The sequence below is a fragment of the Aquarana catesbeiana genome, linkage group LG08 (assembly GCF_042186555.1).
Source record: "Aquarana catesbeiana isolate 2022-GZ linkage group LG08, ASM4218655v1, whole genome shotgun sequence".
Lineage (NCBI taxonomy): Eukaryota > Metazoa > Chordata > Amphibia > Anura > Ranidae > Aquarana > Aquarana catesbeiana.
Genome location: NC_133331.1, coordinates 102100657 through 102229074, shown reverse-complemented (window position 1 = coordinate 102229074; position 128418 = coordinate 102100657). Strand labels below are relative to the sequence as shown.

Below are 128418 nucleotides of genomic sequence, written 5' to 3'. Positions count from 1 at the left end.
AAAGTAACCATTTTCACTATTATTTTTCTCATCACTATTAATGGATTGCACAATAAAATGGGCATATCAAATACATCCTAAATTCATTAAAGTATCAGACAGGTAAAGCACCCTTAGCCCAGCAGTTATAAAATTATTATTATACACAATTTATATAGCACCAACAGTTTACGCAGCGCTTTACAATGTAGAGGGGGGACAGCACAATTACAGTGCAGTTCAATACAGAAGGGAAAGGAGGGCCCTGCTCATAGAGCTTACATTCTAAAGGCAGGGGGTGGTGGTTCAAAAGGTAATGGATGCGGGAATGATTTGATGGGGTTGTTAGGTGGGTGTGGGATAGGCTTCCCTGAATAAGTGAGTTTTCAGGGATCACCTAAAGGTGGACAGGTTAGGGGCTGATCGGATATACTGGGGCAGGGAATTCCAGAGGATGGGAGAGGCTCTGGAGAAGACCTGAAGGCGAGCATGAGAGGAGGTAACAAGGGAGCTAAAGAGCAGGAGGTCCTGGGAGGAGCGGAGGGGACAATTTAAGCAATATCTGCAGATGAGGTTGGTGATGTAGCTGGGGGCGATGTTGTGGATGGCCTTGTATGTTGTGGTTAGCATTTTGAATTTTATACGGTGGGGTAGGGGAGGCCAGTGAAGGGATTGGCAGAGAGGGGCAGCAGTCACGGATCGATTAGTGAGGTGTTTTTTTTTGGGGGGGGGGGGTTCCTAATCCTCTGGAGGTGCCAGCACAAACCTATTGTTATGGATTTGAAGATGCTTTGTGTTCCCAGGATGTGCAAAAAAGAAAAAATGTTGGCCTTTAGTTCAATTTTCATGGATTGTGTAGGTTTGTCCTTACATTACATAGTTTTGGTAACTCTAAAAGGGATTGTACAATCAGACAATGTATGGCCAGCATATGCCTTCTATCCAACCAATTTCAGTGAAGTATAGGCTGGTTGTGTTAGATTTTTATGGTAATCACTATTGTCTCCTCCAAATGTGACTATCTCAGGAATATTCTTCTACTATTCCAGTCCTCCATATGACTGAGGATACCAAAACTGATTACACCTTCTTCTTCTGCTTGGATGTTATTATTGATGCTTTTGAGGGTTCATATTTCTTTAAGTTAGAGGCACATATAATAATATATTAGCACAAAATTACACTAATACATCTTCAAAGACAGAAAACAAACGATTCAGAAAAAGAAGTCACACTACCAGAATGACTAGCAATGCCTTGATACATTCATTAAAAAACCTTCAATTACAAAACGAAATTGCGAAAGAACCATAAATCTTGATGAAATCAGGTCATATGATCCTAATGGTCATTTTATTGTTTAAAAAAAATTCCTGTAGAATCTTATGACGGTAATGCAACATAGTCACATGAAGCTTTGAGAATATTTGCTCTGTCAAACAAACACTCAATAGCCACAACTCAGGTGATATGCTATCAATTTATCTATACCAGGAGAGGTGCTGATGTCAATAGCAGGATTCACCCTCACTGTATACATTATATATACTGTATGAGCTCTTGTGGTACCAGAAGATGCAGAATTGTTACATTGTATTGCAGTGCCACCACTGCAGCTCATGGGAACCAAGATTTAGTGCTTAAATAATATTAATGCTGTCTGAAGATCAATTATGTAAGAGTTAAGGCATAGTAATTCTTACAGTGGTTTATTATACTGTACCTATGGGCACACAAATGTTTTTATAGCTGTAATAAAGTAGGCTGGTGCAAGGATTTTTGTCTACCTTGGTGAACCCCACATACCCCCAATCCAAACACACACCCCCAAATACCCCCAACCTGATTACACCCCCCACATACCCCCACTATGATCACACCCCCAATCTGATCACACACCCCCACATACCCTCAATCTGTTCACACCCCCCACATACACCCAATCCCCACACCCCCCCTCCCATATCCCACTACGATCACACCCACATACCCCCAATCCAAACACACCCCCACATACCCCCCCTATGATCACACCCCCAACCTTATCACATACCCCCACATATCCTCACTCTGATCACACCCCCACATACCCCCAACCTGATCACACCCCCCACATACCCCATTATGATCACACCCCCCCACATACACCCACTATGATCACACCCCTCACATACCCCCAACCCCCAACCTGATCACATCCCCCCACATACCCCCCTACGATCACACCCCCAACGTGACACATACCCCCACATATCCTCGCTCTGATCACACCCCCACATACCCCCAACCTGATCACATCCCCACATACCCCCACTACGATCACACCCCCAACCTGACACATACCTCCACATATCCTTGCTCTGATCACACCCCCACATACCCCCAACCTGATCACATCCCCACATACCCCCACTACGATCACACCCCCAACCTGAACATATACCCCCACATACACCCACTCTGATCACACCCCCCCACATACACCAGCTACGATCAAACCCCCCACATACCCTCAACCTGATCAAACCCCCACATAATCACACATACCCCCACTATGATCACACCCCCAACCTGATCACACCCCCCCACATACACCCGCTACGATCAAACCCCCCACATACCCCCAACCTGATCACACCCCCACGTAACCACACATACCCCCACTATGATCACACCCCCAACCTGATCACACACCCCCACTCTGATCACACACCCCCACATACACCTGCTATGATCAAACCTCCCACATACCCCCTGCTACGATCACTCCCCAAATCTGATCACACCCCCACATACCCCCAACCTGATCACACACCCCATATACACCCACTATGATCACACCCCTAACCTGATCACACCCCCATATACACTCTTCTATGATCACACCCCCCACATTTGCACCACATAATTACCCCCCCCCCACAATCCCCCAGCCTGATCCTGATCACACCCCCTAAACACCCCCAACCTCATCACACCTCCCCCACATATTGCCAACCTGATCACACACCCCCAGACACCGCCTCTGATCACACACCCAGATCCCTCCATTCTGATCATACCCCCATCCTAAACACCCCCCCCCAAATACCCTCCTCCCCTATCACACACACACCTTGGGTTTACCAATCCCCCTACCCTCCCCCCAATCATACCACCAGTCCTGCAGCTCCTCCAGATGGCATCATTGTCAAGCATCCAGAGCCAGGATGATAAGTTGTGTCCCGGGCAGTCAGAAGATCTCCACCAGGATCTCGGGTGGTGGTGGCAGCAGCAGTAAAGAGCATCGTGCCTCCTCCACCCCGCATAGCCGGGCACACACACCGCCATCCTGTGTGCCTGACAGCGGGACCCCGCTCCCTCCCTGCATGCACCTGGGATCTACCAACTGCTCCATGCTGCTCTGCTATCTTGGATCCCTTCTGACAGCGGGGTAAGTTCACCGCCTTTCTGAACCTCAATGCACGCTCCTGCTCTCTCAGTAGCTTACTATACAAGCAGGCAAGCTAACATTTCCACGCCTGATAGGAGAGAGGGCACAACATGGAAGTGTTAGCTTGCCTGCTGGAGGGACAGCTAATTTATAATCTAAATCCCTAGCAAGTGGCTGGGGATCCAGATATTACCGCCCCCTCCAGCCTGGCGCCCTAAGGCTGCTGCCCAGGCTGCCCTATGATGGCGCCGACCCTGGCCTTATGATGTGCCGGCTGCTGGATTCTGTAGAAATTTTCACTGCAGGGCTGCCCTATCTTCTTCCCACTATTGATCTTCTGGCACTGTTGGGATTAACAGCTTCGGGTCTTCAGGCTCAGCTGCACTAAAGATGTTCCAATGAAGTTACTCCCCATCCTGCCCTTTCCTTTATTGAGAAAAGTTATTTCACTGATTACACTACCTGTAACATGATCTGTTTATAGGGGGAAGAATCCTGTGACTAATCAGAATCTCCTCCATTGCAGCTGAACCCCAAGGCCCAAAATTGTTAACCCTCTCAGCAATGGAAGTTCAGTAGCAGAAACAGAACAGCCCTGCAGTGAAAATTTCTTCACAATCCAGAAACCTGATCACCATCAGACATTCTTCATTACAGGTAAGTAATGTAACTAAAGCTGAAGGGAAAAATATTTTTTAGCTAAAGTTCAGCTAAAAAAAAAAAAATAAAACAAATATTTGACTACAAAAAAAGATACATAAAAGAAGCAAAACTAGAGATAAAAAGGCATATACACAGTACAGTATGTACAAAAATGCATGCAGATGATCAGTTTTAACTAAAACAAACATGAAAAAATGTGTTTAAAAACCATTCTAAAGGTAAAGGCCAACCAAAATACCAAAAGGTTTTAGAAATATAAATTATAGAATGGTAAAAAAATACCATATAATAAATATAGATTGATATACCTAGAAAAAACGGTCTGAAACAATCAAAAATGAAATCACAAATCACTGGGGTACATTTTAGTGGTGTAATATGACCCATTAGCTAAAATTAACCACTTGCCAACCGTGTAATGTACATGTACTGCGGCAAAGTGGCTCTATTGTGTGAAATCATGTACCTGTGTTTAATTTCATGCATCAGCCTCTAGAGGGAGTGTGTGCCACTGGAGTACCAGACCACACGCTGATTGGACAGAGGGGGAGCCAATCAGCGGGTCTGGTATGCCTGATGTCCTCTGGCCACCCACGATCGTTCCTGAAAAAGGAAGAATGGTGGTCTGCCCATGTAAACAAGGCAGACCGCCGCTCTGACAGGGGAGAAGATAGAGATCTTGTGTTTCTGCTAAGCAGTCAGAGCATCCCCCATACAGTTAAGCCTCGTACACACGATCAGACTTTCTGATGGGAAATGTTCGATGACAGGCTGTTGGAGGAAAATCCGACCATGTGTATGCTCAATCAGACAATTGTTGTTGGACTTTCAGCAGACAAATGTTGGATAGCAGGTTTTAAAATTTTCCGACAAATGTCGGATTTTCCGACCGTGTACACAAGTCCGTCGGACAAAAGTCCAAAGTACAAACACGCATTCTCGAAAGCAAGGACAAGCAGTTGGTCTTGTAAACTAGCGATCGTAATGGAGAATTAACATTTATAACGTGGCAAATTATGAAATCTCAAATTGCAGCGCACAATTCTCTTCTTCTTTAATGGGATAATAATGAAGCTGCTTTGCTGGTGATACTGATGGAGTTATTGCAAACACATTTTCAAAGGCTTTTTTTTTAGTGATATCAAGAATATTATTATTAAGCTTTTTTTTTTTTATTTGGGCAAGTTACCACAACACCATTATCCTGTAGTTTTTAAGAGTAAAGATACAACTATGTTGGTGTCCCTTGTCAATTTTACATTGTATTTTTTTAAATGTTACTGTTTACTCCCAAACTGTCATCTGAAGTAAAACACATAGCCAAGTATTATTATCCACTATTTTTTTATTGTGCATTTAAAAAAGAAAACAAATAAAATTAGACATGCTATCTGCCAATAGAACTTAACCAAAAAGTGCATTCTATGCATCCAAACAGATAGAAAAAAATACCAAATAAAATCATTATTCAACCAAAACAATAATGTCAAAGCAATAACTCCAAGGCCAATAATAAATAACACGTTATCTCCTCCGATTCCGCAACATGTCTGGTTGACGAACGTTCAGAAACGAACTGAAGATCTTGAAATGAAAAGCGTAAACTGAAAAGCATGAAAAGAAAAGCGTGAATCAACACTCACCAAACTTCTACTAACACAAAATTAGCAGAAGGAGCCCAAAGGGTGGCGCTAAAGAACTGAAAAACAACGTAGTATGTCACTACTTTCGTAATTGTTGGCCAACAATTTTTTGCCGTTTGCATGCAAGACAAGTTTGGGGCAATGCCCTTTGGACAAAAGTCCACGCTTTTGTTGGCCAACAATCCAATCGTGTGTACAAGGTTTTAGCAAGCACTCCTAGAAAACACAGTTAACCCTTTGATCGCCCCTGATGTTAACCCCTTCCCTACCAGTGTCACTAGTAGAGTGACAGTGCATTTTTTTTTAACACTGATCACGGTATTAGTGTCACTGGTCCCCAAAAAGTTTCAATGTCAGATTTGTCCGCCGCAACGTTGCAGTCCCACTAAAAATCGCTGATCACCGCCGTTACTAGTAAAAAAAAATAAAAAATCAATTATATAAATCTATCCCATAGTTTGTAGACACAATAACTTTTGCGCACCCCAATCAATATACACCAATGCCCTGTACATACGGTCGGACATTGATCGGACATTCCGACAAGAAAATCCATGGATTTTTTCCGACGGATGTTGGTTCAAACTTGTCTTGCATACACACGGTCACACAAAGTTTTCAGAAAATCCGATCATTCTGAACGTGGTCACGTAAAACACGTACGTCGGGACTATAAACAGGGCAGTAGCCAATAGCTTTCGTCTCCTAATTTATTCTGAGCATGCGTGGCACTTTGTCCGCCGGATTTGTGTACAAACGATCGGAATTTCTGACAACGGATTATGTTGTCGGAAAATTTTATAGCAAGCTCTCAAACTTTGTGTGTCGGAAATTCCGATGGAAAATGTGTGATGGAGCCTACACACGGTCGGAATTTCCGACAACAAGGTCCTATCGCACATTTTCCGTCAGAAAATCCGACCGTGTGTACGGGGCATTATTCTTTTTTTACCAAAAATATGTAGCAGAATACATATTGGTCTAAATTGATAAAGAAATTAGATTTTTGATATTTTTTTATTGGATGTGTTTTATAGCAGAAAGTAAAAAATATTGTTTTTTTTTTTTTTCCCAAAATTGTAGCTGTAGATCAAATACCACCAAAAGAAAGCTCTATTTCTGGGGAAAAAAGGACATCAATTTTATTTGGTGTCGCACGACCGCGCAATTGTCAGTTAAAGTATCGCAAAAAATGGCCTGGTCATTAAGGGAGTAAAACCTTCCGGGGCTGAAGGGGTTACACCAGCCAGACATGGATGGAAATTTGGGGGGTCCTAGTTCATTGAAAAGAAAATCTTCTAAAATGATGGTCCTTCTATCGATCTATTTATCATCTAATTGTAGCATACATACACACTATACAATTTTCTTTATTTTTTTTCTTTTAGATTTACCAAAACCATATAATATGAGGTCAAACCTTATCAGTTTCAATTTGTATGCAATCAGGCAGGCCCTTGCACTACATGGTTTTGGTAAATCTAAAGGAAATCAAACAACAAAAGTTGTATAGTGTGTATCCAGCTTTACATTATTGCTAAAAGAAAGTTGTGGGTGATACCTGCCCTTTCTCAGAGAAAAAAAAAAATACAATGTATTACATGTATTACATGTAAAGGTTACAAAAAATAACTCGCTATGCAAAAGCGAAGGTAATATTTCTTCACCCTTCTTCACAGGATATGATCATATTTCAAAGACTAACAATAAGGAAACAAGACTATCTCTGTTAAGTCACAATATACATGTAACAATATGTTTTCCCCAAAGGAGCTTCATGCGTTATTGCTTACCTAAAAAATGGCTATTTTTTAAATGATTGATAAGATCACATCCTCTTCTCAGTTTAGTTATTTAATCACTTGCTGCCCAAGGACATCCGTGTACATTCTGGTGGTTATACTGGTAACTTTTTTTTTTTTGACCGGCATTGCTCTTTTTTGTAAAAGCAATTCTAGTGGCTAATTATCTGCTGAATTTTATTTACAGATGGAGAGAGGGGGTCCCCCGCCCTCCGGCTCCAGTCTCTCCATAAATAACACCTGCCACGGGCCCATGCTCTCACACGAGATGTTGTTCATCCCTTGCGATTGCAATAAAGTTAATAAAAGAAGAAACAATGCAATTTTTTTTACAAATAAATAATATATTTTTTTTTTTTTAAAGTGTCCACGCCCCTTCTCCCCGTGCTCACACGCAAAGGCGAACGCATACGTAGGTCACACCCACATTAGTTAAAATTGTCACAAACATTAGCAAGAGCAATGATTCTAGCACCAGACCTCCTGTGTAACTCTAAACTGGTAACCTGTAAAGGCTTTTAAAGCCTCGCCTATGGAAATTGTTAAGTTCCATTGTTTGGCACCGTTCCATTTGTGTATGCAATTTTGAAGCGTCAGATGCTTGGTATCTGTTTACTTGGCATGAAATCATCTTTTATGTTTTACAAAAAAGTTGGTATTATAATTCGTTTTTGCACATTTAATTATAATTTTTTAAAAATATGTTAAAAAAACTGCTGTGCAAACATTGTGTGATATAAAAATATTCAACACCCACCATTTTATTCTCTAGAACAGGGATCCTCAAACTACGACCCTCCAGCTGTTACGGAACTACACATCCCATGAGGCATTGTAAAACACTGACATTCACAGACATGACTAGGCATGATGGGAATTGTAGTTCCTGAACAACTGGAGGGCCATAGTTTGAAGACCTCTGCCCTAGAACCTCTGCTTATAAAATATATATAATGTTTGGGGGTTATGAGTAGTTATCTAGCAAAAAAAAATGGATTTTTACATGTAGAAGAGAAGTGTCCGAATAGGCTTGGGAGGCAAGTGGTTATTGATTCACTGTAGATCTCAAATTGGTATCTTTAATAAATGGTGCCACAAAAAGTTGTTACATGGAGATCAGCATGTTCCTGACTAATAAATAAAGTGAAATGTATACTTTTTTTTTTTGGACTCATACTTTCATACACCAGAGACAAAACTGGTATCTAACTGTATGAATTACTAACATTTTCCTACATAAGTGTTCAGATGCAATTGGTCTAATAAAGTAATACTAAAGGCTTAGGCTGGGTTCACACTGTTGTGCGGCGTGGCTCACAGCAGGGGTCCGGTGCGTCCCTGTTCTCCATTTCAGGGACGAATCAGGCCCGAATTTTTGCCTGAATTTGGACCTGAAACGGAGCCAAGGACACACAGGACTCCTGTGCAATTTGCTCCACAGCCGCCCCAGAGATGTGTGAATTGGATCCATTGAGCATTAAGAGCCGGTCACAGTCTCCTGTCATGTGACTTGGATGTAGGGAAAGTGTTTTTTTTTTATCTTAAAGTGAAATTGCAGCTTCTCCCTAAGTAGCCTTAAAACTGCCCCCTCAAATGATAAGACCTGTTCTGACATTGCCCCCCGCACAACCATTCCCTGGAAGATCAGTATATGGCTGCTTCTCTTCCCCCTAGCTCTTATGCAGCTGAGAACAGAGATATGTTATCACTTTTAAGGCCTCATGCCAGCGGACGTTTTAAAAAACGAGCTGCAAAGCTAGTACCGGCTTTAAAAACGCAAATTTTTTTCGCGTTTTGCATTGGCGTCAATACCCGTTTAACCACGCTAGCTTTCAGATGCATTTCTCTGTCTCTATTCAAAATCAGAGGTTCTCTATGGGGGCTCATTGATTTGAATAGAAGTCTCAACAGAAGTCGGATCAAGATGATCAAGATGATCCGACTTGCGGTGCGACTTGTGTGCTGAGAATCTTGAAGGGGAACCCCGACAAAATTTTGCATGAGGTACGACAAAATTTTGCATTAGGTTCCCCTCAAGATCCATAACAGACCCTTATGCAAGCATGCAGCCTAGCAGGTCAGGAAAGGGGGGGGACGAGCGAGCGCCCCCCTTGCTGGATCATACCAGGCCACATGCCCTCAACATGGGGCGTGGGTGCTTTGGGGCAGAGGGGGGCCCCTGCGCCCCCCCCACCCCAAAGCACCTTGTCCCCATGTTTATAAGGACAAGGGCCTCTTCCTGACAACCCGTGGTTGTCGGGGTCTGCGGGCAGGGACTTATCGTGATCTGGAAGCCCCCTTTAACAAGGGGCCCCCCACCCTAGGTGAATGAGTATGGGGTACATCATATCCCTACCCATTCACCTAAATAAAAAAAAGTGTCAAAAATAAACACACTACACAAGTTTTTAAAGTATTTTATTAAAGCAGCTCCGGCTCTTCTCCTCTCTCTCAACTATGTTCTGCTCTTTTGCTGGGTCTTCTCCCCTCTCCGGTCCTTCTCTGGTATCTTCTGCTCTTTTGCTGGGTCTTCTGCTCTTTTTCTGGGTCTTCTCCCTCTGTTCTTCTTCCGATGTTGACTCGACGCGATCTCCCGGTGTAATGCTGGGTCCACCGTGTGCAATGACTTATATTGGCATGGGGGGGCCACCCGATGACGTAGTTAGAGGACACGCCACTTGTAATGTCATCACCCCATAATGCCCTGAGACAGAGAAACACGGGCTGGTGCATAACGCTTGTATACAGCGTTAAGCCCCGTTAAATCATGTTTAACACCTTTTACCAGCATCTGGCATTTTTACAGCTCTAGCACTGGAGCCTCAGAATGCACTGGTCCTGGGTTTTTTTTTTTTTTTTGAGCTTAGAAACATTAATGCCACTTACAGCTCAAAAACGCCATGGTGGGCATGAGCCACCCGATGACGTAGTTAGAGGACACGCCACTTGTGATGTCATCACCCCATAATGCCCTGAGACAGAGAAACGCAGGATGGTGCATAACGCTGTGTATACAGCGTTAAGCCCCATTAAATCACGTTTAACACCTTTTACCAGCATCTAGCATTTTTACAGCTCTAGCACTGGAGCCTCAGAATGCACTGGTCCTGGGGTTTTTTTTTGGAGCTTAGAAACGCTTATGCCACTTACAGCTCAAAAACGCCATGGCGGGCATGAGGCCATAGGCTAACATGGAGAGGTGTTTTTAAGCTGCAAAAAACGCACAAAAAAGTGGCTGTAAAAACGTCCATGGGCATGAGGCCTAAAAACAAAAAAAAAAAAAAAAAGGTATTTGTACGTTTGTTTTTTTTTTATATCTATACACAAATGTTTCGCCTTTCATTTCAGTTTTAAACCGAATGGGTTGTTTTACAAGGTGATAGTTTACAATCACTTTAAAGTGGTTGTTAAGTCAGCATCCTCAATTTCCTGACGCCTTCATGGCAGCACACACTGGGTTGTGACTCCGCCTCCACAACCTGACAGGATTGGTCTAGCTATAAAAGTTGAAGAGAGATGACCACCACCATTCTCTTTTTTATCCTCACCTGACAAGATGGATGACATCGCAGAGCCTCTTACCGCATCGCCTCAGCAGGTTCAAGCCTCTCCTGTTTGGAAGTCCCTCCTGTACAGTCTCTATAGAGCTTCTATGGAGGGAACCCTGCTCTGGTGGTCTCAAGGGCATCAGCACGGATCTTCTGGCACAAAGTAAGCTTTAAAGAAGCTTCAGAGATTGCAGTGGTCTCCACTTTAATTTTTCCCTTTCACTCCCAGTGATTATTCTACCCCCTTTTGATATTTATTCCTTATCTTTTCTTTTCTTTTCTTTCCTCTGGACCTGTAGTCCCACAGCGCTAAGTCCGAGTCTGTCATGGCCACCGCGTGTCTTGTCCCGCATTGCGCATGCATGGTAGGCAGAGATGGGGCCGTTCTAAGCCTTTTCCAGCTTCCAAGATGGCGCCAGAGTCATTGCGACGCTTGCGCATGCGCGAAGCATCATTTTGCCGCGACACGGCGGTCTTTTTAAAAAAGGACTCTAGATTTGAAAGAAAGTATTCTGTTTGTGATTCCAAGCTTCGTTTCTGCACATTCTTGCCCAGAATAACTCCATTGGAGCCAGGTAAGTGCCCTTAGGTTCCCCCTTTTTATTTTTTACAGGGACTTCCTTGTACGTAATTTAGAAAAAAAAAAAAAAAAAAAAAAAAATATATATATATATATATATATATATATATACATACACACATATATATATATATCTGCTTCCTAACTCCTTCCAGGACTACTTCTGTTTCCTGCCTGCCCTCTTCCTCACCGCTCATGGCAGCCCCTCTGTTTAAACAATATACAACTCAGTATATGTGTTTATGCAAGATTCTAATCCTAAATACCTTAATCCACATCGCTGATATGCGGTCATGTGACCGCCTGCTGTTCTCATTCCCCGGTCTAAGCACTACAGTAGGAGGGGCTGAGCTTTCCCTCGTCAGCTTGGCAGTCACGTGACTGCATATCGGTGAAGTGGATTACGGTATTTAGGATCAGAATTTTGCAAAAACACATACGCTGATTTGTATATATTGTTTTTTTTTTTTTTCTTTTTTTTTAACATTCAATTTTTTATTTAGTTATCAGAATATAAAATAACAAATAAAGACATTAAGAAAAGTATAACAGGATTCACACTATTACAGTTACATACCCTGTTTCCCTGAAAATAAGACCTAGCGTGATTGTTGGTAATGGCTGCAATATAAGCCCTACACCCCAAATAAGCCCTACTCTGTTTCCCCGAAAATAAGCCCTACCCTGAAAATAAGACCTACAAGGACTTTAACTAGGGCTTATTTGGGGGGTAGGGCTTATATTGCAGCCATCACTGACAATCACGCTAGGTCTTATTTTCGGGGAAACAGGGTAGTATAGCGAATGCATTTTTTAAATACATTAAGTCAGTATAATAATCGTGAATAATCCTTCCAATTCATATCTTTAATTCAGTTTCTAGCTAGAAAACCTCCAAGAATAAACCTATTCACCCCTAGGGGAGCAAACTGTGAACAGGTCTATTCTAACTTGAATAAACAAAAGAGAGAACAGGATGTCATCTAGTAAATCAATGTATTCTAGCGAGTCAAGCCAATCAGGAAATGAAAGCCGCATAAGTCTCTACAAGGAATAAGTGATACCAACAGGCTACCTAGTGGTAGTTAAGACTGAGCGTACAAGTCTTTTAGTACTGTAGATACTTTAGGATGTATGATCCATACATACCAGTGCTTCTTAAAGTGAATTACTTTATAATTTTTAAGTGCTAACAGTAATTCATAGTACGCCTGGGTGTTGACTCTAATGCCCCGTACACACGGTCGGATTTTCTGACGGAAAATGTGTGATAAGACCTTGTTGTCAGAAATTCCGACCGTGTGTAGGCTCCATCACACATTTTCCATCGGATTTTCCGACACACAAAGTTTGAGAGCAGGATATAAAATTTTCCGACAACAAAATCCGTTGACGGAAATTCCGATCGTGTGTACACAAATCCGACGGACAAAGTGCCACGCATGCTCAGAATAAATAAAGAGATGAAAGCTATTGGCCACTGCCCCATTTATATTCCCAACGTACGTGTTTTACGTCACCGCGTTTAGAACGATCGGATTTTCCGACAACTTTGTGTGACCGTGTGTATGCAAGACAAGTTTGAGCCAACATCCGTCGGAAAAAATCCTAGGATTTTGTTGTCGGAATGTCTGAACAAAGTCCGACCGTGTGTATGGGGCATAAGAATGACATCACACAGGTTAGGGGCCTCAATTGATTTCCACATTTTCGTTATGGTAAGTCTAGCCGCTATAAGAATATTCGCCACTAATATTCTGTATTGAAATGGGAAAGTGTCAAGGTTGATACCTAAAAGGGCCATAGCAGGTGATAGTTTTAATAAGTTGCCTGTGAGAGAGGCTGTATATATTGTTTTAATAGAGGGGCTGCCAGTAATTTAGAACAATATCTTTACTGCCACACGGAATAGCTGCAGGGGGGGGCGGGGGGGGGGGGCAGAGACGGCTCACACACAAGAGCTGACAGGCATGGAGGAGGGGGAGAGAGGAGAGCAGCGGGATGATGGAAGCACATAAACTGACCACGGTAATCAGGGCTCGGCAGCCTTGATTACTATGGTCAGGACACAGAGGCGGACAAAGTAACTGGCAGGATCAACCAGGATTTTTACAGCTTACAAAGGGACAAATGACACTGTAAAAGCACTATGCGGTTTAACATGTTTTAAAGGAACAGGATCTTTTTTATTTATTTTTTAGGGTTACAACCACTTTAAGTTAGAGCATGTCCAAAGATGAGCAACAAAAATGGTGAAAAGTAAACATATCAAGAGAGACTTCAGGAACTTAAAGTGGATGTAAACCCGATTCATGAAATTTGAGCTGGGCACATATATCTGTAGTGTTTTCTTATCTCTCTTCAAAGCACTAAGTCCCTTGGCTTTCTCCTGCTCCATTCTTCTGTTATCAGCATGATTACTTCTGACAACATATGTGATAAAACCAGCCTGAATTTTGTGTCAGGGAGGTTGCTATAAATAGATTAGGAGAAAGCTGCTCTACTCACAGGAAATTCTCTGCCTATCTGGAGAGGGGTGTGTGCCCTTCCTCCAATCAGCTGTCTCCCAGTGTAATCAAATACTACACTGCTACTGCTGAATGAGGAAGTGAAAATTCTAACACAATGAGCACTTTCTAAACAGTAAATAAAACTAAAGATAGCAGATATACAGTAGGGACGGAAAGTATTCAGACCCCCTTAAATTTTTCACTCTTTGTTATATTTCAGCCATTTGCTAAAATCATTTAAGTTCATTTTTTTCCTCATTAATGTACACACAGAACCCCATATTGACAGAAAAACACAGAATTGTTGACATTTTTGCAGATTTATTAAAAAAGAAAAACTGAAATATCACATGGTCCTAAGTATTCAGACCCTTTGCTGTGACACTCATATATTTAACTCAGGTGCTGTCCATTTCCTCTGATCATCCTTGAGATGGTTCTACACCTTCATTTGAGTCCAGCTGTGTTTGATTATACTGATTGGACTTGATTAGGAAAGCCACACACCTGTCTATATAAGACCTTACAGCTCACAGTGCATGTCAGAGTAAATGAGAATCATGAGGTCAAAGGAACTGCCTGAAGTGCTCAGAGACAGAATTGTGGCAAGGCACAGATCTGGCCAAGGTTACAAAAAAATGTCTGCTGCACTTAAGGTTCCTAAGAGCACAGTGGCCTCCATAATCCTTACATGGAAGACGTTTGGGATGACCAGAACCCTTCCTAGAGATGGCCGCCCGGCCAAACTGAGCTATCGGGGGAGAAGAGCCTGGGTGAGAGAGGTAAAGAAGAACCCAAAGATCACTGTGGCTGAGCTCCAGAGATGCAGTTGGGAGATGGGAGAAAGTTGTAGAAGGTCAACCATCACTGCAGCCACCTATCAATGTCACCAATCAGTGCCTCATCACCAGTGCTGCCTATCAATACCACCTACCAGTGCCCATCAGTGCCACCTACCAGTGCGCATCAGTGTCACCTACCAGTGCCAATCAGTGGCATCTATCAGTGCTACCCATCAGTGCCACCCATCAGGGCCCATCAGTGCCATCTTATCAGTGCCTATCAGTGTCACCTTATCTGAGCCTATCAGTGTCGCCTTATCTGTGCCTATCAGTGCAGCCCATCAGTGCAGCCTCATCAGCGAATATCAATGAAGGAGAAAAATTACCTGTTTGCAAAATTTTATAACAAACTATGAAACATGTTTTTTTTTCAGAAATTTCTGTCTTTTTTTGTTTGTTTAGCAAAAAATAAAAAAATAAGTGGAGATTAAATACCACCAAAAGAAAGCTCCATTTGTGTGAAAAAAATGAAAAAAAATTAATTTGAGTACAGTGTAGCATGACACTTTGTCATTCAAAGGGTGTAAGCGCTGAAAGCTAAAAATTGGTCTGGGCAGGATGGGGGTTTAAGTGCCCAGTAAGCAAGTGGTTAATATGTACAATCTGGAGAAAAGAAAGGGGAGATATACGTGAAACCTTTAAATACATCAAGGGTTTGAATAAAGTTCAGGACAGCAGTATCTTCATTTTGAAGCTAAGACCAAGAACACGGGGACATGACCTCGGCCACTAGGGGTTACAGCACATCATTACCACTTACTGATTGGTTGCTAGAGATTAAAGCAGATCACTACTGTTCGCTGATTGGTTGCTACAGGTTAATGCACATCATTATCACTCATTGAGCAGTGGAGCAATCCCAAATAATTGAGCAAGTAAAGCGGCACATTAATACACATACTACAGGAGAGGGTCAGAGAGTGCAGACATAATACAGGAGATTACCAGAGACTGCGGACATACTGCAGGAGACAATCAGAGACTGCGGACATACTGCATTTTACCAGAGACTGCGAACATACTGCAGGAGATTACCAGAGACTGCAGACATACTACAGGAGATTACCAGAGACTGCGGACATACTGCAGGAGACAATCAGAGACTGCAGACATACTGCAGATTACCAGAAACTGCGGATATACTGCAGGAGACAATCAGAGACTGCAGACATACTGCAGATTACCAGAGACTGCGGACATACTGCAGGAGACAATCAGAGATATTTTTTTCATATAAAATGACATGACATGATTATCCAATCCTTTCTCCCTTTTTTAAAAAAAAATATATATTTTGTATGTGATTTTATATGTAATAAATAACTTATTTTAGATAAGTTTTATGTTGTGTATCAGTATCGAGAAAGTCCACCATACCCAACTGGGCAGGAATTATTTGTAGGGTTAGCCTCAGCAACTACCCTTCTAGTGCCACACTCCCCTGTTTCTCTCCCTTTAGATTGTAAAGTGCTGCACAACCCGTTGGCACTATATAAATCCTGTATAATAAAATTAATGAAAAAACTACAAGTACTGTCTTCCGCTGCGATCATGCTCCTCAGCACACAGTTCATTCATTCTTCCTCTAGGTTTGTAACAGAAAGCACAAATGCGTATATGGGCAGATCGCAAGAGGAAGACAGGAGCCTGACATTGCACCTTCAATCTGCAGATCGCAGGTGCAATGCTCTGCAGGTTCCAGTTAAAAAAAAAGCAAATTTTTTACCTGAAAAAGTATGTTAATTTTTTTTGAAAAGTGAACTTACCCTTTAAAATCTTTAATTCAGTCATGTGACTGTTTTTTAAAATCTCACTGGAGCTGACAACATAACTTACAAATAAAAATGATGTGAATGTACTATATATATATCTATCTATATCTATAGATATATCTATCTATATCTATATATATATATAGATAGATAGATAGATAGATAGATAGATAGATAGATAGATAGATAGATAGATAGATAGATAGATAGATAGATAGATAGATAGATAGATAGATAGATAGATAGATAGATAGATTATCTATCTATCTATCTATCTATCTATCTATCTATCTATCTATCTATCTATCTATCTATCTATCTCTCTCTCTCTCTCTCTCTCTCTCTCTCTCTCTCTCTCTCTCTCTATATATATATATATATATATATATATATATAGATAGATAGATAGATAGATAGATAGATAGATAGATAGATAGATAGATAGATAGATAGATAGATAGACAGATATAGAGATAGATATATAGATATATATCTATATATATCTATATATATATATATATAGATATATATCTATATATCTATCTCTCTCTCTATATATACTGTGTATATATATATATATATATATATATATATATATATATATATATATATATATATATATATATATATATATATATTAAGAGTAAATTAAGAGTAAATTATCAGTACTATATATGCGCTGCTCACACCATGTGCTCCATGTACACAGATCCTCACTGGGTGAGTGACAGCCCGGTGTACCTACCCCACCTCCCAGTCAATTACAGCCAAGTCACAGGCAGTTTGCGAATGCTGTCTGCTTCAGCCCTATTTCTGATTGGAGGCTGCCTTATTTCTAGGACCGTCTTCTGGTAGAAGGGAGACAACCTGCCATCTATGAGAGTCCATTTTCATTAAAAGCCAGTATAGAGGGGGTGGGGCCGGGAGCTCCACTGACGCTTTCACTCCAATCACTGGCTCTCACTATAGCTGCCCTGTTCTGAGCATACAGGCTGCATGGGGCGGGGTCACAGCGTCAGTGGAGCTCCCGGCCCCACCCCCACTCTGTTGGCTAGCGTGGGAATACAGCCTCCTGTGTCCTCTGTGCACTCTGCAAAGCCGTCATCAGGGCCCCAATTCACGGGTAGCGCGGGCCCCCCAACAAAGATTGGGCCCAAGGCAGGTACCCCGTTTGCCCTGTGCTAAAGATGGCCCTGAGCTTATTTACTAAGCTCAGTGAACACTCTGCTAAGTGATCAGAATATATTCTTTTAGGCTCTGTTCACACCACAGAGATGCGTGTGTACACTTTTTTGCACAATTCCACTTGTTCCTGCGATCGCGTTTAGGGCAGTCTGTTCATTTCAATGTGCAAATAAGGTGTCTGCACTAGGGATGAGCTTGGAGTTCGAGTCGAACCCATGTTGAACTCGAACATCACATGTTCGACCGTTTGTCGAATTTCGAACATTATGGGCCGTTCGCGCCAAACTGGCGCGTCACAGCCCATAATTCACATTGCTGGCTGATGATTGGCCAAGCATGCACTATGACCTGCATGCTTGGCCAATCACAGCGCCGTCTGTACAGAGAGCCGTAATTGGCCAAAGGCAAGGTGGCTCTGGCCAATTATAGCTCAGGGGGTTCAGTACACGCCCCACACTATATAAGGCCACCTGCGTGGCGGCAGAGAGATAGACAGAGAGACAGTGTCATTTGATTTAAGTTAGATAGAGTAGTCAGTTAGCTGCACTTACAGTCCTTACATCCTAGGTGTTGCATATATATATATATATATATATATATATATATATATATATATATATACACTGTATTCAGTTTAGCTAGATCCGTTACTGTTATTCTTTTCCTACTGACAGGCAGGCAGGTGTTTTTACAGTATTTACAGCTACCTGAAGAAAATTGCTGGTGTTCTTCTGATCCTTTTAGTCCTATTAGCTACAGTATTTACAGTTAGTGTAGTGTGTCCTCTGCACAGTGTGCACCTAAAGCTACCTGAAGAAAATTGCTGGTGTTCTTCTGATCCTATTAGTACCGCAGGCAGCTGCAGTATTTACAGTTAGTGTAGTGCGTCCTCTGCACAGTGTGCACCTAAAGCTACCTGAAGAAAATTGCTGGTGTTCTTCTGATCCTATTAGTACCGCAGGCAGCTGCAGTATTTACAGTTAGTGTAGTGCGTCCTCTGCACAGTGTGCACCTAAAGCTACCTGAAGAAAATTGCTGGTGTTCTTCTGATCCTATTAGTACCACAGGCAGGCAGCTGCAGTATTTACAGTTAGTGTACTGTGTCCTCTGCACAGTGTGCACCTAAAGCTACCTGAAGAAAACTGGTGCTGTTGTTCTGATCCTATTAGTACCACAGGCAGGCAGCTGCAGTATTTATGGTTAGTGTAGTGTGTCCTCTGCACAGTGTGCACCTCAAGCTACCTGAAGACAATTGCTGTTGTTCTGATCCTATTAATACCACAGGCAGGCAGCTGCAGTATTTCCAGTTAGTGTACTGTGTCCTCTGCACAGTGTGTACCTAAAGCTACCTGAAGAAAATTGGTGGTTTCTTCTGATCCTATTAGTACCACAGGCAGGCAGCTGCAGTATTTACAGTTAGTGTACTGCATCCTCTGCACAGTGTGCACCTAAAGCTACCTGAAGACAATTGCTGTTGTTCTTTTTTTTTTTCTTTTTCTTTTTAGCCACTTCAGTGAAGTTTTTAACTTTTTCCGAGAGACTTATTTCAACTTTGCAGTTCATTCACGTCGTTCCAACACGTAAAAAAAATAATGTTTTCCCCTATTCCCCCCCCCACCTATTTCCCCCCTCCTCCCACCTCCCCTCCTTCCCTAAGCACACCCCCTTCCACTCTTATCCTACCCATCTACTCCTCGCTCCCTACTCCTACTGGTCCTGGAACTCAACTGCTAACCTACTTTTGTCTACCGTCCAACTGTTTAACTACTTTGGGGCCTCCTCTCCTTTTTATTTTATATTCCCATCACCTCGGCACACCTCACTGAGCACTTGAGTTCTACCCATTTCCTCCATTTCTCTTCAAATTCTTCCTTTCCCAAACCCTTGCTGAACCTTAGGTATTCTAGGCTTTGGATTTTGTTTGTTTTATTAAACCAGTTGTGCAACGTGGGTCTCCCTTTTTTTTGCCAGTATCTAGGTATAAGGCTTTTGGCCGCGTTCAAGAGCTGTGGTAGCAACGTTCTCAGGTATTTCTTTGTAGGCAATCTAATCCCATGAAATAAGCACACCCACGGGTCGTCTGGGACTTCGATGTTAGTTATTTCACTGATGATTTGCCTAATCTCCCCCCAGTATTTTTTAATTTCCGGGCAATGCCACCAAATGTGTGCCATCGTCCCGATCTCTTTGCATCCCCTCCAACAAAGCTGCGAAGTATCACTCTGATACCTATAAGCTCTGTCAGGGGTGATATACCATCTCGCCAGACATTTATAGTTTAATTCCAGCATCTTATAGTTAACCGATGTGGAGTTAATCCTCGTCAGTATTTGCCACATTTCTAACTCTTTAAGCTGTATATCTAATTCCTTCTCCCACTTCTTGATGAATGGAGGTACCTCCAAACCCTTTGTTTCTATTAACACTCTATAGATCTTAGAAATCACCCTCTTCCCTGTTTTATCCATACAAATTTTCTCCAAGGGCCGTAGGTTTTTGGCTGATCTAATGGGTTGTGGGAGTGTTTTGATGAAGTGGTTCAGTTGGTTGTACCGCCATAGATCAATAACCATCCTTGATTGCTGCACAGTGGCAGACACTGTGACCGCGCATACCCCTGCAGGGGAAAGGAGAATCCGGTGAGTGCAAGCATTGTCAGAGCATGCAGACAAGGCACTAATTAAAGAAACCAGCACCTGGATAAGAAGCTTTCCTACAGATATTTGACCCTCAAAGATTGAACACTAAAAAATACTCCAAAAAGAACTTGTTTTTTTCATAAACGGAACTTTTCCTATCCAACCAATACTGGTCACAGCACAAGAGTCACTATTTATGATGGATATTTTGCACAATGTTGTATGGATTTGTATGATTTAACACTGGTCACTTTAGTGAAGCTGCACTATGCACTTTTGTTGAATAATTGAAGCACCTTATGTTGCAATTGTACCTTTAACAGTAAGGACTTGGCACCAGTCACGTATTTATTCATTTTTGGCACACACACTTTAGGAATTATAAAGTCATTTTAAAGAGAGTTTTTTTTTTTTTTTTTGTCTCCATAAGGGCAGCGCCATACTATTCCCGTTTTCCTTTTTTTTTTTTTTTCTTTTTTTTTTTTTTTTTAACACTTTCCACCTAGATGATATTACATCTATATCCACAACTACTTTATTACTTAACTTAAAGGGCACAATGCACCTTTGTTGAACAATTGGAGCACCAGTTGTTGTATTTTCATTTTGAATAGAAATATTCACCACCAGTTTTATTCAATTTTTGAACATATACAGGTTTTAGAAGCAATTCTATAAGGATACTAGGCAATACATTCACTACAAAGAAAGAAAAAAAATAAATAAATAAATGTCTCCATAAGGGCAGCGACATAGTACTCCTGTTTTTTTAGCATTTTTAATACTTTCCACTTAGGTGGTATTGTATGTGCAGAGGCAGCAGCCATATCCATAACTAAAACATTCAATTCATTGCGCGGATTTACCCCATACACCTACTATTCAGAGTTTACGTCTATTACGCTAAACAAAAAATCTGCAGCAATGGATATTTTTAAATATACCAACAATAGAACTATCAATCTAATAGAGGTCTTTAATCAAGAACAAGTGGTCAACATACAGGATATAGACGGTCTTTTCAAACAGCTTAAACATAACATTGAGAAACAATTAAGGGTTTGGTGGGATGTGGCCACCTTGGGAATGTATATTTCCCAGAATATTACACCAAGAAGACTTAGGTGGGACATCTCACCAAACGATGCAGTTAATAACAAAGAACTGATGGAAGAATGGTACAGGTTTTTCAATGAAAGCGAAAATGCTTTACTACAGAAACTAATAGTACGGAGACAACATAAACTAAAGAATATAGAATCTGAAATCCTACAATTAAGAGACCAATTGATACCGTTTCAAGAATCTAAGGAATATAAGGACAAAGAAAATAACCTACAGGAAGCAATGAAGAAATATGACAAGGAAATACAACAGAAAAAGCAAAAAAAGTTTAAGCGAGATGTATTAGATTACAAAAATCAACACGTCTACAAGTGGCAATCAGATGAAAATTATATGGAAGAGGATCTTAACAGCTCATTAATGGAAGAATCGAGGGAAAGCTCAATAGAAAGGGACAATGCACCATGGCAGGAAGTAAGACCTACCCAAGCAAGAAACATCGCTGAAGGAGGAACAACCCCAAGAATTAGAAGGGAAAGAGAAAGCCCGGGACGTAACTTCAGACAATCAGGAAGATATGATAACAGAACACACCAATATAACACCGTTCCATTCACACCCAGGACCCCGAGATATCATAACAGATATTCTCCATTAAGGGATGACTATGAACATCACAATACCCCATATGGAGAAACACAACAAAGAAGGGGTTTTTTTCCAACAGAATATAGAGGGAGACCTCCAACACCCAGGAGAGGACCACCAGTACACAGGGGATACAATGCACCCCAAAGGGAGAGAAGGCCCTACAGAGGACAAAGAGAATGGAGACCTTTCAGATTCCCCTACAGAAGTCAAAACTATGGATGGAATCCAAGGGTAACCAGAAACATAGATACAAGGAACAGAGAAAGGGAGGAGGAAATACAACGGGAGGAGAAGACAGATCATACCTACAGACCACCGAAATGGGCAAGAAGAAACGATACAGAGGAAAGAGAGGGGGGACTAAGAAAAAGAAGAAGGGAATATTAGGAAGTGGCATTTTTAATCTAAGTGATGTAAGTTTTAATGAAGAAGAAATGAAAGTTTTGGATTTGGGCCTGAAATATGCTCCGGACAAAGAATTGGACAAATTTGAGGTGTATATAGACCTACAAAAATTCGTAAGGAAACTAAATATTAAAAAATTCTTTGCAGTAAAAAGGAAGGAAAAGGACCAATTTAATCAAGAGATTCCCTACTACAAACATTCAAATCTGAAAAACAACTCCATTTTCAACCCCAAAACACAACAAAATGAAAGTCTAGTAGTCTTCAAAAAAATGGTAGAGAGAGATTTAAGGAAAATCAACCCAAAGAGAAATAAAAATACAAAAAAAATTGGAATACCATTAAAGAAATTGAGAAGAAGAAGAATATAGTTATACGACCGGCCGATAAGGGGGGGGGGCCTGGTTATACTTAATAAAACCGACTACGAAATGGAGATGGAAAGACTACTGAAAACACCAGACACATACAAGAAATTAAAAGGGAATCCAAAAGGAGAATATGGGAAAAAATTAAAGGCGTACATCCAAAGAGGAGAAAAAAGAGGAATATTAACAAAAAAAGAAGCCACGTACCTAACCCCAGAAACAGCAAAGACCCCAGTGATCTATTATGTGCCTAAGATACACAAAAATCAGGAGGCCAATAATTAGTGGCATAGAATCGTTATTCTCAAGATTGGGGGCATACTTAGACGGATTTCTACAACCACTCGTCTCAGAGGGAAAATCATATTTGAAGGACAGCAGACAATTGATTAAGGAATTAATAGATTTTAAAGTAGAACAAGAAGATTTTTTAGTGACCATAGACGTTGACTCCCTGTATACAAACATCAGACAAGATGACGGCCTTAGCAGTGTTGAGTGGGCTCTGCACAAGCAAACTGATCTAAAAGGAGAGCAAATTAAATATATCACGGAAGGCTTAAAAATGGCCATGAGCCATAATTATTTTTGGCATAAAGGGGACTACTACACCCAAACCAAGGGAGTAGCCATGGGGGCAAAATATGCCCCGAGCGTAGCAAATATTTTTCTCAACAGATGGGAGGAAGAACAAGTTTTCAGCATAAGGAGAAAAAACCTGAAACTATACCGTCGATATATAGACGACATAGTCATTGTGTGGAGGGGTACCGAGGGAGAACTACAAGCCTTTTTCGATGAAATCAACTGCAATGCATATGGAATTTCCTTTTCCGGTAGCTGGAACAAACAAAGCATTAACTACCTAGATTTACAGATTTACAAAGAAAATGGAAACCTGAATACAAGGACCTTCTTTAAAAGTACTGACAGGAATGGGTACATCCCAACCAGCAGCTGTCATCATCCACAATGGATAGGAAACATTCCAAAGGGACAACTAATGCGGATACACAGAAACTGTAGCAATGCAAACGATTATGAAGAACAAGCAGATATCATAATTAAGAGGTTTGTTGAAAAAGGCTATAACAAAAGGGAGCTAATAAACCTGAAGGAAAAGGTGAAAAAAATGGACAGAAATACACTAATAGAAGGAAAACCAGCCGGTAACATCAAGAAAAAGGACAAAAACATAGGCATGGCCTTCTTAACGGGCTACAATAGACAATATAAAATCACAGAGTCCATAATCAAGAAACACTGGTCCATTTTACAATCAGATAAAATTCTGAACTCCATATTACCAAAAAAGCCCAGTTTCATCTACAGAAAAGCCCCTCCACTCAGAAATAAATTGGTGCATAACGCTCTGGACCCACCAAAACAGATTAAAATAATAAAAAACCTGAAAGGTTTTTTCAAGTGCGGAAAATGCCTACCGTGTAAAAGCAGCAAAAAAACTAATAGGAAAATAACAACATTCAGATCAGCAACTAATGGCAAAGAATATACTGTAACATAAAAGAGCTCATAACCTGCAACAGTACTCATGTGACCTATGTACTGGAATGTCCATGCCATATACAATACGTGGGTCGGACGACAAGACAGCTACACGTTAGAATCAGGGAACACGTAACAAACATCAAAAACGGATATCCAAAACACAGCGTCTCAAGACATTTTAAGGATTATCACAATAAGGACCCTTCATGTATGGTATTCTTTGGGATCGATAAAATTAAAGGACATTGGAGAGGTGAGAATAAAAAAATCAAAATCTCACAAAATGAGACCAAATGGATTTTCCTGATGGACACCCTCCAACCGGCAGGAATGAACATAGACGTGGATCTAAACTGTTTTCTCACAAACTTCTAGAAAAAATTTCTTAGCAACCAAAGAATTTTTTTAACAATCAATTATTTTTATTTCTTGTTCCTTGGATTGTCTATTTCTCACTGTCCATGAGACCTGAAACATGCACTTTAACCTCTTAAGAAACTCCCCAATCCCCACTCTAATTCAATATAAGGTCACTTAGGGGCACATATACAGAATGGATTTTAAAGCCCCCAACTATACATAGACTATGGGTAATACACACACCCTCTTCCCTCCCTGCTTTTAATCTTAGTTTTAAAACACACATATAGGACAACCTCTCCAGGTTATATGTAGGTATATAAATATATATATATAAGATTCACATATGTGTACTTTCATATTTTAATTTATTTTATATTTATTTTTATATTTTTAAATTTTTAATATGTTTATAATATCTAATTTTTGACATGTATGTTTAAACCTTAGAACATAGAGTAATAGTGGGACCAGTATGTGCATATACTTTTTTCCAAAAAACGATTAGCAGTGGCTTGGGGGTGTCACCGACCCGGAAGTCGGCTTAGATTTCAATATGAAGTGGGGGAAGAAAGAATGCGGCCGGGCGTCAAGGGTGACGTTCTTTGCTGACAGCTCTGACTCGATGTTCCCCCACTAACAGTAAAGCGCAGGCGCGCTACCCGGGCTTCGGTCTACAAAATCCCCAAGAAAATGGCCGCCATAAGGACTCAATGGATAGTTCTACTAGGCTTCGGTCTGTAATATCCACAAGAAAATGGCTGCTAACAACCTAATGCATAGTCCTATTAGGCTTCGGTCTTCAAAATCCTAGCAAAAATGGCCGCCGATCCAATTGCACTTATTACTGGCCACACTATTTAAACTCAGGAGGTACAGCAAGATGAACGCCCCAGTAGAAGTCTGACGACGAAACGTGCGTAGGGCGGGTTACGAACGTCTTGCAGCACCTCTAACAAAGGGAATTCGCTAACTTTTGGCATGCTTGATTTGTTCATTTAAAATGTGAGTACATTTGTCTATTAAGTTTTAATAAAAGTTCTCCTATGGTTTTACGCGATGGGCATACCTTCTTTCCTTTACATGTAATTACTACACCACAATACGCAAGTAAAGTTTGGGGGATATCCTTGATTGCTGCACAGTTGCAGACACTGTGACCGCGCATACCCCTGCAGGGGAAAGGAGAATCCGGTGAGTGCAAGCATTGTCAGAGCATGCAGACAAGGCACTAATTAAAGAAACCAGCACCTGGATAAGAAGCTTTCCTACAGATATTTGACCCTCAAAGATTGAACACTACAAAATACTCCAAAAAGAACTTGTTTTTTTCATAAACGGAACTTTTCCTATCCAACCAATACTGGTCACAGCACAAGAGTCACTATTTATGATGGATATTTTGCACAATGTTGTATGGATTTGTATGATTTAACACTGGTCACTTTAGTGATGCTGCACTATGCACTTTTGTTGAATAATTGAAGCACCTTATGTTGCAATTGTACCTTTAACAGTAAGGACTTGGCACCAGTCACATATTTATTCATTTTTGGCACACACACTTTAGGAATTATAAAGTCATTTTAAAGAGAGGTTTTTTTTTTTTTTTTTGTCTCCATAAGGGCAGCGCCATACTATTCCCGTTTTCCTTTTTTTTTTTTTTTTTTTTAACACTTTCCACCTAGATGATATTACATCTATATCCACAACTACTTTATTACTTAACTTAAAGGGCACAATGCACCTTTGTTGAACAATTGGAGCACCAGTTGTTGTATTTTCATTTTGAATAGAAATATTCACCACCAGTCAGTTTTATTCAATTTTTGAACGTATACAGGTTTTAGAAGCAATTCTATAAGGATACTAGGCAATACATTCACTACAAAGAAAGAAAAAAATAAAAAAAAATGTTGTCTCCATAAGGGCAGCGCCATACTACTCCTGTTTTTTTTACCATCAATAACCATCAGTTCACCTTTGTTTTTTAATTCCTGATATGTGCATATCTTACACAGTACCATAACATCCTTAAGTTGTGCATCATCCTGTAAAATCCATTTCCCTGACAAGTCTTCAATCCCCGGTGTGAAAAAATCTGTATCCTTCAGTGGGATTAGGGGGGAATTATACTCCCATTTCTCCCTTTTGTGCAAAATATCCCAAGTTTTTAGTGCGTGTCTAGTGATATCATGTGTATCTGTGCTAAGATTCCTAAATTGTGATGGTATCCATATTATCTTTCCCAATGTGACATTACTAATTATGTTTTCCATTTTAACCCAACGCTTTTCCTTATTGTTTTTTGCCCATTCTATTATTCTTGATAGTATGATTGCCTCATAATAATTCCTAATATCCCCCCCCACCCCCCCTTTGCTTTATCTTTACCTAATTGTGTAAAACTTATACGTGATTTTTGCCCTCTCCAAATAAACCTTAAAAACATAGTATGCAATGTTCTAAGATAGACCTGTGGGAGTGGGATTGGGATCATTTGTATCTTATATAAAATTTTGGGTAGAATTGCCATCTTATATATATTAATTCTTCCCCCCCACGATAACTGTCCTCTTGTAATTCTATTCAACTCATCTTTTATCTCATTAAGGAGTGGGACATAATTAGCCTGGTAAAATGTCTCTCTCAATGTAGTTATCTTGACTCCAAAGTACTTAAGTTCTTTTTTCCCCCCACACAAATGGGAAGTCCCTTTGATACGTATATTCGCCTATTTTATCTTTATTGATTTCTAATGTTTCAGATTTAGCTGGATTTATCTTGAAATTAGATAATTCCCCATATACTTTTAGGACTGAAATCAAGTTTGGGAGGGTAACTCTAGGACAGGTAATATGAAATAATATGTCATCTGCAAAAGCCGCTAGTTTATGGATTTCTTCTCCAACTTTAATTTTGATGTCTGGGTTCTGCCTTATCTTTACTAAAAGGGGTTTGAGAGCAAGGAAAAACAATAAAGGGGACAGGGGACACCCCTGTCTTGTGCCGTTGAACATTTCAAATGGTTCTGAAAATGTTCCATTTGCCTGCACCCTTGCTGTGGGTCGGGCATATAAGGCCTTTATCCATCTGGTCATATTTTCCCCAAGTCCTATCAACTCTAACATGCTCAGCATGAAGCCCTAGTCTACCCTGTCAAAGGCTTTTTCAGCATCTATTGACAGGAATAGTCCTGGGGCTCCACTGTCTTTAATTTTCTGAACTGCCAAGAGTGTTCTGATGCCGTTATCCCTCCCCTCTCTACCGGGTATAAATCCAACTTGATCTGGGTGTATTATCTCATGCATTATGTTTTTCATTCTTCCAGCTAATATTTTTGCAAATAGTTTTGTATCCGTATTTAAGAGTGATATGGGCATATACATACAAGAAAAAGACAATTCCATAGCTCAACTCACCAACCAGTCTGCTGACCAACCAAATTTACCTGTCTAACCGTATGTTAAAGGCAGGGGTTTAGTTAGCACACATTTGCAAACGCATGTGAAAGCTGCAAGGCCTCGTCAAGGCACCCTGTATTACTTGCAGTCCTAACACTAAATTTATAAGTGTCTCCACAGTGGAAGCACATGCATTGAATGGATAGGTGTGAGACAGGTGAGCCAGGAGGCCGCCCTAGCCCCCTTAAAGGGACAGGACACACACTGGACACCCAGCAATAGCAGCAGAGGCGTCCAGTGTGTCCCCGACCCAAATATACAAACGGTAACAAGACACTGGTCACCGACCCACACCCATAACTGGCCTTCACAGTAAGGAGCACATGGAGGGCATATACATACAAGAAAAAGACAATTCCATAGCTCAACTCACCAACCAGTCTGCTGACCAACCAAATTTACCTGTCTAACCGTATGTTAAAGGCAGGGGTTTAGTTAGCACACATTTGCAAACGCATGTGAAAGCTGCAAGGCCTCGTCAAGGCACCCTGTATTACTTGCAGTCCTAACACTAAATTTATAAGTGTCTCCACAGTGGAAGCACATGCATTGAATGGATAGGTGTGAGACAGGTGAGCCAGGAGGCCGCCCTAGCCCCCTTAAAGGGACAGGACACACACTGGACACCCAGCAATAGCAGCAGAGGCGTCCAGTGTGTCCCCGACCCAAATATACAAACGGTAACAAGACACTGGTCACCGCCCACACCCATAACTGGCCTTCACAGTAAGGAGCACATGGAGGGCATATACATACAAGAAAAAGACAATTCCATAGCTCAACTCACCAACCAGTCTGCTGACCAACCAAATTTACCTGTCTAACCGTATGTTAAAGGCAGGGGTTTAGTTAGCACACATTTGCAAACGCATGTGAAAGCTGCAAGGCCTCGTCAAGGCACCCTGTATTACTTGCAGTCCTAACACTAAATTTATAAGTGTCTCCACAGTGGAAGCACATGCATTGAATGGATAGGTGTGAGACAGGTGAGCCAGGAGGCCGCCCTAGCCCCCTTAAAGGGACAGGACACACACTGGACACCCAGCAATAGCAGCAGAGGCGTCCAGTGTGTCCCCGACCCAAATATACAAACGGTAACAAGACACTGGTCACCGCCCACACCCATAACTGGCCTTCACAGTAAGGAGCACATGGAGGGCATATACATACAAGAAAAAGACAATTCCATAGCTCAACTCACCAACCAGTCTGCTGACCAACCAAATTTACCTGTCTAACCGTATGTTAAAGGCAGGGGTTTAGTTAGCACACATTTGCAAACGCATGTGAAAGCTGCAAGGCCTCGTCAAGGCACCCTGTATTACTTGCAGTCCTAACACTAAATTTATAAGTGTCTCCACAGTGGAAGCACATGCATTGAATGGATAGGTGTGAGACAGGTGAGCCAGGAGGCCGCCCTAGCCCCCTTAAAGGGACAGGACACACACTGGACACCCAGCAATAGCAGCAGAGGCGTCCAGTGTGTCCCCGACCCAAATATACAAACGGTAACAAGACACTGGTCACCGCCCACACCCATAACTGGCCTTCACAGTAAGGAGCACATGGAGGGCATATACATACAAGAAAAAGACAATTCCATAGCTCAACTCACCAACCAGTCTGCTGACCAACCAAATTTACCTGTCTAACCGTATGTTAAAGGCAGGGGTTTAGTTAGCACACATTTGCAAACGCATGTGAAAGCTGCAAGGCCTCGTCAAGGCACCCTGTATTACTTGCAGTCCTAACACTAAATTTATAAGTGTCTCCACAGTGGAAGCACATGCATTGAATGGATAGGTGTGAGACAGGTGAGCCAGGAGGCCGCCCTAGCCCCCTTAAAGGGACAGGACACACACTGGACACCCAGCAATAGCAGCAGAGGCGTCCAGTGTGTCCCCGACCCAAATATACAAACGGTAACAAGACACTGGTCACCGCCCACACCCATAACTGGCCTTCACAGTAAGGAGCACATGGAGGGCATATACATACAAGAAAAAGACAATTCCATAGCTCAACTCACCAACCAGTCTGCTGACCAACCAAATTTACCTGTCTAACCGTATGTTAAAGGCAGGGGTTTAGTTAGCACACATTTGCAAACGCATGTGAAAGCTGCAAGGCCTCGTCAAGGCACCCTGTATTACTTGCAGTCCTAACACTAAATTTATAAGTGTCTCCACAGTGGAAGCACATGCATTGAATGGATAGGTGTGAGACAGGTGAGCCAGGAGGCCGCCCTAGCCCCCTTAAAGGGACAGGACACACACTGGACACCCAGCTAGGGGGGCTAGGGCGGCCTCCTGGCTCACCTGTCTCACACCTGGACGCCTCTGCTGCTATTGCTGGGTGTCCAGTGTGTGTCCTGTCCCTTTAAGGGGGCTAGGGCGGCCTCCTGGCTCACCTGTCTCACACCTATCCATTCAATGCATGTGCTTCCACTGTGGAGACACTTATAAATTTAGTGTTAGGACTGCAAGTAATACAGGGTGCCTTGACGAGGCCTTGCAGCTTTCACATGCGTTTGCAAATGTGTGCTAACTAAACCCCTGCCTTTAACATACGGTTAGACAGGTAAATTTGGTTGGTCAGCAGACTGGTTGGTGAGTTGAGCTATGGAATTGTCTTTTTCTTGTATGTATATGCCCTCCATGTGCTCCTTACTGTGAAGGCCAGTTATGGGTGTGGGCGGTGACCAGTGTCTTGTTACCGTTGATATGGGCATATAACTAGAGCAGAGTGTACTATCTTTACCTTCTTTTAAGATGATAGTGACATTGGCTTCCAGCGCCTCCTTCCTCATCTCCCAATCAACCTCAATCCCATTCATATAGGAGCACATTTTGGGGATTAATAGGTCCTGAAATTTTTTATAATATAAAATTGTCAGGCCATCAGGCCCAGGGCTTTTACCGGTTGGTTCTTCTTTCAACATTTTTTTTAATCTCTTCTTCTGTTATTGGGGCTTCTAGCTCGCACCGTTTATTTTCCGCAATTTTATTTAATCCTATGTCTTTTAAGAAAGCTTTTATTTTCTCCTGTTTTTTTTCAGCTTCTTCTATTGTAGTTTTTTTATTAATTGCATATAGCCCCCCATAATAGTCTTGTAAAATTGTGGCAATTTCTCTGGTTGTATATCTCATTTCCCTTGTCCTTGTCTTTATTTTCTCAATATAATTGATTGTTTTCTTTTTTTTTAGTACCTTCGCCAAAAATTTCCCCGGTTTGTTCCCGCCTAGGTACCTTTCTTTCTTAGTCAAATTGTATGCTGAGCGTGTTTCTTGTTCTACTAGGTCTCTCATGGCCTCCCTTTTACAGTATAGTTTTAATAATACCTCCCCATCCCCAGTTACCTTGTGCTGCTGTTCTAATTCATAAATTTCTTTTGTTAGGGCTATTTTCTTTAGCTTAATTCATGTTTTTGTCTGACCCCGCCTTGATTAAAATACCCCTAATATAGGCTTTGTGGGCCTCCCAAACTATGGCTTCTGATGTGTCCCCTACTTCATTTATTTTGAAGTAAATTTCTCATTCTTCCTTTATTCGCTTTTCTGTTTCTTTATCATGTAATAGTTCTTCATTTAACCTCCATATATTGCTCTTTATTTGAATTTCCCCAATTTTCAATTGTAGACTAACTGGCGCATGATCTGAAAAGGTCATTATTCCAATATTTGTGCTGGTCACTGCCTCCAGTAGTCTATGCTCCACCAGAAAAAAATCTAGTCTAGAATACGTCCCATGCATGGGGGAGTGGAATGTGTAATCCCTTGCATTGACGTGTTGCGTCCTCCACACGTCAATCCATTGACACTGATGTAATTTTTTTTCACTTTACTCATCCATACCATTCCTGTCTCCCGTGCATGTGACGTATTATCTCTACCTGGTTCTAAACAAAAATGGAAATCACCTGCCATTATGGCCCCCCTTTCCTAAATGCCATAAATTCCGCCAAGACCCCCAACAGGTATCGATTTGGTTTTTTGTTAGGGCCATATATGTTTGCCAAGGAGCATTCAGTTCCATTTAGTTTATCTCTAAGAAATAAATATCGTCCTTCAGGATCAGACTTCTCTTCCAAATGGAACCTTACCCCTCTTGCAAACCCTATAGCAACTCCTTTTGCTCGACTGAAGGGAGAGTCTCCATAGTACCATATTGGGAAGTCTTTTATGAAAATTTTATGACATTTTCCCAAGAAAAAATGTGTCTCCTGCAGCAGTACCACCTCTGCTTTAAGATGTTTTAGTTCGCCCATTATATTAGCACTTAGGGGCTCCCGTGCCCATCCACCTCCCTCCCTGTCACCCTCCTCCCCACTCCACCCACCTCCCCCCGTACCCAGCACCCCTCATGGAATCATTTTCTGGTACGTTTATAGTCAGTGTCTTATTTTCTGTTTCTTTTGAGTTTTATTTCTTTTTCGCTTCTGATCATTTCGCTTTATAGACTGGGTGCCAAGCTTGCTGTTCCTCTGTTTGCTTTATTTTCTGTTCTTTCCCACCAACCCACTATCTCTATTATTGGCACGTCTAAGTGGTTGCAAAATTTTGGTGTATCTTCCGGAAATCTTAGAGTAGCCGATCGACCTTCTTTGCGTCCGATTAGGCAGGCTGGAAAGCCCCATGAGTATTGGACATTATGCAGTTTAAGCAGGTCAAGAAGAGGTTTCAGGGTTCTTCTCCTGGCCAACGTCTCCGCTGCCAGGTCTGGGAAAATCTGCAGGTTAGTCTCTCCAAACTTCGCTAGTTGGTTATTTTTCAGACATGCTTTTATCTGTTCTTTTTCTTGGTAGTTGTGGAATCTTGCAATGATGTCTCTTGGGATCTCCCCTGCTATTTCTGCAGGTTTTCTGATCCTATGGATTCTTTCAAACTTTATTTTACTGCTTGCCTCAGATGTACTTATCATATGGCCAAAGATTTTGTCCATTTTTTCCTGTAGTTCCTCTTTTCCTCCCTGTATCTCTGGTATTCCTCTAATCCGGAAATTTTTCCTTCTATTTCGGTTCTCTTGATCCTCCATTTTATACATTATATTCCTCTGTTCCTTCTGCATCTCCTCTATTTGGATCTTAAGCCTTTTTACCTCGTCCCCCTGCAAATCCAGCCTTGTTTCCACATCTTCGACCCTTTTTAGTATATGGTTCACGTCTTCATGAAGAGCTGTATTTCTCCTTTTATGGATGTTTCCAACCTCGCGAACATTTCTGCCATTTCACCCTTTGTTAGTAGCTGTTTTTTTTGTGTGGGTTCCATTGCTGTTTCTTCCTCTATTCTCTCGCTGCTTACAGTATGGGTATCTACCTCGGCCTACTGTCTTCTCTGGCCCGTCTTTGATGTACTCTCAGGGGTTTCTTTGGCGCCCTCCTGTACCATATATTGTCTGATGGTTCCCGGGCTGGCACTTAATCTAGGCAGGTTGGCAGCAGCCCCTTTCGTTATTTTACCCCTCTTTCCTTCTTTACCCCTTCGTTTTATATGCAGTCCTGGGTAGGCGATGGGGGGGGGTATCTCTTCTTTCTTATTCCCTTTCCTTGTCAATGTAACCTTATCTTAATCAAGTATTAGGTATTCTGATGTGTTATAAATTAATTTTTGGGTAGTTAGTATTTAGCCATTTAGTTAGTGTTGAGCCATAAACTTGTAGGAGTGGAAATTCATGATTTTTGTCCACCAATGTCCACCAACTATGTGACTGCTGCAACTTGGATAAGCACCTGCGACTAATGCCGCAATTTCCGCCAATATCCTCCAATCGCGCCCCTCTTTTTTCTTTTCTTTCCTTCCTCTCTCCTCCCCTGGTTCAGCTTCACATACCCCCACACCAGCCTATTTTCACAGCTTGTTCCCCCGTCTAGTTATTGATATCTGTAAGTAGTGTGAAATTTAAGTGCAGTTCTTATAGTTCATGTACCAAAGGCAGTATATGTGGCAGTTCATAAAAGCTCAATTGTCAATCAACTTACATCAAAGCACATTCTGCAGAAGTCTTTCTCTTCTCTGCATATTGCACAAAAATCACTTCTTCAGCATTAATGAACTGTTTACTTGCCGTTCAATGGATCCACTGTGTAGAAGAGGGTTGCTGCTTGCTGCTTGTCTTGTAGCTCACTTACCCTTACACTGACTGAAGCTTACAGGGTTCTCATCTCCAAAAGCCTTACATCCCGCTTGTTCTCCGCTCCACTGCTCTTCAGCGCTGCATATATGCATGTGCATGCTTACAGCTCTATGTCTCGGTGACCAGCCATCACAGTGCTGGCTTCCCCAGACACCTCGGACTGTCTACAGCCAGGTTCGTCTCACTCACTCCCGCGGACCGGGAGCTCTCAGTTCTCCGAGGGCTCTCCGCTCGTCCCCGCTGCAGTACCAGCTACAATGTCTCCGCTGCGTCTATGACATGTGAGGGTGCATGGGAGCTGGGGCCAGGGGGATCGTGGAGGTAAGGGAGTCTCTGGGTCTGGGTCTCCCAGGCTTCCCGGGCTCAGCATCGGCACCCGGTCGACGCCCACATCCGGCCCCTCCCTCGAGACAAATTGCTGTTGTTCTGATCCTATTAATTCCACAGGCAGGCAGCTACAGTATTTACAGTTAGTGTATTGTGTTCTCTGCACAGTGTGCACCTAAAGCTACCTGAAGAAAATTGGTGGTGTTCTTCTGATCCTATTAGTATTGCAGGCATCTGCAGTATTTACAGTTAGTATAGTGCGTCCTCTGCACAGTGTGCACCTAAAGCTACCTGAAGAAAATTGCTGTTGTCCTGATCCTATTGATACCACAGGCAGGCAGCTGCAGTATTTACAGTTAGTGTACTGTGTCCTCTGCACAGTGTGCACCTAAAGCTACCTGAAGAAAATTGGTGGTGTTCTTCTGATCCTTCTTCTGATCCTATTAGTACCACAGGCAGGCAGCTGCAGTATTTACAGTTAGTGTACTGCGTCCTCTGCACAGTGTGCACCTCAAGCTACCTGAAGACAATTGCTGTTGTTCTGATTCTATTAATACCACATACAGGCAGCTGCAGTATTTACAGTTAGTGTACTGTGTCCTCTGCACAGTGTGCACCTAAAGCTACCTGAAGACAATTGCTGGTGTTCTCATACTAATAATACAACAGGCAGGCAGTTGATTCTGCTAGCTGCAGTATCAGTATATATATATACATCCCAGCTTTGTGCAGCTACATCTCACTGCAGGCCATTAGTATGTCTGGAAGGCCAACAAGGAGAGGCAGACAGTCACAAGCCAATAAAAGAGGGCAAGCAGGCTCTATGTCTAGAGGCAACAGTGCTGGTCGTGGAGATGGTGCATCCTCATCAGCACGTGGCTGTGGGACAGGCTTGTCCTTTTTTTTTCGGCAGCTGGTCGTTTTGAGCCGCAACATGCGGAAGACTTGGTAGAGTGGATGACCAAGCCATCCTCATCCTCCTCATCCTCTCTAACCCAGGCTCAGGGTAGTTTGTCTGGCAAAGCAGCTGCCAATGCGGCCTCTTCCCTCGGCTCAATAGCATCAGTCACTCCTTCCCTAGCCCCACCATGTCCTCCTGAGGAGTCCCCCGAACTGTTTGACCACAGTGTTGGGTACATGCTCCAGGAGGATGCCCAGCGTTTTGAATGCTCCGATGATGGTACCCAGCTAGAGGAAGGCAGTAACGTGAGCCCAGAGAGAGAGGGTGCCCAAGAAGGACAGCAATCTAGCAGTTATGTTCCCCCAGCTGCAGCATACTGCCAGCTTTGCTCCAGTGATGAGGAGGGAGGGGATGATGAGGCCCACGTGGGTGCCTGATAGGAGAGAGGAAGAGGAGTCACATCTCCAACGAGGCAGGATGCCCTCCAGGGGCCAGCTTAAGGGCTGCACACCGACTACATCACACCGCAGAGCTCCGTATGTGCAGGACGCTGCTGTCTCTGCATGTTATTCCAAAAGTTCTTTGGTGTGGGCCTTTTTTGAGACGAGTGCATCAGATCCCACTGCTGCTATTTGCAACATATTTCTCAAGCGTATCTCGCGTGACTAAAACATCACCCGCTTGGGCACCACATGCTTGACCAAACATATGTCGACCTGCCACGCAGTCCGTTGGCAAGAGTACCTAAAAGACCCACACCAAAGAACAAAGCGGACCTCTCCTTGCTCCTTATCAGCTGGGATCTCCAACCCCACTATACTTTCAGTCCTCTCTGAAACCTGCACTGAGAGGAATGAAGGTGTAGAATTAGGTGTGTCACAGCCAAGTACTTGTGGGCAATCTGCTATTGGTACACCAACGTCAGATTGTACCAGGCAAATTTCCCTGCCCCAGCTGCTGCACCACCGAAAGAAGTTCGCTCCCAGCCATCCACGTGCCCAATGCTAGCTTGGCTAAATTGCTAACACTTCAACTGCTGCCTTTTCATTTGGTAGACTCTGCCCCCTTCCGCGAGTTTGTGGAATGTGCGGTTCCTCAGTGGCAGGTTCCCAAATGCCGCTTTTTCTCATGGAAGGCGATTCTGGCTCTCTACCGGCATGTGGAAGGCAATGTCTAGGCCTCGCTGGACAGGGTGGTCAGCGGTAAGGTGCATATTACTGCTGACTCATGGTCCAGCAGGCATGGACAGGGACGTTACCTATCTTTCACCGTGCACTGGGTGACTCTTCTGGCAGCTGGGAAGGATGCAGGAAAGGGTGCAGTAGTGTTGGAGGTTGTTCCACCACCATGCCTCCAAAATTCTACTAGTGGTGATTCTGCCACACCTCTCTCCTCCATCCCCTCCTCTTCTTCTACCTCCATGGCCTCTTTCTGTGCTGATTTGTCCTCGGAACCAAAGGTGCTCCGTAGGCATTCAAAGGGCTACGCAAGCACGCAGGCAAAAAGATGCCATGCAGGGCTTGAGCTGGTGTGGTTGGGGGACAGGAGCCACACTGGGGCAGAGATTCTGTCAGCTCTGCAGGGGCAGGTTCAGAGGTGGTTGAGGCCAGTTAAGCCAGGTATGGTGGTTTGTGACAATGGCACCAACCTCCTCTCCGCCCTCCGACAGGGACAACTGACCCATGTGCCCTGTTTGGCTCATGTCCTTAACTTTGGGGTGCAGCAGTTCTTGGGCAGGTACCTGGGCTTACAGGATGTCCTGAGGCAGGCCAGGAAAGTCTGTGTGCATTTCCACAGGTCATACAATGCCAGTGCTCAGCTGACTGACCTCCAAAAGGAATCTAACCTGCCCAAGAACCGCCTAATCTGTGACATGCCCACCAGGTGGAACTCAACGTTGGCCATGCTGCAGTGGCTGCACACGCAGCAGAGGGCCATCAATGAGTACCTATGCGACTATGGCACATGGACAGGGTCAGGGGACCTTGGTTTTTTTCCCCACGCCAGTGGACTATGATCAGGGATGCATGCACTGTCCTGTCACCATTTGAGGAGGCCACGAGGATGGTGAACAGTGACAGTGCATGCATCAGTGACACTGTCCCTCTTGTCCACCTGTTGGAGCACACGCTGCATGGAATAATGGACAGGGCACTTCAGGCAGAACAGAGGCAGGAAGAGGAGGACTTCCTTACCTCTCAAGGCCCCCTTTATCCAGACAGTGTTCCTGCATGCCCACCGATCACACAGCAAGAGGAGAAGGATTGTGTCAGCATGGAGGTGGAGCCTGGCAGTCAGCATCAGCAGCAGTCTTTAAGGGATCATTTACAGTCCCAAGAAACCCATGGACTTGTACGTGGTTGGGAGGAGGTGGCTGTGGATCATGTCGTCCTTAGTGACCCAGAGGACTCTGGACCGAATGCCTCAGCAAACCTACGCTGCATGGCCTCCCTGATCCTGCAAAGCCTGCGGAAGGATCCTCGTATTCATGGTATCAAGGGGAGGGATGATTTCTGGCTGGCAACCCTCCTTGATCCACGTTACAAGGGTAAGGTTGCGGACCTTATCTTGCTGTTGCAGAGAGGAGCAGAGGATGAAACATCTTCGGGAGGCCATGCAGAAAGGTTTGTGCAACACGTTTCCAGAGCCTGGGAGGTTACAATTTCCTGGTCCTCCTGGACAACATGTTGCTGAGGCTTCGGTCAGTCACAGAAGGAGCGGTGGAGAAGGTGGCCGTCTGACCGATGCGTTCAGACAATTTTTTAGTCCGCAGCCCCAAGGTCTGATCAGTTCCAGCAACCATCGCCAGCGTCTGATTCACATGGTGCAGGATTACCTAGGGGCAAGATCAGACTTGGACACCTTTCCCACCGAAAATCCTCTGGGTTACTGGGTCTTGAGGATGGATCACTGGCCAGAGCTTGCACAGTATGCAATTGAGCTACTGGCCTGTCCTGCATCCAGCGTTCTTTCGGAACGCACATTCAGTGCTGCTGGAGGTTTTGTAACCGATCACAGGGTGCGCCTGTCCACCGAAACGGTCGATCGGCTGACCTTCATAAAAATGAATCAGTCTTGGATCACCAGCTACCAAGCCCCTGATGCTGATTTAACCGACTGATATTTTTTTTAAATGTGAGATCCCATTCAAGACTGCCTATGCTGATGCTGAGGGACTATTCCTGTTATGCTGAGTCACAATCCTCTTCCTCCTCATTTTTCATGCTGATAGCTTGTAAGAACATTTTTGATTCTGGGCACCGCCACCAGTGGCCAAGGCCCAAATTTTCTGCCCCTGTTTAAGGGGCATGTAATTACAATTTTTGAAGCAATACTTTGCAGCAGGGCTCATTACTGCGCTCCAACTATAGCATCTGTGAGGGGTTGCAGTCAGAGGCGTATCTAGTGAAAATGGCGCCTATGGCAAGCACTGAAACTGCGCCCCTGTCAAATAATTTGAAACACATCTTTCAGATAACCTTAACAAAAAAACAGCTAACAAAACTACAACATCACCACCCATAAATGCGGCGTTACCAACACCCAAACATGCAGTAACATCAGCACCCATAAATGCGGCCTCACCAGCACCCAAAAATGCAGTAACATCAGCACCCATAAATGCAGTAACATCAGCACCCATAAATGCAGTAACATCAGCACCCATAAATGCGGCCTTACCAGCACCCAAAAATGCAGTAACATCAGCACCCATAAATGCGGCCTCACCAGCACCCATGAATGCAGTAACATCAGCACCCATAAATGCAGTAACATCAGCACCCATAAATGCGGCCTCACCAGCACCCAAAAATGCAGTAACACCAGCACCCATAAATGCAGTAACATCAGCACCCATAAATGCGGCCTTACCAGCACCCAAAAATGCAGTAACATCAGCACCCATAAATGCGGCCTCACCAGCACCCATGAATGCAATAACATCAGCACCCATAAATGCAGTAACATAAGCACCCATAAATGCAGTAACATCAGCACCCATAAATGCAGCCTTACCAGCACCCAAAATTGCAGTGACATCAGCACCCATAAATGCAGTAACATCAGCACCCATAAATGCAGTAACATCAGCACCCATAAATGCGGCCTTACCAGCACCCAAAAATGCAGTAACATCAGCACCCATAAATGCGGCCTCACCAGCACCCATGAATGCAATAACATCAGCACCCATAAATGCAGTAACATCAGCACCCATAAATGCAGTAACAACAGCACCCATAAATGCGGCCTTACCAGCACCCAAAAATGCTGTAACATCAGCACCCATAAATGCTGCCTCACCAGCACCCATGAATGCAGTAACATCATCACCCTTAAATGCAGTAACATCAGCACCCATAAATGCGGCCTCACCAGCACCCAAAAATGCAGTAACATCAGCACCCATAAATGCGGCCCTACCACCACCCAAAAATGCAGTAACATTAGCACCCATAAATGCAGCCTTACCAGCACCCGAAATTGCAGTGACATCAGCACCCAAAAATGCAGTAACATCAGCACCCATAAATGCAGTAACATCAGCACCCATAAATGCGGCCTTACCAGCACCCAAAAATGCAGTAACATCAGCACTCATAAATGCAGTAACATCAGCACCCATAAATGCGGCCTCACCAGCACCCAAAAATGTGGTAACATCAGCACCCATAAATGCAGCCTCACCAGCACCCATAAATGCAGTAACATCAGCACCTAAAAATGCGGCCTTACCAGCATCCAAAAATGCAGTAACATCAGCACCCATAAATGCGGCCTCACCAGCACCCATGAATGCAGTAACATCAGCACCCATAAATGCAGTAACATCAGCACCCATAAATGCGGCCTCACCAGCACCCAAAAATGCAGTAACATCAGCACCCATAAATGCGGCCTTACCAGCACCCAAAATTGCAGTAACATCAGCACCCATAAATGCGGCCTCACCAGCACCCAAAAGTGCAGTAACATCAGCACCCATAAATGCGGCCTCACCAGCACCCATAAATGCAGTAACATCAGCACCCATAAATGCGGCCTCACCAGCACCCATAAATGCAGTAACATCAGCACCCATAATTGCGGCCTTACCAGCACCCATAAATACAGTAACATCAGCACCCATAAATGCGGCCTCACCCGCACCAAAAAGTGCAGTAACATCAGCACCTAAAAATGCGGCCTTACCAGCACCCAAAAATGCAGTAACATCAGCACCCATAAATGCGGCCTCACCAGCACCCATGAATGCAGTAACATCAGCACCCATAAATGCAGTAACATCAGCACCCATAAATGCGGCCTCACCAGCACCCAAAAATGCAGTAACATCAGCACCCATAAATGCGGCCTCACCAGCACTCAAAATTGCAGTAACATCAGCACCCATAATTGCGGCCTTACCAGCACCCATAAATACAGTAACATCAGCACCCATAAATTCAGTAACACCAGCACCCAAAAATGCTGCGCCAGTGCCTCTGACACTGTACAGAGGTAGAGAGGGAGTAGGATCACCAGTGACCGGATGCCCTAGGCTGCCTAGTTTGCCCAGTGGTAGCGCCGGCCCTGTCTGCTTGGCACACACTCAGAATCGCACATGATGACTTTAAGTCCCCTTTCACACTGGACAGCACTAAAAATAGCGCCTACATAGCGCTTGAAAAAAGCCTCAGCTGCAAACCCAGTGTGAAAGCCAGAGTGCTTTCACACTGGGGCGCTGCGCTGGCAGGACGTCACAAAAAGTCCTGCCAGCAGCTTCTTTGCAGTGCTGTAGGAGCAGTGAATACACCACTCCTACACTGCTCCTCCACAGCTCCTGCCCATTGAAATCAATGGGGCAGCGCTGCCATACCGCCGGCAAAGCACTGCTGCAGCGGTGTTTTGCGGGAGGATTTAACCTCCCGCAAAACACCTCTTTTCGACCGCTAGGGGGGTTTAAAACCGCCCCGCTAGTGGCCGAAAAGTGCCGCTAAAACGATGGTAAAGCAGCGCTAAAAATAGTGCCGCTTTCCCGCTGACGCCCGGGGCAGGCTCAGTGTGAAAGGGGTCCAAGTCATCATCATGTGCGATTGTGTGCGTATGCCAGGCCCAAGCAGAAGCAAGCAGCCAATCAAATATCGTGCTCAATATGGATTAAATAAATATGCTTAGCCATTGATATCATAAAGTAATAAAGTGATTTGTGCAACAGCAGGTACTACTTGCACAAATCACTTTATTTCACTTTATTTATGATATCTATGGCTAAGCATATTTATTTAATCCAAATAGTTGCTGGTACACTGTACAAATGCTGCATGCACATGATGATCAAGATCGTGGTGACAATTGCTGTCTGTACTAGTACCTGCTGCTGCCTGGGGGGTTCCAATTATTTTTCCTCTCTCTCTGTCCTCCTGGTCTCCAGCCTCCGTCCAGGTTCCCCTCACCGGCGTCACCGACCACGTCACGGCACGTCACACAGACCCGGGAGACCCCCCGAGATAAGAAGATGAAGCAGGCAGCAGTTGCGCAGAGGAGGGTAGACGGAGCTTTAGGCTCCGCCTCCACCAGTTACCCTATGGCTACGGGCAGTCACTCTGGCCAGCGCCAACTCATCGGCCGTCATGGGGGCGCCTGTCGCTTTCCTCCTCACTAGCTAATGAAGTGCTGTGCCGGCGCCCTTGCTCCAGCAGGCCGGCCGTGGCGCTGAGGACTAGATTGTGCCGGAGGCGGCCGTGAGAAGACGGGTGGGACTTTTTTTTGTGTGCGGGGGCGGCTTTTTTTCAGCCCCCCCCATGGCGCCCATGGCACTTGCCATGCCTGCCATACCCTAGATATGCCTCTGGTTGCAGTGTTGTGGCAATTTTTCTGCCCCTGTTTAACAGGAGCGTGTAATTACAATTTTTGATGCAATACTTTGCAGCAGGGCTCATTCCTGCACTCCAACTAGAGTATCTGTGAGGGGCTGCAGTGTTGTGGCGCCAGCACCAGTGCCCAAGGCCCAATTTTTCAGCCCCTGTTTAACAGGGGCGTGTAATTACAATTTTTGATGCAATACTTTGCTGCAGGGCTCATTCCTGCGCTCCAACTAGAGTATCTGTGAGGGGTTGCAGTGTTGTAGCACCAGCACCAGTGCCCAAGGCCCAAATTTTCAGCCCCTGTTTAACAGTGGCGTATAATTACAATTTTTGATGCAATACTTTGAAGCAGGGCTCATTCTTGCGCTCCAACTATAGCATCTGTGAGGGGTTGCAGTGTTGTGGCACCAGTGCCTAAGGCCCAATTTTTCTGCTCCTGTTCAACAGGAACATGTAATTACAATTCTTGAGCTAATATTTCACAGCAGGGCCCATTCCTGCGCCCACCAAGAGTAACTGTGAGGGCTTACAGTGTTGTGGCAACACCACCACCACCACCACCAAAGGCCCAATTTTTCTACCCCTGTTAAACAGGTGCATGTAATTACAATTCTTGATATAATATTTCACAGCAGGGCCCGTTCCAGCGCCCACCAAGAGTAACTGTGAGGACTTACAGTGTCGTGGCACCAGCTCCACCAAAGGCACAATTTTTCTACCACTGTTCAACAATGGCATGTAATTACAATTCTTGATCTAATATTTCACAGCAGGGCCGTTCCTGCTCCCACCAAGAGTAACTGTGAGGGCTTACAGTGTTGTGGCAACACCAACACCTAAGGCCCCAATTTCTGCAGAGTATATAAGGCAGGCCCCTACTTTCAAATATCCAACTTATAAACGGCTCCTACTTGCAAACGGGAGACAACAGAAAGTAAGATGAAATCTACCCCTAGGAAGGGAAATTCTCTCCTGTAAGAGTTAATATGGGAAAAACGTGTCTCCTCTTCACTGATGTTTTATCACCAATCCTTATTTCACTAAAAACCCCAAATTTTCAAAAAACATTTGTCATTGGGACAGAAAGTGAGGTGAAATCTTCTGAAGAGGTGCACAGACAGCAAAACAAATGTTACAGGGGTGATAACCCTTCCCTATGTTTTCCAAAAAGTTTAAAAATAGATTTTTTTGTCTGGAGCTACACTTTAAAAATGTACCAGTTCAAAATTACAAACAGATTCTACTTAACAACAAACCTACAGTCCCTGTCTTGTTTGCACCGCCTGTATACTGCTGTTCAGTGTATATAGGTCCTAGGGGTCCCACGCCTTTCCTTTTTTTTTTTAATTTTGGTGCGGGGTTCCCCTTAATATCCATGCAAGACCCAAAGGGCCTGGTAATGGACTGGGGGGGTACCCATGGTGTTTGTCTCACTGATTTTCATCCATATTGCCGGGACCCGACATTACATTAAAGCCGCAAGCAGTTTTAAATGACTTTTATTCCTTTAAAAATGTAATTTTGTGCAGGGATTGTTCTAAGCACGGGAAACATGCGCCACTTTACAGGCATACTATAGACACCCCCCAGGTACGATATTTAAAGGAATATTTCACTTTTTTTTTTCACTTTAAGCATCATTAAAATCACTGCTCCCGAAAAAACTGCCCTTTTCACAGACGTGTATCCTGGGACCTTCCTGTCTGTCTGTCTGTTTTTTTTGCATTGATACATGTCCCCTGGGGCAGGACCTGGGTCCCCAAATGCTTTTTAGGACAATAACTTGCATAATAGTCTTTAAAATTAGCACCTTTGATTTCGAACGTTCGAGTCCCATAGACTTCAATGGGGCTCTAAAGTTCGCGCAAACTTTCGGTCCGTTCGCAGGTTCTAGTGCGAACTAAACCAGGGGGTGTTCGGCTCATCCCTAGTCTGCACCATTTAAAAAAAAAAGCATGTGGTACCAAACTGCGTTGTGCTACGGTACCATGCCTTTTGGCACATTTGTAAGAAGTGTGGGGGTTAAAGTTGCCAGCTCATGCCTCTAAACCCAAACACATATGATTTACACAGGTTCTGAGGTGAATTTAATGCATATAAGGCACCAAGTGAGTTTAATTACCCCCTTAATCAGCCACAGAACCTGTGTAATTAATATGTGTTTGGTTTTAAAGGGATGAGGTGGCAACCCTAGTGGGGGTGCCGTTAAGAATTACTGGCACTGCCACACATCTGTAAAGGGGCAGCGCATTTTTGTGTATTGTAGGAAATCATGGGATTTTGTGTGTGCTCCCGCAACACACTGGTGTGAAGGAAGTCTTATTAAATCAACTCCATAGACTGGACAGGAATACTGCTCCTGAGTTTTGTCTTTATTAGGCTCGGTGTTATTTGTGTTGGTGTGTCCTATACTGTGGTTTGTGTATGTCACTTGAGTTGTATGTAATGCACCTTGTAGATGGCAGCAGTAGCCTGCCTGTAGTACACACAGAGGAGGGGTGGGGAGGCAGTCAGTACATCAGAGCCAGAAAGACCCGTCGGACAGGTGTGAAGTCAGTGGAAATGTGATCACAGACGTGTATCCTGGGACCTTCCTGTCTGTCTGTCTGTTTAAAGAGAGTCACCGAGGAGGAGGACACCTGGATTATACGGGGACAATCAGCAGAAAATATTAATCTTTGGGGAATCATGGTTCCCAGGAAAGGACAGACACCTGGAGAAGGTAAGAGGCGGGTATGGGAAGAGTAGAAATGAAAGAGTTCACCGATGTGCTGGGCACATAGCTATACACCGATCCCACACAAATGTACTGCGGTTGATTTACTAAACAGTATTGGCAGTTTACCTAGCAAAGTGAATGTTAGTAAATAAAGGGGACCGGTGTTCACTCTGAATACCCAATCATAAAAAAAAAAAAAAGATTTTCGCTAGCACAGGATTGGCTGATTGAAGTGAACATAACTTTACCTTATTACACAAACTCAATGAATTACTAATTTTGCTAAGTTAACATTCACAAATCCTTTAGTAAATCAACCCCAGTGTGCCACTGTTCCCTACATTGTACAAATGTATGACCCTTGTGCTGTGTACAACCCTAAGGGCTCATTTACACTTACATTAGCCCCCTGAAGAGCAACCCATGGTCAATCACTTTTCACAAAACATTTGACAAGCAGGGAGGAAACGTCATGTCACCTGTTTCAACTTCTAAAAGCCCACGCTACTGTGTGGGGTGGTTGCGGTGCAGACCCAGTCACTGGTATTACCGGACAACTGCAACAGTATTTTATATTACCGCAGCTGTGAAACAAAGAATCGAGGCTACAGCATGTGTACACCCCCCATCCGTTGCCTTTGCAATTTAAGGGGGAGCAGTTGGAGGGTGTTAAAAATTAGGCCCAACTGTGTGTTTTTACTGACCCCCCAACCACAAGTGTAAATGAGCCCTAATTAAACATCAGTTGAAAATACACTTATTTGAAAGCATGCAATCATATTTTGAACCGTGTTCTTAGCTCTAGGGATTTATCTACTATATTTATAGGTTTGATGGTATAGCTCTATAGATCTTATTATATATAGCGTTGATCAATTGTTTCTCTATCATTTATCTATGTATCTATCTATGTATCTATCTATGTATCTATCTATCTATCTATCTATCTATCTATCTATCTATCTATCTATCTATCTATCTATCTATCTATCTATCTATCTATCTATCTATCTATCTATCTATCTATCTATCTAGATGTGTGTGTGTATGTATATATATATATATATATATATATATATATATATATATATTTGTTTATTACAGATCTGAACACATCACTGCAATATGGATCTTTATGCAGCTGTGTGGTATTGTCCCTTTTGGTAACAATGCACCTGTGTTCAGATCTGTAAAAATGCTACACAGCTACAAATGTGGCATTTTTGTGCTTGTATGCCAGAGGCCTTGATCAGGTGATAAGATATGGTGATTAAAGTACAACTAAAAGCAACATTTTTTTTTTTGAATAGAGTACAAAGGGATTAGAATGCCTGACAGTTTGTATTACTTTCTGTGCTACCATTAGGGAGATTCGGCCTCTCTATTTGTCTTGTTTACCATTATCATTCAAAGTGAAAGTAAAAGAAATATATATATATATAATATATAATATAAAATATAAACAAATATTAAGTTGTCCCCAGAAAGTAATAGAGGGGAAATTTCCCAATGGGGACACTAGTTCTGGTGACCTGGGGGCCCCAAAAGGAATTCCCTTAATTTGCAGGGATTTCCTCTCACTTCCTGTTTTGGCTATAAGACAGGAATATCTCCCCAATGGAACACAGACGGTAAAAAAATAAACTGACAATGGCTATAACCTTCTCTTAAGCCTCGTACACACGATCGGATTTTCCAACGGGAAATGTGTGATGACAGGCTGTTGGAGGAAAATCCGACCGTTTGTACGCTCCATCGGACAAATGTCGGATTTTTCGCGGACAAATGTTGGATGACAGGTTTTAAAATTATCCGCGGACAAACATCTGTTGTTGGATTTTCCGAGCGTGTGTACACAAGTCCGTCAGACAAAAGTCCAAAGTACAAACACACATGCTCGGAAGCAAGAACGAGCCAGAAGCGGTCGGTCTTGTAAACTAGCGTTTATAATGGAGAATTAACATTCGAGACGTGGCAAATTATGAAATCTCGAAATGCAGCGCACAATTCTCTTCTTCGTTAATGGGATAATAGTGAAGCTGCTTTGCTGGTGATACTGATGGAGTTATTGCAAACTAATTTTCAAAGGCTTTTTTTTCTAGTGATATCAAGAATAATATTATTTATTTATTTTTTGTTTGTTTGGGCAAGTTACCACAACACCATTATTCCATAGTTTTTAAGATGAAAGATACAACTATGTTGGTGTCCCTTGTCAATTTTACAAGTTTATTTTTTTTAAATGTCACAATTAAAATTAGACATGCTATCTGCCAATAGAACTTAACCAAAAAGTGCATTCTATGCATCGAAAAATATAGAAAATATACCAAATCAAAAAATAAAATAAAAGCCTCATGCATGTGTCCTGCTTCTTAATATAGAGGGTCACCAATGCCAAGAGCTGGTGAAAGCAGGGGTCCGTCAAGCGGAGATAATTCTGAAAATCATCCAGATTATTCTCCTGGAGCTCCTGCAGCAAAGGCAAAATTGGTCACCATTAATAAAGCAACCAATTTTTGGTCCAAGAAATCCTCCTCCTCCTGTTCCTGGACTGGACTTGGGTCAAAGCAATAAATCCAAGGCCAATAATAACACGTTATCTCCTCCGATTCCGCAATATGTCATGTTGATGATTGGCAGTTCAGAAACGAACTGAAAAGCATGAAATAAAAAGCGCAAACTGAAAAGCGCTAAATGAAAAGCGCAAAATGAAAAGTGTGGATCAACACCCACCAAACTTCTACTAACACGAAATTAGCAGAAGGAGACCAAAGGGTGGCGCTAAAGAGCTGAAAAACCACATAGTACGTCGTGTTTGGCCGACAATTCCTTGCCGTTTGTATGCAAGACAAAATCCAGGCACACGCCTTCGGACAAAAGTCAGAGGTTTTGTCTGCAGAAAATCCGATCGTGTGTATGAGGCTTTACTCTATCCAACATAGAAAAAAAGTTGTGCCTATAGTTCTACTTTAAATCACCATTTAACTAAAGTAATTGTGATGTATGAACTCTTTTTAAAATGAAAGTATTACTGGAGATGTGCTATATGAACAGTATTTAGTTGCTTTAATCATTCATAATTTTTGGTAAAGTGTTTACATAGACATTAAATGTAGCTGTAGGTAACCAAGAAAATGTACATGTTCGCTATTCAAGTATTTGTTTTAGTTTAGCCCTGTTTTTTTTTTTCAATTGCCATTAGCATTGATCAAGATTTTTGACCCCAGGCCTATCCTCCCATAGCTACAGAACTCTTTAATTCAATTCAAAGATGTACCCAATTGTATTTTCCTTTGAAGTTTATTTTATTCCATAATATCGCCATTGATAGGTTGGGATTTAATTTGGTAGCAGATTCAAATACGTTGGTTTTTATTTTTTAGGTTTTCAGTTGTATGAAAATGGAAAGCATTAGAAAAAAAACAATTTCAGTAATTCTCTTCATTTATATGACTAGCATGGGATTATTCCAACTCCAAGGCAACCCCAGATATTTTACCCAAAACACACAAGGATAGGGCATACGTGTTCATTTTAAATAACAAGCATAGCCCAGTATTAAGATTTGCCTTTCAGTATTTTTAACAGTTAATCTCAGCGCACACAGGTGAAAAGAATCTGTTTGCATGTTTCCTAGGTGTAACGTTACAATAAGATCAAGTTGGGTTTGGGCACAACCAAGCAATTTTAAGACAGGTTTGTTAACAAAATAAAAAAAAAAAACGAAGGACATTGTACGTGCATGCTATGGTGTCCACACTATAAACTCAAATGTCATCCAGAATGTCATAAGGGTTCATTTGAACTCGAGCAGTGATAAGGGTTTGTTTCTTTCATTTTTCTTTATTCTTCATGGGGGCTAGATCAGATCAGGAGGGGAACTACTGAATTAAATCATTTATAATATAGATTGTAGTTCACTATTACTATTGTAATCTGTTACTAAAGTGGAGAACACCTGATGATCTAATTTTCTATGTGACCACAGTTTGGCAGCATTGAGATTACTTTGTGCCGGGGAGCTTGGTATGTCACAGAAAATATGCTCAGTTTGATTTTTGAAAGCCCAGATATGAATATATTTTCTCTGTTTGGGATAATGCCAATCATTTTATGAAATGATAATGTACATTAAAAAAAAAAAAATAATTTCCAGTGATTGGTTTATATCCCCCATGTCTATGCTATGGAGAAATTTCCTGTAGTGTAACTATTTACTTTCCCAATCTCATGTGACTGTATCCCATTCATAGACCCTTTACAAGGTGTATTTGAGGCTTAGTAACACCCACTAACTCTGGCAGGCCTAACAATGTTTTTTTAAAGATGAAGTTCTCCTTTGGCACACCTTCCAATAATGTGACCATCAGTAGGTTAAAACAAACTAATCAGCTTTTAAAATTGTTAACTGTAGATGCCATATCTGTAGGTCATTTTGTGTCTACCTGAAATACTCTCGTCTTTGCTTCCATTTTCATCCAGACTAGTTTCCGGGATGTTGCAGCCATTGATTGCCCACCCCCAGTACCATAGGAGCGAGCTTCTCCCTGAGAAAAAAGCTGCACCAAGGGTATGGCATTTACAGTAATCAATATTTTAAAATTAGGCAGTTTGGTTTAAGCCTTCATTCAGTAAAAATAGTTTTAAAAAATCATCAAAAGTGACATTACTTACTATCAATTTGATGTGTTTCTTGTGCAACCGACTACAACATTAGTCGAAATCTTCCTTCTCTGACACTCCCCCCCCCCCCCCCCACCTTACCGTAATCTTCTAGTGAAATGGCAGATATAGAACCAACAGACCTCACTGGGAATGCTGATTATGCCCTCCCTTTCCACCTCTCTCCTGCATTCATTAAAGCTGTACTATATTGAAAATATATCTATGAATGGAGGACAAGCAGATGAATAAAAGGTCCGCTTCCTCCATTCATAGATCACGTTTCATTCATAGAAGCTATAGTAAGACTTCTATGGATGAAGGAGGTGGCTATGAATAAAGGAGGTGGGCGGTAAGGGCAAGCATAGTTGACACTCTTGATAAGTGCCTGTCACAGATTTATTGTTTTTACCCTTTCGTTTTTGTTTTTTTTTGTTTTTTGCACACATGTTTAAAAAATAATTTTAGGCCTGAAAATTACACAAAACCCACAAATATTATATATTTTCTGAAAGCAGATACGCTAGGGAATAAAATAGTGGTAGTTCCAATTTTTTATATCACATGATATTACCGCAAAGGTCTAGGAAAAGTAAAATTTCAGTAAAAAACACACTACCGTGAATTTTATGGCAAAAAAAACGCAATAAATTACCCAAATTTTTGGTAAAATATAAAAGACGAGGTTGCACCAAGTAAATAGATACCTTAAACCTTAAAGTTTTATGTGCCTGTGAAATGGCGTCAAACTTCAGTACCCTATATTTTCTATAGGCGACGCTTCAAAGGCCCACTATAGGTATCAGTTTAGTGTTAGGCTGGGTTCACACATGTGCGGTGCGAATTGAAGCTCCGTTTTCACAGCTAATTGACAAAGTAGTTGTTCAGCGTTTCACATTAGTTTTTGATCAGGATCAGGTCAGGACTGCATCAGGATCAGGTCAGGTTTACATCAGGATCAGGTCAGGTTTACATCAGGATCAGGTCAGGATTTTATCCTGTTCACAACGGAATGCATCTGCGAATCAGATGCGTTCCCATAGAAGATAATATGCTTGCAATTCACACCCCAATGCCCAGTAAACGCACACTTTTTTGGGCAATGAGGAGTCCGAATGCAATGCACATATGTGAACCAGCCTCATTCAAATGAACGAATTTTAAAATTTCATGCAAATTGGATGCGGTGTAAGCCACATCCAATTCGTATAGGTGTGAACTGGGCCTAACAGAGGAGGCCTTGTGTTAGAATTTATGCCCTCACTCCAGCGTGTGTGGCAATATGTAACATGTTTATCGCAATCAACGTTTTCACACATAGGCACCCGACACATGCGTTTACGTTAGTACGTGTGTATATGAGGGGGTGTGGGGGCCTCAAATTTTTTTTTGGGGGGGGGGGATTTTATGTGCTTGGGTGTAACTTAATTTTTTTGCAAAAAATAAAAAATAAAACATTTTTTTACTTAACTTTTTTTTTTTCATCACATAGGGGACAAAAAGTTCCCTATGTGATGTTTTTTTGGTGACAGATTCTCCTTATTGAGATATGCAGGTTCTAAAAGACCCTACATGTCTCCCCTGTACTCCACTATATGTTTTGCAATGCAGATCAATGAGCAATGCTAGCTGAGCTAGCCAGGGACATGGAGAGCTTGACCCGGGGGGAGGAGAGCAGACGTGTGTCCACTTTTCTCTTTCCCCACCACCCTCTGGCAGCTGCCATGGAGCTCCCGGACCCGCTGATGTGCAAGCAGAGCCCGGTAAGCATGGCCGGAGGAGGGCGCCGGTACCAGGGTGTGTGCGAGTGATTGGGCGGCAGCGGAGCCCCCCGAATGCTCTCACCTGACAGGCAGAAGTCTGCCTGTCAGTTTCATGCACAATCCCGGTGGCTGCATCCACCGGATTATGTGTAATACCCCCCACTGTTAGGTCCGACGTATGGACCTGGTGGCGAAATTCTATTTTGCTAAACGAATGGCCCGTACAAAAGATCAGAAAATCATACGAAAAATACTGTTTTTGAAGCGATCGTACGATAATCTGATCATTAGTACACAGCTTTCGAGACCCGATCACAACAATTCATGCAAAATTATCCGATGGGACAAGCGCGGAAATTGTTGTGATACGATACCAGATTGTACGATTTTCGTTTAACCAGTACAATTGTCTTTCGAAAATACAATACAAACACACTACAACACATTACATCCCTTCCAAATTTTTATTCTGTCGTACAAGAATACTCTACATACTCTACATTTTCGATATGAGACTAGCATGCAAAAAAAAAAACGGATGATCATTTGTCAATAATCTCATTGTGTGTGCAAGGCATTCGTCTTTAACATACTGGGGTCCCTTGTCTGCATTATCACTTGATTGGAAAAAAATGTGAACTTAGCCTTTAATACAGCAGCAACTCTAATGCCTCGTACACACGAACGTATTTTCCTACAACAAATGTTGGATGTGAGCTTGTTGGCGGAAAGTCCGACCGTGTGTATGCTCCGTCGAACATTTGGTTTCGGACTTTCCGCCAACAAATGTTGGCTAGCAGGTTCTCAAAAATCCCGCCAACAAATTTTTGTTGTCGGACTTTCCCATCGCGTGTACACAAGTCCGTCAGACAAAAGTCCACGCATGCTCGGAATCAAGTACGAGCCGGAAGCGCTCGGTCTTGTAAAACTAGCGTTCGTAATGGAGATATCATGTACGTCTTGTACGTCACTACATTCGTAATTGTTGGCCAACATTTGTGTGACCGTGTGTATGCAATACAAGTTGGAGCTAACATCCTTCAAACAAAGATCCACGGTTTTGTTGTCGGAAAGTCTGATTGTGTGTATGGAGCATTACATTTGCAGAGTTAACCAGACTGCCATTTCAGGTTGGCCTCTTAAAAATATATAAAACATACAGTATTTCTGTTTTTTTACATACTGGATAATAAACAGGCAGTTTATTCTGGTTTATGCAAACTGTGTTTGAGGCCCCAATTAATGCCCACATACTGAAGCAAATACTAGAATGTTCATTCCTTATGTTTGATCTTTGAGAGGTGAAGGCTTTAGTGTACTCATGTTTGAGAATGTTTCTAGATTCATGTAAAAGACTTTGTATTTACCCGCATTTGAGCTTTGGGAGGAGTTCAGCAATCATGAGAAGCATAATTACTTTATTAGCTTTGGCTGTATTTGGCCCCCAGTTCAGACATGAATCATGATCTTATCTATCAATACTAGATTGACAGTCATGATAGTGTAGGAACTAAGAACAGGTTTAAAAAAGAAAGAAAGAAGGAAAAGGAAAGTTGCTAAGATATCCTACAAAATGCATGCCTAATGCATAGCTCATCAAATTTTCTACAACACATTACCCTGTAATGGATTTGTCTATAAATAGGGAGAACTAATGATGAACTGGGCTGGGCTATAAGCAATTAAAACAACTTGGCATGTGCAGTGTCTGCTTAGGATTCTGGTCATGCTTGTTTAGAAATATGTTGAGACGTGCTAGTTTTAGCAGGGAATGTGTTACGATATTTATGTATGTTATGCGTCAGAAAATATATATATACAGTATGTATATATGTATACAACAATGACAACATGTCTGTCCTTTTAAACAGCCAAAAGTTACATATTATCTCTATATTGCAGCTTGCCAGTCCTTGGATGTGGCTGGTTGTCTTTAGATGTGGCTGGTTTAGTTTCTCCTTATTCATGCTTCTTTTCCTTTATTTTCACCTGGTAGCACACAATTCTTGTTTAAAGATGATAACGCTCACTCACTGTATCTGTGGAGGAGCAGTGTTGTCACCCTTGGCTGCTTTCCTGATTTGTTCTAAAAACACATTATGGTGCCTTGAAAAAGTATTCATACCCCTTGTAATGTTCCACATTTTGTCATGTTACATCCAAAAACTTAAAAGTATTTTATTGGGATTTTATGTGATAGACCAACACAAAGTGACACATAATTGTGAAGTGGAAGGAAAATGATAAATGGTTTTCGATTGTTTTTACAAATAAATATCAGTAAAGTGTGGTGTGCATTTGTATTCAGCCCCCTTTACTCTGATACCCCTAACTAACAACTAGTGGAACCAATTGCCTTCAGACGTCACCTAATAGTGAATAGAGTCCACCTGTTTGTAATTTAATCTCAGTATAAATACAGCTGTTCTGTGAAGCCCTCAGATGTTTGTTAGAGAACCTTACTCAGCAAACAGCATCATGAAGACCAAGGAACACACCAGACAGTTCAGGGATAACGTTATGGAGACGTTTAACGCAGGGTTAGGTTATAAAAAAACTATCCCATGCTTTGAACATCTCACAGGGCACTGTTAAATCCATCATCCAAAAATAGAAAGAGTATGGCGCAACTGCAAACTTACTAAGACATGGCCGTCCACCTAACCTGACAGGCTGGGCAAGGAGAGCATTAATCAGAGAAGCAGCCAAGAGGCCCATGGTAACTCTGGAGGAGCTGCAGAGATTCACAGCTCAGGTGGGAGAATTTGTCCACAGGATAACTATTAGTTGTGCACTCTACAAATCTGGTCTTTATGGAAGAGTGGCAAGAAGAAAGCCATAAGAAGTCCCGTTTGCAGTCTGCGAGAAGCCATGTGGGGGACACAGAAAACATGTGGAAGAAGGTGCTCTGGTCAGATGAGACCAAAATTGAACTTTTTGGCCTAAAAGCAAAACGCTATGTGTGGCTGAAAACTAACACTGCACATCACACTGAACACACCATCCCCACTGCGAAACATGGTGGTGGCAGCATCATGTTGTGGGGATACACACGACCGGACTTTCCAGCAGAAAAGGTCAGACGGAATAATTTCATCGGATATTCCTATCGTGTGTGGGCTTCATCTGACTTTTTCTTTAGAAAATTCTGATGGACCTAGAAATAGTTTTAAATCTTTCCGACGGAATCAATTCCTATCGGGAAATTCGTCTGTATGCTATTCCGACGGACCAAAAATGACGCAAGGGCAGCTATTGGCTACTGGCTATTAAACTTCCTTTTTCTAGTCCCGTCATCACATTCAAAACGAACGGACTTTGGTGTGATCGTGTGTAGGCAAGTCCGTTTCAGCGGAACTCCGTCGGAACTTCGTCGGAAAGACATCAGAGTTTATTCTGATGGAAAATACAGCCAGAGCTACAATGGAATGGTATAGATCAAAGCATATTCATGTGTTAGAATGGCCAAGTCAAAGTTCAGACCTAAATCCAATTGAGAATCTGTGGCAAGACTTAAAAATTGCTGTTCACAGATGCTCTCCATACAATCTGATCTAAAATCCCAATAAAATACATTTACATTTTTAGTTGTAACATGACAAAATGTGGAAAATTTTAAGGAGAATTAATACTTTTTCAAGGCACTGTACCCTCCCCCCTTCACCTGCATAATATAGGATGGAGGATTTCTGTAGTTTACATGTGAGAGCTGATTACACCAATTGAAATTTCAGTTCAAAACAAAAAAGGTTACAAGAACACTGGATTTTTGGCAGGGTATTTTTTCTAATTAAGGGACACAGGATTCAAAGAAAATTGGGTTATATTTTGTGCACAGGAAGATTTTGACACTGGCAACGCAAAAAACAGTGACCAACCTGGTATAATTGCTTCCATCCCCTTTCTCACCTTTCTTTCACCACCCATTCTCTGTTCTTGCCTTTAAGCAGGAGGCAGCTTCCCCGCCATTTGCAAGATATATACAATTTCACCTCAATTAGTCCATCCATGCAGCAATCTATAGTGACCTAGTCAATTCAGACCATTTCCTGTTCTCAGCAGCTGGTATACCTGGCTTTCTCAAATAATCCTTTCTGGCCCCCTCCCAGCAACTCTTTAATTAGGTATTAATGCTAGGAGGAGAGACTGATTTTCTGTCGGGTGACCACAATATTCTGCTGCTGCATATGTGGATTATGTGGTCATAAGGAGGCTAAGTTGTCTCTGCTAAGCAGTACAACATGTTGGATCCCATGCTTAAGGGGGGCAGTCCTTCTGTATTGGGTCTCTCCAGCTCACAATCCACTAACAGTTAAAGGCAGCATGTAGTGTACCTGCTCATGGACCTGACAATTAAAGTTTGGACCATTGACCCTTGCTTGAGGCCATATACTTCTTAGAGTCTTCCTTAGCTCCATCATTCCCCCTTCTTAGCCTCATCTAGGGAGGCGTTCTCAGCAGTTATGCAAAAGTTTTCAAATTGTAAATATGATTGCTGACTGAATGCTGAGGCTGTAAACATACTTCAATGCCTTCCTCTCCAGAATTATTGTCTGACTTATCCGCAGCTGTAGCGGCCCCAAACCTTCTGCTCTAGAGACTCTATCTGATGAGGAATCTCACAAATGCTTTCCGGATGATTTTGTCCCTGAGGAGCTGTGGGCAACTACGATTGCTCCCAGGCTTAAAGAAACCATAATGGTTCTCACCGATGTGGTGAAGAGCAGCTTGTAACTTTTAGTAGTGCTGTTACTAGTCTAGGCTGTCTGAGAGGCCTCAAGACTATAAAAACCTATAGGCCCCTTTCACACTGAGGCGGGGGGGGCATCGGCTATTTTTAGCGCCGCTTTACCGTCGTTTTAGCGGCGCTATTCGGCCGCTGGTGGGGCGGTTTTAACCCCCGCTAGCGGCCGAGAAAGGGTTAAAAACCACCGCAAAGCGCTGATACAGCAGCGCTATGCCGGCGGTATAGCCGTTCTGCCCCATTGATTTCAATGGGCAGGAGCGGTGAAGGAGCGGTGTATACACCGCTCCTTCACTGCTCCAAAGATGCAGGTAGCAGGACTTTTTTGAGCATCCTGCCAGCGCACCACTCCAGTGTGAAAGCCCTCGGGGCTTTCACATCGGAAAGACAGCAGCGGCTGTTTCAGGGCGCTTTGCAGACGCTATTTTTAGCGCTGTAGCGCCTGCAAAGCGTCCCAGTGTGAAAGGAGTCTTATGGTACACACTTTACACTTTGTGTATGGAGACTAAAAAACTCCTGATAAACTATGTATTTGCACCGCCAAAACTTTTTACAGTCCAATATCCTTTTAACCCTTTGCCGACAAGCGTACACATAAGTAGGTCTTTATCCATGGTGCCGCATACATGTGTCGCTGTGTTTGTGCTGAGAGTGTGCTGCACAGCACACTCCCAGCAAAAGGGTCTCCCACTAATGATTGGGGACCAGGAGGCCCGGTACTGGATCACATGATCGTTGTGAGCCTCTGATTGTCTATCACAGTGATCAGTCACTGTACAGCCTGACCCTGTGTTGTTTTCTTCTCTTGAATGAAGAAAAAGATGCAAGGTACAATATATCTGTTTCCTCTTGCTAGAGGGGGAAACTGTAAATAAAAAAAAGTCTGTAAAAAAGAAAAAATAGCTAGATCAGGGTTTGATTTAGGCCAGTGTCAGGGTTAGAGTTAGGATTAATGTTAGGGTCAAAGTTCATGGTTAGAGTCAAGGGTCAGGATCAAAGTTTGTGATCAAAGGTCAGTGTCAGTGTATTTTAGGTAGGTTTAAAAAAAAGGTGTCACTTAGGGTTCATTTACACTTGCTTTGGCATCAACACATATTGAAACGCCTACCGCTTCAACGCGCTTTTATGATGTGTTTTTGAAGCTTCTGGGGTGCTTCGAAACAGCTTTGATGATGCTTCGGTGGAGTGTCAGGGATGCTTCCATGATGCTCTTTTGAAGCTTTGTTGAAGCTTGACAGGTGCTCTGCGTGTGTGTGGATATCTCATACCTGCAATTTCTCCAAAACAAAGTTAAGCTAAAGCTGAATTAAAGCCTCTCAAAAGCTGCAGGGGCTTCAAGCGAGCTTTGTCATAGAGTTCTATGGAGGCTTTGAAGACGCTTTAAAGAACCACTAAAGCCACATGGGGTATAATTTTTGAAGCGAAGCCGAAGCAAAGCAAATGCAAGGTGTAAACAGGACTGTAAGCTAACTATTTTATTTAGTGTCAGGGGCTTTGACTGGCATTCAGAGAGCTTTAACAAACCCTGTCTGAAGTCATGTTTTGAAGCAAGTGTAAACTAGCCCTTAGTGCCGGTTCACACTAGACGCGGCACAACTTGCAGGTCGCCTCACCGAGGCGACCTGCACACGACTGCCGGGGCAACTTGCAAGACGACTTCTGTATAGAAGTCTATGCAAGTCGCCCCCAAAGTAGTACAGGAACCTTTCTTCTAAGTCGGAGCGACTTGCGTCGCTCAGATTAGAACGGTTCCATTGTACAGAACGGGAGGCGACTTGTCAGGCGGCTAGGTCGCCTGACAAGTCACCCCCGTGTGAACCGAGCCTTAGTGTCAGTGCCAGTGTGGTTTACAAACAACAAATAACATACACATATGTGGTATCACTGTGATCTTCGGGAGTAGGAGAATTTATTTTGGGTTGTTCTTTGTTGTTAGGTTATGGTAATAGCAAGAAAAATACAGCTGCATTAAAATAAAAAAAAAACCTTTTTACTATTTTGTGCCAGTTTTCCATTGATAATAATAATAAAAAAAAATTAAAAGGGATATCCGTTACTATTTACCACCAAATGAAAGCCAAATGTGTCCTGAAAAAACACAATATACTGTAATTCACCTGGAGACACTAAGTAGTTTAATATCTTCATGTAGTTCTAAAAATTTCTCATGCAATCCACCAGGTCAACATTCTAGCCTCCAACGATAAAATGCAAACAGTCCAGACCTTTAAAAGGTTCGGTTGAATCCTGAACCTTTAGAAGTCTGTGTTGGAGCTGACTCATCTTGAGTTTCCTCGTCTTATCCTGGACATGGCTCAAGCCAGTGTTATACCCAAAGAAGCTTCTGGCTTTAATTCCAGGCTTGGACTCTCAGTCTATGAGCTGTCTAATCCTGAAATTCTGCATGAGAATTCTGGCTTCATGATAGTCTTTTTTAAGGCAGCTCCATTTGCTCAGTTCCACTCCAGAATTCTTCAACTCAACATTCTGTTGTCATGGGACAAACCAGTTCAGTCTTCAGATGAACAGATTCAGCTGACACCGAGGACCGGGTTATTCCTGGCCTGTTGGGTCAGGAACCTGTCTCTGAAGTCTGGAAAATCCTTTCTTTTAATGTCTTGAAAGATCCTAACAACAATGTCAACTTGAGGAGTTCTAGATACCTTGTCAATGCAGGGGACTTAGATCCCAAAGGCATCTTGTCTCCTGATCATAATTTTCAAGCTCCAGGTGATTTAGTTGTCCCTACAATGCTGAACCCTCGCAACTGAAGGGTCAGTTGATCTGGACTCAGTTTTGATGTACATAACTCATCAGGGAGGAACCAAAAGGGACTAAGAGAGTTTAAATGGACTCTCTCCTAGGCATAATTTCATGTTCCAGGCTTGTCAGCCATTAACATACCAGGTGTAGACAACTGGCAGGCAGACCATGCCAGATGGCAGCTCTTTGACCCAGGGGAATGGTCCCAATATGTGCAAGTATTTCAGGATCTGTGTTGCAGGTGAGGGATGCCAGATCCTGGACTCCAGGTTCAACAACAAACTGGACTGGTTTGTTTTCAGGTGTAGAGATCCTCTGGTTGAGGCAGTGGATACTGCAGTGGCTCTGTAGGATCAGTGCAACCTGATCTATGTCTTTCTTCTTCTGAAACTCCTTCCTCATCTATTCCACAGGATTAACATGGAGGGAATTTCAATGATACTCATAGCTCTGAATTGGCCCAGGTTAATGTAGTATTTCAACCTGATCAAACTGCTGGCAAACACTCCAAGGGCTCTTCCAGATCAACCGTATCTTCTATCTCAAGGACCAATTTATCACCCTGCTTCATATTTACTGGCTTTAATGGCATGGCTTTTGAAGCCCACATGTCTATTCTGTAATTCCTACACTGTTAAAAGCTAGGAAGTCTACCTCTCACAGTGTCTACCACTGCACATGGGAAGCATAATTTGTGTGGTGCAAAGCATAAAGTTTTCACCTCAGGAAATACTCTCTGGGGCAAATCCAGACCTTTTTGCAATTTGGCCTGGATTAGCATTTGGCCTTGAGTATCATCAAGGGGCAAATCTTGACCCTTGCAATATTATTACAAAGACTGCTAACCCCCCACTCTTTGGTTAAGACTTTTGTACAGGGTGTCACTTATGTACCTCTTATTCAAAGACAGTCTTTTGAACCTATCAGGAACATTTCACTGTCCACCATTACTCAAAAGGTTGCTTTACTTGTCATTATCACCTCTGCAGGATGTGTGTCTGAGCTGGCAGCTTTCTCTTGTAAAGAATCTTTTCTGGTCTTACACAAAGATAAGATGGTGTTGAGACCCAGAGACTTGTTCCTTCCTGAATCTGAACATTGTTCTCTCATCTCTCTGTCCAGGTCTAGTACATCAGAAATACATTTTTCTTGATGTAGTTTGTGCTGGGAGGGTTTACATTGCAACCACTGCTTCCATTAGAAAGACCGACTTTCTTTTTGTCATCCCTCATGGTCCCCATAAAGAACAGCTTTTTGTTCCAGCATTTCTCAGTTGTTCGGACAGATCAACATTCACACTTATGGTCTTAAGGGTGGGTTCCACCCTTTCCTGGTAAAGTTCACTGTACTTGATCTGTGATTGCCTTTGGGGCTTTTCAGTATTAGGCAACAGTTTCACAGATTTGCAGGGATGGCTATCACAGTTTCCTTGCTTTGTTACTGTGTTGTTATTGTTGCCCACCTCTCATTTGTTGCTTTGGACATCCCAGTTGTCTTTTAATCTTGTGTCCCTTATTGAATTGAGAAAGAAAATAGGATTTTTGTACTTATTGTAAAATCAGTTTCTGATGCAGCGTACACACGGTCGGACTTTTCGACCAGACTTGTCCGACGGATGCTGACGGACCAAATCCGGTGGACAATCCGATCGTGTGTGGGCTTCACATCAAATCTTCAAATCTTTACGTCATAACTCCGCCGGACCCAGAAATCCGCTCGTCTGTATGCTAGTCCGACGGACAAAAAAAGACGCTAGGGCAGCTATTGGCTACTGGCTATCAACTTGCTTATTTTAGTCCGGTGTACGTCATCACGTACGAATCCGTCGGACTTTGGTGTGATCGTGTGTAGGCAAGTCCGTTCGTTAAAAAGTCAGTTGGAAGTCTGTCAAAAGTCTTCTGGAAAGTCTGTCGGACAAGTCTGGTCGAAAAGTCCACCCGTGTGTACGCGGCCTTAAAGGACAGAGGTCTCTACTCTGTGTTTTTCGAGCATGCTGGGAGTGGGAAGGGTTATACTAGGCTGCTCACTGTATTTTGTTTTGCCAGCATTCAAATCTTCTAGTAGGTGTCTTTGAATCCTGTGTCCTTTAATCAATGGATTTCACAATAAGTACAAAAACACTGTTTTTTCTGCACTTACAGGAAGTGTTCTTAGTCTGAAAAAAAGAAAGCCAATGCAGCCACCACACCCAAGAATTAGAAAGCTGCAATGTGTTACGGGTTTATATGTAATTTATGAAAGCCTGTCACAAACCAGGGCATTTCAAAATGTTGAAGAAAATACAGTGGCTGCTTTTAAGGGATGTCAATTCGATCTGTAGATTCAGAGATATACTATAAGCAGCCTAAACCAGGGCTTTATTTCAGGGGGAACTTGGTGAAACTCAGTTCCACCACCTCTGGCTCAGACTCTTGGGGGGGCCTGCTCACAACAATCACTTGTAAACACAGAAGTCCAGTTTCTGTGTTTTCAAGTGACAGCTCTGCACTCTGTGTGTAAGCCCCCTGAACTCTGCACTCTGTATGTAATGCAATCCTGGTATTTAATGCCCCTTTAAGATCCTCCTACTGTTCGTGAAATTTAAACTTACCACACCCACTATTTAATGTGATTTGGAGGGTGTGTGTGGGTAGAGGGGTTTTGGGGGGTCGTTGTTGAGTTCCAGCATCTATTGTTTGAGAAAAAAAGCCCTGGCCTAAACGATATACAAGTTTTCCCATCAGAGTTGAGTTACCTCTCACACCTCCTGAGGCTCCCTATTGAAAAACACTTTTAATAGGAATTGTCTGGATTGGAATTTTACATCCAATTTTTATGATAAAAGAGATCTCTAAGTATTTCTTAAACCAAAGCCTATCGTTTAGGCCAGGGCTTTTTTTGCTTTCATTTAAGATAGCGTAGTGAATGCTTAAAACCCCTGTCAATATTTTTTTCCCATCTGTGTGCCATTGGGGAGATTTTTCTTCACTTCCTGCTCTGTAGCCACAGCAGAAAGTGAGAGGAAATCTCTCCAAACTGAAGAAAAGTCTCTCTTATGCCGCGTACACACGAGTGGAATTTCTGACAGAAAGAGTCCGATGGGAGCTTTTCATTGTATATTCCGATCGTGTGTATGCCCCATTGGACTTTCTCTGTCGAAAATTCAGACAGACTTAGAGAACATGTTCTATATTTTTCAGACGGAACAAATGACTATCGGAAAAAACGCTCATCTGTATGCTGTTCGGACGCACCAAAATCGACACCACGTTCTGGACAGTCGGAATTTGGTGTGACCGTGTGTATGCAAGACAGCTTGAGCGGAATTCCGTCGGAACTCTGTCGGAAAAACCTTCAGAGTTTATTCCAATGGCAAAACCGGTCGTGTGTACAGGGCAATAGAGACTTGTCATTGGAATAAGTGTTCACATCTATTCTAGTTCTGGAGAAAAATCTAAATTTTGGATTTTCCCTCACTTTATTTCCCACATTTTATTTTCCAGTGACACCGAACACCAGGACAAATATAGAGGATGAATCTATCCAGTGGGGATAGCAATAAAGCTCTGACTCAAGTTCTAACCCCTCATCGCTGTATCCAAAACAAAAAAAAAAAATAGGTTTTGGCTTTGGATACACTTTAAGACCACCATGTTAAGACTACTTCTAAACAAATTATATTTTAGATTTAAAGAGAAGTAGAGTGCCAAACCACAGATTTTTTTTTATTGGCCCCCTTGGCTTATTGGAGATATGCCCTCTTTCCCACTTCTCCCTTGGTTTGTGTTTGTTTCTTTGCTTTCTGCTTTATTGTTTTGCTTATACCTCTTCCAGGATAAACTTAGATATTTCCCAGGGTTTGGTTTACAGTCACTAGTTTATGACTTTCTAACACTGGTCCAAGACTTCCTTGGATGAAATGTGGAATCATTCTCAAACCTTGCGATATTATACTAGCCTGACATGCAAAGAGATTATTTTTGATAGTCATCATTGTTCAGTTATATTTGGCATGCAAGAGGTTCCAACCCTTTTACTTGCATGCTTGATAATGTTTGTTATTTTATATGTGTCATAGCAGACTACAGCATATTATTAGTTGTAAAGCACACACAGTTAGGCATTCATCCGTGGAATATAAGGAAGAGCACAAAAAACAGGGCCATAGCCTTAGACAATCTGTGCACACCAATTATCTGGATTTTTCAGCTGCCACTATTTTTCAAAGTGTATCCAAAACATGGATTTTCTTTGGATCAGATAAGCCAAAGTTTAGGGAGGAGTTTAGGTGCATTAAAGATAAAGGTTAAAAGCAAAAATCATACTTAATGATACTTCATTCAAGACTTTCTGCTATCTCCCAGAGATTCTAATGGTGAGATTCTCCACCCTGTCAACGTAGGCCATGAGAAAAGTGTTCCTTTTTTCTGTACCTACAGTACATTTTACAGATTTTTTTTTTTTCTACATTATAAAGAATCCAGTATTGACTTTGAAGTAGTCTTTGATCAAAACATTGTTTTGCCTCTCTGTACACTGTGTGCCCTATTTTCAGGGTGTAGTCACACTAGCAGTTTTAGCCTTTAATCGGGCATGTTTCACCCCCTTGGTCCTGCTCATTTTGTTAGTGTGATTGCTCTGAACTGCATGTGGGTATAGTTCAGTGTACTGTGCCCAGGACTGCTTGGAAGAGGTGGTTTGGGGCCCGTTTCACTTGGAATCCGGTATGATTCACTTCAGTGTGAGCACCAGCCGTACCCAAACACAGAACTCTCCATAGTTCCAGGTCTGGATGGAAGATGTGATGATGTAAGAGTGCCTAGTAACGCTTCCTTTCAAGCATAGTGTAAGTGCTTCCTTCACATATTTTGGGAATGTGAACAGTTATCTCCTACATGGAAAGAAGTTCTTCCCTTATCAATAGACTCGTAGGTAGAAACATTGTACTCACTCATATTAATTGTTTACTATTTCAAAATGTCCCAGATATACACCCACCTTTGTTATAATTTGTCCACATGATATGTGTCACCACACATTGGACAATTGCATACCATTGAAAATCTAGAGTTGTACCCTTTCCACAAATATTAGCGAAAATAGAAGATATCAAGATCATGGAGAATATTTTCCATACAATTAATAATACCAAGAAAGCATTTAATATGAATTGGGATCTTTGGTTTAGCTACAAAATATCAACTAATGCAAAGAATTCACACAGACAATTCCATATGACTGTATCCTAATGTTATTTTTTAAAAATCTTTTTTTCTATTATTTTATTTCTTTTTCCTTCTATTGTTATTTTTCCTCCATGATAATAATTATTTGAAGCAACGCTTAGATATACATGATATCAGTTCACCATCCATTTACAAGTTCACACATTTTCAATGTAACCTTAATAGATTACTTTCCATATATATGTTCTACCATTGTTGCTTCAAATATTTGTAAGAAATCCTTTTTTTTTTTCAATCAAAAAAGTTTGTATTAAAAAAAAAAAAAAAAAAAAAAAAAGCATAGTGAAAGTGCAGACCAGCAGGGAAGTAGGGAGTAACGTGGCCACTGGCCAGCATACACCCTCAGTTTCCCGGTCATACACAAGCCTATACTTTAAAATACATACCTTAGGTTTTATGAGTATGGCTCATGAGTTTTGTCAGTTCGGAGCAGTCAGCACAATGACAAATGATTGCTAACTGGCTGACATTAGTTTCTTCAATTTCTTTGTTTACTTAAGAAGTGCATCATGAATGAAATCAAAATCGGGGTTTGCCTGTTGAGTTGGAAAGAGCATGTTTGTATCTGTTTCTTTTGTCTATAAGAACAACCTGTAAATTGCCTCTATTTCTGCATCTGTCATCCAGGTATAATATCTGCTTACACTGTGCAAATAAAGGTAGATCCACATACATAATGTGTTTCCTGAAAGTGTCAAAGGTCACGTGACGTCTTTAGATTTGCTTTGTGACATTTTCATTAACTTTAGTAAAACCTGGAGTAAACCGATAGTGAGTAGGCATGTCCCTGTACACTCATTTTATGTGGTGTATAAAAAATAAATGGATTCTTGAAAGAGAATTGTTAAATTGTCTTCGTGAAGACTTCAAGACATTCTGAGTGGTTTAACTTTGGACACATGAGCTGTTTACATTGTAACAGGGAGCTGACTTATGCATATTGTATGAGGCCCTTCCATCCATGGCTATATAGATTTATTTATTCATGGCTTTGGGCTAGAAATGAAGTATTTTTGTACAGCTAACCCTTTGATCGCTCCTGATGTTAACCCCTTCCCAGCCAGTGTTATTAGTACAGTGACAGTGTTCATTTTTTTTTAGCACTGATCACTGTATTAGTGTCACTGCTTCCCAAAAAGTTTCAAAAGTGTCAGTTAGTGTCAGAATGTCCGCCGCAATATTGCAGTCCCGCTATAAGTCGCTGATCACTGCCATTACTAGTAAAAAATAAATAAATTAATACAAATATTTTTTTTTATTGGATATGTTTTATAGCAGAAAGTAAAAAATATTGTTTTTTGTTTTTTTTTTGTTTTTCAAAGTTGTCAGTCTTTTTTTGCTTATAGCGCAAAAAATAAAAAACGCAGGGGTGATCAAATACCACCAAAAGAAAGTGTATTTGTGGGGAAAAAAAGGACATACATTTTATTTGTGTACAGTGTCGGACGACCGTGCAATTGCCAGTTAAAGTAATACAGTGCCGTATCAAAAAAAAGTGCAAAAAAATGGCCTGATCAGGAAGGGGGATAAATCTTCTGGAGGTCAAGTGGTTAAAGGTTCCAGTGATAGAAATCCAGTCCTGGCCTTGGTAGACTTATCCTTTAGGGTCCATGTACGCTAGGCAGCAGAAAAAATGCCAGAACTGCTGGCAGAAAAAAGCAGCAGAATAAACGCTCCTACGCAGCATATTGTAAACGTGTTTAGGCGTGTTTATGCATGTTTGTGTTTACAAATGTTTTTCCACAAAAAACTAGAAAAAATTTACACTTAAAAACGCTTGACATGCCTAAACGCCACATTTAGGCACTTTTACATGCATTTAGGCGTGTCAAGCATTTTTTCTTTCTGAAAGCTCCTCTCAAAAAAAGCACGTGGTGTTTTTTTTTTTTTTTTTTTTTTCAGTCCATAAACTCTCCTCTACAAATATGGGCTAGCATACAGTTGCTTCTACTAGCTGAAAGAAAAAAAAAAAAAAAACGGCAAAAGCCTGTATAAGCATGCCCAGTATGCATGAGGCCTTAGAGAAAAAAACATCCTGATGTCATCAGCTTTGGGTCTGCATATAAACCAGGAATTCCCTAGGAATGAATAACATCAGTAAGACCAAAGGTACACATATTCCAAGCATAAACAATGCAGGAGTTCAAGTATGACTGGGATAGTTAAGTAGTAGTAATTTTGTGTGCACATGTAGGTTTTTATTTGACAAGACATTCATAAGTGGTTCTTTAATGTATTGTTATTACTTATCCCTTGTTTTTGTTCACATGATGAGGTAGCACATTTTAATTTACATGAATAAATCTTATTGTGTGTCACAGAGAAATATTGGAAACCATTGACCATTTTGTAAAGTTAAATAAAAAGGGTGACTACACAGGCACATGTTTCTTTTCAGTTGTCCATTCATCTATGTTAAAATACCAGTATGTCTTGATAATAATTATGTGATATTTAATTAGAAATGATTAATTCATTTCTATGGAATTTATTTAATATAGAAATGTAATATTTAATATGTAGCCAGCATTTAGTGATAATCAGGGCAATTTTGAGTTAATTATTTATACTGTATAGTTAAAGTAAGCCTAAATCTATTTTTTTTATTATTACAGTATGTTTTGGCATCATATGCCAGTCAGTATTTTTTTTTTTTACATGACTTCACACATCAAGCTGACAACACAAAGCTGCTGCTTCAATATTCACAACAGCATTTTCACCCTGCCATGCATTCTCCTTCAGTTGGCCGTTGGGATGCCTATCTGATAGACACGATGAGCTGCCCAACAACACACTGAAGAAGTGCTCATAGTGTCTACATTGCTATATGTAAAACTATATGTAAAACTTTGGTCTCCCATCAAACAAAAAAAAAAATGTGCTGCAACACTTAATTTTAAGAGCATCTGCACTTACAGTTTTCTCTTAGTCCCTCTGCAAAGTCCCACAATTTAACTTTGTGTTTTCGTGACTATGTAGGCTTTAACCAATAACCCAACAGTCAAAGATGGAAGACCAAAAGATCCGACTTCCAGCTCGAACTTTACTGGATTGTTCCAGCGGTGACAAGCTCTGTAGTAAGTTGGAGATCTCTGTTTTTAATTCATATATATTATATATATATTTAATTATAACATTTTGCAAGTCGCATTCTTTTTGAGTTATTTTAGCTTGTAAAGAATGACAGAACAGTCAGAGACAGTTATAAAAGCTATGGAGATGTGTTGGTATGTTATAAACACTTATGCCAAGTACACGCGAGCGAACTTTCCCTCAGAGTAGACTCGGACAGTCTTTCCGACAGAGTTCCGCTGAAACGGACTTGCCTACACACGATCACACCAAAGTCTGATCGTTTAGAATGCCATGACGTACGACGGGACTAGAAAAAGGGAAGTTCAATAGCCAGTAGCTGCCCTTGCGTCGTTTTTGATCCGTCGGACTAGCATACAGATGAACAGTTTTCTCTATAGAAATTGAGTCCGTCGGAAAGATTTGAAACATGTTCTATTTCTAAGGTCCGTCAGAATTTTCGAAAGAAAAGGTCCGATGAAGCCCACACACGATCGGAATGTCCGACGGAATGATTCCGTCTGACCTTTTCTGCCGGAAAGTCCGGTCGTGTGTACGCGGCATTAGGGTCTGTTCACACCAGATGCAGTTGGATGTGTTTTTGAATCCATTCCCACAGCATAGATAGTCAAAAGTCTAGGTTATCCTATGGGCAAAATCATTATGAAGAAGTGCAGTGCAGTGAAAACAATAAGGCAAGCTACAGTTTCCCATGCACCAACGCACACAAGCGCACTGAAATCCATTGACTGTCTGCTCTGGGACCTGGGAACTGGACCATGGGAGGAAGGGGAGGGGCTCATTTTCCCCATACCTGGAAGTACTGCAAAATGTATCTTTTCTCCAAGTTACTATACCCAGGACCCTGCATTCACTATATCTGGTCTCCCACAGTACACAGAACATGAAAATGCAATTATTTTAGTAAATATAAACTGCTAAATACCTTTTCTCATCAGTAGTATATAGCAGTCTTGTGACTTCTATCAGTGTCCAGCCAAGTACTGGTTAAAGCTTGTATGAGGAGTTTTCATTCTACTCTGACCGTCCCATGAGGCTGCATGCTGACACTGAACCCCCCCCCAACAGAAAAAAAGCTAGTTAAAGCTACGAGTTAAAGATTGTAGGAGGAGTTTTCATTCTACCCTGACTGTCCTGTGAGGCTGCCCCCCCCCCCCATGCTGCCCCTCCCCCCAAAAAAACTCTCTAGCAATACACACCAAACTGAGCATGTGCAGAGTACCTCTGTAGGCTCTGTACTATCAGGAGATGGATTGGGGACAGTGGAAGAAGGAGAGGATAAGAGACAGGATCAGACAGCCTTTTTACACAATGCAGAGGATTAACCCCTTAGGTTCCACAGTGAGTATAACAAGCATGCTTTACTGAATATACACACTGATTTTACTGTTGTGGGTTTAGTAACACTCTAACTGAGTAGTGGAGGAACAAATGAAAGATAAATGTGGCAGTGGAGGTAATGATGATGCCTGCTGCAAGCAGAATCTCACACTGCATTGCTGTGCGATTCCTGTGTTTTCCCGGCAGTGAGATTTTGCAGCCCTTTCATTTGAATAGTCTGCAAACCATACAGGAACGCACAAAGAATAGTGCATGCACTACTTCTTGAAAAAAGTGTTGCACCAAATTGCATGGTAATTGTCTAAATAGTAAATCGCTAATCCTTGGTTTAGCAATAAGTGAATCTATCTTTTTACCACACTGTGTATTAAAAATCAATCATTCTTAAAACATAAAAAACAAAATGTGGATTTAGATATAAATGTCCAACAATCTTTTGTGCTGCCCTTTAAAGGGTTTGTGAACCCTTGAGGTTTTTCACCTTATGCACCTATGCATTAAGGTGAAAAACCTCCTGTGATGCAGCAGCCCCCCAGAGCCCCCTTTTTACTTACCTGAGCCTGGTCTTTCCAGAGGCGGGGATGAGCACACCAGCTCCAGCCGGTGTCTCGGGTCGCGATTGGATAGATTGATAGCAGTACAGCCATTGGCTCCAGCTGCTTTCAATCAAATCCAATGATGCAGGAGTCGGGGGGCGGGCCTGGGTCCTGCTGTCTTTGTCAATGGACGACCCAGCAGGACATGTGAGCTCGCCCGCACGAGTGCCCCCAGGGAGAGCGGCTCTCCAGCGGGGCACTGGAGAAGAGGAGGAGCCAGGGGCCACTCTGTGCAAAACCAACTGCACAGAGGAGGTAAGTATGACATGTTTGTGTATTGATTTTTTTTTTTTAAATTAACTTTTACATATCCTTTAAGAACAAGTTTTTATTTGTCCTTGTGAACTCACACAGCCAAAAAAGTTTTTCAAGTTGTATTGTGCTATTAATTTAAAAATGAATGATACTGTGCTTAGGTTACAAAGACAATAGGGAGACAGCAGCTAGCATAAATTGTGAGCAACAATAAAGTTTTAAAGTGAAGAAGTTAAGCTCTGCATTTCTTCACTGTAAATAGTGCTATTAATGTCTCAATATAAAGTATACATAACAGCTTACCAGATTGCAACACATATAAATGACCAAATTGCATGGTACTGTGGCATCATGGGATCTGCTGCCCACAAATGCAAACCGTTTGCAATGTGCATTTGGGGTCCCCTTACAAAATGTATTGGCACCCAGATTGCAAAGACAGTGGGGGTTATTTACGAAAGACAAATCCACTTTGCACTACAAGTGCAAACTACAAGAGCAAAGTGCACTTGAAATTGCACTGAAAGTGCACTTGGAAGTGCAGTCGCTGTAAATCTGAGGGGAAGATCTGATATGAGGGGAAGCTCTGCTGATTTTATCATCCAATCATGTGCAAGCTAAAATGCTGTTTTTTATTCTCCTTGCATGTCCCCCTCAGATCTACAGCGACTGCACTTCCAAGTGCACTTTCAGTCCAATTTCAAGTGCACTTGTATTGCAAAGTGGATTTGCCTTTAGTAAATAACCCCCACTGTGTTTTGAACGTGGTGCGAGAAACACACGGAATGCGCCTTTCCTGTGCTGCGTTCTGTTGTGAACTGGCTCTAATGCTTGGCCAGGGAAAACTAACATACAGTAGAACATAGATGGATGCACAGTATATTGAAGCCAGCTGTCTTCTAGTACCAAAGATAAAGATTGCTACTTTCTCTGATTGGCAAGTCAACTTATAATAAATACAACCATTCAAATTTCTTATTCATTCCTTTATAGCTGCCCGAACTTATCAGTATGAGGTGATTGTGGTGCCTGTCTTCCTAGTTGGGATCACTATTATTCTGCTTGCCATTATTTTTTGGCTTCGGTATCGAGGATGGAAATCCACAAGGAAACAACCCCAAGGTAATTTGATTCTCTGCTGTGAACGCACCATAACACCCCCGAAATAAAAATTGCATTCTTTCATTTTTGATCATATGAAAATAGGAAAAGATGCATGTGTGTGTATATACTGTTTACTGCATATATTACTCCTTAATGCCAAGGCACCACTCACTAAATATTTCACAGAGGGGGTACCAGCAGTAAGGAGTTTACAACTCCAATATATAGAGAATCTGTATATCTGCAGCACCATGTGCAACTTACCTGAACAGGGTTTACATGCCAATGTGTACAGCAGTATCAGACCTCCAAGGATGCTTCTTCAGGTATCACAAGCATGTGGATTACACACAATGGGGGAGATTTACTAAAATTGGTGCAAACAGAAACCGGTGCAGCTGTGCATAGTAAAGCTGGCCATACATTATACAATTTTCTTCAGATTTACCTTCAACTATGTAGTACAAGGGCCTGCCAATCTGAAAGTGCTTAGGTTTGACCTTATATTATAGGGCATTGGTAAAGCTAAAGGAAAATTGTACAAATAATGTGTATAATGTATGGCCAGGCCAGTCTAACCAATCAGCTTCCAGGTTTTATTGTCAAAGCTCAACTGAACAAACTGAAGTTAGAAGCTGATTGGTTACAATGTAGAGCTGCACTAGAATCTGTGTGCACCAGTTTTAGTAAATCTCCCCCAATGAATTTAATAGAGATTCCACTGGAAATGTGTACCATCTGTATCAATGTGTAGTTACAACCAACAAAGCCTAAACAGTAAAGAAAAGACACATGTGAAAACAAACTAGTAGTGCTTCTGGTAACTACACTAAAATGAAAAGGTACATACAAGGAAATTCTATAATGCATTTGAGACCTTTTTCTGGTAGCACAGTCACTTTAAAATGTCCTGCTCCAAATTCCTGAAATCATTTTGATGGTTTTGTTAACATATGACATATTAAGTTAGTTCTTATTTTGTGTCACTTTTACAATGTTTCACTATAGCCGTGACAAGCTAAAAAAGAATGAACCTCTAGCTCGTAGATAACAAAACCCATTTTTCTGTCTCCCCCCCCCCTCCGGTGCCACATTTGGAACCTTTCAGGGGGGGGAGCGGGTACCTGTTTATGACAGGTACCCATCCCCACTTTTGACCCCACTTCCGTAAGACCACGGTGAGGTACCTCAGAAGTTTGGCCCCCCTCCTCCCTCCTCCTTCCCCTGCTGCTGGGCCAGTAAGAGAGCGCAGCTCGCTTCACACATGCCCAGTAGGGAACCAGTAGTTTACCTTACTCCGAATGGCGGCGACATTGACGATGAAAACATCAGGTGGGGCTGTCGACATTGCTGGATTCCAGGACAGGTAAGTGTCCTATTATTAAAAGTCAGCAGCTAGAGTATGTGTAATTTTTTCGTGTCGCGGCAGAACTCCACTTTAAGCTCAAAAGTAGACACACAGCCAGGCCAGAGTTATGGAGCGTGTGTGTGTGCCAAATACCTTTTCTCGTCAGCAATCAGAGTAGTCTTGTGACTTCTATCAGTGTCCGGTTAAAGCTTGTAGAAGGAGTTTTCCTTCTCCTCTGACTGTCTTATGAGGCTGCATGACCCCTGACTCTCTGTCTGGACAGTGCTGATTGGCCCTGTGCTGATCACCTGCACTCTCCCAAGAAAAAAAGAAAACTCTCTAGAAATACACACCAAACTGAGCATGTGCAGAGTGATTCCAAAGGCTCTGTCTTATGAGGAGATGAATTGGGGATAGTGAAAGAAGGGGAGGATCAGAGAAGACAGGATCAAACAGCCTTTTTACACAATGTGGAGGATTAACCCCTTGGGTTCCACAGCTAGCATAACAAGCATGCTTTAATTGGTTGCTAAGACACAGTCCACCAGCATCCTTGAAACCAATGATGCAGGCCAAACACTGACAGTGGGCAGAGCCTGATACTGAGAGACAGCAGATGGCAGTGGGCAATCTCTATAGCAATTACTGGTCTGGAAAACAGCTTTGGAATCTGTTCACTGCCATCTGCTGTCCATCACAGGCAAGACAGATGTGATGGGGAACTAGTCTCCAACCATCCAACAACTCACCTTCGTGGCCGTTGCACCTGTAGGGTAGGTGGATCTTGGTGAGGAACTCAGAGACACTATTTCCCCACCAAGTCCACATTCTTTGTGAATTACAGCAGACAGCAGTGGGCACATTTCAGAGCTGTTTTTGGTCTAAATAGCAGATAAGGAATCCGCTCATTGCCGCCAGCTGTCAATTACAAGAAAAACGGGCCTGACAGGAAACTAGTCTCTCAAATTTCTTCATCAGGCTCCCCCCACACCACAATCAATTTTGTCTTCCATGTGTGTGTGACATGTGCGGTGGGCAGGCAGGGAGCTCAGCATTACTGAGCTGCACTAAGGAAGGAGTGTCCAGTTTCCAACAGGTACATGAATCTGTCACAAGCACTGACAATTGTGGTGCAGAAGGCAAACAGAATAAACCAGGGGTAGTATCACCGCACCATATCAAGTAGACAAATACAAATAAAAATCAACATTCAAACCCTTGGGCTAAATAGTATCTAAATCTGCAATCTGGCACCGTTCTTTCACTATGATTTAGGAAATATTACTTACTATTTATCCTTATACTTGTATGAGTATAATTAAAAAAAGGAACCTTCCCCTTCATGCTGGAGTCCTGTAAACATTAAAGGCATGAAAATTAAAGCTTTTTTTACCATGTACTTGTATGAGAAAGTATCCTGTTCACTTTGTATTGCTTACTTTATGTGAAATCCCTGGTGATCCTGCCAGTTCCTCTGCTTTCCTATTAAAAACTGACCACACGATGGCAGGAGAGCACAGCATGGGCAGTTCTCTAGCTGCGCTGGAAACTCAGTGTACTCTCCTCCAATGATCAATGTTGTCCAGACACACCCCCACTGCACATCCATTCACTGGCAAGCTCGGTGTGCTGCTGCTTCTCCTCCTCCAGCTCTTTTGCAGCTGAGAACAGAGGGAGTGTGGTCACCTATAAAAAAGGGAAAAAAAAGTATTTATAATGTTTTTTTTTATATCTATACAAAAAAGTATTGCCTTTCATTTCTATTTTAAACTGAATGGATTGTTTTACAGGGTGATCATTTACAATCACTTTAACTATTTTGTTTGAGATCAAGAAAGGTAAATATAGGCAGAAAAGTGGTTGCAACAAAATCCTCATGTACCAGCTATCACTACTTTTGGGGGATTGTAAGTCTAGTTCTATCTCAAAATGCCCCAATGTTTTCTTCACGATGTTATATTTTCTTGTTCAAGAAAGTATGAAACAGATTGTATCCATGCCCTTATATTCTGCTGATTCCTACTACTTAAAGAGAAACTGCAGTCTGCTCACATAATGCAATAAAAACATCTTTGCCATTCTGAAGCTCCCCCCCCCCCAACCACTTTGCATATTATTTTATGTATACTGTGATTCTGTACTTGCCAAATATGCTGCAGAAATCTCCCTCCACTGAGTTTGGCTGCATCCATTTTAACTGTGGGCAGCTGAAGCTGCTGCCTGTTCACTTCCTGGATTTACACAACCACACACACACACACACATATATATATATACAGACACACACATACACATATATACACACACATATATATACATACACAAATATACAGACAGGCAGACACTCTCACATCACTGCTTGCCTGCAGATTTCTCCTCTCTCGATAAATACTCATGGATCTCTGCAGTCTCCTGTTATCTCCACCCTCATCGAGCCCCTTCCAGCTCTGCAGCTCTCATTGGCTCTTCTATAACTCATCCCTCCTTCCCCTCCTGGCAAACTCTCACGAGAGAGAGCTGTGCATGATGTCATAAGCCTAGGCTAATGACCAGACAAGAAAGAGGAAGTGGGCTGTATAAGGGGTTTACTGGCAGAAAAAAAAAGTGTTTTACTGGCCAAAGTTAAAACAACTAGGGCAGAAGATTTAAATAGATGAAAAGATGAAAAAATGACTGAAGGTCCACTTTAAAAACTCCACTCTGTCCTTAGCAGCTACCCTCTGACTCCAATAAGGTTATGAAATAAACCCTAATGCTGAGCTTTTCTTTCATCTTCAATAGGCATTTCTTTCTAATGATAGGATCACTAACAATATGTCGTAATCTAGCCATTCGACTATGTAGTACAAATTTGAATACTGCAGGTGGATGAAACCTAGAGAGTAAAAATAACTGATTCCAATCAGTAGGTTTTACTTACAAATACTTACAAAAATGGTAGCAAAGTAGAGGACAAAGTAGGATTATTAGAAAGTACAAATCAAGAGAATACAAAGTCATGGATACCATTTGTTTCACAGTTTCAGCAACACTCAGAAATATGTAAAGTTGTATAGAAACACTCAGGCATTTTGAGAAAGAGCTTTCCTATTATGCAAGCATTTCAGAGTCCCCCCAACCTTAAAAACCAAGGTTGATCAAATAGCGTTAAAGAAGTACATGCTGATTTTGTTGTAACTACTATGCCAAATACACTTACCTTTCTGGGTCTTAACAAATGTCCATGTCTTTCATGTTCACAGGACTCCAGCATTAAAAGAAAGGTTTCTTTTTATATATCCTCATACAAGTAAAAATGATAAATAGTAGTACGCAGGGCCGGTGCTACCACTAGGCAAACTAGGCAGTCGCCTAGGGCGCACTGCTGCCTAGGGCACCTGGCCACTGGTTTTCCTACTCTTTTCTCTCTATAGCAAGCAACTAAGTCTCAGCATCAGCAGGCAGCCGCACACTGTTCGCACATAGTGTCAGAGGCGCAGCGGTGGCGGAGGACTGTGTCTGTGTCCCGACTCCCGATGAATGGAAGCAAGCAAACATTTATTGATGGGCGCTGGTAGGCTGCATTGATGGGCACTGGTGAGGCTGCATTTGACGGGCGCTGGTGAGGCAGGCTACAGTACATTTGATGGGTGCTGGTAGGCTGCATTGATGGGTGCTAGTTAGGCTGCATTTGATGGGCACTAGTGAGGCTGCATTTGATGGGCACTGGTGAGACTACATATGATAGGCGCTGGGGAGGCTGCATTAATGGGTGCTGGTAGGCTGCATTGATGGGCGCTGGTAGGCTGCATTTGATGCGCGCTGGTGAGACTGCATTTGATTGGCGTTGGTGAGACTGCATTTGATGGGCGCTGGTGAGACTACATATGATGGGCGCTGGGGAGGCTGCATTAATAGGCGCTGGTAGGCTGCATTGATGGGCGCTGGTAGGCTGCATTTGATGGGCGCTGCGGAGGCTGCATTGATGGCTGCTGGTGAGGCTGCATTCATGGGAGCTCTGGTGAGGCTGTATTTGATGGGCGCTGGTGAGGCTGTATTTGATGGGTGCTGGTGAGGCCGTATTTGATGGGCGCTGGTGAGGCCGTATTTGATGGGTGCTGGTGAGGCCGCATTTGATGGGTGCTGGTGAGGCCCCATTTGATGGGCGCTGGTGAGGCCGCATTTGATGGGTGCTGGTGAGGCCGCATTTGATGGGTGCTGGTGAGGCCCCATTTGATGGGTGCTGGTGAGGCCGCATTTGATGGGTGCTGGTGAGGCCGTATTTGATGGGTGCTGGTGAGGCCATATTTGATGGGTGCTGGTGAGGCCGTATTTGATAGGCGCTGGTGAGGCCCGATTTGATGGGCGCTGGTGAGGCCACATCTGATGGGCGCTGGTGAGGCGGCATTTGATGGAAGCCGATGGGCTGCATTTGATGGGTGCTTCATTAAAAAGGTGGGGTTTACATGGACAGGGAAAAGCGGGTGGGGTCAGGGGTAGAGCCGAGGGGGGGGGGGGGGGGGCAAAATGAGCTTTCGCCTAGGGTGTCAAAAACCCTTGCACCAGCCCTGGTAGTACGGTTTCATTTCCATGTTCAAAGTGCTCCAGCAAGATTTTTAATAAATCATCATATTGGTAAAAAGTTACATATTACAGGATATTTCACTTGCCAAAGTGTGTTTATAGTGTTCATATTAAATACCTGTGTGGGTTGTACTGTGTGGAGGAGCCAACACAGAAAACAAAGGACAGGTGAAACTTTCTTTCAGGCACCACAGTTGGGATTACCCTTGACGTGATATTTTATACAACATAATCATCCAATGTCTCAATTAAGATTTCTAATCATTGATCCCATCCCTCAATCATGCTGGCAATAGAGGCAATAGAGAGCTACAGCTGCAATGCAAAGAAGGGCAGTGGATTGCAGACTTTCTATTTTAGTATTTTATTAAATTTGATGTACATTACAAAAAAAGGATATAGTGCATCTCATATTAAAACCTTGTACACACAAACACAAACCCACAGGATGCAATACATAAGTGCCATAAATAGTGGTACAAATCCAAATAACCATTTACACCTCATCTAATAAAATCCCTACTTTTTGTTAAGCTTACCTACTCCTAGCTGCTCCCTTCTCTGGTACCAACTGATCCTTGACCCCTTTATACCTCTCTATGTAATACCTCGACCTCATAGATTCCATCCACCATTAGCCTACTGTCCTATTCTCTAGACATGTGCGATTAGTTTCGTACAAATGGAAAATTCATACAAATTTCCATAAATACGTACATTCAGGAGGATCCGAAATACGATGTACTATGCTCCCGAATTTTGTACGAAATACGAAATTTCATTTACAAATTTCGGATCCAAATTCCTAACGAACATTCATAATTGTTACGAAAAGTTAATGAACCTAAAAGGTAAAAATCCAGGAAGTCAGCACAGGGATAGTGGGAGCCCCTCATAATGATAAATTCATCATAATGAACATTCGTAATTGTTACGAAAAAGTTAACAAACCTAATGAAAATTTGTATTTCGTACGAATTTAAATTGAATTTGGGACACAAATTACAAAATACGAATTCTAATATGAAACAGAACGTAACGAAGCGAAACAAATTTATTGATGGCGCACATGTCTATATTCTAACCAAAATTGCAGATTTTGACACTATTCGTTTTGAATATCAATTTTGCATTTGTTTATTTGATATGATACAGTGATACTAAGTATCTTTTTTTCTTTCCATTTAGATGTAGTTTTAGGATCAGAGTTACCAGAATCACTGCTAGTGTTTTGTCATGTGTTTCTTTACTATTTATGGTGGTATTAAAGCTTTGTTTTTTGTTTTGTTTTTTGTTGTTTTTAATAAACATGTTATACTTATCTGCTTTGTGCAGTGGTTTTGCACAGAGCAGCTCCAATCCTCTTCATTTGGGTCCCCAGCTGGCGCTCCTAGCTCTTCCTCCGCAAGCTGTGCCCCCAGAGAAAGCCACCTGCCCTGGGGGTACCGCTGCGTGCTCACTCCTGAGCCACTGCTCTATTCATCCATAAGACACACAGAGCCGCAGCTCAGCGACTCTCCCCCCCCCCAGCGCTCTCTCCTCATTGGCTCACTGACTGTGATTGACAGCAGTGGTAGCCAATGGGCTCCTGCTGCTGTCTCAGCCAATGAGGAGGGAGAGTCCTGGGACAGCCAATCAGAGGGAGCTCAGGTACGGATTGGGGGGACTGGGGACTGGGGGGTGCTGCACACAGGAGGTCTTTTACCTTAATTGATTTTAATAACTACTAATTAATTCAGATGATACATATTTCTGGTTGGATCTTTATTTAATTCAGCCTTTGTAATCTACACATTTATGCTTCCTATACCCGAAGAAGGGTCCTTGGAGGTCCCAAACTGTTGTAAACATTTGCATGTGAACTTTGTTCAAAGAAATTCAGCAATGCAAATATATGACATTAGTGTCGCTTTGCATCCTTTTTCTCTGAGGGATCTTTGAGGCAAAAGGAGACAAGAAGGTAATGGTGTGTGTGAAAGCATACCTTTCTATAATACCACCTTTTTTAAAATTGTTACCTGCTCTGGTAATTGAACATGAAATGAATCTATGAATACAAAAAAAAAACTATTTTTTTTTTTATTACATAAACCACTTTATAGCATTGTTGTAATTTACATATAGTGGCCAAGGCTCTGAGCATCGTGATTGAGTCAGAAATGTTAGATGGGGGTGGAATGGAAACCATAGCCAAAGTTCTAACAAGTTGGTTTGGAGCTTACATGTTTTTGTTTTTTTTTACCCAAATAGAGGGGTAAGGGAGCCAGTAATGGTAAGTATATGTTGCTGGAGGATAAGGAGGGGGGTTGAACGACCTTTTTCCTTTCCCAACTATGAGCAAATGTTAATGGTCATGTTAATGTTTAAATACTACCTACATCCTACCTTCAACACAAATTTTTAAAGTGTATGTAAACCCTAACAATGAACTTCTTCTATTTGCTCCCTTTTGTGTTGTTAAATATCTCAACAAAAGCATTTTGTTATATCAATTTGATAAGTGGTACACAATGAGACTGTCGATCCCTTTCAGAAATCTTGTGAGCTGATAACTTCCTGTGCTCTCTGCCTGTGCTGGCTGTTATCAGTTACATTTTTCCCTCTGTGGACTACAAAACATCTTCTTCTATGCTACAAAGAAGAGGAAGGCATGTGATCTGTAGTCCTGCATACTTCCTAGGGTGAGAACACTTCTCCATAAATACAGTATGTTGAGTGTAATGTCCCGTTCACACGGTCGGATTTTCCGACGGAAAATGTGTGATAGGACCTTGTTGTCGGAAATTCCGACCGTGTGTGGGCTCCATCACACATTTTCCATCGGAATTTCCGACACACAAAGTTTGAGAGCAGGATATAAAATTTTCCGACAACAAAATCCGTTGTCGGAAATTCCGATCGTGTGTGCACAAATCCGACGGACAAAGTGCCACGCATGCTCAGAATAAATAAAGAGATGAAAGCTATTGGCCACTGCCCCGTTTATAGTCCCGATGTACGTGCTTTACGTCACCGCGTTTAGAACGATCGGATTTTCCGACAACTTTGTGTGACCGTGTGTATGCAAGACAAGTTTGAGCCAACATCCGTCGGAAAAAATCCTAGGATTTTGTTGTCGGAATGTCCGAACAAAGTCCGACCGTGTGTACGGGGCATTACTGTTACCCCAAGACCTCAATGTTACCCCAGTGTGGTACTGGCAGGATCACCAGATCACTGGTGAATTGCAATATATAACATTTTTGTTCTTAGGTTTAGATACACTTTAACCTTCTAAATCTTAGCACTAATACTAACCATAATTTAACTCTTAAAAGAATGTAAAGGCTTACTATAATTAACGTTAAAAATGTTCCCTCTCCCTCCTCTGCTCCAGTGCTGTCACACAGCTCTTCTGTGTCACAGAGTGGCAGCTGCAGGGGAAATGAGCACCAACAGTGGGGGGGGGGGGGGGGGGGGGCAATTGGAGTCCGTGGGTGACGAAATGTTCAGGGAATTCAGAGCTGCTGTTGAGCACTCCCTGACACTATTACAAAGGTTTGGCAGCATAGGTGTGTGTGTGTGGGGGGGGGGCGAGTTTTTTAACACAAACAATGTTTAAGGCTTGGTGGTTAGTGGGAGGAATAGGGCGCCATCACTAGTATTAGTTGGAGGAATGGTGCCAGACCATTGGTGTCAATGGGAGGAATAGTTCCCACTTGTGTTTATTAATGGGAGGAATAATGTCCCATCATTCGTGTCAGTGGAAGGAAAAGTGTCCTATTGTTAATGTCAGTAAAAGGAATAATGCCCCATATCTGGTGCCCTTGGGAGGAATAGTGTTGCTCTCAGTAGATGGAGTGGTGCCTCATTGTTGGTGTCAAGGGGGGGAATAGTGCCTCATGTCAGTGGGAGGCACAGTGCCTTAAAGGTTCGTTAAAGGCAAGCAAAGGACCAGATCAAGCCCATGGGCCACAGTTTGGAAACCATTGCTCTAAAGCACCATACTAACTCAGTAGTTGCATTCATGAAACATAGGGGTTGATTTATTAAAGGCAAATAAACTGTACACTTTGCAGTTGCTCCAGAGCTTAGTAAATGAGCAGAAGCTCTACTGATTTGCATCATCCAATCACATGCAAAAGCACGTGATTGGGTATTCTTTGCAAAGTGAAGCTTCGCCTCATTTACTAAGCTCTGGAGCCATATAAAGAAAAGTGTAGCGCTAAAAAATATAATCAATATTCATGTACAATGTATATAATACATAGACATAATAATCCTTAGAAACCAGTACATAATATGTTCATGGTGTAAAGAAAAGTGCTAGTGATACACTTATCATACAATCTTCAAAAAAGATAAGAAAGTCCTTAAAAAATATATAGCACCAAAAAATGTGAAAGAAACTTGTTTGTGTGTTGATAGAAGATCCACCACCTCTTAAATTGGGGGCTTACCGGAAAGATTGGACACAGATGGGTGTACACCAACTGGGTCAATCTAGCTTGTAACTGTGGGGATCCACGATGGTATCTGTACCGCATAAGCGTTAGTCCAGGTGACCCAGGTGCTTGCGAGTATTATATAGTATAGGGGATAGATCCACTCAGGCATCCAAAGTGTATATAGGAAAAATGTAAAGATACATAGCGTGATACTGTATAGACGGTTAAAATTCGTTTATTGAAGGTAAAAACACTCACATTTTTGAGGAAAAAACAGCGCTTGTAAATACAGATCTTTGGCAATGTTGGTGGTGTCAGCAGCATTGCCAAAGATCTGTATTTACAAGCGCTGTTTTTTCCTCAAAAATGTGAGTGTTTTTACCTTCAATAAACGAATTTTAACCGTCTATACAGTATCACGCTATGTATCTTTACATTTTTCCTATATACACTTTGGATGCCTGAGTGGATCTATCCCCTATACTATATAATACTCGCAAGCACCTGGGTCACCTGGACTAACGCTTATGCGGTACAGATACCATCGTGGATCCCCACAGTTACAAGCTAGATTGACCCAGTTGGTGTACACCCATCTGTGTCCAATCTTTCCGGTAAGCCCCCAATTTAAGAGGTGGTGGATCTTCTATCAACACACAAACAAGTTTCTTTCACATTTTTTGGTGCTATATATTTTTTAAGGACTTTCTTATCTTTTTTGAAGATTGTATGATATGTGTATCACTAGCACTTTTCTTTACACCATGAACATATTATGTACTGGTTTCTAAGGATTATTATGTTGATATATTATATACACTGTACATGAATATTGATTATATTTTTTAGCGCTACACTTTTCTTTATTTGGTTGCAACTACAGGATTAGATCACTTGTATGTGTTAGCTGCTTACTTACACTTGCTATTTCTGACAGCGCGATATTTATTTATATATTTCACTAAGCTTTTGAGCCACTGAACTTTGCAAAGTCCACAGTGTATTTGCCTTTAGTAAAACAACCACACTGTGTCAGTAATTAAGAATATACCTACTTATCCAGCAGCACACATGATGTAATATACAAGGTCCACCCACATAATAAACATACATGCCCCTACTGAGAGGAAGAGGGACACGAATAAAGCTCTGGGGTCACGTGACTGCTGAAAAAGACATACAAATGTTAAATAATCTTTATTCTTTAAAAAAAATGTAATGCAATTACATTCATGACATACTATTTCCCATATTAACATGAACTTTTATTCTAGTGTGTTCACAAATACTTTATATCAGTGATGGGAATTTAGGTTTAGTAATAAACAGAGAGAAAGGTGTCAAGTACAGTAACCCCAAACAGAAATGATTTTTAATACATGCAATATCATAAAATCCTGACAGTACCCACACAAAGTTAGTAACAAGGTATTCTTGTGCAAAACTGGCGAGTGCAAAATCTGGTGCAGCTCTGCATAGAAACCAATCAGCTTCCAGTTTTTTTTTCCTTTTGTCAACTGGACAAGCTGAAGTTAGAAGCTGATTGGCTACTATGCAGAGCTGCACCAGATTTCACACTCTCCAGTTTTAGTAAATCAACCCCATTGACACAAAGAAAAAACGGTAAGCTCAAATATGTGTGTACATGAAGTAATATAGCAGGCAATATGAGAGCAATAACGGCTCAATAGTCTGTACAGCAACAGTTCTTAGGGAGAGGTGGCAGGAGGCAGCTGTCCTCACAGAAAAGCCAGTTCTCTAAGCAGATTGAGGAAGGGGGAGAGACACAGGAAGCACCAACCTGAGTGTAGTATATTAGATACGATTTATTAGCAAAGTAAGTAATGCACTTACAGGGAATAACATAAAAACAGGCTCATATGTAAATGGTGGTGTCTGCAGGTGTAGATCGGCATCCAAAATGAGCGTCCACGGATCTGACAGATGACTGGTGGAGCCTCAATCCGGCCTGTGGCCACCAGGAAGTCGGTCTGGGCCACCGTGGAGCACAGGGAGATGACGTCACCAGGAAGCAGAGAGACACCAGGGGAGAAACAACTGAATAAAAGAGGCTACGCGCTCGGAGCATCAGCTCCTTCTACAGGCCAAGGGGGAAGTGCTGGAATGGCAGACATCTCAAATCTCCCAGAAGGTGCGCGAGACTCCCGCATTTCTGCGATGGCTCCCGCACACCCGCAAGCGCCTCCCGATCTCACGGGAATGATCGGTGTGGCGGGGATCAGCTGTGATCACGATCTCCTTTGTATAGATTTTTAGCTGACAGCTGCTTCTCCTTCTCTCCCTCCTGCGGCTGACGGCTAAAAAGCTATACAGGGAGATCGGTGATCACAGCTGTCTCTCCAGCCGCACCGATCATCCCCAGCTGCTCTGTGTCCCCCGACCCCATCCGTGTCCTTCTCCGCCCCTCCTCTTCCCCTGCAGCCATCTCCCCTCCTCTCCCGCCAGCTGTGGGGGGAAATAGTACTAGGACACAGTGAGCGAGATCGTTCCTGTGTCCTGTGATGACTGACCAGAGTAAACTGTGTTTACTCTGCTCAGTTTATGAATGAACAGGAGCCTCTGTCTCTTTAGTGCTGAGAAAGGGACTGGGGAATCCCTGTCCTCAGTCCCTTTGTTTGTTTCAAAGGGGAAATGTCAGGGGTCTGTTTAGACCACTGACATCTCACCAAAGCCCCCCAAAAAAATATAAAAAAAAAAATTGTATAAAAATTCTAGAAAATGAAAAAGTATAAAAAAATAAAATAAACTACTGACATCACTCTCCCCTGCCCTACCAACACTGTCCACTGCCCCAACCTCCTCCCCTCAAAAAGCATTGTGAAAAAAATTAAAAACAAATTAAATTGTAAAAAAATCAATTATTAAAAATAATAACACTACTGACACCGTCCACTGACACCCACCCCCATCCCTGAAGCACTGCGAAAAAATATTGAGAAAGTGATTTAAAATATATTTTCACGTGGCGGGGGGGGGGGGGGCGTTTGCGGGCGCGAAGCGCCACCTCCCTGAAATTAGTTTTTGCAGGTTGGGATGTCTGGAATGGTGGTATTTATATGTCTGGGCTGGTTGTAGGACAACAGGCTCCAGCACACCTGATGGTCATGTGATCGCTAATCACAAAATGGGTCAGCCAGGCACTGAATATTAAACCTACCCAGGGATCAATAAATACCCACAACAATAAATAAATGTGAGTTTAAATGGAAACTAAATGTCCATATAAGTATCCATAAATAAAAAAGAGAAGGGGATGGAGCCCGCAGAGTCCATAGATTGGATGAGACTGTGCTGGTGGTAATACAAAAAATGAGTATGCTGTATCACATGCAGTCAGTGTTTAGTGACTTTATGGAGCTGGCTTTGCATCAACTTTAAATGAGGCATGCTAGATTTCTCTTGAGACAAGGTCAAATTATTTAGTCTTAAATATATAATGTTCAAGATGAAAATACCTAAAACAGAGGCTCTATGTTAGTGAAAGAACATTATTATTCTCACAAAGGAAGTATACCCAACTGTAGCAGGGTTAAAGGTATCTGTGCTCACTGACAATTATGTAAATGCAGCCCCGCCTGTGTTTAAAGTTGAAAGATGACTCTGGAATTTTGGAATGTTGCTGTCATACACTCCAAAGCTTGTTTGCCAGATTTAGAAACAGACATACTGTACATTTTTGGTATTACTAGTATTGGGGAGATGGGGTATGTAGTGTGTGTTTTTTTTTTTTTTTTTTTTTTGGAGGGTGTGCAAAAAGCTTAAAGCACACCTGTCATGTATTGATAAAATTGTATTACAAAACCCCTACTGCAAAGCAAGTACCCCTGTTGCCATGTTTAAGGTGACATATCATTACTTCCTGCTTCCTGTTTCTGATGCTGGATTCCCTCTCCCCCACACCATCAACAATATACTGTACAACATTTCTGAAACTTGGTATTAGTATACGGCTAGGTGTTCCCCCACTCACCTTATGAGTTTGAATCTGTGGGTTGTTTAGACACAATGCAGTGCAATATGAGAAGTAGAGGGAGGGGTTTATAAAACCAAATCATATGCCCAATAACTTATTAATATTATCATTATTATTATACAGGATTTATATAGTGCCAAAAGTTTACTCAGCACTTTAAAATAAAAAGAGGAACAGTATGATTACAATACAGTTCAATACAGAAGGAATAAAAGGGCCTTGCTCATGGAGCTTACAATCTAAAGGGAGGAGGAAGTGGTAAAAAAGGTAATAGCTGCATAGGATGATCTGATGAAGTTGACTCAGGTATGAGTTTTCAAGGGTCGCCTAAAGGCAGACAGGGTAAAAGCTGACCGGACATATTGGGGTAGGGGGTTCCAGAGGATGGGAGAAGCTCTGGAGAAGTCCTGGAGGCGAGCATGGGAGGAGGTAACAAGGGAGCTAGAGAGCAGGAGGTCTTGGGAGAAGCGGAAAGGACGATTTGGGTGATATCTGCAGATGCTGTTGGGTATATAGCTGGGGGCGATGTTGTGGCTGGCCTTTTTTTTGCTTGAGTGCAAAGTACTGTTTTATTAGGTGGGTATCAAGTGGCATTAGAATGCCCCTGCTCTTTAGCATTTCCATGTCATGACCCCTGAAAGTATAGAAGCCACTAGATTACCATGAGAGGTCAGCAACAGCTGGCTCTATATTCTGTCTGTACAGGTTTTCTTTAGTATGTCAGTTGAGCTGACTATAACTGCTGAAATGCCATTTTTTTAGGAACCCTATCAGGGTGATAGTCATCTATCGCAGTCAAGGTTCCTATCCATCGAGGCAGGGTGCCATTGTTAGACCTGGGGCATACATGTCCTTTTGTTGCAGAGATGTGCTCTTCCTAATATCTAGCATGGTTTCCTGAAGATAGACAGTGACAAACCCCAGTGCTGGAAATTTTAACTCAAGGTAACAGCCATTGTGACTGGTTATTTTATGGCATTGAGAGTCGTAAGTGGTTAAACTGCAGACTGAATACGCCATTCTGTAAATATGTAAAGAAGTTAGGACTAGGCCTGATGACCTTCAAGATAAAAAGCAGAGGAATATTTTCTCCACTATTCTCAATTTTTAATGTCTGCTAGGTTGTCTCTACAGAGAACATTACCACAGATGGGCAAATCACTTATTAGTTGCAATGAGGGATGAAAGATATGCACATTATTCTCACAATCCCTTTACCACTGAGACTGCCAACACCTGCTCAGCCTTTTAATCTAACTTGTGCAAATTGTATGCTCATTTAAAGAAAAGCAAGGAGCAAAAGGGACAACATTTAAAGTGCTGTGGAGTCTTTGTAAAATGTTAAAAATTATATATAAGTAATAGCAAGTGATGTCAACACTTTCACAAGCGTATTGCTATTTGTTAACAGTACACCTCCAGAATATTCTCAGAGTTTAAGAGCAAGAAAGAAAGAAGGCCTACAACTATCTAGTTATTATTATTATGAGTATCAGTAGGAAAACATGGTATATACATTTGTGTTTACCTTTATATTCTCAGGAAGAAGGATCAATACTGTGAAGGTCCTCTGGTGATCTTCTCCTCTTACTGCTTGAGTTCCAAATACCTGTCTAAAATGTATAATCCTACTAAAACATATGCATTCTAAAATTCGAAACCCTACTAATCCTAAAATTGATGTATCCTACTGTGTCCTACTGTGTATTAAAACCAGTGGAAGAACTTTCTGGACCTTTTAGTGGCTGCACCATATAATACTGGAGCGGGAGGAGGTTAAATGTATAGTGTGTGCCAGGCATGGCTAGGATTTATTCCCTGTTTTTATTGGTGAGGTGAAAACATTAGCTAGGTTTTTGATGCTGGAAACACAGGAAAGTTGATTGTGACCAGTTTGAAACCTGAAATGTGGTATTGGTTCTTCTTGCCTGTACAAAAAAACCCCAATTAAGGCAATCTATCCTAAGAAACAGCAATATTAAGACTACTGTCCTTATGGGACAGCAGTCAGGAAACACTAAAATTACAAAAAACTTTACCTAAAGAATAAAATGCCGACAACTGTTGGAATTATTAAGTCCATGGCCGCTTATTATTGGTTTTAAAACAGTGGATAAATTCAACACCATATAACTCAAATATATAAACTTTAGCACAGCCTAGCTACCATGACTCAGGCTGCATAAAACATATTCCAGAATAAATAACTTCCCATAAAAAAAAATTAAAAACTTAGCAATAAATAACCAGACCACTTTATTAATTTTCTTTACGACATATATTAGTCCCCCTTTGCCTTTTTCTTTTTTTTTTTTTTTTTTTGACAAAGGTGACACCGCCACATAACAACAGTCATGACCTAAAGGGAGGGGGGGGGAGCAGCATAGCTCTCTCTTCTGAGGCGACTGAGCCTGACTCGACGAAACTACCTTTTTACAACCCTTTTGGGGTACTGGAATCAACCGTTTTCTTAAAAAAAGGCGCTCAACTAGGCAGAGGTCACCTGTATTTCCCTACCAAGCCACGTGAGCTTCTAGAAGTCACCACTGAGAGCCACAAGCTTCCCAGGGGAGACATGAAACTGCCTGTTCCTGCCGCTGTCCCATGAGGAAGGGGGGGGGAATTGAAACCGTCTCCCTCCTTTTTCTATCATGGGACAGCAGTCTGTAAACCCTTAAATAACAAAAAACGTAACCTAAAGAATAAAACGCAGACAACTGTTGGAATTAATAAGGCCTCGGGGCGTTTATTATTGGTTTTAAAACAGTGGATAAATTCATCATCATATAACTCAAATATATAAACTTTAGCACAACCTAGCCACTAAGACTCAGGCTGCATAAAATATATTCCAGAATAAATAACTTCCCAAAGGACAGGTGGGACTAAACCCACCTGTCCCCAGAACCCAGCACCGCTGCCATTTTCACACAAGAATTGAAGTCTACGTTAAGAATATCTGTCCCAATTTCCAATAAATGAATCCCATCCTTTCTATTCAGGCCCTCGATATCTCCCTCCAATTCTACATGCCTAAAGTATAGGATACCCATCCTTGCAACAATTTAGCAACTGCTCTATTCACCCTTTTTCAAATTTTTCTAGGGGGCGCATCTCCGGGGGGAAAAGCCACCTTAATCTTTGAATCATCTCCAAAAAAACTATCACAGTATTCAGCAAAGAAAGCCGAACACTGTGTAAATCATCCCTAATTTTAAAAATGAGATCCAAAGTCTTTCTTTTTCTAATATCATTCCCCCCAGATGTACTATCAATATGGCGGGGGGAAAACGCTGGTGTAGTCTACCTATTTAGTAAAATAGGTCAGCCCACACCATACCTCTCCTGCCGCTCCAGTTAACTTTAAACTTCTGTGGATCCAAACCTAGATTCTCAGTACAGACCCTTTTCTTTGCTCTCTGTTTTGCCCAAAAGATGTAAGAATGTCCAATAATCCATTTTACCCAGGGTTTACCACTCCCTTGTAGTTGTGGAACAGGACCCGAAGGGTGAACCGAGAGCCTGGATGGAGCTACCAACCCCACTGCCCACTAGAACAACAGGTGCTGTAGATGTTGCTGAGGCTGCTGCCCACCCTGCTCTGGCTTCTGTTGGCGACATTAGTTGCCATGGTGATTCCTCTTTAAGATTTCTGATTGAAAAAACGACCGCTGTGATGTGGCTCCTCCTACGGTCGCGCCCCTGGCTGTGCCTCCAATAGCTCCACGCCTGCATGGAGAGGACCGCAAAGCTCTTCCAGCCGGAGTTGAGCGAGGTGGTTAAGGGGATCGTCTTTGGTGCGAAATGCACCTCCTCTTCGCCAGCCCACTCCTAGGGCTGGAGATGACACCGTCTCCCCGCCGATGACTCGGAAACTCTTCCCATGGCTCCTCCTCTTCAGCTTCTTCCAGAGGCGGCACGGACTCCCAGATGGCTTCTTCCCCCATTTTTGGTCCTGCTTCGGCCGCCGCATTCCTGGAGCCAGCGGCAGCTGATGCAGCTCTCACCAGAGCCTCATGACCTGAAGACCGAGGTAGGTCCAGACACCTCCAGATTCACTCCTTGCCACCGTCTTCACCTGCCCGCTCAATCAGCCATCACATCAGGCTCATATTCTTGCCTCAGAAGACGCTGCTTGCCCAGTGGAGGCAAGCTCCTAGAGTACCACAGCTCTGTCTGCTGAGGCGACTGAGCCTGACTGATGGAACCTCCTTTTTTTAACCCTTTTTGGGTTCCGTAATCAACCGTTTCTTTTTAAAAAGGCACTCAACTTGGCAGAGGTCATCTGTATTCCCCTTCCAAGCCACATGAGCCTCTAGAAGTCTCCACTGAGAGCTATGAGCTCCCCAGGGGAGACTTGAAACTGTCTGTTTCTGCCACTGTCCCATGAGGGAAAGGGGGAATTGACACCGTCTCTCCATCCTTTTATTATCAATATATTTATATACAATTGTGTAGAGAGTATGACCTTAGTGAGAATAATGTTTTTCTTTCATTGAATGAATATATGTTGGATGAAATTAGTTTTTAGTAATACTATAGCATTTATTTTGGGTTAGTTTGTCAAATTGCCAAGAGTACCAATTAAAATACTAAGCTGTTCGATTTACAATTGTTCTTTGTCCTTTGTCACTAAAGGATGTAATCCAGCCTCTTAAACTAATGACATTACACAGCTAGTTTGATTGTTATTCACTTGTAAAGGTTACCATAGAGAAAAGTTTGTTCGTAAGAAGTCTATGAATAAGATGTCATTCAATCATGACATGGAATCCATTATTCCTATTTTGTACACAAGCATACAATTTCTGAAAGTATTGTAGAAGTAAAGTGAAAATATAAGTGATACTTAGAGAAGAAAATGTGGTGAGAAAAGTTACTAGAGAAGATTGAATGCCAATACCCACCAAAAGCTACTTTGGGAGTCTTTAAAGTAGTATTAAACGCTATTTAAAAAGAAATAAATCATCTGAGATAAAACAAAAAAATAAGACTAAAGCTGCTACTATTTAATTTTTGATACCATGTATTCATTTCTTAAAACATAAAAATAGAGCTAAATTCAAATCAAAACATATATTACAATGTGCAAATTTAAATATAAAGTGTCAAATTAAAATAAGAAAATAATACATTCAATAAGTATTAAATAAAATGTATATACATCAAAGTGAAATGTGCAAATTGTAAGCCAAGCCCACAAAAAGCCACCAAGTCATTTGAAGCAAATGATTTCAAAGGAAAAAGTAAATTCTTATTGATATTCAACTTAGTCAGCTAGTCCCCTGACAAAACACATAGGAGGGGGGCAGGGGTTGGTCACCTGACCAGTCGTTGTCATGTGACCAGCCTCTCCCCTAATCATGAAATGCTGTCTGCAGCATAACGTAGAAAGAACACTGTGGGAAAAACTGGCAATGAATAACTGGTAAAATGCAGTCACAATATGGAGTAAACCCTAGAGAGCATAAAGCAGACAAAGATATCCGCTGTCATTATAGATGTATTTCCTTGGTCAGCTTTCTTTCCACCATGGAGTTTTACATTTCCTGCTGCAGTCTCCAGAATTAAAATAAATGACAATCAGAAGATGAGCATGAAACTCCTTGTAAAAACTGTGGCAGACTTGGTGTGGATATTGTGACACAGAGAAATATAAGATGTGAGCAAGTAAACTAACTTTCACCCATCTATCTAGAAATACATTTTTAGCAGGGTCATCCTTTAATGTTCATCTGTTTGTCTGGCCTAAAGATCCTGTCCTTTGCAACTGTAATATGTGACTCTTCACCTAATAATGTATGTAAATTAATTTTTTTTAGTTCTGGATAGAGTAGGAAATGGTTATAACACCTATCATGTTTTTGCCCGGGGCACTACAGGAAGTAAACACAGATCCCTCCAAAGAAGGGGAATATATTTTTAGACAGTCTTCACCAAACAGGTTTACCCCTTGAAAGATTTTCCCTCACTTCCTTTTCCTATGTTACTCACAAATTTTGCATTACCAAGCATTTTCTGTACCGGAGACACTGGTAGCCAATCCAATTTACTAACTTCACTGAATGGTATAGAAATAGTTAATTTCCCAAAATTCGATGGCAAAGTTAGGTACATCTTAAGTAGACACTGGGCTGATTTATTAAAACAGGAAAGTGCAAAATCTGCTGAAGCTGTGCATGGTGGCCAATCAGTTTCTAACTTTAGTTTGTTCAAGTAAGCCTTGGCAATAAAGCCTGGAAGCTGACTGGTTTCTTTGCAGAGCTGCACCAAATTTTGCAGACTGAGGAAAGTATCACATTTTTTAGAAGTCCCTAATGAAGAGAGATTTTGTGAGTTAAAGATAATTAGTTTCATGGAAGACCAGCGGATCTGGGTGCCAGCAAAATACACTATATGGCTTTTTTGTCTTTTGCCTCTGATTTATACATAATTCTACCCATGGAAGAGATCACAATAAATAAGCGCAGCAAGTAGTATGCATGAGATTTTCCAATTCCCCAATTTTAGATAATATCAGCGATATGCCTTTGCACTCAAAATTATGAACTCTTGCACTAGACACTGACCTTTCTACTGTATCTCTTGGTAGGTCATCTTATCCAGCAGAGCCTTGGAGTTGTAAACTCAGGGATCTCATTGGATGAATTGTCATTGGAGGATGTGCTGAGAACAAAGGATCCTTCTCTTTTAGCACTGGAGACACCATGGGAGAGAATCAGACAACCCATGCAGCTAATGGGGGAAGGAAGGTTTGGTCCCCTCTACAAGACTGGCCTGAAAGGGCAAGATGGCCTCTCAGAAAATAGAGAAATTGTTTTGAAACAACTGAAAGGTAGGTGCATACAAAATCATACTGTAGAGAATATTTAGAGATGCATGTGTATGTTAGAGGTAATATAACCAAAACTAACTAGAAATCTGATGGTTTAATGCAAAAGGTGTTAAAGGGTTTCTCCACTTTCAGTAGAAATGTTCTATAGGCTATCTTGTGCCTTAAATGTTGTCACCTCTAGTTAAATGTACTATCATTGTAGCTGTATACAATAATTTTATTATATTTTTTTACAACTGCACATTTTAATTCCTATTTTTTTTGCTGATTTCTCAGGCAATGCTGAGCCAAACAATGTCCGTGATTTCCTGCAGAGGGCGGCATTTCAGGCCTGGTTGGGCACACACCCTTACTTGGTGGACATGATTGGGTGCTGTTCTAATCAGAAGCCTTACTATATGGTGCTGGAGTGTGTGGAGCCGGGGTCACTATTGCAGTTTCTCTGGGACTGTCGGAGGGTAAGGGAAAAACATACTGTTTGTGTGTTCGCTAACTAAATCAGTTTCCAAACTACATGTATCCTTTAGTATCAGTGGTAGATCTTTCCCTCATATGGTGACTTTTTAGGTGTTAATTCTAGAGATAATACTTAAAGCTTCCACAGATTTGGGGATTTTGACAGCACCTTTGTTGCTAAAAGTATTGTATTGTATTTTCAATAATTTTAACAACAAACGTACGAACAAAGGGCCATAATTTGTGATAGATTGAAAAATTATATCATTAAGGGATGGAAGTACTAATTTAAACACAGAAAACATTGTAGAAAATAGATAGAAAAACTCTAGTAGATAATGGTGATTTTAGAAACCTCTCAAAAAATACAGTAATCATGGTTAAGATTCACATTTTAAAGTAAAAAGAAAAATATGCTCGTACAACAGACAATACAGCCATTTTATTCCTTTCTTTTCTTTGAAGATCTGTTTTTTGCGTTTTCAAATTTATTGGAATGTCACAAAATGCCATTCCATTCTTGTCTATTCACGGCAGTGCAATTCCAGGGGTAAGTGGTTATGTGGGCAAAAGAAAAAAGTATAGCAACCTCTTCTATGGCAACAGGGTTATAAGAAGGAAGTATTGAATGCGCATAGCATGAAGATTTCTTCAGGTACTGCATCAATATTTTTGAAGTGATTGGCATTCTCCTGGGCAGTGAGTGAGTTAGTGGGTGGAGGCAGTGGAAGACAAAGTAGAGAGAGTTAAAGGTAGAAATAAATTGATGGGGACTGCATGGGAGGGTGTTAATGAAATTGATAAAATAGGTCTGTTTCGTAGAGCGGAGGCAGGAATTGTATTTTTGGAGGGCACATTTACAAATGAAGGAAGTCTTGCTGTGATTTCGCTTTAGGCCACAGACACTTAAGAGTGTGGCTATGTTTTTTGAGACTTCTGATGTCATTGGTTTTCCAAGGTTATAGTGGTCCAGTTTGGTTCTCTGGGTAGTGAGTGGAGCGAGTGTGTCCACGAAGGATGAGGGAAGGATGAAGGATGAACTGTTGTAGACAGAAGTGGCTAGGGCAGAGCAGAACATGGGTGAGATTGTGTCATAGAGGTAGTCTGTTGCAGAATAGAGAAGATAATGGTTAAAAAGATAACGGTTAAAGTGATAATGGTTCTATTGGTAACTGTTTGTCGATTGGATAGATAGGAGGTTGAAGCTAATAAGGTAGTGATCATAGAGAGGAAAAGGGTTTGTGTGTGCTGACATCAGGATGTTGACATTAGAGTGAGTAGAAGTGTGTGTCAATTGTGCTAGGTAAAAAGAGGAGGTTATTCTTTATTTTTTTTTGTCAATAAATGTTTATTGAAGAATAGAATAAAAACATACAGGGTATCGTATGGTATGAATCAACAAAAAAGGGAAAACAAATCAAAAATAGTAACCATAAAAAAATGAAAGGGGTAATTGTCATACATGAATACAAAGCCTTACAGTATAATTACAGACATGGCATAGTAAGAGAAACAGTTTTACCTTGTTGTGTTACATATGTTGGGGTAGTTTCTCTCAGATATCCAATAGGATATGGCATATCGGTATGTTTAATATAAATTTCCAGTTGATTGTGTCTGAAGTAGAGTAGAGAATATTAATAGATTTGTCTAAGCGTTGAGATAAGAAGGATGGTAATAGTACTACTATGTGGACTAGTTTCATATCTTACACGACTATATTTATTCACTAATAAGGTTCAGGTTTCTATTCGTTTTTTTGTACTCCTCAGTAAAGGTAAAGAGATTCCAGGGTCATCATAATTTGTGAAAGCATGAGTTGGTTTGTTTTTTCATTGCAATCGTTTCTTTCATGTCGTAAATGGTTCTTACTTATGGAACCATTCCTTGGTTTTTGGTAATTGTGTAGATTTCCAATAAAGTGGAATGAATGCATTTGCAGCATTTAGTAGGTGTCTGGCAAACATGTTTTTATATCTCTTGTATGAGAAAGAATTGACATGTAAAAGGCAGCAAGCAGGGTCGAGTGTCAGTTTCATGTTTGTAATGTGTCCAATCCATGTTATAGTCTGTTGCCAAAAATTAAATATTAGTGGACATAACCACCACATATGTAAAAAAGAACCCCTATCTAGAAGGCTTCTCCAGCAGGTGTCTGAAGCTGACCAATTTTTAATATTTGCAGGTGTAATATACCATTGTGTCCTTATTTTAAAGGATGTTTCCTGGAAATGGGTGCTTAGGGAGCATTTATGAATAAAAACTCCCACTTTATGCCATTGATCATTTGTGATTTGAATATTAAGTTCCCGTTCCCAGATCTGTTTATATTTGTCTGGAGTGTCAGTTTCAGGTTGTGAAAGCCATTTATATGGCATTGAGGTTACTCTGCATTCAGGGTTTCTTTTGAAGCATATGTTCTCGAAATTAGTGAGTGGTCTAGCCATAGAGGTTTTTTGTTTGTTGTTCTCGAGAAAATGATGTAACTGTATGTATAGCCAGTAATTTATTGGGGAATCACTGTATTCCGAGTTAGGAGTTTCGAGGGATTTTAATTAAGGCTGTTACTGATTAAAATTTTCATGTTCGATTAATCGATTTTTTTAAAATCGAATAATCGACTAATTTCGATTAATTATAACGCACATACAGATCCAACTACTTTTACCTGATTTAGCACTGTTGTTATGGCAACGGCCAAAGCCGGACATAGCGGGGCATGGCTAGGGCGTAACATGTCATAAACTCAGCCTCACCGTGCCCATAATCTCAGCCTTACCGTGCCCATAATCGCAGCCTCACCGTGCCCATAATCGCAGCCTCACCTTGCCCATAATCGCAGCCTTACTGTGCCCATAATGCAGTCTCACCGTGCCCATAATCCCAGACTTACTGTGCCCATAATCACAGCCTCACCGTTCCCATAATGCAGTCTCACCGTTCCCATAATCGCAGCCTCACCGTGCCCATAAACGCAGCCTCACCATGCCCCTAATGCTGTCTCACTGTGCCCATAATGGCAGCCTCACCGTGCCTATAATGGCAGCCTCACCGTGCCCATAATGCAGTCTCACCATGCCCATAATGCAGTCTCACCATGCCCATAATGCAGTCTCACCGTGTCCATAATGCAGTCTCACCATGCCCATAATCGCAGCCTCACTGTAGCCAGTGCCTGTGCCTGGATTAAACAGTCTGCGGACATCTCCTGCTGTGTGTCTTGGAGCTGAGTGTTAAAACTTTGGCCGTGCTGTGAGAAATGTCCCGCCCTCCTCCTAGATCAGCTCGTGTGATAGACAGAACATTGCGACTTTTCTCACAGCACGGCCAAAGTTTTCACACTCAGCTCGGAGACACACAGCGAGAGATGCCCGCAGACTGTGTATGACATATAGTGGAGGAGGAGGAGGAGGAGGGAGCGGAGCGCTGCGCTGCAGCCACAGCTTGGCCCAAAGTGGCCCTAGGGCAGGCAGCCTACCGATCAAAAAAAATGTGATTGATCAAAAAAATTAACGATTAATCGAGGAATTAATTGTTAATTTACGCAGCCCTAATTTTAATTTATTTTCATGATAGCAATGATGAGCTAGTAGTGGGGTATTTTCTTTGGTGATGGGTATAGGCGTTTTTTTTTTTTTCAGAGGGTATTCTGAGAAGTTTAGAAGTAGTTGGAGTGGTAACATTAAGGTCTTGTTCACACTTGACTAAATTTCTAACACTTAACAAACGCTCCTATAGCATTAGTATGGGAGTTAGACTCGCTTTAATGAGCTTTATTATGAGCATTAGACTGGCATTTTACAAGGATTAATGACAAGTTAAAAATGCTCCTCAAATGCCCTATGGGCAGTTTTGAAGCGTTTGATAAGCGTTAAGGCGCTTTAAAACCACTCCACAAATGCCTATTCCATTACAGTAAATTAACTAATCTTAACGCCCCGCAACCGCACCGCAGCTGCCTGCTAGAGCATTTGCGAGGCGTTACCATAGACTTGAATGGGAGGTGTTGAAAGACTTCAAATGCCTCCTGACTCGACATGAGGCTTCAATTTTGAAGTGACGTGACGCTAGCGCTTTATGTTTTGATAGTGTGAACAGCACTGTCTATTGTATCTTGTGCATAGGCATTTGAGGGGCATTTTTAACGCCTCTAAATGTCTGCTTTTAATGCCAGTGTGAACTTAGCCTAACAGGGATATTAAAGTCACCAAGAATGATTGTGGAAATTGCAGAGGAGAGAAAGTAGGGTAGCTAGGCAGAGAAGTCATCAAGGAAGCTTGATACTGGTCCAGGAGGCCTAAAGCTCACAGCAGTCCTCACAGAATCTAAAGATGAGTACTGTGAGATTCAGAAGAGGATGGGGCAGAGACGGAGGTTATTTTCTTTTTTTTCTGCCTTAGCTGAAGTGATGTGCAAATGTGCCCGATACCTCTTCAAGATAGTACTTAAAGAAGATGGTATCTGTTAGTACCAACCCCATAATATGCTTGCCCCAGACTGCCCTTGCACCATAAAGATTAACTAAATCTATACTGAGATGCAGTGGGGGGTACTACAGTATTTGTCATTTAACTGATCAGAGTTTATAAATGACACATGGCTAGCAGAGCAACATGCTACATATTGTACAATGTTTCTCTTTATTGCAGCTACTGTCCATAAATATACTAGTTCATGATGTGTATATTAGGAGTTTTTTTACAGTGTGTTGTCTTTCTGGGCTTGTCCCATTTATTATGTACAGAATATACCTTCTTACTTGTCTAGGCTTAGCTTGTGTATATAAAAATGTTGAAGGCTTCCATGTGTCTTACAGGAGATAAATATTACACGTTTTACATACTTATGCAGTGGTGTTACTTTGGGGTTACAGTGTACAGGTCTGTGCAAGGCACAGAAACCAAATTGGGATACAGTTACTAAACAAAATTAAAAGTCAGCAGCTACAAATACTGTGGCTGCTGACTTTTACTATTAGGGCACTTGCCTGTCCAGTCATCCAGCTGTGTCCTCACCCGAGCCGATTCTTGAACCACCATCTTGAACCATCTTGGCTAAGGGAAACTGGCAGTGAAGCCTTGCGGCTTCACAGCCGGTTTCTACTGAGCATGCACAAATTACGCTGCGCTCTGTGAAGGGGGATGTAGAGGGAAGGAAGAGGGGCCTGAACTTCCAGCTCACTTCACCACTGCGAATGCAGCTGGAAGTGGTAGCGGGTATCTGTCAAAACCAGGTACCAGCTGCTGTCAAAATCTGGCTGCCCCCCCCCCCCCCCAAAAGGTGCCAAATGTGGTAGCGGGGGGGGGGCGGAGGCAGACAAGCGGAGCTTCTCCTTTTGGGTGGAGCTCCACTTTAATAGGATCTTCAAGTACCCATCAGATGATTGTAACCCTTTTATTTCACTTGTAGCAACACAGTTTTTTTACTGTCTGTAATCCTTTTTTGTTTGCACGACAGATAACTTAAAGCGGAGCTCCACCCAAAAGAGAAAGCTCCGCTTGTTTGCTTCCTCCCCCCTCCCCTGCCATATTTAGGCTTCACAGCTGGTTTCCTACTCTGCAAGCATGAATCGCGCTGCGCTTTCTGAATGGCCCCCGTCCCATCTTCTGGGACACACACAGGTCCGAGAAGGCAGTGGGGAAAGGAAGAGGGGCCAGGTATGTTGTAGATTGCTGTGTGGCGATCTTACCCGGAAGTAAGAGCGGGTACCTGTCAAAACCAGATACTCGCTCCCCCCTCCTCCCCAAAAAGTGCCAAATAAGGCAGTGGAGGGGGGGTGGTACGAACAAGCAGAGCTTCCCCTTTGGGTGAAGCTCTGCTTTAAATGGTAAAACTTAAAAAACAAACAAATCCAAAATGCAGCATTCAGTATTATTTCCAATGCGATACCAAGCACACTGGTGGTGGTAAGTAGACTTTTAGCAATAATGACTTTTTGAATATCTTGCATCTTAAAAGCCTGTAAAATACATGACCACATAGCTGGTGAGAACAAAGACAAAACACCTGTCCCAGGGGCGCTACAACATGCTGATAATTATTCTGAGAATGATCATTTGAGGGCAAAGAAATCAGATAGCAATGAGAAAGTCCCTACCCTGTACAGATCACAATGTTATGCTTGTTTGGAATGTAATAATCCTCACTATACCCCACTCCCATTACACAGGTGGGCAATAAAGGATGATTGGCTTACAAGAGAGCACACGTATGTGCCATAAATGATATCTTATCCATGTTTTCTTTTACCTTTCAGGATGTTATGTCAGTGCAAGGAATACTCTATGACATTACAGAGTGCCAAGTTTACATTATCGCTCTACAGATTCTGTCAGCATTGGTATGTGGACTTGCAGATTTCATGTTTTATGCTTTGCCAACTTGTAATACCAAGGTTATCAGTAGACAAAGTAGAAATGGTGATTTTAAATGTGCTCAAACATTGAGGTGCACTGTGCTTGTAAGTCAGCAAGCACAGTACAGATGGAAATTAATGATATACAGCGATAAGCAGCACATAATCTGACCTATGGCATGATTTGACAGAGATGAAAAAAACATGTTCTTCTTAAATCATTAAGATGTTATAAAAGCAGAGGTGTGACTAGAAATCTCAAGACTCATGGCAAAATTTAGATGGGGTCCTGTTTAGTAACTGGCGGCTTATAAAGCACATCTGTTTATAACCCTCATACCTAAACATTGCTGGTCATAGGTGGGCAGCCATTGATGTGCCCATAATGTACCCATATTTCCCCCTCTTAAAATTCATGGTCAAAGGTTAGCAAAAAATGCACGACTTCAGGGGTCCTATTCAGTGTTTTTTTTTTCTCAGAGAATAGGTGCAGGAACTCCCCCCTTCTAAGTCACTTTGTGTCTCCATCCCCTACCCACCTCTGAGCATGACCCTTGGTTCCACCCCCTACCCAGCTCTTAGTACAGCCCCTTTTAGAGAATATAGAATGAAATGGAATAGTATGGAATTTGGTAATGATAACAAGAAAGGCAATAAAAAATCCCCCACAGCCATCAGCAATAGCACCCCCCAGCAACAATAGACCTCCATCAGCAGCAACAGATCTCCCAGCAGCCAGCATCAATAGACTCTCCAGCAGCCAGCAACAGTAGACCCCCTCCCTAAACAGTAAAAATTGACCCCCCCAGTAACAAAAGATCCTCCACCAGTAACAATAGATTTCTATGCAAAAATAGATCCCCTCCAGCAATAATAGATTCCCCAGTAGCTAGCATCAGTAGACCCTCCATCACAACCCAGCACCCATTGCCATTGCATACATTCAGTGCTGGAGGTGCCAGAGCTGCATTCCCCCAAGTTCCTGCTGAAAAAAAAAGCCCTGGTCCTATTTATACCCATTAACATTGAGCATCACTGTTTCTAGACACTAACAAATTGTAACCCTGCAGACTAAAATGGTCACACCACAGTCAGATTCAAGCACAGCTTCTTAGAGACTTGACTCCAGACTTGGCAGAGCTCATGCTTTGTACCAAAGGAGAGTTGATCAAATGGAGCTAAGCCATAGTGGGCAGGTTGCCCAGATTGTGATCAATGCATGGAAAAGTCTGCACTTCTCAATCCCTAAGCTAGCAACTTCACAATCCCTCCTCATAAAATGGGCTGGAAGCTCTCTGATCTTGGAGCCCCATGGAAGCAGCATGGGCTGCTATATATTTTGTTAAGCCCTGGTGTTAAAATCTCCCCATAAGTATGGCATGATGCACTTTTTACTTTCTTCAGTACTACAATTACCTCTCTGCTTATGCGTACTACTATATATAGAAATACAACTAGTCAGTTCATGATGACGTATTTCATGCTGCCAATCTATGAATTTTTCTGTATTTTGAAGCAGCTCCATATTGGTTCATGCTGCTGTTGTGTGTCAATGTTTAAATTTGGTGCTTTCTTGATTTTTTTGCTGTACTTATATTTCTTGATTACATTGCCTTTTTTTTTTGATGCTCTGTAATATGGTTAACATGTCTGACCACAACCACTCTGGTTCTTCCACAGGAATATCTACAAGAGCGTGATCTTGTACATGGAGACGTAGCAGCAAGAAATGTTCTTATTCAGCATAATTTTACCACTAAACTGACTGGCCTGGGAGGAGCCTGTGAAATGCACTCCAGAGGATCTTTTCCCATCCGGAGGCCTACTCCTTTAAAATGGATGGCTCCAGAGCGTCTCCTTCATTTGTCTGCTACCAGCAAATCTGATGTGTGAGTTCTCAATAGTATTGTCCTTTTTCCTCACTAAACCATTGAAGTGCAGAATAGTCCACAACAAATAATAAAGCTTACATGTTCTTACGCATGCTATTTTGTATCAGGAAATTGAGATAAAAGGTTCTTGCAAAAGACATTTAAAGCAACAGTGCAAATGTAAAGCTGGCCATAGATGGAGCGATTTTATTTACTGCAACCACAGGTTGCAGGACAGGAAATTGCATGATTCTCCCATCAACACAGTCATTGTTGATACGGGAGTCCCTCCTGCAGAGCCATTGTGTTCTCTCGACAAGGGGCGGGGGGGGGGGGGGGGCAGGGGGAGCCATCCCCGCTGGGAGAACACAGTGGTTATTCCTGGGGGCTATAATAGCTGCTGGCAACAGTCACATGTAAAATCAGACAGGCTGGTTGAACCCAAGTTGATCGATTGCTCAATCAACTTGGGTATATTCAGCCTGCCCATACATAGTTCCAATCTTGACCAGTCCCTGCTGAACCGGACAAGATTGTCTATGGCTAGCTTAAGACAGAAATAATCTCCTTCACAAGATCACTATATAGCACTTGGCATGATTTGTTAAACCCTGGGTCTCTAAGCAAAATGACCTGTTATAAAGGTGCATGAAAGGGCAGCTAGAATAAATAAAAAAATGTTCTTTGATCGACAGTGTTTAACAACCATTCCCAACTAGGGTTCCTCCAAAGGTTGCTATTCTTTAAGCAAATAGCATTTTCTGCCTCTCATATAAGTGCCCAATGACTCCAATGATGTCTTCAGGTTGTATTTTCCCCATTGACCCCCAATATAATACACATTCTTCCTAGTGACCATCACACTAATATGCAGTGAGCTGTAGGTATATATTAGCAAGGGTTCCCTAAGACCAGAAAGTTATTTTAGGGGTTCCTCTATGTAAAAAAAAGACTGGCTTAAAAGAAGCAAATACAACATATCCTAACTTTCTATGTACTGGTTGCTTATCTGGCTTTACCAACTTTAACTTGCTCCAGTATATTTTGCTAATTTGGCCTACTTCTCTAAGCCTCTTCTTTTTATTCTGATTTGCCTAGCTGTGATTTGTATATCCGGGTATATCCGCTCCTTATCATTTGGTGCTGTACACACAGAAATGCTAATTTCTTCCCTTCTTTTCAGATCTTATTCCTACCTAAAGACTTGGTTTTGCTAGGTATGCTATTATCTAGTTTACAAATCTTGGCCTTTTTCTGACCTCATTGCCTGCCACCTGGCACCTTACACCTGTCTGTCTGCCTCTGCCAACCACACACTGTCTCTCTATGCCCATTTCTGTTTATCTTGCCACTCATACCGCTCTATTTCCTGAAATACCCTCTCCCCATCTTTAGGGTGTGCCATCCTAAAAAGGTGCTTGAGACAATGTCCTCCATCACATCATCCTTCCACCCACATACCCAATAACCATCTTATTTTGTAACAGCAACGAAATATTTGTGGTAAAGATCATTGGTAGCAAGTTCCTGATCTCTTCTAAGATAACATTGTGTAAAGATCGTAAAAAGAAATTTAATACTGCACTATTTGAACTTTACAAACTTGTAAAACTTCCTGTTCAACATCATAAGACATAGCTATAAAAGGACTGATCTATAAGTAATTTACCATTACTTTATCTTTAACAATGTATTCAGGAGTAAAATAACAGGGGTTACTGTCTACATTTTCATTGCTGTTAGTTAAAGTGGAACTTTAATCAGAAAATTAAGTTCTGCTAGATCACATTCAATTGGCCCCTTTTGTAGGTATAGTTATGTAAAAAATTAAAAATAAGTGGCTATACGATTTAAAATCCAGCAATACACTGTCTTATCCTGTTCTGAATATTCTCAGTTGCTCTCTATTTTTCATAAAAAGTACAAAAAAGGTGGTGACGCTTGCCGGAATGACTCCAGAAGAAAAAGAGGGACAAACAAAAATCTCCCCAAAGCGTCCAGTGGAAGTGAAGGTAAGGGTGGCTGCTTACCAAAAGATGTTGGCTTTCAAATAAATGAAAAACCAAGTAGTGCTTTAGGGAATGTATCCTAAACAAACCCTCGGCTCCTCGATTCCACTTGCAGTATTAGGGGGCATTTATAATTTCCTTATAAAATAGTATAGTACATAATAATTTATTAAAAAACACTAATTACACTCACATTGTTAAAGATAAAGGCATGCATTTCTGTGCACAATAGCTGCAGCAAAGCCAGAACCTCTGCAACAGTCCTTCCAGCCCGCAGCGGCTGTACGTGATGAACGACCGCAACATACAGGGATATACAATGTAATACTGACATATAATCACACACATAGGTTGGATTTTATGGACTTGTGTCTTTTTTCAACCTCACCTACTATGTAACTATGTAACTATGTCTAGTACTGGCAAACACAACATGAGAAGTACTGAGCTCAGCTTCCTGCAGAGTCCTCTGATTTCTTTGGGATACATTCCCTAAAGCGCTACTTGGCTTTTTATTTATTTGAAAGCCAACATCTTTTGGTAAGCAGCTACCCTTACCTTCACTTCAACTGGATTCTTTGGGGAGCTTTTTGTCTGCTTGTCCCTCTTTTTCTTCTGGAGTCATTCCGGGAAGTATCACCTTTTTTTGTACTTTTATGATCTCTTCTCACTTATCTGTTTGATTTCACTTACAATATCTCACAAAAAGTAAACTCCTCACATTTTTGTAAATATTTTATTATATCTTTTCATGTGACAACACTGAAGAAATGATACTTTGCTACAATGTAAAATAGTGAGGATACAGCTTATAAAACAGTGTAAATTTGCTGTCCCCTCAAAATAACTCAACACACAGCCATTAATGTCTAAACCGCTGGCAACAAAAGTGAGTACACCCCTAAGTGAAAATGTCCAAATTGGGCCCAAAGTGTCAATATTTTGTGTGGCCTCCATTATTTTCCAGCACTGCCTTAAAGTGGTTGTATAGTCTATTTGTTAACTTTTACCTACAGGTAAGCCTATAATAAGGCTTACCTGTAGGTAAAAAAAATATCTCCTAAACCTGTATGGTTTAGGAGATATTCCCCTTGCTATGAGCCGCTGACTGCAGCGGCGCATGCGCACAGGGGATTCTCGGCTGAAGGCCTGGCAGCTGCCGGACCTTGCCGGGGAAGAAATCTCCCGCGCGCATGCGCGGGAGTGACAACATCGCGGTTTCAACCACTCACAGCGCTGGAGCCACGATACCTGGAAGACACACCGAGGCAACATGACAGCTCCCTCGGCGTGGACCAGGTAAGATACCAACGCCTCGTTCTAAGGTAAGTATTTCATAATGAGCTAGTATGCGGTGCATACTAGCTCATTATGCCTTTTGCCTTACAGGGGTAATAAAAAAAAAAAATGTCAGCAGGTATACAACCGCTTTAACCTTCTTGAGCATGGAATTCACCAGAGCTTCACTGGAGTCCTCTTCCACTCCTCCATGACGACATCACAAAGCTGGTGGATGTTAAAGACCTTGGCTCCTCCACCTTCCATTTGAGGATGCCCTACAGATGCTCAATAGGGTTTAGGTCTGGAGACATGCTTGGCCAGTCCATCACCTTTACCCTCAGCTTCTTTAGCAAGGCAGTGGTCATCTTGGAGGTGCGTTTGGGGTTGTTATCATGCTGGAATACTGCCCTGCGGCCCAGTCACCGAAGCGAGGGGATCATGCTCTGCTTCAGTATGTCACAGTACATGTTGGCATTCATGGTTCCCCCAATGAACTGTAGCTCCCCAGTGCCGGCAGCACTCATGCAGCCCCAGACCATGACACTCCCACTACCATGCTTGACTGTAAGCAAGACACAATTGTCTTTCTACTCCTCACCTGGTTGCTGCCCCACATGCTTGACTCCATCTGAAACAAAGAAGCTTATCTTGGTCTCATTAGAACACAGGACATGGTTCCAGTAATCCATGTCCTTAGTCTGCTTGTCTTCAGCAAACTGTTTGCAGGCTTTCTTGTGCATCATCTTTAGAGGAGGCTTCCTTCTGGGATGACAGCCATGCAGAACAATTTGATGCAGTGTGCGGTGTATGGTCTGAGCACTGACAGGCTCACCTTTCACTCCTTCAACCTCTGCAATGCTGGCAGCGCTCATATGTCTATTTCCCAAAGACAACCTCTGGATATGACGCTGAGCACATGCACTCAACTTCTTTGGTCGACCATGGCGAAGCCTGTTCTGAGTGGAACCTGTCCTGTTAAACCGCTGTATGGTCTTGGCCACCGTGCTGCAGCTCAGTTTCAGGGTCTTGCCAATCTTCTTATAGCCTTGGCCATCTTTATGCAGAGCAACAATTCTTTTTTTCAGATCCTCAGAGAGTTCTTCGCCATGAGGTGCCATGTTGAACTTCCAGTGACCAGTATGAGAGAATGAGAGCGATAACACAGAATTTAACACACCTGCTCCCCATTCACACCTGAAACCTATTAACACAAATGAGTCACATGACACAGGGGAGGGAAAATGGCTAATAGGGCCCAATTTGGACATTTTCACTTAGGGGTGTACTCATTTTTGTTGCCAGTGGTTTAGATATTAATGGCTGTGTGTTGAGTTATTTTGAGGGGACAGGAAATTTACACTGTTATACAAGCTGTACATTCACTACTTTACATTGCAGCAAAGTGTAATTTCTTCAGTGTTGTCACATAAAAAGATATAATAAAATATTTACAAAAATGTGAGGGGTGTACTCACTTTGTGAGATACTGTATGTATTGCCACTAGTGCATGGTGTTTTGAGGACTTTTCTTTATTATTTGCAATCATCATATGTTCATAATTTCTTTGATATCGATAAGCGCTGCGCTTTGTTTTGTATTATAAGAACAGGAACAATGCAATTTACAGCTCACACTCATTTTGGTAGCATAATTATTGTGCAGTCACGTGATGTCAGAGGAAGGCGGGGTCGCCCGTTTATGTCACCAGGTGGCCCCGCCCTCAGCTATATAACAGCTATCATCGAGAAGAAGTGTCACACGGCGGGAGCCTCCCATGGAGGCGGAGCTGTTGCGCCTTTTTTTTCCTTTTATCGGCTCGTCGGGCGGCGTGAGATGGATCTACATCGCGGGACATTTTTATTTTTTTATTTTTTAATAAAGAACTTGTCCCAAAGTGTCTCCTGCCTTTTTTACTATTTTTGACACTTTTTTGTGAAATGGTAGGGGTACCCGTTACCAATTCACATGGGGGGGGGCGGGATCTGGGGGTCCTCTTGTTAAAGGGGGCTTCCAGATTCTGATAAGCCCCCATCCCTAATCATGATTTGGGGCTGTTTTTCTTGAGCTGGAACAGGGGCCTTAGTCAAGGTAGAGGGAATTATGAACAGTTCCAAATGCCAGTCAATATTGGCACAAAACTTTCAGGCTCCTGCTAGAAAGCTGAACATGAAGAGGAAATTCATCTTTCAGCATTAAAATGACCCAAAGCATACATCCATATCAACAAAAGAATGGCTTCACCAGAAGAAAATTAAAGTTTTGGAATGGCCCCGTCAGAGCCCAGACCTGAATCCTGAAAATCTGTGGGGGGATCTGAAGAGGGCTGTGCGCCGGAGATGCCCTCGCTATCTGACAGATTTGGAGTGTTTTTGCAAAGAAGAGTGTGCAAATATTGCCAAGTCAAGATGTGCCATGCTGATAGACTCATACCCAAAAAGACAGTGCTGTAATAGAATCAAAAGATGCTTCAACAAAGTATTGGTTTAAGGGTGTGCACACTTATGCAACCATATTATTTTAGTTTTTGATTTTTATTCCGCTCCACCTAAAAGATTTTAGTTTGTTGTTCAACTGAGTTGTACAGTTTATAGGTCACATTGAAGAAGGAAAAAGTTCTGAAATGATTTATCTTTGTCTCATTTTTTTACATCACAGAAACCTGACATTTTAACAGGGGCTTGTAGACTTTTTCTATCCACTCCATCTACATAGCATCTAATGGATTACACTAACTTTCAACTGAAATGTTTGTACGGAATGTGCACATTCCTTAATATGGTATTGGAAGGAAGTAGTGGGCATTATAACTTAGCTGAATTCCAGGCATAATAGCTAAATAAACAATTGGAATATATACGGTATAAGGGATCTGTGTTAGCACATAAGCACCACATGCAACACAACTTATTGTTTCTTTGTGCTGCTTTTCCCTTCCTTCAGTCTGGGCTCAGTTTTACAGGGACAGCAAGAGACTCATACCATTCAAATTCGGGTACTTATATCACTTGGATAAAATAAAAACATTTAAAGCTAAAAAGGGCCTCTCCCCACTGCAAAGATTAATTGCATGTTTTGCCAAAGGCAAGCCTCCTCCTCTTCATGCAACCAGTCTCCGAAAAACCTCTGGTCACAGTTGGTATCATCCTGAACAGTAAAGGCCTGCCCACAATCCCAAGTGCCAGACAGCGGTGGAGAACGCCAGCTTACCATATCACCGTATTTATTATCCCCTAGTCAAATGAGCAGTTAACACTTCCGATAAGTGAGGGGGCCCACTGCAAGAATATAGGTTTTTCTTCCTTGAAGTTTGGTTTTATTGAGGTATTAATGAATATAGAGCTGCATTAATTTGTACTTTTTATATATGTCTAACTAGATTCCAGCTTTAGTTATTGGATGTTCTGTTTTTCCTGGACCCTCATGTCCTCTTTTCGGAAAAAGCAATGACAAAGTTCCAGCAAAAAAAGCAAAGGCATTTTTTCCACTTTTTACTGATGTTTGAGATACTGCTTTTTACTATATTACCAAGCTCTCCCTATAAATAGCCTTAGTGGACAAAGCTTTACTAGCTTTACTATACTACAAACAGACTTATGTAAACTGGCACTGCCTGTACAATACTGTGACAAGTGGTTTCATATGTTGGATTCTATAGATTCTACTTTTGCATACTTGTCTTAGTAGATGTAAATCATATGTTTACTATGTTGTTATGTTATGCTAGATGTTTTTGGTTGCATAGTGTGCTGGAAACTATTAATTTCCCTTGTGGATTCTTTGAGCTGTAAGACAGCCTCTCATGGGGTGGGAAAGTGAGTCCATGGCACCAAATGGGGATTGGGGGTGGAGCCACATTTTCTGTTTTGTAATCATAAAAATGATTTCCCATTCGCACTGAAGTGATCCATTGTGGTGCCTTAAAACGCATTATGGCATGTGTATGTATGTAATTATGTATGGGCTGTCAATAGATTGAAAAAAACGCATATGGCCCTTTTTTCAAATGCAGCATACCACAATGCATGGTATGTGTGTTGTGATGAGCCACTCTGTCTCGCAGGTTACACTCTACTATACAGTGTGTTGGAGGCCATTCACAATAAAGCATAAGTTCACTGCCATGCATTGCTGCAATGCATGTTAATACGCTTTGCCACAACATACAAGTGTGAATGGGCCCTATTGGAGTCTTAATTCAAATGTACTGCCATTATATTATTTTTTCTTAGTAGTAGTACTGTTGGTAACTTGCAGTGATTGAGAACCCTGCTATCTCAAGCAGGATGACATTTTAAAATGATGAATCTGAAGCTGTGTATTGAGTAACATGGGAAGTAACATGGGAACTACTGTACAGTATAAAGGAAACATTTTTGCTACATGTTTAAAAAGAAAGTATAGTCCATTGCTTATATCATTTAATTTACTGCTTTACAAACTGTTTTATTATATCTGTATTTATTTTGTTTTTTTCTGATGTGTGCAATCTGATGATTATTTTTTGTATTCCTTTTTGTTCATTTAGATGGTCCTTTGGAATTCTTCTTTATGAAATGATAACTTTAGGTAAGTGTCAATATCTGTAAAATAAGGTAGTGGATGATGTGCTTATAATGATCATGGTGATAGCTATGATGGTAGTTATTATTACTCTCACCAATTTGACCATAAATGCTACCTTATGTGTAAATAATAGAGGAAGAAAAGTGTCTGTAATCCAGTAATACATAGCAATCCAGTTTACATTCAAAATTCTAGCTGTAATTTTATGGCAAATGTTATGCAATCACTCTGCTACCTGTTTGTAAAATGAGGAAGCTGGAGGCGCACTAAAGGAAGCTCCAATGTGGATATAGGAATTTAAATTACAAGACTATTAAGCTTTTGGCAGGTAAATTAGTGACTGGTGCATTTAACTGCCACTTTAATATGACTCACCTTTGCAGCTGTGTATACTATTATAATTTACTTCCTAGTAAACCTCCTTTGTCACATGACTTTTGTGTTATTTAACCACCTCCCAATTTTTTTATAATTCAACAAAAGCTACAGAATTTCACCTGTCTCCTGGTAATGATAAAAAAAATTGAAAAACACTTAGTGAAAGCAAAAATATACAATTTTCAAATTAGGAAAGCGTAACCCAAAGTAAGTGCATCCACATATAGCTTTTTATTGAACTATTATTGTGCTATGTAACCAATCTGAAAGCACAAACAGTAATGTTCAAAGTGCAGTAATGTATAATTGTCAGAGATTAGGTTTCACTGATATGGCTACTATATACTGTATCTAGTTGCTGTGGTTATCTAACTTTGTACATCACCTTTGGTCATTGCTATGCCTTATTAAAGGTTGAGTCTATGAAAAAAAAATGAAAATGCTTCAATTAAAAGTATTTGACTCACCTAATCACTTCACTTCACATGCCAAAATCATAATGCTGGAATCTTTGTTTTCCCAACTCAACTAATGGACTGGATTGGGACTGCTTCAAAGCCATTTTCAATCTGTTCAATCATTTTTCCCTTGGTTTTATGTACTCAGACAGTTGACAGACAAAGTCCTACATGAGCAGTAGTTGCCCATGATGCTGCCAAGACCCCATCCACACAAGAACACAAATGCACACCAACATGATACACTAGTTGCAAGGGCTTCTAGGACAAGTAGTCCAGGGAACTGCAGTGAAATCACAAGCAGAAGCTGTTTGCTTGCATGTAATACAGTCCCACAGATTGGAATTTTTACAGAATGGAGGCGATTAAAAGATAGGCGTACTTTTAGCTCGCTTCTGCTTCATTATCCGCCTTGTCTACCAGCGGTTTTAGCATTTAATATACTCATTGTCTTCACAGTGCAGCATGCCCACTGCTCAATAAAGCCAAATTTAATAGTCATATCAAGTTTTTGGAAGTTGTATACCATGCAGCATTCAAACTCAGTGTAGTGCACTAAGATGAGATTCCCCAACAACACCTCCTCTCATACGCAATGGGATTGATTTACTAGAGCATATGCATAGTAAATGTTTACTTTGCAAAGTGAAATTTTACTTTACTTTGTGAATGAGGTGAAGGGAAAATTCAAAATATCCAATCACGTGCAAGGCAAATAAAAAAAATAAAACAGGATTGTTGCACAATTTCACCACTTCACCTCATTCACTAAGCTAAGTGAAAAATCACTCTTCAAAGAGGAAATTCACTTAATATAACACTTAAATATTAAATAACACTTAAATTCACTTACTTAATAGTAAATGAGGTTTTGCTGACTTCTATTTTATCCTCAGTTATTTGCAATCAATTTTTTTTTTTAACATGCACGTGATTAAGCATTCTTTGCAAAGTTAACTTGTATTTGTTTCACCTTATTCACTAGTATAAATGAGAATTCACTGTGCAAAGTAAAAATTTACTTTGAAAGTAAACATGTTCTACTTCATTAGTAAACTACCCCCACTGGGGTTACTGTGTGAAATTGTGTTTCAGTTTACTACGGACAGATCTTAACCCCACAAACAGTTACCTAGTGGTTGAAGAGTTATTACTTTTAAATAAAAAGGTAATTTTAAGCCATATTCCCCAGTAAATGCTATGTTCATTACAGAGATGGTTAATTTATCTTAAAAACATACTGTACACTTAAGTACGACTCCGCTCCCTGAAACTCCTCTTCTCAGTACCTCTTTAGTTTAGAACAGGGGTCTCCAAACTTTCTAATGAGAGGGCTAGTTTACTGTCCTTAAGATGTAACCTCCCTGGCGGTTTTCCCGAGTGTGGCTCGGGGTTAAAATTCAGGACCATTAGCGGTAACCCCGAGCCACACTCGGGATTACATCGCAGGATCCTGGTGTGGCTTTACTTACCTTGTCCCCGGGATCCTGCGATGTCCCCCGCTGTGTCTGCGGGCTCCGTCCTCCTCCGAAGCCTCTCCGTGCCAGGCTCCGTTCCCTGCGAGCTGCGCGACGCAGGGGGGCGGAGCCTGGCGGCAAATTCAAAAAAGTGTAAAATCATAACACATACAGTACTGTAATCTTACAGATTACAGTACTGTATGAAATTATTTCACATCCCTTTTGTCCCCAGTGCTTTGTCCTATGCCCTGCATGCAGTTTTATGTTATATATACTGTTCTTTCTGCCTGGAAACTGGAGATTGTCCATAGCAACCAAAAAGTGTCCTTTTACATCAAAAGTGGCTTTAGACCAGCTAGAAAACAGCAATAGTAAATTAGAACACTTGCAGAATTGAGCGATAGTGAATTGTGGGAAAATTTATTTTATTATTAATTTTTTTTTTTTTTTAATTATTTATTTTTATTTATTATATTATAATTTATGTTTTTGTGTTTCAAACTTTATCATACCCGGGATATCTACTAGACTCTTGTTTGGACAGATTTAAGTGTGTTATTGTTAAGAATTACAGACCTACAATATAAAACGCCAAATTTCCATGCAAAATAATTGTACCGCTTTCAGCACCTAAAATCCGAAATAATCATACCGCCAGGGAGGTTAAGGGGGGCCAGACTGTGGTTATTGGGAGTAGAAAAGGTCTGGACATCGGTGGGGATAAACAATGCCCCATCGTCAGTGTCAGTGGGAGGAACTGTGCCCCATCATTGGTATCATTGGGCCCCATTGTTGGTGTAATTGGTAGGAATTGTGCCCCATCTTTGGTATAATTGGGAAGAATTGTACCCCATCATTGGTGTCATTGGGAGGAATTCTGCTCCTTCATTGGTGTCAGTGGGGGGGGGGGGATTATGCCCTATTGTTGGTATCAGTGGATGAAGACAGTGCCCCAAGGGCCAGGTAAAAGCAAGCAAAGGGCCGCATCTGGCCCCCGGGCCACAGTTTAGAGACCACTGGTTTAGAAGGATGGCTCTGTGAAATGTGTGGCACAGCAGTGCTTACTCACAGGGCATAGTGAATATGTGTCACAGAATTCAAGGAAGTAAATATGTGGGGAACTTCACAAAGTAAGTTTACAAATGTCAAGATTCTTAAAGCGGGGGTCCACCCACACCGCCAAAAAAAAAAAAAAAATATTAAAAGCCAGCAGCTACAAATACTGCAGCTGCTGACTTTTAATACATGGCCACTTACCTGTCCCAGGGTCCAGCTCGGTCGGTTCTCGCCAGCTGCCGCTGCCATCCTAGGTGAGGGAATCAGGAAGTGAAGCGTTGCGGCTTCGCTTCCCGGTTCCCTACTGCGCATGCGCGAGTCGCGCTGCGCATCGTAAGTGGTCCCCGCTCTCTCCTGGGAGCTGTGTGTTTCCCAGGAGACAGCGTGGTGGGGACGGGAAGAGGCGTAGACTCCCATGGGAGTCTATGCCGGAAGTAGGTGCAAATACCTGTCTTAGACAGGTATCTGCACCCTCTTCCCCCCTGAAAGGTGCCAAATGTGACACCGGAGGGGGTAAGGGTTCCGAAAAGCGGAAGTTCCATTTTTGTGTGGAACTCCGCTTTAAGATCAGGCTAGAAATAACTGAAATGTAATGTGGAAATGAATATATGATTTTAAATTTACCATAGATATGCCTTAATCATGTCCTCTTACTTTTTATTTTCAGGTGCTCCTCCATTCCCAGATGTTCCTCCTTCCAGCATCTTGCAGCATTTGCAGCGGGGTAACATCATGAAGAGGCCCCCCAGCTGTAAACAGATTTTGTAAGGGACTAACTAATATTTTCATTGCTTTCAAATACATTGTTATGATAATATCTTTGATATATTAGTAGAAAAATGTCAGGAAATGCTCTGGTGTTTTCTGCACTGACTAATTAGATATTAGCTATAATTTTCTAATTTGAGCTAGAAGAATGACTGCTGAGATGTGATTGGTTCAATGTTTTTTTAAGACATCTGTTATGCGTTCTCCGTTTAATGATGTCTTTGTCTAATTCTTTATTTTACAGATACAACACTATGAAATCTTGTTGGATATGGAAGGTATCTGACAGAGTTTCTCTTTCTGAATTGCGTAAGCGATTAGAAAATGGGAAGAAAACTTCAAATGACAGGACAGTGCTGCAGGTCCCTGAGCTTGTGGTACCTGAGCTGTATGAGGGCGTAGCTGGGACAGAGCCTATCAAAATGGAGACCGATTACACTGTTCTTTAACAGCAACATCTTCAAAGACTGAATTTTACACTGTTCTTTAACAGCAAGATCTTCAAAGACTGAATTTTACACTGTTCTTTAACAGCAAGATCTTCAAAGACTGACTTTTACATTGTTCTTTAACAGCAACGTCTTCAAAGACTGACTTGGCTGGTTACAAAATGACTTGAAATTATTTATTTATGTGAACCATAATTTTTTTCTTTCTTTTTTTACATAAAGGAATATTTTTGTGTACTTAGTATGAAAATATAAAAAGAACTCTGATTTATTCACGGGGATGTTACATTAACATTTCTGATCCTACCTGAGCAGTCTCTGGACAGTAGGAAAAGATCATCCTCCATTCTGACAACTCTTTCGCCTCATTATCAACTCTGATTGGAGGATACTTGTACGACTACGCTCTGCTGTCACATTTCTCAGTGATTTTTTTCTCATCTCTGTTTATAAAATTATTTTATTTTTTTATATTTTTGGGTATTGATTGAAATGCTTCAAATTTAAAGTGAACGTATAAATAGAGTTTTTAAACCAGTAATAGTTGTCCTAAACTAAAGAAAAAAAGTTTGGGCCGTAAAAGTATATACGAGATGTGCCTGCATTACAATTATGATCCTGTTTTAGAACAGTGGAAAACCAAGCTTTTAACTTTCAAAAAAAGGCTTCAATAGTTAAGTGTCTTGTGCACATTTAGGAGAAGGTGGACCCTGATCCTTCACTGTAGCAACAGAGAAGCCCCCCTCTAATGTTTTTGGCTGGGGTACAGCCTTTTCTCTGACAACAGCTCATATAATTATGTATACTCTCCAGTGGACCATTTTACGTACTGTACTTTGTTTTTATTGACTATGTACTAGTTGTCTGGCTGTCACTGACTTCAATACTGTCATTGTTATGGGCCCAAAACAAGCACTCAGGTAGAAGAGTCAGGGAGAAGTTGGAACATCAAGGTGGGTGATTTTAAAAAATATGGAAGTCACTGAAGTAGCATGGCAGACCAGCAAGTAGTATTTTTTTTAGAATTAAAGGTCCGCATGGCAGCCCGTCAAGGCAATATTTCTCACATATCTGGAATACATGCTCATTTCCCTGCGTTTTATTTCTTTGCACATGCTGCAAGTAAAAAAAAAATAAACTGTTGAAGTGCCAGATATATAGAGGTTGATTTACTAAAGGCAAAAAGTCTGTGCACTTTGCAAAGTGCAGTTGCTCCAGAGCTTAGTAAATGAGCAAAAACTCTGCTGACTCCCATCATCCAATCACGTGCAAGCAAAAATGCTGTTTTTTTTTATTTTCCTTGCACGTGATTGGGTACACTTTGCAAAGTAAAGCCTTACCTTATTTACTAAGCTCTGGAGCAACTACACTTGCAGAGGGTAACTGCACTTTGCAAGATGCATAGTCTATTTGCCTTTAGTAAATCAACCCCAGAGTGTGCTTCTTCAGAAAATGCTGGAACTCATACTTTGCTTACAGTGGCGAGACTGCTGCACAAAGAAGGTAGTTGAATACTACACTACATAACTCCGTGGAAAAAAATATATTGTGCAACCAAAATATATTAGGACAATGAAAGGATAATAAAAAATCCCATATGATCATGAATACCAAACCAGACATTCATAAAAAAAAACTTGATACTCAACAGTACATAAACTCCTGCAATAAAGTGCAATTTTCTTTTTTTTCACAAAGTGAATATTCATATAAATTGCAAGGTGCAATGAAATAGAAACATATATAACTTATAATAAAATGACATGTACAGGCAAAAATTGCTTAATTAAATCATGACCATATGACTCATGAGCACAAATTCATTTCAATTATAGATTAAATGAATAATACAGAACAAATGTTAAAGAAATTTAAAGGAAAAAATGACAGTCCAACAAATGTCCCACTTGGTGTAAAGAAAGGGTGCTCTGGTGCTATCCCTGAGGTAGGTCTCTGTAATGGACACCACTTCACTTCCACCCTTGTGCGCGTGCAGATAACCAAATTGCTTACCGGAACATATGATCCCACAAGAAAATCAAATAGCGCTTTGAGAGGTTCCTCTATAGGCAGCCCTGGTCCGCTTCCAAGTGTTTTCCTAAATATCCTGATACTTCCCGGCTCCAACCAACATATGCATTTGGAAATAAGTGGAAGAGCTAATAGTGCATTACTGTATAAAAGGTTTATTTGCAAACATAACAGATTGCACTTACAGACTGAGTATATGTTTGAGGTGTATGAACATCCCACAGACATGGCTGCTCCACCACTCTATTGGACCGTGCGTGCTGACGTCACAACCGTTAGCTTCCCTCCAACGCGTTTCCCCTCAATGGGCATGATCAGGGATTGGAGGATCATTTTTCCATATAGTGTGCTCCTGCCTTCCTCTTTTACACAATAACACAGCTCTGAATCCCTAAGCATGTAGTGTCAGCCCTAGGATTAGAAATGACACAGGCCTCTCAGTATCTCCCCCCCCCCCCCATCTCTATAACCCCTCCTCATATTCATAACCCCTCATTAAAAAAGGAAGCTATCAGCTCGCACAGTTTCTGGTAAAATTAATAGGTACTTATTAAACAGATAAAACAAAACATTTTCAATCTTATATCTAGCAAACCAAAACAGGGCTAATAAGAAAAGTTCATTGTTAGGGTTTACATAAACTTTAAAGTGTTTGTTAACCCAAAAAAAAAAGATCCTGTCCCCTTAAAGTATGTTTTACAGCACAGTGCTTGTGCAGTGTCATTTGGTCCCCTGTATAACCTGCAATACCTGTCTGATCATGCCAGTTTCTACCCTCCCCCTCTATGTTGACTCCGAAATATCAGGGCTGGTGAGCCCTGACACCGAAGTCAGTATGTGCCTCCGTCATATGCAGCCATGCTCTCTGTCTCTTGTGTTCTCTCCCCCCTCCCCTCTCTGAGTGTCTGCTCGTGTCAGTGCCCACCCCCCCCCCACTCCTGCTGCTCTCATAGTTAACAATAAAAGCCCCCATCCTCTCTCTATTAGAACAAGAAGTTCCCCTGTGTCTGTGTTATATCATAAATATTCTTATCTGTGTTGATAACACAGCGTCTTCCTGCGATCATGTGACTCTTCGGCTCTCTCTCCTCTCTCCTCTTCTCCCTGGCTGACATCAGCTGCAGTGCTTGGCCCCCCGGCCACTTCAACTTTAAGCTAGGCAGAGGAGAGGGGAGAGGAGGCAACTGATAAGCATATCTACGATATAACACAGACACAGGGGAACTTATTGTTATAATACAGAGAGGGTAAGAGCATTTTATAGAATCGGCTTAACAACCACTTTAATACAAGTTTCCTTTACTGAAAGCAATGGAAAAGTCTGGTTTGGTTTAGTTACAGTACTTTGAGGGTCTGTTCTGTAAACTCTGTAACTGTATATATATATATATATATATATATATATATATATATATATATATGTGGGATTTTTTATTTTTTTATGTTTTACTATCTGGAGTCCAAAAGCTATTAATCATTTGTTTTTAACTTCTTAACACTGGCTGTACACATATATATGGCAGCATGATGGTGGGCTTTAAAGTGGGGCTGGCACATACTGTATATGCATACAGCTTGCGTCACTTTTTAGTGTTAGTATTTCCCAGCACTGTAACCATGCTGTCAGCTACAGCTACTGGTCACTGTTTACAATAGAGAATTGAGGGAGGGGCTTGCAATCACATGAACACTGTGACTGCCAATCACATGACTGGGAAACCCATGTAACTCCCACTTCTGCTAGCTGGAAAAAGGTAAATTTAAATATCTCCAAATTAGTTCCCTTGTTTCATACACTTAGGAATAATTCACAGTTGGATGCTTTCTATTCTTTTAATTAGGCACTTGATTCATCAGAAGTGTACTTATAACTCCTTTATAGAAAGCATAGAATACAGATCAGTTATTTTTTTATTTGGTTTGACTTCTGTTTCTGTTTTATATCAGACTCTGATGTGGACATTCAAAAAAATGACATATATTAAACAAACAGTACGTGAATCTTCACTGCAGCCACTGTGGGGCAATTCATGTTCAAATTATACAATAGAGGCACTGAAATGGCAGCTTTTCTCCCTTTGTTCTGGCAGCAGGGCTGTGGCAGACTGACAGCATTCTCATGTAAACAAACGCCGGGTCTTATCAGCTGTTAAAACTAACTTAAAATTCCTGCTGTGATCTTTAGGATTCATGCACACCACCGATTAGGGCACTACATAGCTCAGATTAGCATATTTGCTGCAGACAGCTGCGGGCAGTGTCAGCCTGTCCAATGCACTGATCTGGGTGGTGTATGGCCCTAATCAGCCATGTGCATGAGCCCTTAGGATGAATTTCTCCACAGTGCCTGCAACTACAAAGGTCATTAAATCCTTGTTTTAAAGCTCAATTGCAGTTTGTTAAAGGGGTTGTAAAGATAAAAATTTTTTCACCTTAATGCATTCTATGCATTAAGGTGAAAAAACTTTTGACAGTACCGCCGCCCCCAGCCCCCCCGTTTTACTTACCTGACGCCTCGAATCTTCGCTGCTCGTCCTCATTGCAGCTCAGCCTGGTCGCTGATTGGCTGCAGTGGATGGATTAAAAGCAGCGCAGCCATTGGCTCGCGCTGCTGTCAATCACATCCGATGACGCGGCGCGCCGGGGGGCGGGGCCGAGTGATACAGCGAGCGGCCATAGCCGCCGGCTGTATCACGGGAGCGCGCCCGCAAGCACTCACCACCATGCGAGGGAGCTCACATTAAGGTGGTAAATGCTTGCGGGGAGGAGCTGAAACAGCCGCCGAGGGACCACAGAAGACCAGGTTCGGGGCCACTCTGTGCAGAACGAGCTGCACAGTGAAGGTAAGTATGATATGTTTGTTATTTAAAAAAAAAAAAAAAATTACCTTTACAACCCCTTTAAGAATATGTACTGTAAGTAAATGCCCATTGCTTGGTAACATGTTGATTTTAAACTCTAAGCCCATTTTTTGCCCTGAAATAAATGATGATTTTATTTCTATAAGGCCTGATTTACACCTATGCATTTTTTGTGCTTTTTGCATTTTGCAGATTTGCACTACAGAATGTGTTCCATAGGAAACCATGTTAAATGGACTTTAGTGCAAACCCAAAAAATGCAAAAAGCATAAAAATGCATAGGTGTGAATCAGGCCTAAGTCCTCCAAATTGTTGCTGTCTGGCCACTGTTGGAGTTTGTGGGGAGTAACCACTAACCAAGAAGATTAGAAAACCTCTACCACTACCTTTGGCACTACTCATTTGCTCAGCCATTCTTTCAAGAATCTGTGAAGTATGCTGCCCTGAGAGTGGTGGGGCCTTGCCTGATACCTCTGTTATCTACAGGATAAAAGCTTCAGGTCATAAAATGGCTTCCTCCACCTCTCCGCAACACATCAGTAAAGTTATTTAGATTTAAATCAAGTCATGTATAACTGATGGATGAAGTGGCATTTATTATTTAGTCCTTTATAAAACTGAGAGGAGGTATTTGTGATTTTTATCAAAATTCAGGCACTGCTTTGCCCCAACTCCCTCACCTCCTGTAAGGTAACCTTTCTGGCACTGTTGTTCATATTTTACTCTCTTTTATAAAAGCTTAATTCCAAGAGACTTGAAAATCCTTTTTTTGCAGTGGGGCTGTGCCCACACTGCTACAGTTAACTGCTTGTTTAGGTCTGAGGGGCATGGAAAAGTAGATTAACTTGTCTGATCCTCTGCTCCTCCAAGCTGTTAGACCAGTCCCCGTAGGTCTTCTTCCTTATGACCCAGGGGTTTAAGGTTGTAACATCATCAAGGCTGGTGCCAGGTAGACAACCCTGCGTCGGACGCTGAGAGACAGTTTACCGCCGGAGCATGGGTGAGTACCATCACGGAAGAGCGGGGGATCGGGTAAGTACAATTACTTTTACTCTGCCCTAGACTAAATGAGCAGTTAACCCTTGCAGTGTGGGTACAGCCCAATGCAAGGATGAATTTTCAGTTTTCCTAGAGTTGGGGATCAGAAATGACATTAGCAGGTGGCACTACAGACAAAAGTGAACAAGAGGAGGGAGCTCTTTAACATGGCAATGTCCAAAATTGTCTACAAATTTAAGGACATTGAAGTAATTGAAATATTTGTACTGATAGACATTACAATAAAAACTAAAAAAATATATATGCAAAATTATTATTGCCACTTTTTTTTAGCTAATGAAGAGACCACAAACGTTGGCACCTTAATCTCAGGCTGCTTTCATATTTTGAAAACACTGAATGTTGCATATTTTGTGTATGTTCAAATGTGTTATATTTAATAAAATATTTTTGTTTGCTTAATATATATATATATTTTTTTTTTTTAAGTGTTTTAATTATTCATGCTCAAATTTAAGATTATACATAGGACACACAGGTCCAGGTTTAAGGTGGCAGGGATTCTACAAGTACAGCCCAATGAACTGCTAAAAGATCAGGTTCTCTAGCGACTTATACAACACTGCTGCCAGACCATACTATGCTATCAGCTGGTAGCTAAGGCCTATAGTTTGCAGAGTATGGGTAGTATGCCACTACTATTTAAAGTGTATTTAAATCCAAGAACAAAAATGTAATATGTTGCAGCTTACCAAATGTGTGAATTCGTTTTCTTTTTTGTAGGCCTTTTTTCCTTTTTGCACCTGGTGATCCTGCCAGTAACACACTTCCTGTCTTGGAGTGACAACTTTCACCCTCTTTGCTTTTTCTCTGGTGAAATTATAATAATATAATTATTTTCCTAGGAAGGGGCATGTATCAGGACTAAAAAACACCTCCCCTTACTATCCTACTGGGGGTGGGGGGTGTTCTGTCCTCAGAAGTGAATTGGGTAGGGCTGATACTGCTGTTTAAAGTAGCATTAAACCCTCAGCATTTTTTAGCTTAACACATTGAGCACAATAATATAAACCTTCCTCAGTAAACTATTTGTTACAGTCCTTACCCCCTTACCACTTTACAACTTTCAGTGCTGCTGACTTACTGGATCCTGCAGTTTCAGTACTGCCTCCCTGAACTTCCAGTGTTCACAGGAACAAGATAACAGTGGACATTGCAGTCTCCAGTCAGAGGGGAGGGAGGAGTAGAAGGGGAGTAGCTTGCCATCCTAGGCTACAGGGCTGTGGATACCAGGGTGGATACATAGGATGTTACAAGAAAAAGGAGCCACCATGAAACAGGTCACCTAATCGAAATCCCCTTTTGATTTTTTTTTTTTTGCTCACTTATTTTAATCTTCCCCTACTGACTTAAGAGTTTCAAAGCACACTGCTGTATTTTATAAATTTACTGTGTATATTTTTTTTAAGCAGTGGTATTTATGTCATAAGACCATACCACTGCTCTGCAAATGCATATATATCTGCAGTAAAAACTTTGAAAGGACATTTCTAAAAATCTTTGCATTTTGCTATTTTCTCTACGTTGAAGTATTTCTTTTTCCCGACAGGTTTCAGTTACCGCCTTCTAGTCGCTAATTAACTTGTTAATGTGCTAGTTCTAGGATCATTAGTCAACAGGAATCCATAAAAAAGATTTATATGACAGCCCACCTTTAACTCTAACTTGCATCGCACTGGAGAGCATATAAGACACACAAATCTATGTATATGTGCAAAGTTTTATTTGTTAAAAAATATGATTTTACAAAACACTGAAATTTGTATGTCAATTTGAGTATTCAAGCATGTACTAATTCTTTTTCCAGAAACAGAAATGATAATGAAGCACCTCCTTACTATTATAATATACTATTATTAATGCATATACAGTATTAGTTTCGACTTTGCTCTTATTAGCAGATACTCCAGCCGCTGGAGGTAAGATAAGTAGGGCAGCACTATGGCACGCTACATTACAGGGATAGGTTAGCACATTCTAATGTTTACCTTGTTTTATATACTTAAAGTGATACTAAAGCTTTGTTTTTTGTTTTTTTTTTATAACAAACATATCATACTTACCTCCACTGTGCAGCTCGTTTTGCACAGAGTGTCCCCGAACCCGCTCTTCTGGCTTCCCTCGGCGGCTCTCGCGTCTCCTCCCTGCATTAGATAACCCCCTAGGAGAAGCGCGAATGTATGACTCGGCCCCGCCCCCCAGCGCCCGGGTCATTGGATTTAATTGACAGCAGCAGGAGCCAATAGTTGCGCTGCTGTCAATCTATCCAATCAAAGCCGGAACTCCATGGAGAGAAGGACGGCGCGTGTGAAAAAACACAAACCTTTACTAGCCCTTTAAACAAGCCTGTTTAAGTATATAAAGCAGTTAGTTTCAGTGTGAGATTAAAGTGGTTCTAAGACCCCTTTCACAACGAGCCGCCTAGGGCGTCAGCGGTAAAGTGGCGCTATTTTCAGCGCCGCTTTACCGTTGTTTTAGCTGCGCTATTCGGCCGCTAGAGGGGCAGTTTTAACCCCCCCGCTAGTGGCCGAAAAGGGGTTAAATCTGCCCGCAAAACGCCGCCGGAGTTTTGCCAGCGGTATCGCAGCGCTGCCCCATTGATTTCAATGGGGAGCAGTGGTGAGTTCATCGCTCCTTCACCGCTCCAAAGAAGCTGCTGGCAGGACTTTTTCTGACGCCCTGCCAGCGCACCGCTCCAGTATGAAAGCCCTTGGCTTTCACACTGGAGTGAATGGAGCCGCTTTTTTCAGGTGCTATGCAGGCGCTATTTTTAGTGCTGTAGCGCCTGAAAAACTGCCGCAGTGTGAAAGGGGTCTAAAGGCAGAAGGTTTTTTACCTTAATGCATTCTATGCATTACAGTAAAAAAACCTTCTGTAAGCAGCTCCCTCTCCCCTCCCCAAGCAAACACTTATACTTACCTGAGCCCAATCTCCATCCAGCAATGTGCACAAGAGCAGGGGCTCTCTCAGCTCTGTCTCTCCTCAATGGCTCAGACACAGCAGGGTGAGCCATTGGCTCCTGCTGCTGTCAATCATAGCCAGTGAGGAGAGAGCGGGGGGCAGGGTCTTATAAACACACAGAGCTGGCTCGGGAGCGAGCACAAATAGGCCCCAATAGGCCCCTTGGTAGCACTCACAATTGACACTGACAGAGCTCAGTAACTGAAGTCTAGAATTTTAGGTGTTAAGGTCAGTGCTAGAAATTAGGATAAAGCTACATTTTAATATGTCTTTATTTTGCTTTCCCTCCATACCCCTCATCAACAGGCCAACAGGCTAAACTTTTTATTTTCATTACATACCTTATTTTAGATTCAGTGTCATGATCACTTTGTGCTTCTCTATGCAATGCTGGCAGATCATGGTTGGTGGGTCTTGCAGGCTGCTACACATAGCTATTAATCCACTAGAAGCAGCACTGAATCCTTTGTGAAAATAAATGATAATTTGCATACTGTATATATCATATGAAACATAACGGTGAAAATCAAAAGCATAAAAAAGTGTATGTGTTCTTAAACCCACATATCATTAAATTCAGGTGAAAAAAAGAAAGTCAACAATAAAAAGTCCTGTGAAGTTTTGGGGCAATGTAGATAAATCAGTGCAGCGCTAAATTGATAACTAAAAACAATTATTGAATCAGAATACAATAAATGAAAAGTTCATAGGTTCGTGTGTTGAAACTCATATGTAGATAGAGAGGCACACAGACGTCAATGGTGATAAAGGGTGCTTCATGCAAAAGTTTGGGGTGCTCCTTGATCCGTGCTCACACCATATGTTTAGCCAAACTGCTCACCTTGTTCATTAGACCCCTGAGCTAACAGGAAGGTCATAAGAGCTTTCACCACCCCTGGTGGTAATGGTAAACTTGTGGATGGAAGCTGGGCACCTCTCGAACTCCTGCAGATAAGCCTTTTGATTCTCCCGTAGCAACATATAATATAAAGAAACAATCTAGTGCTCTCTGTATGATTTGTATAAAGGTATCATTTAATATAAGATGGGTACTCACATAAAAAGCACTTAAACCAAGTGCTAGGGTATAAAGCATAAAAGGACTGATGACAGCAAAGCTGATAAGGTGGCCGTAGTGACATTAAGATAAACTCTCGCACGCGTATCGTCCATAGGACTTCCTCAGCGATAGTAGAGTCTCACAATGCCACTGTAGTTTAAATAGAAAACCCCTTATCACACTCACCTGTGTAATTACAAACCGAGCGGTAAGCGTCCAATCAGGACGCTCCACTCACTAATACGAAGGATATCTGAAAAGGTTACCATGGTAATCTATAAGGCGCGTCATGCGGCGCAGAGCATGCATGGTAATCCGACTGGGTAATTAAACTAGCGAGCGGTGAGCGTCCTATCGGAGCGCACCGCTCAGACATGGGAGGAGTTTAGTAGATTGTAACTCCCTAGTGGTCATTTCGCCGTAACGACACGACAACGTGTCGGCGTAACGGCGGATCACATGATCAACCACCTCAAAGGGTACCTCCCACCTAAGGGAAGTATAAACAAAACTAAAGCATGTTTGCCTGTTGCCATGGTGATCCGGCGTGACGTCCGCAAAGCGGCACATCGCACGCCGGTCACCATCATAATATCCCACCTTCCCGGGGCGGAGTACGCATATAGCCTAAGGCATGTGTGGTTGTCACAGCAACCTAAGAGGAGGGGGCTGGGCACACACCACATCGATACTGCAAACCAAATGCCATTCAATTCTATATAACTTAAACATAAGATATTAAAAAAAAAAAAGATATTAAAAAAGGAGTACACCCAGGGAACCAGCCTGGACAAGGACTCCCTAAGACTAAGAAGTTATTATTAATGCCCACATGATCTATGGTCACCCATGCTGACCCAAAAACGGGCATCAAAAATTGCACATAATACTTCAAAGATAGAATCTAATAACAACAAAAAATATTGCTAAAAATAATATGAATTAATTGTTAAAAAATCTTAATTAGTCACCACGGCCACCTTTTACAATCTCCCAAAAATACCAGACACCAGTAAAATAAAGCACTTAACAACTAAAAAAATTAAAAAAATATATATATAAAAAAAAAACAAAAAAAAAAAAAAAAAAACTAACGATCAGAAATAAAACAATTCAAATCAAACTCGACATTGAGCCCCGTGGGTACTCCCACATGTGTTTCATATATCCAAAAAGACTCGCGGCGGCTCAATTGTCTTATGAAATTGCCGCCCCTCCAATGGGGTGTTACTTTTTCCACTCCCCAGAACTTTAGTTTAACAGGGCTGCGTTTGTGGAAAAATTTAAAATGTTTGGAGACATTGTGAGAATCTAGGCCCTTCTTGATATTGGTGATATGTTCACCAATACGAATATGAAGGGACCTCGATGTTCTGCCTACATATTGTAGGCCACATTCGCATTCCATGATATAGACAACTCCTGATGTTGAGCAAGTAATGAAATCCCTAATTTGATAGACCTTTTCTGTAGCTGTAGCTACAAACTCTTTGCATTTTTTAATGTTGCCCTTGGTTTGTTTACATGGTGGGCATCGCCCACATGCATAGAAACCTGTCATAATGTTCGAAATCCTATTTACACAAGAGAGAGGTGGATCAATTACTCCCGGAGCCAATTTATCTCTTAAGGACGGAGCCCTCTTATAGACAAACTGGGGGTATTCCGGGAGTACAGGGCCCAAAGTTTTATCCTGTCTGAGAATGGGCCAATATTTTCGGACTATTTTTTCAAATTTTTTATATTGCACATTGTAGTCCAAAATCATTCTAATATTGCCCACACCCTCACATTTGGCCCTCGGGCCATTGGATACTAATGACTTTCTCTCCAAATTTCGAACGGTCTCAATATGTTTATCAATATCGGTTTTGTTATAACCCTTTTGGATAAAACGGGCAGACAGAACCTCAGATTGTTCAAGGTAATGATGCTCATGCGTACAGTTCCGCCTGATCCGTACAAATTGCCCCTTGGGAATATTACACAACCATTGGAGATGGTGACAACTCCCAAGGGGTATGTACGCATTGCGGTCCGTAGGCTTAAAATTATTTTTTAACTCCAACTGATTATCTTTCAAGAAAATGTCTAGATCCAAAAAGGTAACATGAGCTTTATCTATATTCCAGGAGAGAACAATATTTCTATTGTTCTCATCAAGTTTTCGCATAAAGACATCCAAGTTCGATCTATTACCATCCCACACCATAATGATGTCGTCAATATAACGCTGGTAACATTTAAGCTCAGGGGGTGTGTTCTTATAGATAAACTCTTCCTCCCAGTGTGCCATAAATAAATTGGCAACACTGGGAGCGAAGCGGGCACCCATCGCAACTCCCCTGGTTTGCAGAAAAAAGCGTTTATTGTACCAAAAATAATTTTTTGATAAGCAAAACTTAAGACAATCTAAGATATAATTTTTATGTCTTCTGGTCAGATCAGATGTTCTGAAGGCCCATCGGACTGATGCTAACGCATCTTCATGACTGATAATCGTATAGAGGGAACTCACGTCCGCTGTTATTAGCAAACAAGAAGAAGAAAAGGAAAGGGCTTCTAGAATTTGGATGATGTGTTTGGTATCCTTAATGAAGGAACGGGTTCCCGTAACCAAAGGTTGCAAGAAAGAGTCAATGTATTGACCCAGTCTAGAAGAGACTGAGTCTATACCATTGACTATGGGGCGGCCAGGTGGATTGGTACTATTTTTATGTAATTTGGGTAAACAATATATGATGGGGGTCCGGCAAAAAAGTGGATCTAAATAAGAAGCTTCTTTTTTATTAAGGACTCCAATGTGTTTGCCTCTTTCTACAAGAAAGTGTAATTCCTCTTTAAACTCCAACATCGGATCTTTGCTGAGTAGAACATAGGTACTATAGTCATTAAGCATGTTCTCCATTTCGTTGTTATAATAGGTTTTACTAAGAACGACCAGACCACCACCCTTATCCGCTGGGCGTATTACGAGATCCCTCCGTTCTAAGAGGGACTCGATGCCCTTTTTGACATATGATGGATCTTGTGCCTTCCGGATCTTAAGTGTATCGAGATCTCTAGTCACCATGTTTTTGAAAACTTCCAAAAACTTGGTGTCACGATTAGGGGGGTTAAAGACCGATTTGTTACGGAGAGACGAATGGGTACCTGATGATTTATAGTCGTTTGGTAAGGTACGTGTTACAGGGTTAGATAGGTGATACTTCTTAATATTCAAACTTCTAATGAATTTTTGTAAGCCTATGTAGGTCTGGAATTTATTTAAGTTACGAATGGGGGCATATTTAAGGCCCTTGTCTAGAACCTTAATCTCATCCTCACTTAGGGGGGAGCCACTCAGGTTGTAGATACCCGCCCCTATTGGGGTCTGACTCTTTTGAGTTCGCTTGCCTCCTCTCCTTCCTCTAAGAGTTTTCTTTTTCTTGGACCGTTGTCTAGGTTGGGAGGTGGCGGGGGAACGTTCCACCCTCCCCCTGGTTTGGGTGGGATGGGCGGAGCTCCCCTCCCCATCTCCCTCCGTGACCTGTGAAAATCCCCTTCTCTTCTAGGGCCGGAACTCTGTAATGGTGCAAACCTATTATGGGTATATACCGGATGTCCATAAGATTGAGATTCTCTCCCTCTATTATAAGCGGTATTTGAGTAGTTGGTGTAATGATGATTGTAAGGTCGATCAACATTAGGTACCCAATTACGGTCAGTGCCTTGTTGGTAAGAATCTTGATGATAGTAAACATCATCATTTGTAGGAGGTGGATTCCAAGGGTACTGTCTGAATGGAGACTCAATCTTATGGACATCCGGTATATACCCATAATAGGTTTGCACCATTACAGAGTTCCGGCCCTAGAAGAGAAGGGGATTTTCACAGGTCACGGAGGGAGATGGGGAGGGGAGCTCCGCCCATCCCACCCAAACCAGGGGGAGGGTGGAACGTTCCCCCGCCACCTCCCAACCTAGACAACGGTCCAAGAAAAAGAAAACTCTTAGAGGAAGGAGAGGAGGCAAGCGAACTCAAAAGAGTCAGACCCCAATAGGGGCGGGTATCTACAACCTGAGTGGCTCCCCCCTAAGTGAGGATGAGATTAAGGTTCTAGACAAGGGCCTTAAATATGCCCCCATTCGTAACTTAAATAAATTCCAGACCTACATAGGCTTACAAAAATTCATTAGAAGTTTGAATATTAAGAAGTATCACCTTTCTAACCCTGTAACACGTACCTTACCAAACGACTATAAATCATCAGGTACCCATTCGTCTCTCCGTAACAAATCGCTCTTTAACCCCCCTAATCGTGACACCAAGTTTTTGGAAGTTTTCAAAAACATGGTGACTAGAGATCTCGATACACTTAAGATCCGGAAGGCACAAGATCCATCATATGTCAAAAAGGGCATCGAGTCCCTCTTAGAACGGAGGGATCTCGTAATACGCCCAGCGGATAAGGGTGGTGGTCTGGTCGTTCTTAGTAAAACCTATTATAACAACGAAATGGAGAACATGCTTAATGACTATAGTACCTATGTTCTACTCAGCAAAGATCCGATGTTGGAGTTTAAAGAGGAATTACACTTTCTTGTAGAAAGAGGCAAACACATTGGAGTCCTTAATAAAAAAGAAGCTTCTTATTTAGATCCACTTTTTTGCCGGACCCCCATCATATATTGTTTACCCAAATTACATAAAAATAGTACCAATCCACCTGGCCGCCCCATAGTCAATGGTATAGACTCAGTCTCTTCTAGACTGGGTCAATACATTGACTCTTTCTTGCAACCTTTGGTTACGGGAACCCGTTCCTTCATTAAGGATACCAAACACATCATCCAAATTCTAGAAGCCCTTTCCTTTTCTTCTTCTTGTTTGCTAATAACAGCGGACGTGAGTTCCCTCTATACGATTATCAGTCATGAAGATGCGTTAGCATCAGTCCGATGGGCCTTCAGAACATCTGATCTGACCAGAAGACATAAAAATTATATCTTAGATTGCTTATCAAAAAATTATTTTTGGTACAATAAACGCTTTTTTCTGCAAACCAGGGGAGTTGCGATGGGTGCCCGCTTCGCTCCCAGTGTTGCCAATTTATTTATGGCACACTGGGAGGAAGAGTTTATCTATAAGAACACACCCCCTGAGCTTAAATGTTACCAGCGTTATATTGACGACATCATTATGGTGTGGGATGGTAATAGATCGAACTTGGATGTCTTTATGCGAAAACTTGATGAGAACAATAGAAATATTGTTCTCTCCTGGAATATAGATAA

The 128418-nt window shown here is 41.7% G+C and overlaps 1 protein-coding gene across 2 annotated transcripts; it reads left to right on the top strand.

The window, feature by feature from the left end:
- Positions 1 to 45008: 45008 nt before the first annotated feature.
- STYK1 (serine/threonine/tyrosine kinase 1) lies at positions 45009 to 119522 on the top strand. 2 transcript variants are annotated; one of them, XM_073596239.1, is made up of 11 exons: positions 45009 to 45348; positions 49831 to 49918; positions 67488 to 67585; positions 70787 to 70915; positions 91822 to 92064; positions 92341 to 92522; positions 98777 to 98860; positions 100556 to 100764; positions 108563 to 108603; positions 112620 to 112716; positions 112965 to 119522. In XM_073596239.1, the coding sequence occupies exons 3-11, from the start codon at positions 67516 to 67518 to the stop codon at positions 113167 to 113169; spliced, it is 1260 nt and encodes a 419-aa protein (XP_073452340.1). In that variant the 5' UTR covers positions 45009 to 45348; positions 49831 to 49918; positions 67488 to 67515; the 3' UTR covers positions 113170 to 119522. The 2 variants fall into 2 exon arrangements, with proteins under 2 accessions (XP_073452340.1, XP_073452339.1); XM_073596238.1 differs by lacking the exon at positions 49831 to 49918 and having other exon boundaries at positions 45011 to 45348.
- The last annotated feature ends 8896 nt before the right edge of the window (positions 119523 to 128418 follow it).

Bases quoted from the DNA above. Each gene is read 5' to 3' on its own strand.
- STYK1 (XM_073596239.1), top strand. From the start codon at position 67,516: ATGGAAGACCAAAAGATCCGACTTCCAGCTCGAACTTTACTGGATTGT. The intron at 108,604-112,619 runs GTAAGTGTCAAT...TTTTATTTTCAG, and splicing joins TTATGAAATGATAACTTTAG to GTGCTCCTCCATTCCCAGAT. The intron at 112,717-112,964 runs GTAAGGGACTAA...TTTATTTTACAG, and splicing joins CCCAGCTGTAAACAGATTTT to ATACAACACTATGAAATCTT.